Here is a 144,179-nt window from a genome sequence, read left to right as displayed (position 1 = left end):
GACGTGGAGCGCGCCCAACTGAGGCTCAGTCGGGCCTCAGGCACCGACTCAGCCAGTCACCGACAGAGTCGGTGCCTGGCTGGACGATCATGGATTGTCTCTAGGTCTCAGCAAAATGGAGATCGTAGTTCTCACGAAGAAACGTATCGACACCCTTCTTTCCCTGCGGGTCGGGGTAGAGGTTGTCGAGACCAAGCCGGCTGCAAAGTCCCTCGGTATGATGACTGACCGGAAACTCAGCTTTGCTGAGCAGCTTCGTACAGCCGCCGACAAAGCTGCGAGAGCCGTAACTGCTCTCAGCCGGCTTATGACGAATGTCGGCGGACCGAAGGCCAGCAGACGGCGATTGCTGATGTCCACGGTACATTCCATCCTGTTATACGGGTCGGAAGTGTGGACCCAGGCATTAAGAGTAGCGAGAAACCGGAAGCGGCTCGCGCAGGTGCAACGCACTGCTGCCTTGCGAGTCGCTTCCGCGTATCGGACGGTCTCCGAGCCTGCAGTACTGTGGTCGCCGGCGTCATACCCATTGCTACTTTAGCAAGTGAGCGCCAGGCGATCTACAGGAGGCGACGGGTAGGCGAAGACCGGGTGACTATTGCCAACGAGGAACGCACTCGCACATTCCTCGCATGGCAAGAGACCTGGGAGCACGAGACCAGAGGACGATGGACTGCAAGGCTTATTCCTCTGGTCAGACCGTGGACGGAGCGACGGCATGGAGAAGTGGAGTACTACATGACCCAATTTTTAACGGGTCACGGGTACTTCCGCGCTTACCTCCATGTCATAGGGAAAGCGCCGTCCCCCGACTGCCTGTATTGTCCCGGTGTACGGGACGACGCTGAGCACACCTTTTTCAAATGTGCTCGGTGGGCGGCAGATCGAGGGACACTAGAGGCGGATCACGGAGCACTGAGTCCCCACAACGTGGTTGCGATGAAGCTCCGTGACCTGGGCAGCTGGGAAAGCGTAGCCCGATTCGTCGGCAACATACTCAGGGCCAAAAAGGTTGACCTGGATAGTCCTGAAAATTAGGTAGCACCAAACAGGCTAGTATAGGAGGACTCGACCGGAAGTAATGCGTTTAACGGTTCCGGGTCGAGCCCTGGTAGAAAGGGGGGTGGTTTTAGTCGGTAGTCCGCTGATGGTGATTGGATAATTCCATCAGCGGGAGCCCGACACTCCGTGCGTAAATGCATTTCCACCTCACTCTTCAAAAAAAAAAAAAAAATTATTATTAGCATATACGGCAATGCTTCGCTATTACTAGATTTGAGTATATAAATAAATTAAATGAACAAAATTGTAAGTCTGATAATAAAACATTAACAAAATGAACATTACGGAACTTCAAAAAATTTAACCTTTCCCTTTCTCCTTTTTACCCTTTCTACCATTTTCCCCTTTCTCCTTTTTACCCTTTCTACCTTTCCCCCTTTCCTTTCCCCTTTCTCCATTTCCCAATTTTACCAGATTCCCTTTCCGCTTCACCTTTTCCTATTTAATCCAATTTCCCCTGTCCTACCCCAAATCGAACTTTCCTTTATTTATATTTTCCCCTTCCTCTTCCACCTTTCAATTTTATTTTTTCTTCTTTTCCCAATTTCCCCTTATTCCCTTTTCCTCTTCTTCCCTTTTACCTTTTCCGATATTTTCTATTCTCCCTTTTTCCCGCACGTAAATCGTTCCAGTAGTTTTTAGTCGATAACGGACACACATATCGGAAACATTGAAATGAAATCGTTAAATATTTAGTATAGCTGTGTGCTGCTTTTACGTCCGACAGATAGCGCTGTTTTACATAAAAAAAAATCATAATTTTACCTGTCACAGGTGTGACATCTTTGGTATATGAGTAGAAGGTATATAAAAACACATGGATTCTAGAATGCAACGTTGTGTCAAAATTTCAAACCATCAAAGGTGAAGAACTTTCAGAGATTAAGATTTTAAACAAACGAACACTTACATTTTTATTTATCAGCATCATATATGTACAAAGTGAGTAAAATAAAATCCTTTTCTAATTCTGAATTTCTATACAATAGTCAATTATAATATTTTAAAAATGTATTTAAAAAAATTATCCCGAGATTGGTAATTATTTTTAATTTTTTTTATTTTTAAAACTATTTAATACATTATAATAAGTGTACGCTGCATTCAGCACCTGTAAAACAGGAAGAAAAAAAATATTATTTTCTACGGGTAATATTTAACTTTATTATAACAAAGTATGAAAAATAACTGAGATTATTTATTTAAATGCAGATCATAGAATAAAATTCGTAGGATGGGTTAGTATAAGCCGTCGTTTTGTAAGATCTATCTATATTGTCATAACTACGTAAAGAGACTCATTATTCTGAACGGAACATAAAATTTAATTACATAAATCACATCAATACAAGAAATAAAAAAAATATAAATTAAATACAGATCTACTTTAAGTACACAATTATTAAAATACACGTGAAGTAATTTTAGGGTAAAGAAATGAAATATAGATAATTATTACAAAATAATTAACAAGTCAAAAGCTGCAATTGATAATTATTTTGGACACAATTATGAACATCAATTGAACGGAACGCAGATAAATCATATTATTTTTGTATTTAATTTATATTATTTCAAAAGTAATCGACAGAATAATACACGTACTGCTTCCGAAAACTGACGGTTTGGCAGTTTATTAAAAAAAATGTCAACGTATAATAAAGAACTTACATTTCCCTTACGTCGAAATATTGCTTTGAGTAATATGAAAAAAGCTAGTTTTTCTGGTTTAAATAGGTGGATATTTTTAGTTTTTAACAATTAGCGAACATTTTTTTAACAAAGAGCTAATATATATATATATATTTACATAAAAAAAGAATAGATTAACATATTTTATTTTCTAAATATATTTCTATTCAATTCATACTCATGGACGAGAGATGATCTGAAAGCCGATTTTTTTATCTTAAAAATCCGTTCAGACGTTTTTTTGAGGGAACCAAGGAAGATGTTATAGGAGAATATATGTAGACGTAATAAATATTATGTAATGACGACATGCTAATTTTTTTTTTTTAGTAGCTTTGAAATGATAAACCTGTTTGTTATTAAGGCGCTTCAGAGCAAAACAGTACAGCTTGATTTTTATTATAAATGAAATCAATCAGATCGTCCCACGAGAATCGTCAAATAAAATAACCTAAAATTCAGTTAATGTGCAACAGAAATATTATTGTTGTAATTAATGGGAATACTATACACTCGATCAAAAATCAAAATTTTTCATTAACTTCTATGACCTGTTTATGTTATGAATAATGATTGTATTCTAGGAGTTAATCCGTTCCACTCTCTCTATCGTTTTACCTATCAAATTAATAATATCTCTCTGTAGCTCGGTTTTGATTGTGCGAGCACACCAGTTTTTTTTATTAATTTATCTGTGTTTTTCCATTTGTTAATGATTTTGTGTAATTTCACGGTGCGAACCTCTGTCGTAATTATTTTCTTCCGATTACGGAAACTAATTATATTCGATTCGTTACACACGATATGCTTTCTATTGAAAAATTAAAAAAACTATGAAATTGTTCGAGAAGATAAATCTGTAGCAATATAATATTATTTATTTGTTTAAAATGTTTTTTTCTTGGTTTTACTTTATTAAATCGATAATATCGGATATAGAAATTTATTATTTTTCATGATTACGAAGGTTGATTCATGTCGGGCTAATTTCTGTATCGATGAACTAAATGATATTAAACGAACGAAACTGATTTTCCATACACGTACAAGATAGGATGGTTGTTTTCGAACATCCGCTGGCTGAGCGAATGAATCGCACAGACAACTAATATTTATTTATTAATTTCATGACAATTTGAGACTTCTACGAAAAAAATTAAAAAGTATTTTAACGTTGAATTGTATTCTGACACGTTGAATTTTAGCACCGAAATAAGATGTATTTATAAAATATGGTTAAACCTTTTTTAAAAGCAAAAAAAGTAGTGTCAATTTATTATTGTTATAACTTTTATTATTCTCTTCCATCCTGTTATTTCAACATATCAACGTAATGAATTAATTTTATGTAGTGTATCCGTATAGAATGCAACATTCTGATGTTCCTAATTAGAAATCGTCGACCTCTCTGTGGCGGAGTGGTTGCATCTCGGCCTTTCATCCGGGTATCCTTTGTTCGAATTTCGGTCACGCATGTAATTTTTCATACGCTAAAAAATTTCACTACCTTGTTTCCACATAAAAGCTACAAATGCATCTTTGGTAGAGTAGATGAATGAATTAATTTTGTATTACAAAATAGAAACCGTTTGATGATAACACTTAATGTGAAGAAATAAATGCATTCCTGTTCCCTAATGTAAAAATTTTGAAGAACCGAAATGGTATATTCTACTTTGTTAATTTTTATTTTTATCCTTCTTTACTACATGAATATACATTTTAAACAATAAAATTTTGAGCTATTAAATAAATTATCAAATTTTATAAAAATATTTTACCTGATTTCAGATAGGGAAAATTTAGCGTCTAAAAAGACTATTTAAAAATATATTATTTTAAAAACTTTTGTAATAAATTGTTTTAGTAAATTTTGAATGATTTTTTTTCAGGAAAATAGATTAGCTAGGGAATGTACATCGGAGTACAAATTAAAATTAAAATTGTAATATTATAGAATAGGATTTTGAAAACGTACACATAGTTAAAGAGCTTCGATATTTCTACGAAGAAATACAGTGTTTTATTCTTGAGCATACCTATTATTATTGTATCTAACGTATGAAAAAGTAAATGTATCGTTTATAATTACCACTGCGAAGCTTTTTAAACTGAGTTCCGTCATGTTAAAAGGTCTTATTTCAATTTGCTTATTACATCTTGTCATTATAATTATTAAATATTTTTTAAACCAGATTGGTTTATCGACCCATGGTATGTTGTACAAAGACACCGCAAAACGTTTTGACTGAAATATTCAACGAAAATAATTAGAACTTAACTTTAAATAGATATGAATAATAATAATAATAATAATTTTTTTTATTTTATTTTTTTATTTGCTTTGTTTGTGCAACAAAACAGTTACACAAAACCTTTGTATGTTGCACAGTATCACATAAAGTCACATAAGAACAGCCACAAGTCAACAACCCACATATAAATTAAAAATGCAATATTCAAAACACAATAATAATAACAACAACAATAATAATATCGCATCAATGATACGAGAGAAGGCCAATGAAGAGAGGTGACGGCAGGATGAGTTGATGCCAATTTATGGAGGCTTGGAGTTCGATGATGGGTGATCAAGGGAGGCCAGCTTCTGGTGGTGGGCGGCGGGGGCTCCTCGGAGTCGTCGCTCGTCGATCGCCGCCTGGGGACGCCTTCCGGTCACACGGATTCTGATAGTGGAGTGCCTGGGTGATCATGCAGGGGCTGCACATACCATATGGCTTAGATCCGGCCCCTGAATGGTAGAAGGGGAGGTTTTTTAGCGGGTGAGAGCCCCGCACTGCCATCAGTACGGGCTGACGGCGGCTGGCAGAGCTTTTTCCTCCGCTACGGAAAGAAAAAAAAACAACAACAATAATAATACAGAAGACAAAAAATCCTTGCGGCGAATGTGTAGAAAAAGTGGGACTACAAATTTCGTTTGAAAAAACAGTATTCATCTGCTCCAGAATATAAATCCTAAATTTACATTGGAGAATTTATTACGCTGAACTTTTGAGAAACCAAGTCAATTGGACCGTCTGTAGAAGGTCAGTAAAGCTCTAGGTTTAGAGCAAAATCTATAACAAGAAATCCCTCTGGCATTACAACACAGCATTATATGCCAGAGAAACATTGACCTTAAATAGGAAAACCGAAATAGAATAAATAAAGAAACAGGAAAGGAAGAATATAAGGGAAATATTGAGTCCAAGACAAACTGAAGAAGGATACAGATTACAACCGAACGAAATTGTTGAAACATACTCTATCGAAACTGACATAAGGAAAAGACGAATGAAATTCTTTGAACACTTTGCAGGTTGCCGGAAAACCGACTGACCAAAAGAAGAATCGTGTACTTAACCTCATTAAAAGTTGCAATCCCCTGGCTCGCAGAAACACGAAAATATTTAGCTGGAGGGGATCATAGACAGAAACACATGCCGAAATAAAATAGATAAATGGGAAGTTAAACCAGAAGCGCCGAAGGCTAAACAACATCGTCCAAAACGGTCTGAAGAACGGAAGGCCTTTTCCAAAAGAATGAAAAAATTTTGGAGGGAAAAGAAGGATGCCAAGAGAAAGAAATATGAATCATGAATGCTTAACGTGTCTTCCATTGGGAAGTTCTCGACTTACAATAATAAAAAAAATAATAAGAATAATTTATTTATTTCATTAATTTTATGACAATATAACAGTAACCATGCTGGGGCTGTACATATCATATGGTTTAGATCCGGCCCCTGCATGATAAGAGGGGAGGTTTTTTAGCAGGTGAGAGGCCGCATTGCCGTCAGTGCGGGCCTGACGGCAGCTGGCAGAGCTTTTTCCTTCGACTACAGAAACAAAAAAAAGAAAAAAAGAATATAACAAAAAAAAACACAAAAAATAAAAAGAATACAACATACTGTCCTAACACTGAAAAGAAATATAAATTCCTTAACATATTGTTATCATTTTCACATTGATCTATATAAAAAAAATAAAAAAATATTACTAAAAAAATAATTGTTTAATTCTTCTCTTCTATCAAATAATCATCCGATCATAAGTCGGGAACATCGGAACGAAAGTGCGGAAATTTTACTTTTTTCTTACAGACACCAATACTGTTACAAAAAGGATCATCTTCCGTGCATAATTAATTGTTTCTAAATATCTCGCTAAACCATCTAGCCAATTGTGCTGCTTAAACCGAAATAAGATAAACGTTCTTTTTGTCACATTCGTCTCCCTTCAACTAATTCACGAAATATCGATTACAGAACATCTATGTTCAGCTTATAAACAAACATTTCATCCTGAAGCTCTCTTCTTGCATGAAGAGTGACGATATCACACTGTCTGCGTCCATCCACGTAGGTGTTCAGCACGACCAGGATAAGTCATGTTGGAAAACAATATTTTCTGGACTGCTTCAATTAAGGATTGGAAAAAAGAATCACTGAAGAAAATAATAGTATATCTAACTGGTGTATTTACATCAAGAAAATAAAAAAGAAGTATCATTTTTTATGCATTATTATCATACCTCAGTTTTTATCAATTCCGCTGTTTTATGGAATATATAAATAAAGAATATATCGCTCATGGCTTCTGGTATTTTAAAAAATAGATTTTCTTTCTGGAAATAAAGTAAAAAACAACTTTAAAAACATGGTAACAAATATGCAGGATGTTTAGCAAAGAATAAACAAACAAGAAAGTTCATATAAACATAGATTCGGAAACCCTTCGTTAACGAGTGTCGTTTGGCGAAAGATTTCATATTGATCTTTGCGCCTAAAATTAAGCGAGAAAGTAATCTTTGGGAATAGCTTTACATGAAATCAGAGTTGAAAGGTTGAAAAAGAAAATATGGCCACAAGTAGTATAATGATGATGAGTCTGGGACAACCTTGACCTTGACATCGGACTGGACCCGGAGTCAAAGGTCAAAGTTCAAGGCCGAGGTCAAGGTCAAAGTTTAAACAGTATAACGAAGCTGCTGCAGAAACATGAATAAACCTAATGAAAAGCCTACACGCCAGCCTGCACGCTTTTTGAGAAGCCTACGCACTAGCCTGCACGCTTTTTGAAAAGTCTGCGCGCTAGCCTGCACGCAGGCTTTCAAAAAGCGTGCAGGCTTTTGAAGCTTTTCATGTTTTCATGCTTTTGCAGCAGCTTCGCTATCCTGTTATAACTTTGACCTTGACCTCAGCCTTGACCTTGGCCTCGGTCTTTACCTTGAACTTTGATCTTGACCTAGGTGACCTCGGACTTGACCCGGGGTCACATCGCAAGGTTGTCCTAGACTCCCCATCTTTATAATACTGCCAAAAACTATAAGATTAGTAATTTCGGGATATCTATGGTAAAAGATGTAAGATTTGGTTCGTATAATTCAGTTGTTTGTGTTTGGCGTAACACCAACATTATTCTCAGCAAAGCAAGTGTTTGCTTTTACCTTAAGCTTAAAATTCCCCTAAGCTTAAAATTGTAATATTTGAAGACAGAGATCAAAAGAAATGCAACAAGGGGATGCTTATGGTGTTCACGAAACTTGATTTTAATAAATGCTTCCAACAATAAAAACATATTAAGGATTTACGTCAGTATGGACCTAATTTGAAGAGGTTTGAAAAATGACTTATATTTTTTAAGTCAATAGGTTAAGAATTTTGTTGTTATGACCTAAGTCCGATACTGTTTCATAACCCCTCGTAAACTAAATATCCAGTAATTAAAATTAATTTTTCTCTACAATTTTTCCACATTCAACGTTTCTCCTTCGACTATTAAATAAAAGTCCCTTAAATAAGAGTCTCTTAAGTAATCAGTTATTTAAGAGTCTCTTAAATAAGAGTCTTAAATAAGTGGTACCTTTCGATTACTCAGTAATAAATTTCCTCGAAACCGCGCAATTAAAATTATGTATGATTAGTAGATCAGTTTTTCGTTCGATCATTTAAGGATTATTGTATTTTTATATTTTTACACGTTGTACGTTTTAGTTTTTACAGTGATGCTTTAAAATCATTTAATAGTAAATTTGTATTTATTAGGCTTCTTTATCGTTTTCTGTTCACCTAGAATTTCGTATTTTGTTCATATCCAGTACTTATAAAAACCTTTTCTTAAGAAAAAACAAATTATTTCCGGTACCGAATAAGAAATTATCCACTTCATTTTTAATCTAAAACTATAAAGATGTGTTTAAACTTTTTTCTGTTTTTTACTCCTCATTATTACGCTAATGAAGTACTTTTTTATTTTATGTACATAAATTGTTAAGTAATAAGAAGTAGTTACATACCTGTACAATGGAATAAATTGAAATACATAAAAAAAATGCGATTGCGGTATTGTATGCAAAAGCAATCCCTTCAATTCCTTCGTTTACTTCCTTTAATTTTCTGAAAAAAATTGTAGAAAATTAATGATTTGTAAAAAATAGTGTAGTAAAATGCTGAGAATAAAATATCCTAACGTTTAAAAATGAATTAAATCAGGACAAATATACATGACTGATTTTTTAATAAGAAAAATTATCTTAATCAGCAAAACCGTTTGAAAGCATCCGTAAAAGTGCTGTAGTAAGGCTAACGCATGGGTACACCCAAGTCTCAGGTGTGATAACTTAATCTTGCAACCGTTTGGGATTTCAAAATACTTTCTCATCACAATCTAGTGGATCGGCGACTCAGAAACGATACTTGTTAGGGAAAGAAAGAGACGAAAAATACCGTTGAGTTTGCCTAGTGGTCAATCTTGGGATCCGACCTGTGAAACGTGTTGCATGACAGTTTGCTCAGGGTTGAGATATTGGAGGACGCGTTTTTAATTAGGTAACTGGACGATGGAGCTAAAGTCATCGATGCTCTGAGAGCTGACAGACTGGATGAGGTCAAACTAAACCGGCTGATAAGAGAGTAAATCGTTGATGATAGATTTCAGACTCGAATTGGCACTTCCGAAGACCGATATTTTATACAGAATAGAAGAAGAGTCCTGGTCATCGTTTGTGTGAAAGTAGGCTTAAAGAAATATGCACAAGTAATTGCAGATCTTCATATTTAGGGATGGTTGTCGACACGAAGTTTACCTTCTGGCCTCATATCCAGAGGGTATGCGACAAGGTAGAAGGCGTTATGACAGCTTATAGTAGACTGATAGTCAAAGTGAGAGTATCGAATCCAACGAAGAGAATGGTCTCTAAGGTACGTTAATTTCTTTTCCAAGGGCGGAAATATATTCGGATCATTGGTATTTGGAAGATACAACTATAGGATGGCCTCTGTGTAGCGTAGAGGGGGGTTGCTTGTTCGTACAAGACGGTGTTTAAATCCGGTGTATTGGTGGTGATTGACGAGATATCTATTGACCTGCTTTTTCAATAATATACAGAATTTTATCAGTTCAGCAGCAAATTAACTAAGCAGTACTAACCGAATAGGTACTGTATATGTTGGACAGATGACGATAGCTATAGTAGTGTGCTGTGGTTGCAGAAGAATGGAGAAAGCGTCTCATTAGAAACTGAGAGTTTAGATGAGTCGAACGCATGGTGATGTGAATCTTTCACCTCACCCAGTTCTTCACACGTCATGGCTACGTCTGCGAGTACCTACAACTGCGGCGAATAACACTTTGGTACCAGTACTGAAAAAGAGAAAAAAATGTCACATGTAAAATTTCAACGGATTTTCTAAGAATTTGAAAATCGCTACTGCGCCCGGTCATATCTACACGTAAATAATTATTGAATTTTAATGTTTTAATTAAAACTTTAGCCACGTAAGAGTATAAATCAAATATTAAGCTAATTATTTAAAAATTTAACGTATAATAAAAGACTATTTTTAAATTTATAATAATAATAGTAATAGAGACAAAAACGCATAATAATCATCTTAATATTTTAAACAAAGAAGTAGTAAAAAATATTTGTTAAAACATACATTCAATAATTCTCTAAGCGCTGTCATTTAGCGTATTTGATTTAAAAAAATGTAGCTGTAATTTTCATGAAAGCATTAAAATATGTACCTGATTTAATTGGGTGTAACCGAGATAAACTTTTATTCGAATTTAAATTGAGCTTAACTAAAGAACATCTCATCAAATCTTCGTTAAATTTTCATATGCCGTCCACATACACATATTTGATAACTTCGCGTACAATATATATATAAATTTAAATCAAATTTATTTATTAGTTTTGGAGCTACACTTAAAATAGTTACATTTTATCCGTTATCTGTCCAAAGACATATAAACTGGCTGATCCAATACCAGATGTCATACTCATGTTTACTTAACTGTTTTTTTTTTCATATAAAAATGAAACACTTATTTACCTGTAAAGATATTGGTGATTTTTGATTACAAATATTACATATCTTTTCAAAACAACATCCATATTATTTTTCTTTTTACTTCCATTAACAGTTTTAATATCCATTGGTATGTTGTTTATGATAATATCCATTTCCTTAAGTGTTAAACAAAGTAATTTTATTTCTGTCACCACAACACTCATCGAGTTTATTCCTACACTGTAACTAATGAACCAATATTTCCAAAAAACTATATTCGTTATCACTTGTAATAAAAGTATTAAAATATAAAACGGTACCGTTTTCATTTTATCCACATAATAGAAGATATAAGGTAAAGGTAAGTCTTCAATACTTAAATATTTATATTCGTCAAGTATAATTAAATATATTGTTGTTAAAATTGGTTGTATGTTTAAGAGTGTACAATATAAAAAAAAGAAATAATGATTTAATTTATATTGTATAGTAAGCTGTTCATCATTCAAACGCAATATATTTTTTCTTTCATCTGAAAAATAATCAAAAGTTATTTTATAAACATTTTCTTTTAATAAATATACTACAATTAGAAATTTACGAAGTGAAAACGTGATAAAAAATGTAAAAATAATCATTATATACAATAAATCTATTTGTATTAATCCATCGATTACTTTTGTTTTATCGTCCCAATTATGTATAATGAAAAATATACTATTAATAAGTAAAAATGGGCATAATATACAAAATAATACAGCTCTTTTTCCATATTTTCCTGTATCCCGATCGTAACCAAGATAACGTAACTCTTTAATTAAAATATTATAATATTCTTCCATCAGTTTAACGTAATTTTAATACTGTAACCTGAAAAAAAGATGATATTTAATTAATATAATCGTTTCCTTATTATTGTTAGAATTATGTATGTACAATGTGAGTAAAATATATTGTAATTCTTTTCAAATTCTGAATTATAATTATACTAATACACAAAATTATAAATTTGTTTAGTATCTAACCCCGTACGGGAAGAACCCTCCAAGTGTCAGTTTCAGTCACCACGCCACCCCCTCCGTACCTAGCTCTTATGGGCTTTGTCTGAGGTCATCTTAAAAACCTCGGCAAAAGGCATCTCTCAGCCTTGTTCTTGCCTCAGTCAGGATGCCACTGATGCGAATACCACGTGTAACATTCCCATCGGTGTACTACTATCTTCAGAAACTCTTAGGAAAAGAAAACAAAACACATCTAAATTAAGTCTCAAACAAGACTGAATAACAAAAATAAGGAACTGAAATTAGTACGAAACCTTTCAGTAAGGAACTGAAATCAGTTACCTGGTGGGTAGTAGCCCACCAGTTAAAGGTATTTATTTGTATCCTGACATTCTTACCCCGTAGGGGAAGACACCTTCCACCATCCCCTTCGATCCGGAAGTCACCTTCGAAACCTCGGCTTTTGACATATTCCAGCCCGCCTCGGTCAGAATCCCATCGACACGAATGCCACGAGTGACATTCTCATCTGTGAACTATTAATTAATGAACTCAAAACAATCTTACACAGCTCACCGAGTCTTAAGGAAGACTGAAAATACCTAAGTGACAAAGGAATTGAACCACCTACCCGTAGAAGGTAAAAATGAGTTTAACACATAACACAAAACATAAAAATATTACGTGGAACAATAACAACACAGTATCATTGAAACTAAATAAAACAAGGACAAGAACAGCAAAAACATAATTTATAAAACAAAACATCAACAAAAATAGAATAAAAGAGAAATCCAAGCAGAGCTATAGATCCCCTCAGCAATCCTTTCCTTTGCTAAGTACACACTACAAAACTCTCCACTATTGCCCATCCGGCCTGGCTCCTCAGTTTACACAGAGATACAACGCCGACTCGATAAGATCAAGCCGAAGGACGGTCTCCGTACGCATTAACTCGTATTTCGAGCACTCATAAAGAGCATAATAGGTGTTGTCCAACTGTCCACACTGAGGACACACTCCACACTGAGGACACACTCCACAATTTATTTTGTGTGTATAGTGTAGTAAATTTTTAATCTTAAAAAAAAATACAAGTTAAGTTTAAGATAAGTATTATAGGATGGATAAAACTAAACTAGCTGTATGAAAATTTTTTGCTTAATCATTTTTTTTTACACGATGATATTGTTACAAATAATAATTTGAAAGTTCACAATGCCTTATTAAATGTTAAAAAGCAATTAAAATACAGTTAAACTATCTTCTTATACAGTATAAAATCATACATGTCTATCTAAATAACCTTGAAATCAATAAATTAACAACATACCTTACATATTTCCCATTAAGTACATTTAAATTCAAAATATTATTTTGCTAAAATATGTTATTCCTGTCAGAATCCTACTTAAAACTCATTCAATATTAATTCCAGATATGCAATTCTCTTATCTTGTAATTCTCTACAGAGAATTTTAGATACTGTGTCCATATGCTAGATATCACTGTAGATGGTCACCTCAGCTTAGATTATTGAATAAATTAAAAATAATTATAAAAATAAATTATCCGCAAATAAATAAATCAAAAACATTAATATATCTATTTTTTTTCTTCCTAATATGTATGTTGTAATTTGTTCAATTAGTGAACAATAAGCAACCCCTTCTCGACCCATCAGATGAGGATGATGTGTAAGACATACAAATAATACTTGTTCATACTAATTGTGTTTGTAAAGATTCAGGCATTCCTTCCTCAGATGTGTGTGTATATGAATTCCAACCACCAACGTACACCGGTATTCCCTGCCTAGTAATAAAATGTGTAGAAAAGTAACTAAATTTTACTAGAATTTGAACCTCAGAATATTCGACTTCGAAAATCAGCTTTTTAAATAACTGATTTGCGACGACAAATTAACAACTACACCAGGCTTGTGTAAAAAAAGATCAATATTAAAAATTAAAATGAATAAATAAATAATCGGAATTGTTATCTCACTAGGAAATTATAAATAATATTTAATATTAGAACAGAGAAGTAAGTAATTAAATATTATAATAGACAACAGCTAATATAAATATTTCTACAGATAAATTGATATTCAACCGTGTATGTAAAATATATTTCATAATGCAACTTAAAGATAAATCAGTAAAATAAAAATTTAACATAAAAAAATTCCGTACAATTTATTGAATAGTTTGGTACTATCTCATTTATCAAATCCAAATTATTCATAAAAATAAGAAACAAGCAGGCAAATGGTCAAAAATTAGTAAAATTACAAAAAAAAAATCTAAAAAATGTAAAAAGATCCATACAAGTTTGGAAAAGTGGAATCCTATAATAAAATAGGCTAAAAGCCATTATAAGATCTTTTACAATTTTTCCACGTAAAAAAAGCTAATAATAAAGCTAAAATTCACAAAAAATAATTTTCTAAACTTTAAAATCTAAAAAATAAAAAATTCTTTCTGAATTAAAAAAAAAAAAATAACAGTCCAGTTGATTATGATTATTGTCAAAGAAGATTAAAGCATTAAAATTCCAAAATTTAAATAAAAAAGAAAATTGATTTCAGTAATAACTTCCTTAATCTGTAGAAAAATTTAGGAAATATTTATTTATAAAGCGGCACAAACAAATAAGCATTAAGTTAGAAGATAATTATTTAGAAATATTGAAAAAATAACTAATAAATTTTACGATAGTAATGAAAAAATTTGCTCACTTTTGGAGTCCGGATAATAATATATGTGCCAAAGTTATTTTTATTTTTTAGCACATTTAGCGATGAAGATAAATAGAAAAACAAATTTTTTAATAAGAAAAAATTACAAAATGTAGACTTCAAAAAAATTAAGTTTATTTAATAAAGGCGAATTCAGAAAATTATAACACCTTTCTACAAATTTTTGTACCAAATTGTTTGCATGACCTTCCTGTTTTTAAAAAAAATCTGCTTTATATATGTGTAGTTTGCATCTAGTCACGATTAGTTTCTTTTTATTCCTTTGTCGGAATACAAACGTACTAATTATTTATTTTTAAAATTAAAATAATAATAATTATTATTATTTATTTTTTTACAATAAAATGACTGAAATATAAATTTTTTATCTACATTAATGTGATCCAGTAAATTTTCAGAAAAATATATTCAGTTAAAATTTTTTTTTGTTTAATTTTATGAGGGGTCTTATTAATGATATGAATTGTTTGACATAAAACTAAATGAATATTATAAATAGTGTGTGTGTGTGTGTGTGTGTGTGTGTGTGTGTGTGTGTGTGTGTGTGTGTGTGTGTGTGTGTGTGTGTGTGTGTGTGTGTGTGTGTGTGTGTGTGTGTGTGTGTGTGTGTGTGTGTGTGTGTGTGTGTGTGTGTGAATGTGTGTGCGCGCGCATTCGTACTTGTGTGTGAAGGGAGAAGTAGTATATTTAAATTTGATGTTGAAAATTTATCGGAAATATTTTCCTAAGTGGTATAAATAATTTTAAAAACATGTATTATCAAAAATATCAACAGTCAATAAATACTTGTAAAAATTAGATCTGAAATTATATATTTTAATTGTATAATAAATTAAGTTTCCATTAATAATGTGTATATGAATGATCGAAAACAATTAATAAATGTTGTTTGGAAAAATAATAATAAATAACTTACAGGTAATATCTATGAAATCCAAAAAAATATTACCGGTCTAAAATCTAACCACCTGATACATAAATGTGACACAGATTTTCTCTAAATTTATTTTGTTTTATGTTATAGATAAATGCAAAGAAAATATAACTAGTACTTCACTCCATGAAGGATTATACACTACAGAGATGAACTGAACTGAAAAATAACAGTTTATTATGAATCAGATATTTTATTTTGGTAAAGAATAAATATTTTTTACAAATATGGATATGTATATTTGTGAATGCGTATTCACAAATACGCCATAAATAATAAATTTTCTTTATCGCGCAATTCTCTTTTCTTTATACGCAGTCCATTTTTATACTTTTACGCCGAAAATATTTTTTTTTTTGTGAACATTTGAATTTTAAATTGATCTATCAGTATGAAATAATGTAACATGATATTTTATATATATATATAATTTTTTTTTTTTTTTTTAATAAAAGAGAGGGGATCAATAGTTATGGAAATTATCCCGGTAGAAATTGGTAGCACATTATAAATCCTGGTTTGGAATAGCATATTTCGTAAAAGCTTAACGCCAATTTATTTAAAAAAAAATTAGTCTAGACAAAAGATCTATATTCTGTATTCTTTTTTCTTTACTCTTAATATTCTTTCCATACATATACAGAATGTTTCTAAAATGGTTGGCTGGCTATTCTTTTAGGATTCTACTTTCAAAACTATACAAAAAATATTTTTAGGAATAATGTCCATTTCTCATTCGTTCCCCCTGTCCCTTATTTTGTTATTTTGATATAAAAATTTATATCTGAAGTTCGAATAGAGGAATCACAATAATATTTGGTAAGCGTCTTTGTAATAAAGTTTTAAAACTAGTAAAAAATCAGGACTTAAATATCTTTGCAAATTACAAAATGGCGGCTATCTATATTTTTCAATCCGTTATATCTCCATAATTATAAGTTTTATCAAAATGTATTTTTGCTTAAAATATTAAACATATTATTTTGAACAAAATGACATTTTATTTTTTTAAATCGGTTAACAAATAGCTATTTGTTAACCGATTTAACAAATCGGTTAACAGTTATAGCAAAAAATCGATGTAATTTTGTGTCTGGTTTAAATGTCCTCAACTTTACGTTCAATTCGATTAAATATTAATTGTTTTTATTTATTGTTCATTCTAGTATTGTAAATTAGTATAAAATTAAGTAATAATTTTCTCAAAATATGATTTAATATTAAATAATAATAAAGCAATTGATATTAATTTTTCACTTTTGAATAATTATACACGGCGACTATTACTGGTCATCATTTTAACAACGTAAAAATGAAGCTTCTTTCATTTTTACGATTTTTCTTTCATTTTTAGGATTTTAAGAAATTTGTAAACGGTTAAGACAATCTCTCAGACAAAGACGGCAGAGACTAATGTAACTTCTAAATGTGGACATTTAGAACATCTCTTATAACTTTTAACAATTGATAACTATTTATTTAAAAATAAAAAGTATACCTAAGCAATTAACGTAAGATTATTTTTTTTTTGTCTTCAGTCATTTGATTGGTTTGATGTAGCTCCCAAACATTCCCTATCTAGTGCTAGTCGTTTCATTTCGGTATACACCCTACATCCTACATTCGTAAAAATTTGTTTTACATATACGAAACGTTGCCTGCCTGTACAATTTTTTCCTTCTATCTGTGCCTCCAATTTTAAAGCGACTATTCCAGGATGACTTAATATGTGGCCTATAAGTCTCTTTTTTAACTATATATTTCAAAATGCTCCTTTTTCATTGATTTGCCACAACACTTCTTCATTTGTCACTTACCCACCCATATGACTTTTAACATATACCTATAGGACCACATTTCAAAAGCTTCTAATCTTTTCTTCTCAGGTACTCCGATCGTCCAAGTTTCAATTCCATATAAAGCTACGCTCCAAACATATACTCTCAAAAATCTTTTCCTGACGTTTAAATTAATTTTTGAAGTAAACAAATTATATTTCTTACTGATTGCTCTTTTGCCTGTGGTATTCGGCATTTTATATCGCTCCTGCTTCTTCCATCTTTAGTAATTCTACTTCCGAAATAACAAAATTCTTCTACCTCCATAATCTTTTCTCCTCCTATTTTCACATTCAGTAGTCCATCTTCGTGATTTCTACTACATTTCATTACTTTTGTTTTGTTCTTGTTTATTTTCATGCGATAGTTCTTGCGTAGGATTTTATCCATGCCATTCATTGTTTATTCTAAATCCTTTTTACTCTCAGCTAGAATTACTATATCACCAGCAAATCATAGCATCTTTACTTTTCACCTTGTACTGTTACTCCGAATCTAAATTGTTCTTTAACATCATTAACTGCTAGTTCCATGTAAAGATTAAAAAGTAACGGAGATAAGGAACATCCTTGTCGGACTCCCTTTCTTATTACGGCTTCTTTCTTATGTTCTTCAATTATTACTGTTGCTGTTTGGTTCCTGTACATGTTAGCAATCGTTCTTCTATCTTTGTATTTTTTAAAACCCTTCTTTTTTTTTAAATGCTGAACATTTTATTCCAGTCTACGTTATCGAATGCCTTTTCTAGATCTATAAATGCCAAGTATGTTGGTTTTTTTTTCTTTAATCTTCCTTCCACTATTAATATGAGGCCTAAAATTGCTTCCCTTGTCCCTATACTTTTCCTGAAACCGAATTGGTCTTCTCCTAACACTTCTTCCACTCTCCTCTCAATTCTTCTGTATAGAATTCTAAATAAAATTTTTGATGCATGACTGGTTAAACTAATTGTTCTGTATTCTTCACATTTATCTGCTCCTGCTTTCTTTCATATCATGACTATAACAGTTTTTTTGAAGTCTGATGGAACTTCCCCTTTTTCATAAATATTACACACCAGTTTGTATAATCTATCACTCGCTTCCTTACATGCACTTCGCAGTAATTTTACAGGTATTCCGTCTATTCCAGGATCCTTTCTGCCATTCAAATCTTTTAATGTCCTCTTAAATTCAGATCTCAGTATTGTTTCTTCCCTTTCACAGCCTCTTCGACTTCCTATTCTTCCTCTATAACACCATTTTCTAATTCATTTCCTCCGTATAACTCTTCAATAAATTCCACCCACCTATCGACTTTGCCTTTCGTATTATAAATCCGTGAGCCATCTTTGTTTAACACATTATTAAATTTTTCAAATTATGTGCCCCAAAATGTTTCTTAACTTTCCTGTGTGCTCCCGTGTATTTTACCAATGATCATTTCTCTTTCCACTTCTGAACACCTTTCTTTAATACACTCTTCTTTCGCTAGTTTGCACTTCCTGTTTATAGTATTTCTTAACTGTTCCTTTTACTTTCTTCATCACTAGCATTCTTATATTTTCTTCGTTCATCCATCAGCTGCAATATATCGTCTGAAATCCAAGGTTTTCTACCAGTTCTCTTTGTTCCGCCTAAGTTCGCTTCTACTGATTTAAGAATTTCTTTTTTAACATTTCCCCATTCTTCTTCTACATTTTCTACCTTATCTTTTTTACTCAGACCTCTTGCAATGTCCTCCTCAAAAATCTTCTTTACCACCTCTTCCTCAAGCTTCTCTAACTTCCACTGATTCATCTGAAACTTTTTCTAGTTAATAATTCTAAAAACACCTGAACAAAAGTCGTTTTTCTCTTCCCACCGAACCTCGCTAATTCCTAATACATTTACATTTAATCTATCATTTTCCTCTTTAAATTTTCTAACCTACCAACTGTTTTTATACTTCTAAAATTACACGCACCGACTCGTAGAACGTTTTTTTTCTGGTGACCTCATCCTTAGTAGTCCCCATCCGGAGATCCGAACGGGTGACTAGTTTACCTCCGGAATATTTTACCAAGGAAGGCGCCTCCATGTTTGTTACATGAAAATGCAGAGCTACATTTTCTTGGAAAAAATCAGCTGTAGTTTTCCATTGGTTTCAGCTGTGCAGTACTCAGAGGATTGAGGGCAGCAGCTATTTCTGCGGCCCTCTTTCTGGAGTCACTCCTTAGTCTGGCTCTCAACAGATCCCACTCCGTTATGGTTCCGCACTTTCGATCCAGTTACTCTGTATCTCTGTGCACTCAATCTCCCTCACCATCGGCAAGGTATCATGATTCATAGAGGGAAAAGATTATTATAGGCAGTTTTTAATTATTAGGTTTATTATTGTGAGAGAATTATTACTTAACTTGATACTAATTTATTATACTAGAATTAACAATAGATCATTGATTTTAATATTTATTCGAATTGAACGTAAAGTGGTGGACATAAAAACAGACACAAAATTACGTCAATTTTCTGTCATAACTTGGTTATTTGTTAACCGATTTAAAAAATTAAAATGTCATTTTGTTTCATCAAAAATACATTTTGATGAAACTTATAATTATCGAGATATAACGGATTGAAAAATATACATAGACGCCATTTTGTAATTTGCAAAGATATTTAAGTCCCGATTTTTTGCTAATTTTAAAACATCATTACAAAGGCGCTTATAAAATATTAATGTCATTCCCCTACGCAAACTTGGGATATAAATTTTTATATAAAAATAACAAAATGAAAGAAAGGGGGGAAAACGCAGAAGAAATTGCTTTTTTTCCTAAGAATATTTTTTGTTTAATTTTACAAGTAGAAAATGAAAAAGTGTTGCCAGCCCACCGTTATATAAACACCTGTATATTGTTACATTTAATAGATATATTTATATGCATACTCATTAATTACTTCTTAAGGCAATTAAGCAAATATTTGACCTCTTTTAACCGCTTGGCCTCACGGGATTGATGACCTTGGTCAAGGTCATTCTCGCAGGCTATTTGGACTATCGTCTACCCACTAATCCTTTTTTCCCCTTCACCCTTGGACCGGAGCTGCAGTCAAGCATGATTCAGTCCAGGGACGTGTTCTTACAACTTTAACGGAGTTCCCCGCCTGCCGACAGTAGATCCGGTACGGCAAATCAGGCCGCCCCGTTCTAGAATTTCTTATTTTAATTTGCCTCCCTCTAATTTCAGAGGCGGCGGGAATTAGCGGCGGCGGGAGGCGGCCGGACCCGGCTATGCCGTTCCCCCCCCCCCCCGCAACAACCGTTTTTTTTCTCTATTTTTTATTTTTTATTTAAGACCGACTCGGTCTTTTCTCTATTTTTTTTTTTTGGCCCACTAATCCAACTTAACTTAACCGCCATTAGAAAGCTGGTAGGGTATGCTTGCGTACCCGTACCTTATTTAAAAAAATAAGTATTTATAAAGTATAAATACGAAAATATATAAATTAAAGTATATAAGTATAAGTATTTGTGCGTAGCTCACCCGGGTAGTCTACTGGTTAACTCATCGTCGCCAGTCAGCTTTTAAACAGCTGAATTTCCAAGCAGAAGGTTCTGAGTTTCGTCCTTCGCTATATCTCGGCAGCAGCTCAAATTGTAGGATGAATGCATGAGATTTTTGGGTCAGCATACGCTTGGATGGGCTAGAGTATAAGTCTTTAATCATAAGTTTCTGTATGTAAACAAACTTGATCGATCTCGTTCAATCTACCCTCTTGTAGCGATTTTCTCTTGACATGATCCTAAAAAAAAAATAATCATAGTTTAAACGGTGATTATTTGCAGACCGATATGTTTAGCAACTACGCCACCTAGGCGCCTACGAGCAATTTTTAATTAAGAAATAACTGTTGATCTACGAGTAGGAAATCTCACTCCAACCCTACTTACTCCATTTCTGTGTATACTTTTAATAAACGAATAACTTAACTTTAATTTTAATGGAACCGGTACCGATGCGGTACCCGTATCGGTTATGAAGGCGAGGATAAAGTGGTAACGGCGGAATTTTGCTCGTTTGATATTTGACACAAGAAACAGGTTCTTACTGCAGACCCGCAACACATTAGCAACACATTACTTAAAATCAAAGACAATTTATTTTCAAAAGTTAATTTAATGTAAATGTATTTTTAAAACCTAGCATTGTTAACTTAAATGAAGGAAGAAAACGATTCCATGGATGAACTAAGGTATCTGTCAGCTTATTGATATAAATGTTAGGGTACTTTGATGTGTGGTCTTTCCGGCGGCGTGGTACGGCGGGCGATGAGAGAACTGCAATAGAATGAATATGTTTTCATGATAAGGCCGATTTTTTTAACTCTAAGATATTCAATTTATTACACTACTGGTAACTTATTTGAGAAATATATTGAAGGAGTACGTTATTATTTCAAGTACGGATGTATTGACTTGATTTATTTATTCAAATCTGTATCTTAACTTTCAATCAGTCGATCAATTTTAATCGTATCAACTACCTTTCTCGCTTCTTCTGTTCAGCCTCCGAAACTACCGTAAGTTATTCATTCAGAGAATGAATAAGGATGTTGTGTATGAATGCAAATGTAGTGTAGTCTTTTACAATCTCAGATCGACCGTTCCTGAGTCATGTGGTTAATTGAAACCCAGATGCTATATCGGTAACTTACTTTTTTAATATGATGATCGTGGATGTTATAATTTATATTCCGTAAATATCGTAATTATAATTTATATACCAACTAACGCTAATCGGTATCTGAAGTTTAATGAATGCAACATTATTTAAAATATATATATATGCTAACTTAATTTACTCAAATTATTAGAATGATGTTTAATTACTCAGTTCGATTTTAAATCTATATATGGTATTAAATTTATTACATTATCAGTAGTTTATTTTATAAATATATCAAACCTACACGTTATTAATTTTAAGCATGTAAATCACGAATTAATTTTTTCAACGACTAATCTCAAGTAACGTTATTTTATACGTGTTAAGCGAGTAGCATAGTATAAAATGAAAAACTCTGAAAATATTTTCAGTCACCCAAATGCTAATGAGAATAGCGTGTAAGCATACAGTACGTCGAAGAGGGAAACTATAAGGTAATAATCCTAGATACGAGTGGTAAGGATCACCGTGGCTGGACTGGCAACTCAGAAACGCGGTATCATCGGATTGTGGAAACCTTACACGTATTTATATAAAATCGTCGGCCTTGAAACAATCAAATAACAAACGAGTTAATAAGTTTAAACTAATGGATCTGCGTGGCCGTTTCCTGATGAACCGTTAACATGCCAGGAAACGGGGGCAATAAACATTCTACACGTTGTGCACGGTTGGAAGTATGTGAGTTCTAAACTTAGTAGTCAGGTTCTACCTTCGGGCGGATACAATGTTTAAATTTTTGAAAAAAATTTGAGAAGGGATTACTGTTTTGGCTGAAATATAATTTGAAACCTTTAGTGGGTCACTTTGGCATAAATCGTTTTTTACAAAATTTGAAGTTCTTGTTATCAAGATCACAAATTATTAAAAATGTTTATTTAATATTCACCCCTTCCCAAAAGATTGCTTTATATGTTTTTCTTTATTTACCTATATATTGCTTCAGAAAAGGAGTTAAATAGGAGTTAAAAGGAGTTATTAAAAGGAGTTTTTCGTATATATTTTCTATTTCAATATTCCTTCAAACCACTATAACATTTTTTTGCCCGTTTCACTGCAATGGGCTGTGGTACCAAACAAATAATTAATTTAAAAATAATATTTTTTAAATTTAATTTAAATTTAAATCAATTTCTCTAGTTACCCGCAGCATTTAAAATTTCAAAATCTAAATTTTTTTATGACCTTACTCTTTGTAATTTGTTGAAATCAAATTAGCCATAATTTTCACCCGTTTTCTAGAAAATTACAACCTTTTATTTAGACCAACGGCTGTATCATTGAAATTTTAAATAATTTTCAAAAGTTCATTTTTTATAACCACTTATCCCATTTATTTTATTTTTATAAAAATTAATTTTGCCCGAATGTTTCCTCTTGATTGTGGAAGACTCAAAATGAGAAAAAAAACGCTATTTCAAATTTTGATGCTTAAAATATATTTTGTGACAACGGAGTCACTGAAATACATTAATATCCCTTCCGTGATACCAAATTAAAAAAACAAATCAAAATTTTTTTATATAAAAGAAAGAAAGTTCTTTTAATCGAAAATAATTTCGATTTTTAGTTTATTTAAAATCAGTTTTATTGAGTATTATAATTATTAAAAAAACGCCTTATGTATTAGTCCCAAATTCTCAAAAAATTGTAAACATATTTTTCGAAATTGTAATTCTAATATGAGTATAATATTAAACATTTTGATTATTGCTTTATTTTGTTGAGCATTTTCGCTTTAAAATTAAAAGATTTAAATATAATTAAACAAGTAATTTTGTATTTAATAGTTTTTATTTTAAAACGGTAACACTGAATTTTATTACGACACAAATTTTTTTTAATCTATTGATGAAGAAATAAATGAAGCTGGTTAACTGAAGATTTTTAGTTATATTTTTTTGACGTTCGTACTTTTTAAAAAAATTCAAAATTTTGGGTATTGTTTTTCATTAAAAACGAGTTATTTTATTTTTAAAAAAACAAAAACAAATTGAGCTTAAAATGATTAAGCTAAATGATTATTTTTCCAAAAATTATATGCAAACTTTTATTTGCGACGTATATTTGTAAAATTGTTTTCGGCGAAGCCGGTAAGTTATATAATTCATTGCATTTCCAAAAGCACGTAAAACTGCTTCGCTGAATTTTAAATAATTAAATTCCAAGAAGGATTTCAAAAGAAACTTTACTTTTGTAGTTTGTTTAATTACGTGAGTTATGAAATTAGGAAAATTAAAGATCGGTAAGTAGCGTTAATGTTGTTGCATTGTTGCAACATTGCATTGTTGCATTGTTGTTGACAACGATTACTTATAAAAACAATGTTACGGAACAGAATTTTAGTCATATCTAGATAAAATCGTACGCCTTAAGTAAATATTTTTGATATAATATTGCAACCTTTAACTTTATAAAATATCTTCACACTGTGGTATATTAAGAAGTTTAAAAACATTAACAGTAGAACTCTATCCAGCCTACTCTTCGGATTTTTACAATTTGGTTATCGTTCTTTAACATTCAAATTCTATATCATTACAAAAAATCCAGAGCAGCAATGGATCGGAAAAGAGTTGCGGTTTAAAGATAATTGTAAAAATTTAGGAATAGAGGCCTTTTGGTGTCTGAATCAAGTAATAAAATATTTTTTCCGCACAAAATATTGTAAATTTAAAAAAAATGAACACAAATACTGCAAATGTCCACGAGTTGAAAAAAGATAGAAAGAGAGCCGTTCAGCCGATATAGCTGTCTAGCCCCTGCTGGGTTATAAATAAATTCGAAAATCTATACCGTTTAAGTACTTCATAATTTTAATATTAGAGAATAGCAAATATTACATTTACTCACATTAACTCTTACAAACTAATGATTTTTTTTTTGTTGTAAAGATGAAATTAATTCATCAATTCACTATATCACCTTTGAAACTTGTTCGTGGGAATACGGGAACGAAGTTTTATAGTGAATGAAAATGACATGCCTAACTTGGATTTAAACCGAGGACCCCCGAATGAAAGGATGCTATCAATCCGCCATGGTGATCGGGGATTTTTTATTAGGAAAATCAGAATGTGGTATCCTACACGGATACAATACGTAAAATTCATTGATTAGGATGCTATGTTAAATAATAAGAAAAAGTTAAATAACATTAAATCCTCACTCAAATTTTTTCCTTCACAGCAAGAAAAAAAACATATTTCACAAAGAAATCGTTTTTTTGTATTGAAATTCAACATGTCCTTATACAGTTTAAAGTTAAATTTTTTTTGTCATAATAGACTCAAACCATCACGGAATTACTTGATAACTGTTAGTTGACTGCGATTCAACCACCAAGGTAGATAATTTCATAATAATTAGATAAAAATTACCATATGGCATACTATTCGGCATGGGATACTTATCATTTTTTAAATAAGTACATAAAAATTTATTTCATTAATAACTTCTGATATTTTTTCATAATTTTTTTTTATTGTTATTATTGAATTATTATTTATTGTAAAACTTTTTTTACAATCAGAGGTTAACAATTATTAATAAAGCAATATACATAAATTAAAAAGAAGTTAAAAAAAGAAGAATGTGTAGTCGGATTCGAACTGATGTGCCTTCCCTGTGTACGATCCAAAAATTTGATAAATTAAAATCTTATTTGGCTATAACTCTGGAACCAATGAAAGTACCACTTATGATATATCGTTGAAAAGCTTTCAGTGAGGGCTGATTCCTTCAGTTAAGAAAAAGTCCAAAATCCAAATGGGTTTTGGTTTTTGAGCTTTTCTGGACACTTTTGGTCCAGTCGATAGCAATCAAAAAGTGGGGTGCGCAACTGGATGTTACAACAGAACAAAATCCAAAATTTGAACATCTACGCCTAATCGGTTTTGAGTTTGCGAGATACATACGTACATACATACATGCATACGTACAGATGTCTCGTCGAAACTAGTCAAAATGGATTCAGGGATAGTCAAAATAGATATTTCCGTTGAAATCTGAAAACCGAAATTTTTTGCGATCACAATACTTGCTTACTTCGTATAAGAAAGTAAAAATAAGTCTTCAATTTAAATTTATTTAATAAAGCTGAATTCAGAATATTATTACAGTTTTCTAGAAATTTCCTAACAGATTGTTTGGATGAACTGCCTCTTTATAAAAAAACAACTGTTTTATAGAGTTGGCATCTAGTTTCCATTAATTAGTTTATATTTATTCATCGCAAAACGAACATACTAATTATTTTTTTAAAGTTTCAGTTATAATAAAATGACTGAAATATACATTTTTTAACTACATTAATTTAATCAAGTAAGTGTTTAGAAAAAAAATTATTCAAAAAAACATTTTTGTTTAATTCTAAGAATAATCTTAAAAAATAAATATTATAGAAAATAATATTACAAAAATTTTTAAAAACTTGCTTTTTACTTTTTAGTCATATTTAAATCAAATTATTATACATTGCGGGAGTTTAATTAGTAGGTTAATTTGGATTTCAAAAGATAACATGATATATTGAAATTTATAAAATATCAAACAAATTTTCAATCAAACATTTACAATACAAAGTAACGAAATAGTGTTTGGTTGTTGAAATACGATCGTAAATTAATAAAACTTTTTTTTGTCGCTTATATACATTTTATAAATTTACTCCTGCACGGGAGGATTTTTGCAAAAGTAATGGTGGATTATTGTATTGTTACCCAACCTTAGTAATTGTGCAAAATTTCATCAATCGGCAATGTCAGGAAATATGTTAAATTAAGGATGCAAGATTTGAGGACAAAAATGAAAAAACCAATGTGGGTTAAAAAAAAAAACAAATAAAATAGATACCATAAGTTGTTTCTCTAGAGGTGATTTCGAAATTCTTCTTAGTATTTAATTATTTAAAGTAAAGTGAAAATTTTTTATGTAATGCCAAAAATTGAAATAAATATTTAATATAAATTACATCATCAATATTTTTATTTTTAAATAAAAAAATAATAAATATTTTATATTTTTCTTAAAAAATAATATATTTTATTCTTATGTAATAATTGATTTACAATTTTAATAAATTTACAACTGTTAAATTATTCTGAGATTAGTCGGTTTTATTTTTAAAACTACTTAATACATTGTAATAAGAGTATGATGCATTCAACACCTGTAAAAAAAAACGAAATTATTTTCTACGATTTTTATTCATCTTATTATAATAGAGCATGAAATAATCTGGCGTCATGTTTCTATAAAAAAACGTTTATGCTGATCGGAGCAAAATATAAATTACACAGCTCATATAAGTATTAAATAAATTATAAAAAAATATAAGATTAACAATAAATGTACATGAAATATTGAAAATTATTAAAAAATAATTCACGACTCAAAAGCCGCTATAGAAAATTATTTTGATCACATATTTATGTATACATTGAGAGGTATAAATCATGTTTTATAAGTAATATTTAAAAATTAATAGATAATATTTTTAAAAAAACTTTTAATTGTATATTAAATAATTTAGTTGAAGATTTTTTAAATGTTCGGAAATTTATTAAAAAAATGTGAACGTAAGTATAATAAAGCACTTTCTCGTAAGTCGAAATATTGCGTTGATTTATACAAAAACAGTTCCATTGACTCGTTTTGTGGGTATTGTTATTTTTTAAGAATTAATGACCATTCTTTTTAGGAAAGATTCCGTACGTATAGGATAAGTTAACATATTTGATTTTCTAGAGATCTATACGATTCAAACGTATGGACGCCTGATAATGATTTTAAGTCCATTTTTGAGGGAACCATACAAGATGATATTTATAGGAGAATATATGTAGGCATTTAAAATATTTTATATTGAAGAAAAGCTAAGCGTTTTATTAAGGCACTTAAGCACATATAATTACGGCTTGATTTTATAATTTAAAAAAAATCGATTTGATTATTTCACGGGAATCGAAATTTCGTTTTATGCTCAGCAGAAAGTGTATCTTTATAACTAATGGTGAGAGTGAGATATAGCGCCATCTCGACGATGGTAGTTAAATGAAAATAAATTTCACGCGGGACTCTGCGATGGAGCTTAGTGGGAGTAGGAGATCTGTCCGCCTCTCTCTGGTAGACCAGACCGGTTTTATAAATGTAACCAAGTAGGGGTATGAGCTAAAGTTGAACTCACTAAGGGAACTAGGAATAAATTTCGTTGTTGCGAACATCAAATGCCTCAAATATTATGAGACATTTACGCACAGATTAGTTTTATAAAGTGTAGAACTAGGTGCGGGGTTCGTACTTCCACGAACACGGTTATCTAGTTCAGAGAGCAACGAAGTGGAACAGTCAAGATTGTCTTAAAAAAGCCTACAGCGAAGGCTGAGTAATTAACTCACTGATGCAAATGTCTACCGATGCATTTATATCGGTGGTATCCCAACGAGGCCTTGTTTATTACTGTGAGATTTAAAAAGATAGACGGGCAAAAGACGATTTTCGTTAAAGCCCATCAGGGCTACGAAGGGGGGTGTGGTGACCGAAATCGTCGCAAGGCGGGTGTATTCTTCCTTGACGGGGAGTTGGGATGGAAGCAAATTAGGGAAACTTTATCCAAGGGATCAACAATTAAATTTTTTTTCATAAAACTACCAAACCAATGATGTTTTAGAAGTGAAAATTGATATTTTCACTTCTTAGTCAGTCTTGAAAAAATATTCATATGTTCACTATTTTTTAAAAATGCAATTTTCCGGTGACAAGGAGGGACCAAAATGTTGTATAAAAACTCTATATATCAAGAGTATGATATGAAAAATGGTTTTATTCATGGAGACGACTGCGTTAAAATTTATCTTTTTTTTTCGTTCAAATTAAATATGAAACTGAGTTTTGTTTACTTGTACGCAATTTTTGTTTTATTTCTTGTTGTGGATTGTCCGTTTGGAAATGTTTTTAATATTTCTATAACTCTACGGTGCGATTGAATGTCGTGTATATTTCCACACCGTTATGTGAACAAATTATACATGTTATACAAGACGTAGTTTTCTACTGAAAAATTCAAAAACTCTGATGTGGATACTACTTTACTTCCTTATATGCCTATTAAATTACATATACACATTTTTAAAAGTACATAAAATTTTATTTCATTAATAACTTCTCATATTTTTTCATATATATTTTTTTAATTGTTATTACTGAATGATTATTTATTGTAAAACATTTTTACTAGCACAGATTAATAATTAGTAATCAATAAATATAAATTAAAAAAAAGGAGATGAAGTCTGATTTGACCGATGTGCCTTGCGCTTGCAAGATCCACATATTACATTAATTAAAATTTTATTTGCCTAAAACTCTGGAACCGATGAAAATAAATACCATTTATGGTAGTTATATCGTTGAAAAGCTCTCAATGAGGGCTTGTTACTATAGTTAAGAAAAAGTCCAAAATACAATTTTTTTTGGATTTTCGGCTATTTTGGACACATTTGGTTCAGTCGATTGCAATCAAAATGGGAGGTGGACAACTAGATGTTGCAACAGTCCTAAATATAACACTTCAACATCCTACGGTTAATCGTTTTTGAGTTATGCGAGATACATACGTACGTACAGACGACACGCCGAAACTAGTCAAAATGGATATTTCCGTTGAAATCTGAAAACCGAAATTTTTCGCGATTAAAATACTTCCTTTACTTCGTACAACGAAGTAAAAACTATAAACTCGTTCAACTAACTAAATATACAATCTTGTATCGATGTTTATAACGGTTTTTCTTTTAGCTTAATAAATCGATAATAATACAGCATGATTCGATTAATTTCTTATAATTAATATAGAAATTATTATTAATCATGATTAAGAAATTTGATTCATGTTTGATTAATTTCTAGTTAAAATAACTGATATTAATAACGCATGGAATTGATGATTCATGCACAAACGTGATGCGATGGAAGTTTTCGAAAACTCAACAAGTATGCACCAGAGGCCAAAATTCTCAACAAAGTAAAAGATTAATTTACCAATTTTCCGTTTAATTTATCAACCTTTAAATTATAACAGAATTTTTTTTAAATTCTAATGTTTATTTTGAAAACTTCTAGTGAAAATATACTGTAAAAAACCGCGGATCACAAGTAGTATACCCATACTGTCATTTAGAAAATTACAGTTTCTTTTATAAAATATAACAATACCCCATAATTTATTTTTATGTAATCAACTGACCAAATTAAATTTGTTTAATATCTTAAGAGTGTAATCGCATTCAACACACAGTTACCAATTAGAAAAAAAAAAACCATTAACTATATTCGGAGGCATTAAATTTTAACCCAAGGAAAGAATTTTTTTCGTGATATATGGAATTTTTTGCTTTGAAGAAAAAAAATAAGCAAGGATTTTTTATAATTATTCAATTTTTCTATTTTATTACTTCAACATGGAATCCTGTCAGTGAATTTTAAGTAGTGCGTCCGTAGGATGCAACATTCATTGATGTTCGTAATAAAAATACCGAATTCTATCATTGGATGGTAATCATTAATGTGAATAAACACGTAATTTCGTACGCCCTTACGTAAAATAATTTAGTACTGAAATGGTATAGACACTCAAACATTTTTTTTTATTCTTTACTAACAGAAAATTTTAGACTATAAAATTTCGTTCAACAGGAAAAAAGGTAACTTAAATGAATTTTTATCAATTATGTTACAAAGCTTTTATCAGATTTCAAATAGGAAACATTTCCCATCTAACAAGTACATTTAAAGGGTATTAATTCGAAAGCGGAGTCATTTTCTACATTACTATTATAAAAATAAAAACTAATTTTCTTACTTAAAATCACTTTAGTTGTGGCCAAAAGCAAGGCGATAACCTTCAAAATTTGATCGAACGGATCACCGTCAATGTTTCGTTGGTGCCACATGAATTAAATAAGAGTGAAGCGAAGATTTCGATGTAGCAAACCCCTTACGATTCCGTCATTTCGCTGCTGTCCATAAATTCACCACTGTGTTAGTATGCCCGCTGGTAATTGGTTTGTATGCGCCCGATTGTTAACCGAGTTATTAACAATTTGATGAACAAAATTGTAATCCAGTAGATAAGGTAGGAAATGGGGGAAATGGGGAAAAGGGAAAAGGGTAAAAGGGAAAGGTTAAATTTTGTGAAGTTTCGTGTTCATTTTATTAATGTTTTATCAAACTTAATCTATACATACACTGAAATCTAACAATAGTGATAGCATTGCGGGTTCTGCTAGTTTAATAATATAACAGATATACACCTGACCACAACGAAACATGTACTAACGAATCGGAATTTTCCGCTAGTGATCGGTACATTTCTGTGCTAAGCTAAGGGGGACGGACATACACACAGACAGATACACATGCAAATGCTCTTTAGTAGGGTAGGATATTTTTAATAAAAAACCTTTGTATAAAAATTTTATTTAAAAAATGACTTTGTATTAGTAAATTTCAACTGATATTTCATTTGTGAAAAATAGTTAACTTAGGGACATATACACTGGGGTATACATTATAATTGAAAATATAATTTTATCCAGCAAAAATTATTAATTTGAGAAATTAAACATAGTTAAATAGCTTCTATATTGTTATGAAATATGGATGGTAATCATTAATGTGAATAAACACGTAATTTCGTACGCCCTTACGTAAAATAATGTAGTACTGAAATGGTATAGACACTCAAACATTTTTTTTTATTCTTTACTATAAGAAAATTTTAGACTATAAAATTTCGTTCAACAGGAAAAAAGGTAATCAAACATAGTTAAATAGCTTCTATATTGTTATGAAATAGTTCAGAGTTTTATTCTTGGCCATACATGTTTTTTCAATTAAATATTATTTATTCCTCCTGGTAGATGTTGTGAATTTTATGTTCATATTCAACTTAAAAAAAAATTAAATGAAATATATTGTTTATAATTACCACTGCGAAATTTTTTAAACTCAGCTCCGTCATTCCAAACGGTCGTATTTCAATTGGATTATTACATCTTGTCATTATAATTATTAAATATTTTTTAAACCAGATTGGTTGTTCTGTCCACGGTATGTTGTACACAGACATAGCTAAACGTTTTGACTGAAAATATTAAAGGAAAATAATCTTAACTAAGCTTTAAATATATTAATAAAAATCTTAATAATAATAATAATAATTTTTTTTTTTATATTTATTTTACTCAGTTTACATTTTTATGGCATCCCATAAATTAACACAGCAATTTGTTAGGGGTTTCCATATAAATAATAAATTTAGAGTTAAAACAAAAAACAAAAATAATTCCGTCGTAAAATGAAACATAAAACTAAACTCATAATTTATGATTAATTAACATAAAACAAAAAAAAATCTTATCGTTTTAAAAATTAATAATCTGCTATCCAATTCTCTCCTTCATGTTACTTAATTCTAATTAAATATTTAAACAAAAATTAAGAATGTCTTCTTTCATCTTCTTAATAGAAATAAAATAACTTAATATGCCTGGTGATAAATCTTAGAAAATGATTGGGACAACGTACAATAATAGCCATATTTGTTATGAGACCGTTGTGTAAAATAAGGTGTGTTACGAGTTTCATAGTTTTATATTTTTTATTTTTTTTATTTTTAAAAAGTTTGATCAAAAAAAGATATCCTTAATAATATTTTGATACCTCAGACTTCTGGGTAATAGAAGTCTGCTGACGCTATGAAAAACTTGGATATTTATTGGAATATGTCTATTGTTGTAGGCTTTTAGAATAGTTTTGAATGGAACGTATTACATTTAAATAAAAATCCTCAGCGTGGTCTCAAGCCATAATATATCTTAACATTGACTCAAATAATGTGTAATATACAATTTTTAAAACACAGTTAAGGAAACGAAAGTGTCGATGATATACTTTACATTGCATACTACGCAATCGAGCAGAAACAACAATAATTTGCTTAGACCAAGTAAAAAATTCATCAATAATAATGGCTAAATATTTATACTAGGATTTATAAGCTACACCAGGGAGGTGAAAAATTTTGTAAACTAGTACAGTTACGTTATTTAAAAATATTTTTCTTTTTATTACTGTTTTTAAGCAACGGATGCGCATTACAGACGTCTTGCATTAATATAATTCAGCCTTGATCATAAGCTCAGCGTAACAGTGGATCAAGATCTTTTAGCTTATGAAATACAGGTGTGCACAGGAGGCATTTGCTATGACTTTAGAAACATCATCAGCGAACTGATACAGCATACAAACTTTTAAAAATTTATCGATACAATAACACTAATTAAATACAACAAAGGTCGTAAAATGGACTGCTGAGGAATTCTGGGATCTACCTAGACTTTATGATTCAGTTTCAACTTTTACACAGAAATTTTATTAAATTCTGAAACTAAGTCAGTAAATGTCCATGAACTCCGATTTCTTTAAGCTTCCTCAATAATACTGAATGAGAAAGGACGTAAAGTGCTTTAGAAATAATAATTGTAATAATAAGAAAAAGAAGAAGAAGAAGAAAAGTAAAAAAGGTGAGAAATTTTTTATTCACCTTTAACTTATCCTTACAAAGAATTCTATTTAAACAAGCACCGGCTTATTTAAGTACAAGGTAGCTGTTGGATGATGGGGCAAACTATTTTAGCATAAGAACAGCCAAAAGCCCAGACATAGTCCTGCCACTTTGAAGAATTATATTAAATCTTTGGTAAAATAAAGCGGCATTTTATGTTAATTTATTTGTTTTTCTCCGTCAATTATTTGCGATATACGAATTTAAATCAGTTTATTGTTTTTAGTATTTCTCATCTTTAATTATTGATTTTTAAGAGCTAATTTTTTTATATTATTTGTGTAAGGGACGCTTAAGTACCTTTTTGATAAATCTTTTGAAAGAAATGGAGATTAACAAATAAAATTTACATACAACTTCAAACTTCATAAAAAATTGAAAAAAGAGTGGTACAGGTGTTACCAAAACTTAAAAAAAAGCTGTGACGGTGTGGGGAAATGATAATTTGCAACAAAAGTTTTATTTTAATAAACATTTATTCCACTAACTACAGCATTTCGAATATACAAACTTCCATAAAATAGGATTTTCACTAATTGTGTTATAATAAACTAATAATTATTACTAACAAATATGATTTATCCATCTTAAAGTTTTTCTTTCAAAAAATTTTGATAAATTAATACATTTCATTTATTTCCGATATCTCCGAACTTAAATTAACTAAAAAAATTTGCTAATATTATATATGAAAAATTGATGTAAAAAAAATTTATTTAAAAATACATTTTTTTTACATTGAGAAGAGAATTCCGCCATATAATCAGAAAATTTATTCGAATTTTATCCACTTTCACTTTTTAATAAACATATAAAAAATTGAAGCATTAACGAACTCCCCACTTCATAAATCCTTTTATACCTATTGCCGGGCGTACGTATAAAGTACAACATGAATAACACACTTAGCCTACTACTGAATATTAACCTGTTATTACCTCAAAAAAAAATAATAATAAATAAAATAATATATATATATATATATATATATATATATATATATATATATATATAAAACAATATTCAAAAAATGCAGCGTTTTCACAAATGATATGGGCCAGTTTCACAACTAATTTCGAAAGAAAACAAAACTGTTGCGAATCGTTTTTTCATGATGTAATGGAAGGTTTTACAAAGCTCACCTATGTTTAAATAATTTTGTAAATATTTTTTAGAATTGCAAAAAAAAAATATTTATACCAGTTAGAATTAATCATCCTGTTACCGGACATAGATTATTTCTTCAAAAAAAAAAAAAAATATTTAAATATTCTGAAATGGACGGATGAAATTTTCAGATTGTTTTAAGAAATATTAATTTTAAAAATATGACAAATTTTTTAAGTAAAATTTTTTCATTAGCATTTTTATAATTTAGTATTAAACAAACTTGCGTTCATTGTTAATTCGTGTTTTCCTTTTACAATATACATTTATTTATTTATTTCAAGTAAACTGCGCGTAGTTTATCTTATAAAATATTCGAATCTACGGTGCTGTGCGCTGTTCATGTAATAAATTCAAGTGTTCAATTTTTTTTTTTTGCCCCGAAAAATTTCACATATTACAAATTTAAAAGAAGAAGAAAATAAAAATGTTTTCACTTATGGCACCTAAAAATAAACCGTTCAGATTTATGTCCTAGTTCTTTATTCTTTTTTATCCAGAAATTAGAGAGGTCGAATAAGATTTTTTTTTTTTTTAAACTTGTTAACTAAGTATGAATATTAGTTTATTCTTTAATTTGTCAGTGTATTTTGTTAATTTTAACATGGAATGAAAGCTATATTTTGGAAATAACATATTTTTGTTTTAAGAAGTGAGAAGTCAAAATAAAAATTGTAAGGAAATTTTCCAAAACATAAATGAAATTCTAAGTATTCAAATTAAATCAAAGAATCATTGAAGGAGTATTCTACATCTGACTAGTTCATTTATATTAAGGAAAAAAAATAAATATTATTCATTTTTAAATACATTAAATTCTTACCTCAGTTTTTATCCTTTCGGCTTCGTAATGGAAAACATAAATAAGGAATAAAGCGATTAATCCTTCTGGTATTTTAAAAAGTAAATTTTGTTTCTGTAAATAAATAAAAAAAATCTGATATGAACAGCACATGACTTCCTTGTACGCTTATTAATTTAATAGGCGTATGAACTGTGTAGAAACATATTTAGAAAATAAAATGTGTTAGTTTATCCTAGTTTTTAAATATATATATGTATAAATATGTAATCTGTATTAATAATCTGAGGTGAACACCACACGACTTTCTTGTACGCCAATTAAATTGCATATACATATTTTTTGCTGCACTTCATTTAAACCTATTTCATTTGAAAGTGAGATACGATCTGCCAATTCTTTAGTAAAGTCGACAATTACACAACTGCATTGTGCAATTTGGACACCGAATTGAATCACATTTTTTTGGGGTGTCCGTTTCAGCATGTTATATTAGTTTATATATTACTTTTCTTTTACATCGCTCAAGTAGTTTGTGGTGTAAGTGGAACGGATCCATAACCATGCACAATTCAATTCGAATCCGACTTCATATACGTATATTTTTTTTTTAATTTAAATATATTGATTTATTGATAATTGTTACCCTCAGTAAAAATTTTTGAATTAAAATGAAAAGTACATAAAAATTTATTATACTAATAACTTCTGTTTTTATTTTTTATTGTTATATTATTTTATTGAATTATTATTTATTTTAATTTTTTTTTTACAATCAAAAGTTAATAATTATTAATAAATAAATATATTTAAATTAAAAACAAAAGTTAAAATAAATATATGTATATGAAGTCGAATTCGAACCGATGTGCCTTCCGATGTGTGAACCGATGTGTAAGATCCAAATATTAAAATAATTAAAATATTTATTTGGCTATAACTCTGAACCAATGAAAATAAGTACCACTTATGATATATCGTTGAAAAGATTTCAATGAGGGCTTATTACTGCAGTTAAAAATCCAAAATCCATTTTGTTTGGATTTTGGGCTGGCTGGATTTTGGTTTGGAGTTTGAAGTATAGCACCAAGACACAACACTAATTACAGTGAGAAACTACAAACAAACATCTAACAAATAAATATAATCTATTGATTTTGGAGTCGCCATCAGGAAATCTTCAGGAGTCCCTTCATAAGCCGTCCTAGATCAAACGTCTGTGATGTGTTTAACAGTTTGATTTTCACCACACTCACAAAGGGCGTCGGTGTTTTACCCCATTTATACAGGAAATAGGCACACCTACCATGCTGAGTTCGTATTCTGTTTAACGTTGGCAATGTCTTACGTGGCAAGTCAAAACCCGACGGCTTTTGAGTAATACATGGGATTTGGTTACTCTGCTTTGTGGTCCATTCTTGAAGCCAGGAGTCAGTTAGGTTAAATCCTTCCTCTGTGGCAGCAATTTCTGTTTTGATAAGTGGCTTTCTAGATCGAAGGCGACCATGACTGGCATTCTCAATATCCTATGTATTGGTAGGTTTCGACTGTCCATAATCTTCTTGTACTCTCTTATAAGAGTGTTCATACGGCGCAGATTTTGGGGTGGTATGTGGTTCAATACTGGGAACCATTCTATAGGAGTAGACCTAATAACCCCGGCAATCATTTCCATAGTGTTATTAAGTTGTGCCTCAATTTTTACCGCATTGTAAAAATTACATATGCTTAGTAGGTCCATTTTTCGTTCGGCCCTTATATAATATTTTTTTATATTGTTGTACATCTTCGTTATAATAGTGATATTTTAAAATTTACTATAAGTAAGAAATTTGTACATATTAGATTCTGTAACATTACCAGTTCACTTAAGAATTTTTATTTTCCTGTTTTCTAGCACGTTAAAAAAACATGTAATCGTTATAAAAAATCCAATTATTTTCCCTTCGGATTAGTAATATTTCTATATTTTTATTAGCCTAAATTTTATGAAGATGTTTTAGAATTTTATTTAGAAGTTTTTTCGCTTACTTTCCTCCTATTTATTAGGCTTATTAAGTATGATTTTATTAAGTATATAAGAAAAATAAAATACCTGTGCGATGCAATAAATTGAAAGACATAAGAAAATTGATACTGTGGTATTATAAGCAAAAACAATTCCTTCTATACCTTCTTTTACGTTGTTAATTTTTCTGAAAGAAAATTCAGAAAAAATAAGGTTATGCAGAAAATACAGCATAGTAAATTATTGAGAATTACTTATTAGAATATTTCAGAAAATATTTGAGGAAAACATTAGATCAGATAAAATATAGAGTTAACTGTTTTATTATTAAGGCAATGGAACTTTATTAATAAATCTTGTTTTTGAGTATTTTTCAAGTAGTTATACATTATAAACCCTTGGTTACATTAAGAAATATTTATAACAATATTAAAAAAAAAATACTGAAATTTAATTAGTAAATTTCCAATAAATACGATATGGTACCTATCTTGTATTCTTAATAAGCGATAATTACAAACAATAATTTTATATGCACGGTCAAATAATGTATACGTAACTCAAAATTAATCATCAAACATTTGAGGTAGACGGTGCTGTTGTATTTGCCAAACAAAAACGAACTGCTCGTTGAAAAAAAAAAACAAGTATTTGTCTAATTTTTTTGGGGGAAAAACAGGTTGAAAATACTAATTTATTAAAATTTGTGATTCAACAACATGAATTATTTTTCCCTTACATTGCTAATCTATTTGTTTTTTGTTTTTTTGCGTTTAAAAACAACATTTTTATTTACTATTTTTCTAACGCGTTCTCTGCAGGCGATATTTCAGTTGACGTTACCAGATATATGTGTCATTTTATCACAAGAATTGATAGGTAGCTTACAGCGTATTTAGTACTGATAAAACATACACAGTTTGCTGGGCAAATGACTTGTCCTCAGAAAATGACAAACGGTTTATTCACTTTATCTGTTTTCTTTAACTTAATGTTTGTTAAAGATAGCTGCAAGCTCTGTTTAGTAATTCAAAAGTTTATTATTCAGCGAAAACCAAATAGTTTGTACCGAAGTTAAACAATAGTTGATTATTTTCTGTGAAACAGAAGTTTACTTTTTGATATTTTCCGGCACAATCACTATCAAACCCAACCAAAAAACATATAAAATGCTATTTAGAGAGCTATCACGTCATCTGTGTACAAAGACATCAAAACAAGCTGATTATCTTCCAGATTTCAGAATCTCTTTCATTTATCTAAGTCTAAAGTTTTACATATACAAATGAAATATTTATTTACCTGTATAAATTTTGGTGATTTTGAACTATAAATATTATATATCTTTTCAATACAATATCCGTATAAGATACATTATTTTTCATTTTACTTGTGTTAACATGCTTCGAAGTTTTAATATCCTTTAATTTTTTGTTTATGATGACATTCATTTCTTTAACCGATAAACTAAGTAATTTTATTTCAGTCACAATAACTTTTAACGAATTAAATCCAGCACTGAAAGCGATATACGAATATTTCCAAAAACCTATATTTGCTACCGCTTGTAGTATGTATATTAAAATATAACAAGGTACGTTTTTCATTTTATCAACGTAATAGAAGTTATAAGGTAAAGGTAAATCTTCGATATTTAAATATTTATATTCGTCACGTATAATTAAATACATTGTTGTTAAAATCGGCTGTATGTTAACGAAATTAAAATATACAACACATAAATAATAATTTATTTTAAATTGTTTATTAAGCTGTTTATCATTCAAACGCAATATATTTTTTCTTTCATCTGATAAATCAAAATTCGTTTTACAAAACTTTCCTTTTAATAAATATACCACTATTAGAAATTTACGAAATGAAAATGTAATGAAAATTACAAAATGAAAAAATACATACAACATATCTATGAGTTTTAATTCATCTAAGACTTTTGTTTTATCGTCCCAGTTGTGTATTATAAAAAATATACCATTAATAAACAAAAATATAAATAATATACAAAATAACACAGCCCTTTTTCCATATTTTCCTGTATCCATATTGTAACCAAGGATATCTAAATATTTAATTAAAATATTATAATAATCCATCAATTTAACAAAGTTTTATTATTGTAACCTGAAAAAAAAATTATATTAACTTTAACTAACCGTTTCCTTATTATTTTTATGTTTATATATCTACAAAGTGAGAAAATTCTACTCTAATCCTTTTGTAATTATGAATTTTTCTGTGATCGTCACCAAAAAGATAATTTATTACACTCAAATTTTTGTTGAAAAAATGAAAACCAAAAAAAAATTGAAACTGATATGAAAAAGTTGAAAATGTTGAGAAAAATCAGTATATGATTCAAAATTTGTTGTATGTGCTGTCAAATCAAGTGATGTGGTTCTACAAAGAAGGAGTCACTTTACATACTGCAAGGCTCAGTATGAAGTTCTTAAGAAAGATTATGACAAATGAATTAATTAAAGGAAATCTGAAATCAATTATCCGTCTCGTTCATCAGGTCCAGATTTTTTGAGAGGATATCTAAAGGAGATATTAAATTTTAACAAGTCAAAGACAATCGAACAATTAAAAAACAAGATTCAAGTTAAAATGTAAGTTTGAATATTCTAACCAACATCATGGAAAACTCTCTACAAAGAGGACTACTTTGTAGAGATAGGGTTTATTTGGGCGAAGTAGTTTTCCACCAGTAGCTCAACAAAATTCCATACATTATACTTATTATCACAATAAACTTTGAATTTAAAAATTAGTTTTGAATGGATATTTAGAAACCGTTTGCGTCTTTTGCTTCACCCATATAAATAAAAAAATACATATACAAATTCAACGAAGAGCTTAATCATTAAAACATAAAATTTAACATAAACTTTTATCTAAAATTAACTGCGTATTTTGATACTGTTTCAGGTCTGCACTGAATGATAATATATCTTCCAACAAATCACGACGAATATTTTAGGGATAATTTAAAAATTTTTAATTTTTTTAATTCGATAACGTAGACTGGAATAAAATGTTCAGCATTTTAAAATAATTAGGGTTCAAATACAGAGATAGAAGAACAATTGCTAACATGAACAGAAACCAAACAGCAACAGTAACAATTGAAGAACATAAGAAAGAAGCCGTAATAAGAAAGGGAGTCCGACAAGGATGTTCCCTATCTCCGTTACTTTTTAATCTTTACATGGAACTAGCAGTTAATGATGTTAAAGAACAATTTAGATTCGGAGTAACAGTACAAGGTGAAAAGATAAAGATGCTACGATTTGCTGATGATATAGTAATTCTAGCCGAGAGTAAAAAGGTTTTAGAAGAAACAATGAACGGCATAGATGAAGTCCTACGCAAGAACTATCGCATGAAAATAAACAAGAACAAAACAAAAGTAATGAAATGTAGTAGAAATAACAAAGATGGACCGCTGAATGTGAAAATAGGAGGAGAAAAGATTATGGAGGTAGAAGAATTTTGTTATTTGGGAAGTAGAATTACTAAAGATGGACGAAGCAGAAGGGATATAAAATGCCGAATAGCACAAGCTAAACGAGCCTTCAGTAAGAAATATAATTTTTTTACATCAAAAATTAATTTAAATGTCAGGAAAAGATTTTTGAAAGTGTATGTTTGGAGTGTCGCTTTATATAGAAGTGAAACTTGGACGATCGGAGTATCTGAGAAGAAAAGATTAGAAGCTTTTGAAATGTGGTGCTATAGGAGAATGTTAAAAATCAGATGGGTGGATAAAGTGACAAACGAAGAGGTATTGCGGCAAATAGATGAAGAAAGAAGCATTTGGAAAAATATAGTTAAAAGAAGAGACAGACTTATAGGCCACATACTATGGCATCCTGGAATAGTCGCTTTAATATTGGAAGGACAGGTAGAAGGGAAAAATTGTGTAGGCAGGCAACGTTTGGAATATGTAAAACAAATTGTTAGGGATGTAGGATGTAGAGGGTATACTGAAATGAAACGACTAGCACTAGATAGGGAATCTTGGAGAGCTGCATCAAACCAGTCAAATGACTGAAGAGAAAAAAAAAAAAATTTAAAAATAACTAATAACCAATCCGCAATTTCTCTACGCAGTAATGTTTGTTAAAATTTTATGATCGCTTACTATATTACGCAGATGTGCAAATATAAACTAATTATAAAAATGGTATATTTTAAATGTAAGAAAACTATATTAAAAATGGATTAGAAATATTTGCCCTAAATAGTAAAAATAATTTTAAGAATATCTATTTACACACACACAACACACACACACACACACACACACACACACGCGCGCGCGCGCGCGCGCGCGCACACACATATATATATATATAAAATTATTATTATTATTGAAAATAAATAAATATTTGTTGAACTTAGATCAGAATTTACATATTTTAGATAAATACTAACTTAAAATTTTCATTAATAATGTGTCTTTCACTGTACAAAAACAAATAATATAAAAAGTGATTAAAAAAATTTGATGTGTATACCCCTGACTTCCTTGTACGCCTATTAAATTACATATACTCCCACTTTTAAAAGTATATAAAATTTTTTTTCACTAACAATTTCTGAATTTTTTTTCATATTTTTATTGTTGTTATTAATGAATTACAATTAATTGTATTTTTTTTATAATCACAGAATAATAATTATTAATAAATCAATATATCGAAATTATAGAGAAAATGTTCAAAAAAAAGAAAAGAAAATGAAGAAGAATTTGAACCGATGCGCTTGAAGATCCAAATATTTCATTAATTAAAATTTTATTTGGCTATATCTCTAGAACCAATGAAAATAAGTACAACTTATGGACATATCGTTGAAAAGTTCTCAATGAGGGCTAGTTACTGCAGTAAAAAAAAATCCAAAATTAAAATTTTCTGGATTTTGGGCTTTTTGGACACTTTTGGTCAAGTCGATTGCAATAAAAAGGGGAGGTGCACAACTAGATGTTACAGCAATCCTAAATCCAAAATTTCAACATCCTACGACTAATCGTTTTTGAGTTATCGGAGATACGAACAGACATCACACCGAAACTAGTCAAAATGGATTTAGGGATGGTTAATATGTATATTTCCGTTGAAATCTGATAACCGAAATTTTTCGCGATCACAAATCTTCCTTTACTTCGTACAAGTAAGTAAAAATATAAACATTTTACAGGTAATATATGTGAAATTCATTCAAAATCACCGGGCTAGGAAATCTAGCGATCAGAAACTTACGTAAATGTGTTGTAGATTTTCTCCACTTTTATTTGGTTGTACTGTTTAAATACCCACAAACGAAAATGTAAATAGTACACTACTGAACGAAGGGATATTTATTACTGAGTTGAACTGAACTGAGGAAGTGGAGTTTATTATTAGTTCAGATGTTATATTCATGTTGAAAAATAAATAATGTATGAGATGAACAATACATTTTTTTTATCACGCAACTCCATTTTCTGTGCACGCAATCCATGTTTATATTTTCTACTCCGAAAATAACTGTTTTTTCTTTGCCTCTTGCATTTTAAATCTATGTATTAATAGAAAATAATTTACACGTATAAAATTTGGATTTTTTTCCAGAGAAAACATTTGTATTAAAAATTTTCTTTTTTTGGCTTTACTATTATTTTCACGATATATATTACATTTTACATCCATTGCTATTTAATTCACACATTTAAGTTTCTAATACAATTATCATTGTTTTCTAAGTCCTATTTTTCCGTATTGCTTATATCTAATTTTTACCTGTCATAATTTGCTTGAAAAAAAAATGTACTGAACTGGATTTCTTTTTCAAATTTCTCGTTTTTTTAATTCCATGTTTGATAATATCTTCACAGCAAAAATGCTATATTTATTAGCATAATTTTTTTTTATAACGGCTCACTTACTTTTTTCATATGATGCTATGTATATAGGACTATATATAATAACATCTGTAGCTCAAAAATCTCGAGAACTATAGTTTCTACTCTCCAAAGCAATATTTTATATGTATTAAGTGTGCAATAGCAACACAAAATATGATAAATATTCCACTTCCGAATTACTGAATAAAACACGTCTCAAATTCCTTGAGAACTTGCTATTTGAAAATAAATGTTCTTCCTCCTACAATACTGGTTACTGCATGCAACAGACCACTTTCAATCAACTAGTGATAACCGAACCTAAATTTTCAGATATACATCCCCAACCATTCCTCCAATTTTTACGATTTAAACGGTTTTATATATGTTCATAGGTTGAAGGCTAAATTTTACATACCTCAGGTGCACTTTCAGTCAACCGGATTAAAAATATTCCTGAGAATCCGAATTTCTGGATAAAATCCCAAAAATTTCAAAAAAGATTGGTGCTAAGTCTTTGAAAAATGTTCGACCCCTTAACAAAACATCTGCTTTATCTCATTACTGACTATAAATTGGTAATATCGGTTTGCTTCTACGGGCATTGCATGGGAAGGGGGTTATATATCAGTTCTCTTGTAATATCTTTGCAACCATTCGTCCGGTTTTCACAGTTCAAACGGGATATGTTGTTAGTAGGTTGATCGTTAATTGTAACATGCATCAGAATCACTCTCGATCAACCGGGTTATTGTTATTCGGAAATTTAATATCTCTATAACCGAGCATACGTTTTAAAAATTCAAACAACATTATATAACCAATCGATAGATTTACAAAGTTATTGTGTAGACTATACATACTTAGCAAAGGTCTCGTCTAAATAAAACTCTGTTTATTACTAAATTTAAAATAATAATAATAAGTTAAATAAAATAAATTAGTTAAAAATTTATTTTGTATAGCCAACGGTCACTGGTTAATTCATCCTCGCATATAATTTTCAGCTAATTTTGTTGTCGAAGGTTATGAAGTTTGTCTTCCACTATATCTTAGCGACTGGGCAAAGTTTAGGATGAGGTTGTGAGGTTTTTGGGTTAGGATACACTTGCACGTGTGCATACACGCGCTAGAGTATAAGTGTTTAGTTACAAGTTAGTGTTAATCATTGCCTTCTGTTGTAATTTTCGTAGGTTCCATCTTTCAGGCCTTTGGACCATGTGGCATACGTTATCGCAAACGGAACGATACCCGTACGGGTTACAAACGAAAATGAGGTATGATAACGCACATCCTGACGAAATTTGTTAAGGTAAGTGGCACAGGTAGACACAACCGGTGGTAATAATCTATAAAAAAAAAACGCCCCCGATCGAACATGTATAAATATCAATCACTCTTATCCTGTCACCCGCGCACAACTGGTTGAAATTTGGTGAACCATGCATACTATTATGTGAATGGTTGAACAAGGAAACGCCCACAATCATACATTATTTCATACTTGTTTAATCGTTGGTTATTGGCTGTTTTTAGGAGATGGTTCTATATAAAAATGCTTATCTACAAAACGGCGAGATTCCCACAGAACTCAACTCAGAACGTGGTATTTCATACCACGTATGAATATTTATTATTACCATAATAATAGAAATAATAATACTTCAAATATTAAATGAGTTAGATAAATAAAAAATATTTGTAAAAATATAACAATCGTCAATTATTAAAATCAAGTCATATATAATGCGTCTTGTCAGTGTAATAGTTACAATTGTTATGATAGTTGTTAAAATAATCATAACAATTGTTATGACGTATGTAGAAGCATAAACTTCGTCTTCGGTACAGAAATCTTTAAATTTTGAATATCCATTCAGGCCTCCAAGTTTGACAAGGTCGCATGTACTCGATCTTCTAGCTGTGGTCGTTAATTATCACGAACTAAAAGGAGACAGTCATCAGCAAAAGCCTGGCCGTGACCTTTTCTGGAAATGTCAATTCCAGAAACCCGTTAAATACCAGGTTCCACAGCAGGGGACCGAGAACGTAGCCCTGCGGGCTTCCCATGGTGACGGATTTTTCCACAGGTAGGTGCGAATCTTTAAACAGAGCTGTACGATTAGACAAATAGTCACGTACTATGGCCTGCAGGGCTACGGGAACATTGTGGCGTTCCAACTCATACAGGACAGAATTCCATCACAAAGAAGGAAATGCTGCCTCTATGTCTATAAAAATTGCCAAAACATATTTACAATTGGTTTGTATTATATATGTATTCATTAAAGTAACAAACAATTTTTGTTCTAATACGTTTTTTCTAGAATTCCTTTAAAGAAAATCCAAAATTTTTTTTCGCAATATACGCTATCCCTCTTAAGAAATTTTGAAAATACAATAAATGCCCCGTATATAGAAATACTTGAACCAAATTCGAAGAAAATCCTAAGTTATAAAGGCAAAAGCATAATATAGCTATTCAAGCTATATTTGCCGAGAAAATAAAATGTTTTTTATACAGTACAATAAATCGCAACAGAATACAGTACAAGGGAGTTAAACAGGGCAAGAGGTAGGCGCCCTGTATACTGGTGGAACAGTGGGATTGCGGACTTAAGGAAGAAATTTCATTACCCCAGGAGGAAAAAACACAGACTCAGACCCAGAGGTGGGCAGACTTAAGAAGCCCCCGTAGAAATGTTTCTGGTTGCTAGGCGTGCACTAAATAGAAGCATAAAACAGGCTAAGACTGCGCATTGGATCAGACTGCACAACGAGCTGGACAATGACCCCTGCGGACAAGCCTATAAAATTATTACGAAACGCTTTTGCAGGCGGATACCTGTATTAAGCAGAAATCAGGCTATGCAACGAATCGCGACCTATTCTCCTGTAGGGAAGAGACAGAGGTCATCAGAACAGAGTTCCAGATAAGAAGATTCACGCCTGCTGAAATCGCGAGCGCGGCTATGCGAATGGGAAACAAAAAGAGCCCTGGGCCGGACGGGATACCGGCGGCTCTTGTTAAGGGTCTTACAAAAAAAGCTCCTTGGCAGATAGCAGATGTAATTAATCAAGGCTTGGAGTCCGGTAACTTTCCCAGCTGTTGGAAACAAGCGAGAGTGGTCTTGTTTCCTAAGGGTAGAGATGAGGATGGCCACCTACAGTATAGGCCACTTAGCCTTATAAACACCTCGGGAAAGGTGCTTTAGAAGTTATTACCAGCCAGAATAGTTAAGGAGATTAATGAAGGTTTGGGTATCAGCTCTAAGCAATATGGTTTCTGGAAAGGGCGTTCTACCATACAAGCGGCAGCAAAAGTAATGGACTGGGCCAATACTGTGAAACAAGTGACAAGGAGAACGAGACGCATCCCCCTCTTTATCTCACTCGATGTTAGGAATGCATTCGGCACTATCAGGTGGAAGCACATAAACAAAGCACTACTGGATAAAGGTATTAGTCGATATTTGAGGAGACAGATTGTGGAGTATCTCTAGGAGCGAGTCTGTAGGATTAATGCCCAGGAGGAGCCTATTGAGATCAAATTGTATGGTGGGGTCCCACAGGGATCTGTCCTTGGGCCATTATTATGGGTTCTTACGTTCGACGGCATCTTGCAGTTAAACTACCCAAGAGGCGCTGAAATAATAGCATCTAGCAGTGTTAGTGCAGGGTAAAACTACTCAGGAGGTGCAGGAAATAGCTAATACTACTTTGCAAAGAATAGAGGAATGGCTACACTCTAGAGATCTGGAGTTATCAGTCCAGAAGAGTAAGTTTATCACTTTAACCGCCAGGAGAGTATTGGAACCGCTTAATATAAATATAAACGGACACACGATTAGGAAGGTACAATCCCTTAAATATTTAGGCATCACATTTCAGAAAAATGGGTGTTTTACGGAGCACATAAATAATGTATGCGAAAAGGCTGAGGCTATGATCAAAAGCTTAAATGTAGACATGTTCTCACAGCGAGCACCAAGGGCCTGTAAGAGAAAAGTGATAGCCACAGCTGTGACGTCGGCACTCCTGTACACTGTGCCGGTTTGGTGGCCTTCGATAGAATACAAGAGGAATTACAAAAAAATGGCTAGTACACATAGAAGGATGCTAATAGGCGTGGTCTAGGCGTACAGAACGGTGCCGTACGAGGCGTTATGCGTGCTCTCCGGTACACCTCCAATTGACCTGATGGCTAAATATAGAGTAGACAGAAATAACGGACTATCAGAGCAAGATGCCAGAAGCAGACGTTTGAATAGTTGGAAAGACAGATGGAGTCAGGATGGACTCCATCTGTCTACCTTCGGCCAGTCAACTGCCCAGGCGGTCCTAGCCACCCAGGTTCCTATCACCTATTAAATCCCTTCGGCAGGCAGTCCTGCTCAGGGCGAGGAAGCGAAGGAAGCCAGCAACTATAGTCCACTCTCTATGAGTCCTCCAGTTGACTCGTAGATCCAAAACAGAATTTACTCTCTCGAGTTCCCTAGTAACTCTGGTATGCTCAGCTTCGTACCGGGGACATATGTGTAGGACATGGTCCACGGTGTCATCTACCCTACAGTCCGGACAGAAGCCGGAATCAACCAACCTAAACCTAGCCAATTTATCCCTAAAGGCACCATGTCCAGAGAGGAACTGTGTAGTGTGCCGAAACGAACAACACCTCAGGCTGTTCTTCTGTTACAAACTAGCTTCCCACTTTTCTTTTAATACCTCAGCGTGCAGTTTACGCTGGGGTACTACCGGCTGCAGACTGAAGGGGGAGCAGGATGATCCCCGCACTATTACTTTTTTATCCTCAAGTGGCTTAGAAGACAACCTCTCGTAAACTGTAGCTAGGCATCAAAGAAATGGTTTGGACTCCTTTATCTTAAGAGCAACGTTACTGCAAATATTCGAACCAGTGCTCTTCGGGGTAACAAGAAATTGTATCGGAAAATCAATCTTTTTCTCACGCTCTCATTAAAGGAATCGAACCGCCAACCTTTCCAACCAGCTAAACTCATCAATCCCTTTTAACACAGTGTGTTGCAACACCCTAGAAGTCTCCGGTGTGACCTCCTCCTCCTCTGAGGCAGAGGAGTCATAAAATCCAACCGTAGTAATAGACTTTGAAGTTTTACCCCGCCTGGACCTGCCCAGCCTCTTCCCTATAATGTCTGACTTATTTTTACTTGAAGGAAACCAAAAAAACTTATCTAACGTAAATAAAAATAAATTAATAGTTTGTTTACAAATAGTATCAACCACTAGCAACACCCGCTGACGGACCAAAAGAAGGGATAGACCAACAGCAAGCCACCTAATATAAACCAGACGGTTGCCGGTGGCAAAACCAACTAAAATAAACACAAAATATAATAAAAATAAAAATAATAAATGTCTGAGACTAAATAACAGAATAATTTAACTAACAACAAAAGTGCATCCCCTTGAAAGTGGTATAAATAAATAAAACTGCCACCAAGTCTAGATACCCATTTAGGCTACCTACGCGACTAAACATATTAATATTCATACAAAAAATTGTAGAACACAACCGTAATGATCACTGATCAAAACAAACTGTAAATAACTAATAAATAACACAACTTATGAATGAGTTAACGCAGTCTAAGACATAACCTCCATCACTCGCGTTGCATGTTCAACTTCCTAAAGATTTAATAAAAAACTGCTTCTATACACATGTTTGTACATAATTTCATCAAAATCGGTTTATACAATCAAAAGTTATTAAATTTCAATCACGCCAACACTCGTTCGTACAAATATTACCTCCCACATTTTTTATTTTTTTGGGGTAACAGTCATGTAATGCCAAGAAATAAGAAAATCCTCATCTCATTTTTTGACTGAATACGATAGTTTCCTTTTGCAGCATAATATCAGGAGAGTATTTTATGACTCATGGTTGTAAGTAAATATAAAAAAAAAAAAATAACAGATATTTATATTTGTAGATGACGTAATGAAAGGTGAACAGTGAACGGTGGGATTACTGTTTTGTGTTCTTGTTCTCTTTCAAACATAATTACAATCAATTCTTATGAATTGATTGTATCCCTTTCCTATCACTTAGTCTGGTTCGGGTTTGCACCCCACGCATACCCCCCCCCCCCGGAATCGCGCGTCCACCTCACAAACCTCGAGGGTCCTCAATGCGTCATCAGAACGTCCCGATCTAGCCATATGCTGGACCCGAACGCCCTCAGTAAAGGGGATACCTCCCTGGCCCTGCACGTGTCCATGATTCGACCCTCTGACGACAGAATCTTTTTCGCCAGTTCTCCCCGAAGTGTTTTTATATTTTTTTTATTTATTTGTTTGTTTGTTTTTTATTTTTTTTAATTCACAATAGTGGAGTTTGATATCCACACAGTATACTTTGATTGGCTCCAGTCAGTCGAACATATATGTCATTGCCCTTGAGTGATATGGGGTATAGCACCTCACTTATAAGTGTAGCAAGATTTATTTACCATCACAATTCAGTATACGTACAACCAAGTCACTTAACATTACAAAATGGATGAAATAAAATTATTAAATACTTAAATTTATTATGCATATTTACAATAACACAGCTTTATTAGTAGGTCATATTAACAAAATGGATAGGATCCTTAAAACTACAACAAATCTAAAAACGCATATATTATCCAATCTTAAACTAAACATAACAATAACACATGATAGGAAGTGTCCAACAAGATACGGCACAATATATAAATTTCATAACAAAGTACAAGGGGTCCTTTTTCCCAGTTTACAGAGGTTCATTTCACCAAAATGCGACAGTACATTTTTATACACAATACAAACAGTAGTAGATCCAATAAACATACAAGTTACAAGATACAAGAAATTATGTTACGAGAATTAATATACAAAACTATAAAATACACATGGCCAAAGTTATTATTTACAAGTTAATGTACGTATTTACAAGTTTCCTTCTCCGAGTACCTGGCAGACTTGATGGTTGTCTTGCAGTCAGATGTTCTGCCCGTCAGTCTCCTCCCTATAGTTCTGTCTCTCTCGCTTTTGTAGTTAAGATGCAGGAGGCCAGTGATGCAACCTCTGCCCATTACCGTCTTCCCCGGAGGATGTAATTTACTAAGTTATCAGGGGGTAATCCATGATAGCCCTAGGAGTCTCGTTACTCCTTCCCATCTTCTACAGTAAAAAGTTACATGTTCCGGTGTATCCTTCTCTTGACAGTAGATACATGTTGGTGTGGCTCGTCTTCCGAAGCTAAACAGATAGGAACCAAAGTCCTTGTGCCCCGAGAGGAGTTGGGTGATGAAGTAATTCACTTCCTTGAATCCTCTTCCGAGCCACGGCTCCAGACGTGGGATTAGCCTCCTCGTCCAGGCTCCCTTTTCCATTCCCATCCATTCCGCCTGCCACTCATCTGTTCTCTTCTTCCTAGCCTTCGCTTTTGACATACCGTCATAAATTCGTTTGAGTTCCAGCACTCGGAGGTGAATAGGTGGAACTCCAGCGATCACCTCCGCCGCTACATCCGATATGGTCCGATAGGCGGAGATAATTCGTACGTTTTCGCCGCGCTGTAGGGAAGCCATCCTCGTAATATTACGCTTCACTCCCAGCCGCATCATACTATACCGGGACCGCGTACAACATGATGGAGGTGGCCACGGACATTATCACCCTTCTCCTACTCTCCCATGGTCCCGTCTTTGCTGCCATTATCTTCCCCAAGTCTGACAGTACCTTCTCCGTTTTCAGTGTCACTTCTTTAACATGGCGAATGAAGCTTCTTGATTTGTTCAGCCATACGCCTAGGTATTTAGCACCTCTGGTGTCTTGAAGTGTATGGCTGTCCACCTGAACTTCCATCCTCCACAGCTTCCGTCGTCCTGCTAGGGTCACCATCACGGACTTATATGGGGTTAGTTGTAAGCTCCATTCCAAAGAAGAGGAAGAAAGGGGGTGATGTTAACAAATGAGATAAAGGGTAGTTAAGATTAAGATGAGATGAAAAGGAAAGCATGGGACAGAAACAGATGGAGATAACAGTGGTGCTAGTGATCTGCCATCTGGCAGAACACTGCATCATGATGATTACATACTTAATATTCTTCCAAAGTAAAATCTATTGAAGGCTATCTAAAATTTTTTAACTTTCTTGCTTCACCATGAATAATTAAATATGATTGTGCAATTTTATAATTGAAAGTCATTTGTAGACCCAAAGTTCATATGTAGATTTCTGTATAAAAATTGTATCCATCATAAAATACTTACTTTTGAGCGGCTAAAGCTAATAGTTCAATTACAGTCATTAATGAGAGAACTCACTAGAGAAGCTGGTGAGATTATTAGGAATGTAAATACCAAGCCTGAGACAGATTCAAACCATCGACAATCTACTACTCCTTTGTGGTACTTTTTAATTGGAAAATAATATTTATTTATTTATTTTTTTTTTTTTTTTTTTTTAGAAAGGTGAAAGATGTATATAAGTCATTGAAATTTTCCTAGTTGGTGTATAATCAACTGGCATGCTTCCATTTAAGTATTGTTCTATATTGCATGTTTCAGGTAAAAATATTAATTTTTATATTGTTGTAATAAATTATCAATTAGTTCTTGATTGTTTATATTCAAGTGTATTAAATACATGACATAAACATTAAAGCTGTGAAAATACATTACCTGGTTCTAGTACAAATAGTTACAATTAACCCAAGAATTTGCCTGGATGAATTATGGGAAACCATGATAAAACCGTGATGTAACAGCATCATGATGTAAAAATTAATCATTTAAAATATGAACAATAAATGAAGATACAAAATATAAAAATTATTCCATAATAATATTAATATTATTTCTTTTATTATAATAGTAACATTATGTTGTAAAAGAAAATCTTTTAATTTTATTTAAATAAATTGTTAGTAAGAATTAATTAATGGTTCAGTAACTTAATTGTGGTATTGTTAAGTTGCAAGAAAACAGTTCTGTTATTTGGTTTATTAGAGATGGATAGTTATTTTATTTTATTTTTACCTTTTTTTTATAATAAATGACTATTTATGTATCTATTGTGTAGGCATGAGAATAAGTTAAAATTTTTTAATTTAATAAATATTGATGGATATTGTTCACATTTAATGGACAATAAAAAATAAATTGTTTTGAAAAGTACATTTATAATAGCTATTAAAAGATACTTTATTGATTTCATTTAAAAAACAATATTATAGAATAGAAGCAGAAAATATAAAATAAATATAATTTAATTATATTTTCTGCTTCTATTAATATATACTTGTATTATTATATATATATATATATTCTGCCCAACACCTCAAGTGTTTTTATTCTAAACTGAATCTTCTCGATTGTGGATTTGTGCATTATTGTGAATGAGTACAAATCCTGGTGTCAGATTCTGAATCGCATAGTTTAGCATTGTAAACATTTAATAGTACTCCTTTGTTGTGATTGGTATTGCCAGCTACATGAAGTCCATCGACGAACACGTTTTTTATTCCAGAAAAACAGTCATCATCATCTTCCAAGCTTATAGATATTTTTTTTTAATTTCTTGTTATTTTCACTGAATACCACTGCAATCAGTGAATTCACCAAATTCTTCACTGAATTTACCGAAGTGAAATTCATCACTACCCCAAACGGTAAATTCAGTGAATTCTTCACTGAATTCATCAAATTCTTGTATGGATTGTTGTTTGGGTTTGAGGTTAATGTATGAAATCCATGTTTCATTACCAGTTGTAACATTGGGAAATAATTCACCCTCCTCTCAATCTTATTGGTTCAAGGGAGAGCAATCACAGAACTTTTAATAGAAACAGTAGAGTACACATTATTTTAGATACAGATTACAGATTACAGATTATTTTAGATACACATTATTTTAAAGTGTATTGAATAACAATAAAATTTTGATACAAAAATAACATGTTAAGACAATCCTAACAAAAATTACAGCCATTTAATATTTTTCTATATTAGCTTACATGGTTTCAAAAATAAATCCCATATAATTTCACACTAAAATATATTTGAATTTGATTTAGGAGTATTTTTAATTTTTTCTTTCTTTTTTTGTTTCCTTCTTAGTACTTACTTTAGAGGTTGATGTATCATAATCCTATCCCTTCCATTTAAAATGCTATTTTGCCTACAAGGGTGACTGGCAGGAGCTGAGATAGTTGGGGTAGTGATTGACTAGAGTTGATGTAATCTATTCCGAAAATATAGGTTATTTTTTGACATAAACGTTTGATAAATTTTCTTTTAATGGTCAAAAAGTAATCTAAGGGTTCTACACTTATAATATTTATTAATGCTAAAAAGTAACTTATGTAAAATTTATTCTTATGAATTATATATACATTTAAGTGTCAAAATGAATTCCTTTTCAGAACAATGAAATTTCTGGCAAAGGAAAATATGTGGTTGCATGTTTAACAACAGTTGGCTGTTATGGAATGATTTGCATTATGGGACAATGTCTAGTGAACATGGTAAGATAATTCTAGATATATTAGGTTAGTATTGTACGTGTATGTGTAAGATTTAGCTAGTGTAAATGCAGTAATTGTATTTTTTATTCTAGAGTGAAAATCTATGGAATGCAATAGCTTCAATCCCATGGGAAAATAAATCATCATGGTTTAAACACGGCATCAAATTGTTATTAATTGGTACACAAAGATCACTGAAAATTGAGCCGGCTGGTTTATATTTATTAGATTTAAATTTCTTACTAAAGGTAACTAATACTTAAATATTAGGTTCGCAGTACTGATTTAATATAAATGAAGTTGTATGTTTTTTTGTAAGTTGTATGAACCATAAATACTTTTTCCTTTTGCTTTGAAACCGATTTGATACCTTTTATTAAAACTGATTTAATAGATGAACTTATAAAAAAAATCAGTGGATGTGATGCCTTGAACAGTTAATAGATTGCAAGCACTTGTTCAGTTACTTAAAATTGTTTAATAAGAAACTGCTCAACAAGCAAATAACAGATAAGGATAAAATTTTTATCTTGAATTCATTAATAATTGGAATATTCACTCTCTCTTTCTCTCTTCATCAAATTATACATTGACGATGAAATTTTAGAATTATTTTTTACAGTTTTCTTTTTTGATTTATTTTTTTGAAAATTACTGTAAGTGATGAATTTGCTGTGTTTATTATTGTTAGTATTTTTTTATGTATAAATATTAGATTCAGTTGCATCCTTTCTAATGTTTTATTGAGATACATGTCTAAGCCTACCAGGGAATACTTTGCACCAAATAAATCTGCAAGGGAGAGGTAAAGGTCTTTGAGTTCCCCGGAAGCATTTCAGTAATCTAGTAATTGAACACATATACAAGAAAACTTGGTCCTGCATCTAATACCTAAGACGGTATGGGTGCAGCAATGTCAAAACTCTTACACAAAAATTCTGGCAGCTTTAGGTACAAAAGATGGTATTTAACTATTAGTAAATCTATTTAAACTGCTAATGAAGGCAATTAATTACTTATAAGGGAGATTAGTGAGTTTATATCAGGAAATTTAAAAATTCCACCTGAACTGACTGATATTCAATTCCATCACGTCATATAATATCATTTTTAAGGTACTTAATTAATTATATGACTAATGACGATCAAAGTTGTGGATAAGATTTTTTTTTTCCAATACACTATGGTTTACACAAAGAATATATGTTAATAGAACCGATGTATTATGTAGTAGATGGAGTACCAAAGCGGGACTCTATAAACTACACTTAAATATTTTGCAATGGAAGTTAGAATCAAAAGTGACAAATTGTTAGATCTTTGCTAGGAAATAAACGGGTCTAACCTAAGTATAAATACAACATTAGCAGTGGATCGGTTGGTTGTCAATAGAACTTCATGTATTAGTTTGGGTTGGAATCCAATGAAAAAGAATATATTGAGAGCTTAACACAGCTGTTGGGGAGAAATGTATGTATCTCGCATAACTCAAAAACGATTAGCCGTAGGATGTTGAAATTTTGGATTTAAGACTTTAAATCTACCTCCCCTTTTGATTTTAATAGACTGGACCAAAAGTTTCAAGAAATGCCCAAAATCAAAAAAATTTGGATTTTGGACGTTTTCTTTACTGAAGTAATAAGCCCTCATTGAGAAGTTTTCAACAATATTTCATAAGTAGTACTTATTTTCATTATTTCCAGAGTTATAGCCAAATAAAATTCTAATTAATGAAATATTTGGACCTTACAAGAGGAAGGCACATTGGTCAAATCCGACTTCATCCCCTTTTAAATATATTAATTTATTAATAATTATTAGCCTCTGATTGTAAAAGAATGTGTACAAAAAATAATAATTCAATAATAACAATAAATAAAGAAATATGAAAAAATATCAAAAGTTATTAATGAAATAAAATCTTATGTACGTTTCATTTAAAAAAAATGAGTATATGTAATTTAACAGGTGTACAAGAGGGTACACCGCCGAGGGAGCCGCTGGTCGTGGACGCTACTTTCCGCTCTAGCTCCAGCTCGCCGGGCTTCAATCGCTCTGACCGCGGCGGACTCTGCAGCACAAGCTGGCAAAGCGTGGAATCGCTCGGGGAAAACCGCCTTAGCCGCGCCGGCGAAGGATGACCGATGCCGACCCGACACTGCGGGGCTCTGGGGGTCATCAGTGCCACGCTGTAGTGGGGAAAGTTTCCCTCACTGCCACTGTGGTAAAGCCTGCTCGGACTTCAATGGCGGAGCCGCAACTCCCCGACTTCTCCGGAGACCAGCTTCCGGACCTAACAGTTCTTCTCAGAGCTAACGCAAAAACGGCCCATTTCAGGGCCACCACAACGTTATGAATTACGTGTCGTTGAAGCCACTCGGCGGCAAAAAAAAAAAAAATATATATATATATATCTAATATGTCTAATATTTTATATCGCTTACGGGATCAAGCATGTACTCCCTAACCGGTACGCCTTGAAATGGATCTTTCGTCGTGAAAACACTTCACTCGGGCATTCCACCGTCCGTAAATCAGCAGGTACTCCGGTGTAACGGCCCCTTCAGTTTTCATCCGCTTGTTAGACGTGGTCTGCTCACGTTTTCTACGACCTCTTCGGTGAGTTCATTTCGTTTCTTTTTCTTCACTTCATTCTAGCTCGATAATCATCCATGCATTCGTCATCATAGTGTTCATAATTGCTTTTCATTATTTTTCATGTCGTGATGCGGATGGTCTAACGGAATTGCAGATTCGACTTCATCTTTAAGTTTAACCCGTTCGATTATTTCAGCTGTCGATATATTTCCAACCGGTTAGGATCGGTTGTCGGTTTCGTTATATGTTTAAACGTCTTTGCCTAAACCTGTTCTCTTGCAGTCAACCCGTTCTTAGTGGTGGTTTCTTATGTACTGTTTACTGGTAATAGGACAAAAAAGGACCTGGTACTGTAACTGAAGTAGCTTTAAGATATCCGACGTAAACCCTGACAGTAGTGAAATGTAATGGTACATGCAAGAATATCTTTCACACGTATATGGTATAAAGTCAGAGGGCGGAAGCGGATCCGCTAACGAAAACGTACAGTAAAGCGAGCTCGATAGCGCTCAGGCTTTTGTAGGCTTCTGCCAGCTAGTGCCCGGGCTTTTACGAAAGCGTGCAGTCCAGCGCGCGCGTTCTTTTACTCTGTAACAAATTCTGTAACGTAAACATAATTTAAAGTATGAAATATATATTGTAAACGTTTCCCCAACCCTATATATGTCATACATATTTTTACAGAAAGGGGAACACGGGTCCCTTTTCGATTATATCTATATTTATTATTAACTAATTATTGGTATTAATATTTCTTTTTACAGCTAAATTTGTTCTTTTTACTTTTTTAGAGTTCGTTCTTATCGCACATTATAATAATAATAGTAAAAATTTATTTACAAATCAGCCATTCATACTCTCAGCAACTGTACTTTTATTTACAAAGTAATTTTACCGGAAAAGATTATTTTTTAAATTTCATTCGTAAAAGGTGGAGAGGAATTATTTAACTGTAACAGAATTTAACTGAACTATAATTGTAACCTTTAAACTAAATCTTGATCGATAGCAATTTAAGCGGCGTAAGGATAGACTGATGTAGGAATAATTAAAAGTAAAAATTTACGAAGGACAATTTACAGAAGCGTGAGCTTTAAAAATTAAATATTTCTTTAAATTAAATTTTATTTAAAAGAAGTTTAGAATGATTTAATGTTTACACACACTTCCTTTGTGTTTTTGGGCCGGGAAATTAATTAACAGAAAGTCAAAAATGTATAATTTCAGTAAGGCTGATTTTTTCCTGTATACCGACAAAAAAATTACACTGAAGAAAAGGTTTCGAACAACAACAAAAATATTAATTCGGTCTAGTAAAACTCTACAAAGGAGAATTTTATTTACAAAAATGTTGGCAATTTAATGGATCAAATACAGCGTGTCCCTCACGAAGGAACGGAAAGAATTTCAAATATGTTCTAAAAGGGAGAATTAACAAAAAATTCATATAACAGATCTGAAAATCGTTCCTTTTAAAATCTGGATAAAATAATGTCAATGGATCTTATATTAATAGATAAATTCATGGTTTTTCATATGGTTTTTGACCTGCATGATTGAATAAATTACGTCCTAGAACTGTGAATCTATAATTATTTTTTAGAAAATTACAAATTACTATAAAAAATAACAACAAAAGATTAGTGTCAAAAAAATTTTAGTTAGACGTATCTTTACTTTCCTGTAAAAAGTACAGGAAGTATTGTCTTCGCAAAAAATTTGGGTTTTCAGATTCCAACGGAAATATTCACTTCAATATCCCTAGATCCATTTTGACTAGTTTTGATGTGACTTGTAGATGACAGTAGATGTATGTTGGTGTGACTCGTCTTCTGAAGGGGAACAGACAGGAACAAAAGTCCCCGTGCCCCGAGAGTAGTTGGGTGATGAAGTAATTCACTTCCCCGAATCCCCTACCGCGCCACGGCTCAACGATATAACCGAGGATATGTGTCGTAGAGTTATTAACAACACAGGAGTTCGCTTTGAAGAAGTTGCCAGACGTGACGGTGGTTATACTGTACATATAATAAACAGAACATAATTTCCAGGTATATAGTAAACACGTTGTTTTTTACTTTACTGTATTGAGATTCACTGAGATGTATTGCAGCTCTAGTTTCTATAGCCAAAATATAAAAATCAAAAGCATTTTCCAAAATCGGTTTAGTAATTTTTATAATTAACCTAACTGTCGGCGTAATTTATATGAACAAATTGAAACATTTTACGGAATCAAAATACGAGGATTAAGTAATATTTATTTGTTTGATCATATGACTACAAGTAGATTGTTAATGAAACAAGACGTTATAATGACAAGATGTTGAGAGTGAATGATATAAGGTAAATTTAATACAAAACATCTATGCTGACAAAAAAAAAGAGAGAGACAAATGTTACAGTTGAAAATAGAATTTTATATAACCAAAATTATTATATTTAATTTAGTTCTAATTATATAAAGTTCATTACTTTGGAAAATGATAAAGTTGTAATTTTCTAAGAAGGGCTAAAATCTTTCGGCTAATTTTTTTTTCAAGAAATATTAAGAAGTAAAGTTATTAAAATATTAACATTTTTACATTATAAAACCAATAGGTAACTTGAGACAATATGATTTTGATTTAAAATAAATTTAAAGGGGGTTATATTACAATTCAAAAGATGTTTTTATTACCACAGTGCAATGGAGTGGGATGAGCAAAGAATTTTTATAATGGTTTGAAAGCCTATTAATGTACAAAATACAGATGCAAAAACTTACATTAACTCCTTTTCTGAAATAAGATATAGCTAAATAAAATTTTATATATATATATATATAATGTCGTATTTTTGGGAGGGAGATAAATATTATATAAACATTCTTGGTAATTTGTGATCTCGATAAAAAATACTTAAAAAAATGTTTTTGCTGAAACTCCCAATAAAGATTTAAAATTTTATTTCAGCCAAAACACACCACCCCTTTTGTAATTTTTGTAAAAATGTAATATATTTTATCCCCTTCTACTAGTCTGCCAAGTTTGAAAAAAATCGGTCCGGGGTCGAGAATTATGAGAAAAAATATAGGCGAGCATAAACAAAATATTATGCATACATAGTACAAACGTCCGTCTAATAAAAATAAACATAATTTGTTTTTACTTGGAGCATTGGAATAAAATATTTTTCCCAGAATATTTACAATTTATTTAAATCTATTTTCTTTCTTAAAAACCTATTTTAATATTTCCTTAAAGCTTAAATTAAAAAGACAATTTTTTGGGATATACTTTTAAGGATAAATATATTTTTTCGTTGCCCCTTTAGCTGTTATAGTCAGAAAATCAAAATCAAAAGCGTTTAACCAAATCAGTTTAGTAATTTTTAAAACTATCTTATCTGTCGGTGTAATTAATAGCAAATATCGAAGCTTTTTACGGTATCAAAATACGAGGATTAAGTAATATTTATTTCTTTGACCATGTAACTACGAGTAGATTCTTAATGAAACAAGACGTCATCATGACAAGATGTTGAGAGTGAATGATACAAGGTAAATTTAATACAAAACATCTAAGCTGACAATAAAAAAAGAGAGAGACAAATGTTAGACTTGAAAATAGAATTTTATATAAGCGACGTTTGTTGTATCCGCTTAAAAAAGAATTCGTTATAAATTTATTTCACTCCGTTTTTAGATATCGATTTTCGACTGAAAATAATATCCTGATGCAATCTGTCAGATATGTTTTCAAGTGAATATACAAAGGCTCTCTTAAATTTTTTAAGTCGAGGATTAAATCCGTATAGCTTTAAAGATAGTAATTTTTTAAACTTTTATTTATAAAAATTCTTTTTGTAATTTCCAGTAGTGTTACAGAAGAAAAAAGGATTATAATATTTATAAAAACTCGATGTCACCATAAGAACACTGTTCATTGTGTTAACATCACTTGTATAAGTCAGTACATAAACATTTAAACGTGATTAATCATCGAGTTTTTGATCAACTATCTTTAAAGTAGTTTCTGAAAGAATATATATATATATATTACAAGTAAATAACTTGGTTTCCGTAAGCATTTTAATATTAGTAAAAAAAAAGTGATATAACTACTTAGTTCTTAGTTGTATTTATTTATTAGTTTTATTTTATAATTAAATTAGAATTTGGAACGATGTATGCAATTCAATATCTCGGTTTCCTGCCAGGAATTACCTAGTATAGAACTCTGTCGCAATACTGCATAACAGTATTAAGTATTTTACTTTCTCAGCAAATATATCTAGAATACCTGTGTTATGCTTTTGGCCTCATAGCTTATGATTTCCTTCGAATTTGGCTCAAAAATTTATTTTTATGAGGGATTGTACTTATCTATATTTTTCAAAATTCGTTAAGGGGATGGAGAATATTGCTTAAAAACCAGATTGGATTTTTTTTAAAAGCATTTTAGAGAAAAAGCTATTAAAGCATATCTGTTTTTTACTTTAATGAATACATAAAAAATAAATAAAAAAATTTTTCAAAAATCAACCGTCACTCTTAAAATTGAAATATGCATTTTTTTATTTATGTTCTTTATCTTTTAAATATTTTTTAAAATTTTTTATAAAGGTTTTATTTCATAAATAGTCCTAATAAGAAATGTTTACAAATTTTTAAGATTATAGAGCTCGGAAATAAAATGTAGAAAGATTTTTTGAAAAAAATCTTTTTCTTATTTTTGCATCTATTGACCAGGTTTCAGAATTAGAGAAAACTTTACCTAAGAAAATTTGTTATGCTTAAACTATGTATGAATATTTTTAGAAAATCAATTTCTAAAATTTATTTCCTTCATCTAAAAAATATATACTTATTTTTTTTGGCTCGTTTTTAAAGATTTTTAATTTAAATGTAAATAAATTTGATGATTTAAAATAGTTATTTGTTTCATGAATTAAATTAACACTACGTTTAAAGAAAAACTTTTACGTGAGAATATGAAAATGAAATTTTTGTAGCGTATAAAAAATGCGATGCCTGACACAGAGATCTGACACTGTACATGCTCCTCTACTCACAGTCTCAGTGACATTTGCTTTTAGCTGTGGCAGCAGAAAGAAGTAGTAATGTCATCTTGATCGAAAACTGAATCCCAGGCCATTCTGCCCAAGGATTAACTACTGAAAAGAGATCAAAAGAAATGTTAACCGTGTTTGGATAGGTTGTCCTCATCGTACAACAATAATTACGTGGAACTCAATGTTTTAAAGAGGAAAATTTAACTTATCAATTTATAAAAAAACTCCCAGTAGATAGGACGATCTACCCTTCCATCACAAATCTACATACTTTCTTTGATAGAACTGCTTTTATATATCGTTGTGTCATCAAAAAAAGTAAAATTAATGGATTTGCTATTTTTTCATCTTGGATTTAAAATTATTAAAAATAAATTAAAACATATAACACCAAACTTACTCTTTCATTATTTATAAAATATATTCTGCTCAACTTAATATTTCAATTTAGTTTCTGCCATATGGTATTATAGTCAAACGCTATGTATGTGGTGTCATGTGTTATGGAATTGAAGAATGGACGATGACGAATAGGGAGAGTAACTGGATCGAGGCTTTTGAGAAGCTGATAAGAAGATGGATATAGAAAGTAAGATGGACCGATAAAGTGTGAAATGAGGAAGTAAAGAACATGATTTATGAAGAAAGATAAATTATGCGAGAAGTACATAAAAGAAAAAGAAACAAGTTAATAAGAGGCAATGGAATCGTGACAACTGCCTTAGAAAGGATAGTAGAAGAAGTAAGAAAGTGATGAAGAAGAAATATAAACTTAATAGATGAGGTGAAGACTTGGCGAAGGAAAAGGCTTGGAACAAAAATTAATGGTCACAGTGGTGGTGTGACGGACCCTTTTTTCCCCTACCTACACTCCAGCGGCGGGACCAACAGCAAAGTATTCCACTATGCAGGGGCGGGTCCTTTAACTCAAACGGCTCTTCACTCCACCGGCATAACATCCGGTATGGCAGGCCAGGCCGCCGGTTGGATCTTCTGATGTTATTTGTTTTAACTACTACAATAAGAACAGCATTTACAGACTGGCGCACTGTTGTAGATCTACGTAACCCTTAAAATCACTACTCAACAGGAAGTCGCGAGGGATCCAATGTCTCCATACTTCTTCCCCTACGCCTACACTAGCAAGTCCGGATGACGGCGACTCTGTGAGAGTCTTACCTTCACCCTCCACATCCATACACGTTATGCAGACACAGATTCTCACGCTACAACTCCCAAGCATCAAGGGTTTTTTCATCAGTATTCTTGAAGCAAGTTTTTCAACATCATCTCAGGCCCCCCTTCTGGACAATATGTAGCCCATGGTCCTCACCGGAAAACTAATCCAAGCTCCTTTCTCACACCGCCCCATCTATAATATTTGTAGCTGGTATGGCGTAAGGGACCTACTGCTAGGAAAACATCAAATAATGAATATTTAAGTTTACATTACTAAACTTTAAGTAATCCTATTAATTAATTTTCAAGTAGTACTTTAACCACTACACCACCCAGAGGTCCAGGGTTTGAATCCCGGTCAGGCATGGCATTTTCACACACGCTACAAATCATTCATCTCATCCTCTGAAGTAATGCTTAATTGTGGACTCGGAGGTTAAAAAAAAAAGTAGTCCTATTAAACTATTGCTTTATTAAATTTTTATTTGTTAATTTTTTATAAAACTGATTTTATAGGTAATAACTGTAGATTTATTAACAGATTACATTAGGTATTGTGTATGTTCTTCAATATGTATATTACCTATATTCAGTTTGTTGATTATATAGTAAATTTTATTACAACTAAATTGTCCATAATTTTTTTTTGCAAAATTTAGATACTAACAATTTAAGATGTTATTGCACCTTTAACTGAAAAAAAATTGGAAACTGTAATTTTAAGTGTATTATAAGATTTTTAAAAATTCGTTGTAAATACTTTTGCGATCCTGTTTTATTCAATTTTTTTTTGTTAGATCAAAAAAACTATTTAAATTTAACCCTAAACTTAAGTTTTTGTAGTTTCTTTTTATCCTTTGATAAATATATGATTAGATTTTTTTCGTTAAATATAATAACTGGAAAATTAAGCGATTCTTTACCCGTAACTATATAAGTTGTTTCTTTATTTTCTATCGTAGAATATAAGCTTTCTGACACAACAAATATAATAAAAAAATATTTTGTAGTAAAGTAATCTAAACTTTTTTTTCAGGAGAAAATTGTTTAAAAATAAAAGTTACAAAAAATAATAAATAAATATATAAACGATGGATGATATTTATGATAAAATAAAAACTTCGATGGCATTTTTAGGTTATAATATAAAAGAACATAATGAACCGAAAATTAATAATAGAATTTTAATTTATAATTTATTACAATTCATTTTATTTTTTGGATCTCTTTTTTATTTATTCTATAATTGGGAATATGTAGACAGAAGAATTGCCGCATTCAAAGCCATTTCATATTATGTTACATATTTTTATTTCTTTCTCGTATATATAATTTATTGGGATGATATTTTAATGACTATTTCGGTAACTATCAATAAAAATAATGATAGATTTTCATTTATGATAACAAATGATCGTATTCAACTGATGGAAAGTACAACAAAAGAAATAACCTTTAACAACAAAATGATGTATTACCTTATTATCATAGATATTGCAGTATGTTATACTATCCCTTTGTCAAATGCAATTTATATAATAATAAATGCAAAATATTTAAATACCATATATGCAGACAATTTACCTTTAATCTACCCGGCGTATTTTCCTTCAAATTATAAAAAAATATACATGTATTTCATATGGTATACGGTACAATGTATTTACTTTACATTTGCCGGAATTTATTCGTATATTACATATTCCGTATCGATGATATCAATGGAAGTTGTCGTCAATGAAATTAAATTACTTCGATTATCGATAAAAGAAATGGATGTTGCAATAAAATCGATTCAAAAAAATAATCAATGTTACACTGATGTTCACAATTCAAAAATGAATGATTTTAATAAAAATAATAGAAATTACTGTTTTCCCGAAGATAAACTGAGGTTAATGAAAACAAACATAAGATATATTGTAACAACTCATCAATTAATATACAGGCAAGATACATATATTGTAACAGACCTATTTACTTAATCTTACGTTACCGGGTACATATCTATTTCTATGTAAGTATGTAAGTATAGTTGTATTTTTTTTTCAATTTATCAAAAATGATTGCAAACAAATTTTAACGGCGTGGTTTTCCGTCATCTTCGATTGTAGTGAGTGAATTTTCTATTTTCTGAACTTTCAGGCGCTTGTGTAGAACCAACACGACTGCCGATAGCGGCAGTCGTGTTTGTTCTACACAATGCGGTATGTAACAAGTCCTCTTGCGATTTGTTACTTACCGCATGGTTGGTGGGAAATCGTAACCAATCAATTTCAAAGTGACGTGATATTTAATTTTAATCGTAGTTTTTAAACGAAGTTTGTAGATGTATCCACTTTGGTGTAGTCGGTTTGAATTTTTCCCGGTAATCGTGTAAGTACATTGCGACACGTGAGGAAACTTGTGACTGAAGCCTTTCCATATTGTAAAAGTATAAATGTGGACGTTGATCGTTTCAGTACGGATAGAGAAATTTTCATTTATAACGCCACTTAGGATAAAATTCACAGTCTATTGCAAGAATATCTAGATAGTTTAAAAATTGATACTGCATACGATTTGTGTAGACATAGTAATGATGTTAAAGTCTTTGGGGGGTTCATTTAAGATGGAGGGGGTCTATCCAGGTGATATGATTGGGAAATATCCATATGGATGGTGACTTTTTACTCGTCGGTCCTGTCAGAAATCTTACTCACCTGAAGGATATTCTTAACATGTTGATTCTAACTTCAATAATCTCAGTAACCGATATTTTTCCTAATACACAACTGTTGGGTAAACCGCATGAAATAAAAATAAAAGATGTAGAAGACGAGTTATCGGCCATAATCGATTGGATTGTGGTAAGCGAGTGTAATATTTGTATTTTTTTAAATTACACATTGAAAAAACTAAACGATAAAATCGTCGTAAAGACTAAAGGAATGTTGAAAGATTACAAGAACGTGGTGTTTTGTATGTAAAAAAATTATCGAATCTGTAATGGTGAACAAAAGACTTTTTCCGAATTGATTAACGATTTGAGAAGAATCGGTCCGCGCGTGTGAAAATACTGTTTTATGATTCTTGTCACCCATTCTGTTCACCCTGATGTATGTCATACAATTCATTGTGAAATATTCGACTATTGCTGACGCGTGTTTCCCGAATACTTGTATACCACTTGAATTCTATACCACTAGACCAACTCGGTGGGTTTATAATAGGCATCCTGGGAAGAGTTTTCACTATTTAAAAAAGAAAATCTCAAGGCGCGTCGTTACATACCTCACGGGTGGTGTGGAAATTGTAACATATTTTTTATAATATTTTTAAATGAATAATTTATAAGATGATTGTTAAACTGTTTTATTTTGTGCAATTCGCTACCGGATCTGTCGTTTCCTGTTGATAAGCGTTTGAGGCAATGAGTTTTGTGAGTAATCACCAAACTTCCTTGCACAAAGTAAGGGAAGTATTGTGAAAATTTTCTGTTTTCAGATTTCAAAGGAAATATCCATTTTGACCATCCCTGAATCCATTTTGACTAGTACCGGCGTCACGTCTGTACGTACGTATTTCTCATAACTTGAAAACGATTACCCGTAGGATGTTGAAATTTGGATTTAGGAGCGTTCTAACATCTAGTTGTGACCTTTCCTATTGACTGCAATCGTCTGAACCAAAAGTGTCCAAAAATCCCAAAATTCAAACAAATTTGGATTTTGAACTTTTTCATAATTTATAAAAATCCTCTTAAAAAGATTTTCAACATGTATATACCTGGTACTTGTTTTCATTGGTTCCAGAGTAATAGGCTAATGAAATATTTGGATCTATAAGGGGAAGGCACATCGGTTCGAATCAGACTTCATCTCCTTCTTTTCTTAACCCTCTTCTTTTATTTAAATTTATTGATTTATTAATAATTATTTACCCGGAATTATTAAAAAAAAAAAAAAAAATTACTACAAATAATTATTTTCAATTGCAATTAAAAAAAAAAATGAAAGAAATCAGAAGTAAGTGAAATAAAATTTTACGTACTTTTAAAAATGTGTACATGTAATTTAATAGGCATATTATTACATAATTTTATATAATATAATAGATTTGGTGAAACATCTGATTATTTAATATTAATTGAAAATTGTAATTTTTATATGTATTATTTTTGTATTTCCTAGTTTAATTTCTGTTTAATTTTATTTAACTATTTAGAATTTGTGTTTGCTTTTATCTACATTACAGTTAACTACAGAGTGACTGAACAGTAGACCCTCACGAGAACACTATATACAATGTGGAATACATGTCCGATCGTTAATAAATTGCAAAAAGTCCTTATCTTTTAGTTCATTACTCTTCTGATATTGTCGAACAATTTTCTCCCTAAGTTGGAGTTGATTATCATTTCGTTTGTTTGTTTTTTGTTGCCAATCATTTAGTCGATAGTTGGTTTGATATAATTCTTCTGATCTTAATTTATGTACATGTTCTGTAGTTTTCAAATTTTCTATCTGTTTAGATTCATCATCCTATCTTAATCTTTTAATTCCTTCCTTGGTCGTAACGTTTTCTTTCACTTTACATTTATCGTCTCCTCTTAACGGTTTTTTCTGCTCTTGTTCTTAACATTTTCTTTCTCTTCATAGTCATCTTCTTGTCGTTTTTTGTGATATATTTCTTCATGTTGTCTTTATTTTTCCTTTATGATTATTTCTTGTTAATTTTTGTTTATTCATTAAATAATCCAGTAATAAAAACGGCATATATTACACTGTAAGGTCGAAATTAACATTGGTAACCAGTATACAGGAGTTAACTGAACGGAATAATTTAGTTGTTATTAACCTTTATATATACGACACAACAAAAACCTGAAACTTTTGTTAATCAGCGACTCACGAAGTTACAAATAATACTGATGTAGTAATACGACTAATAAAGGCACTTTTATTCTAGCCCAATTTCATGTAAGATTGTTGAATTTATAAATGTATAAATATTCCATGTTAATAACAGCTGATATTTCAGCAATTGTGTAACTAACTGTCCACTTTATTAAAGAATTAGAGGATTGTATCTTATTTTCAAATGACATAAGTTTAAATGAAGCGCAGCAAGACATGTGTATACGTAATTTAATAGGCGTAAAAGGAATCATATAATGTACACATCAGATTATTTCCGTGTTAAAATCGAAATACAGACGGACGACTACATGGTTGGAGAAAAATCTTCAAAAAATCGATTGGGATTATGATAAGACTGTGTACAGTAAAGTTATGTAGACATTGTGATCGCGATTCACTAAAAGTAAACACCAAAAACTGGAGTAAGATGAATTCTTGCGTAAATTTCATAATGATGATAACGGAGAACGTTCCAAAAACGAAGTTCGAATTAAGCAGGCGAGCGGGTGTAACTGAAATGAAATTAATATCAAACACAGCCCCACACGAGCCCGAACACACAAACAAACAAACAAAATATCATTAATTTACACAAACACGCAGGAATCTAGTAGAACAGCGTCATATATATATATATATATATATATATATTTTTTTTTTAAATTTATTTATTTTTATTAAATTCTCTCTCCTACTCTAACTCTTTCTTAGTTTGATGTAATTTTAAATAACATCCTTCTTTTAATATTCAGGCAATTATTATGAATTATGAATTTTTCTTCTACTAGTACTAGTGTGTATACACGTGTACATGTTACACAACACTTGGGAATGTAACCTGTTCAAGAAGTTCGTTACAACTTCGCCGGTAAGATTTCGCAGAACTGGACGGCGTGGCGAAGTCAACAAATTATATTTATAGTTCTAAACATGACCTATAATTGAAATGAAAATAGGGAAAAATTTTTTTTAAATATGCATGAAAACATTATATTTCAGTTCAATCTTTGCAATGAAAAAATACTTTTAAAAAATACCTGGAATTTTATTAGACAACGTTTTTTCTTCCATTTGATGAACCGCGGGACTTGAATATATCTTTTATTCGTCAAAAACTTGGGTTTACAAATCGCGCCGATAGGTAGCAGTACTTAATGACGCCTTTTATTTCACATATTTCCAAAGTAAAAAGCAACAATGGAATAAAGAATATAATAAAAAAGATTGAATATTATTGTATAAAACTAAGAAAAATCGAAAGATGTATATGAAATATTGAAAATATCTTTATAATATGTTGAATGTAAGGAATACTTACAATATTGTAATTAAAGCAAATCAAATACGTAAAAAATTTATAGCTTTGGTAATTTTTTTAAAATACTTACTTATCTTTTAAATGAATTTCTTCAATGTATGCTACTATTTTACAATATTTTATTCCTTAAAATGAATTATCCATCTCCATCTAGCTCAAGAAAATTACTTTACCGACTGTTTCCTTGTTGAGAATGTTAATGTAATCATACTCTTCAAACAAACCACCAAGACAAACATGTCGTTTGTTTTGTGTTTTTTTATTTAAAAATTGATTATTATCTGTGAGATAATAATCATTCATAAACATTATTATGTTGTGCATTCAACTGTAACTGTGATGACTCTACAATTATTAGGTATCAATTAGAAAAATAATTATTTCTGTAAATTTATGAATATTTAGTAATATTATAATACAAAAATATTTAAAAATAAATAAATAACAATAATTATATTAATGATACTAATAAAAATAATAATAAGACCTAGCCATCCCATCAAGTAAAACCATCAACACTAAACACAACGAGAAGCTGCAGAAATATACAGATCTTGCTTTTGAAATTAAAGCAATGTGAATCAAAAAGAAGTTTATATAATCCCAATAATTATATCTGCAAACGGAATAATACCATCTACTTCGCACAACAGTCTTGAAAATCTTAGCATCCTGTGGAAGACCCACGCGCTAATGCAAAAGAGCGTGATAATTGACACCTATCAGGTTGTCCGGAATTAGTCAACAATAGCAAGCTGAATCTCGTTGATATAAGTTGCTCCGAGTTTAAGGAATATCACCGGCAAAAGTAAAAGCTGTGTGAGTGTGGTATAATAATAATAAAAGGAAATTATTTTGTTTAATTTTATTACAAAGGAAAATTTAGGCTAATATTTTCATTTCGTAATGGTAAAATTAAATAAAATAATTATTAATTAACTTATTAATTTAAATATATAATATTTTTTTAATTATTAAAAAAAAATTATTTTTACAGGAAAATAAATGTAATCAGCAGAGGAATCCAAGGCATTTCGTTAGCGTTAAAGTGTGGAATTTGCTTGTATGCATGTTCTTCTATATATTACATCATTAAGGTTTGTAAAAATTATATAATTAAAATATATTTAATTCACTGGTTATCCTAGTGGTAAAACTTATCGTAGATCAGCTGATTTAGGAGTTAAGAGTTCTAAAATTCAAATCCTAACATAGGCAGTTAGTTGCTTTTATTGGGATTTGAATACTAGATCGTGAAAGCCGGTGTTCTTTGGTAGTTGGGATTCAATTAACCACGTGCCTCAGGAACAGTCGGCTTGAGTCTGTTCAAGATTACATGTTTACCGGTACATTCACAAAGATATTGATTAGTCGCTAATATCTATAAATAATGGTGCAACTATAAATAAAAACAATTAAAAAAGATATAAATATATATACTTTTTTAATTATATGAAAATATAAGATAAAAATGTTTATATAGTGCGCGCGCGTGTGTGTGGTGTGAGCACGCACGCTCTAAACTGAAAAATTTATCTTTTCAGAAATTAGAATTGATACGCATGGTAAAGATGATCGATTCCAAATGTATTTTTTAAAGTTTAAAAAGCTTAGTTGAAGAAAAGAGTGGGAGTAGTTTTAAAGGACTGTCTTTGACATCCAGTCGCGTTATATATATCTCCTTCATTGTACTATTACACATTTAAAACCTATTACGAATCTAAAACGTATTTACGAGTTTTAAAATGAAAGTGTAATAATTTTTATATGAAGCCTTAAATATTTACCACGAATTAATATGATATAATTTCTATATATACCAACCGATATATGTCATGAAGCTTACACACACATATATATATATATATATATATAATTACATACAAACATTTCTTTTAAAATGTAAACTAAATAAAGTATTATTTCATTAATAACTTCAGATATTTTTTCACATTTTATTATTATTCAATTATTATTTTGGTAAAAATTGTTTTACAATGAGAGGTTAAAAATTAATTAATAAATATATTACACTAAAATAATGTTACAAAAAAAGAAGGTGATGAAGTCTGATTCGAACCATTGTCCCTTCCCTTTGTAAGATCCAAATATTTGATTAATTAAAATTTTATTTGGCTATAACTGGAACCAATGACAATAAGTAACACTTATTACACATCGTTGAAAAGGTCTCAATAAGGGCTTATTACTGTAGTTTGTAGACAAAAATCTAAATTGTTTGGATTTTCGGCTTTTTTGGATACTTTTGGTTCAGTCGATTGCAATCAAACAGGGAGGTGCATAACTAGATGTTACCAAAATTCTAAATCCAAAATTTCAACATCCAACAGCTAATTGGCTAACGGTTTTGAGTTATGCAAGAAGATACATTCGTAGATACGTACAGACATCACGCCGAAACTAGTGAAAATGGATTCAGGAATGGTCAAAAGGGATATATTCATTAAAATCTGAAAACCGAAATTATCCGCGCGATCACAATACTTCCTTAACTTTGTACAAGAAAGTATACAACGCATACCCAATTTTTTACATTTACCAAACTTTTCTTCTTCCAGCGTAGTTCAAGATCTTAAAAGCCAGGAAAGACCAAATTCTGTTTAACATGTACTCTTATGTATGTGTTACTTAATTTTGCGTATTTGAGGGATGACTAGAAGTTTTATCAGTGGATTTTGTTTCTCTTTTGTTGCGATTTGGTGTGACATTCGGAGGAAGCTGTAATGTATTTATTTTACAGAAAAAAAAAACATTAAGTATTATCATTGAAACAAAAAATTTGATTATGATAATAAGTTAAAATAGATTGTATCTTATAATTTTTGTCTTCTGATAATTTTTGAGAAAAAATTGCACTTTTGAATAATAATAATAATAATAATAATAATAAGAATTATTATTATTATTTTTCAAAAGCCAAATAGAAAACAGAAATTTTTAATATAAATTTTGTGAAATGATTTATAACTCTAGAGCTATGATGCCAGGAAATTAAAAATTTAATGGATTAATTAACGTACATTAATTATAATATTAATATAATATTTCATGTTTTAATCATTTTAATGTTCAGACACTCCGAAAGTACTTTCCAAAACACAGGCCAACATACAAACACACACCCTTCAGGAATTTTCCTTGTGTTTTTTCAAGTATCACTATTTTTCCACAATAATAAGATTAAATAAACAATACCAGGAAAAATGAAAAACTTTTTGTCAGCTTATATTAACTAAAAGTGAAAAGAGTAATTTTTTTAATTTTAAAAAGTTTATGAGTTAACAAAGCTGAAAATGAAGAAATTGGAACAAAAATTAAAGTAAAAAATTCCAAGGAAAATCCTTAAGGTAAATAGCCAGAGTTGTTTATTTATTTATTTAATTATTACAACTAAATTTTATTAATTTTTCCTATTCTGCTATAATTTTATATTATTATCAATACCTCGCCATTCCTGGTGAAGTGATAGCGTTGTTTTCTAACACGCGTGGATCTGAATTCATATTCTAACCAAGAACGCTAGCTTCTTGACAAGGCAAAGAACGAATTATTAACCTTTTCATGAAAAGTAATTATTTGTTTTTTTTTTAGATAGACAGCATGGCATCAAAATTTGCAGAAGCCGGTTTTTGTGGTTTTGCTTTTTATATATTATACGTATTGGATGTTAGAGGTGAACGGGTAATTACTGAGGTATAGAAAATTAAAAATAATCGTTTTATATGTATAAGTTTAGTTTAAATCAGATTTCTCTGGCAAAAACATATTACAACCCCTCATAAAAATATGTTAATACAGCCAAAACGATTATCAAAGAAAACGATGACAGACAAAAACTGAGATTTAATTTTTTTGTACAAAATCTCGCCCATATATAGAAACAAAGTGATAGACTGATGTAATGGAATTGCGTAAATATAAAAAGTGAAAGTTGAGTCCAGAAAGGTCCTAAAAGTAAATATTTAAAAAGTAAAAATTTGTTACCCCACTCTTTGGAAGAATTGAGTAAGATAAAACACAATCAGAAAATATTTCAGCTACTCAGCAGGCATTAAATTTTATGAAAAACATTAATTACATACTCTTTAATCAAAATTAAAGTAATAATGTTAAAAAAAGACAATGGAGTCGTTTATCCCATGGAGGAATTTCATTTTCGTAGGATAATTCTTTATTGAACGTATGTATGATACTATTTAAACCTTACGAGTGTAACTCACTCAAATTCAGAGAACCTTAATTAAATTAATTTCATAAATTACCGTACATAAAATTTTTATATAGTGTTTCCTTACTTTTAACACGTTTCCGAACTGTTCTTCATCTTCCGACAATCATTCACAGGAGATCGCAACACGTCAAGATGAAATGAAAAATGAACACACACCTATACACACAAAGTCATAACACCTAAAACCACGTACAAACGCATCGAGTACGTGGTTTTACGCGTTGTTGATTGTATTTTAACTTGTTATTTGATATGATAACGACCTCCAGTGAGTGATTTTCTAAATAAGGAGCCAAATTCCGAAACTCGGTACAAATGTAGGTATGTACCATTTTGAAAGTGAATATAGAGGTTCATAAATTTATTAAATTAATTGATCGAAGAAGAATCTCGTTCTTTGACCGATCTTAAATCATTGCATGACCTAATGGCAATATAACATAGCAGCATGAGCTGGTACTGCAACTTGCTAACGTATTAACAACTTGGAGAGTTTTTCTTCATTTTTCATTTTTCTGTCTTGCCTTTGTAAATTTTGTGCAACATTAATTTTAAGTTGGCTCTTAATTCGTTTGGAACGCTTTAATCAAATTACAAGCATCAATAATTAAATTAATTTAATCCTACTACTCTATAACTACCCGATTAAATTTTTTGGTTAACTTTAAGAGACATAACTTCAACCACTTTTCATTTCTTAATTAAGTAAATGGCACAATCTCCTCGGCCATAAAAAATTCAATTTCTTCTCGTAACTAAATAAAAAACCTCTTAAACAATTTCCACAATTCGACCATCTAACATAGGTAAAATAGACGATGTAAATAAGGTATGTCTTACTGAAGAGCGTGTGAATTAATATAGTTCATGTTTTTACAACTTGCACAATTGGGCTCAAAGATAATACGTGAGCGCATACATTTGTTTAATGCTTCTAGTAAATATCTGATTTTTTAATTTTATGAAGCACGTCCTGTTGGTATAAATATATAAATTACTTATATAATAGTTTCTACTTACATACAATCCTTAATAGTAATATTCGAGAGCTTTTGGATTATTAATCCATCCTCAAGAACAACGATGTGTTGTACATTATAAAATTATTTACTTTACATATCGCTATTGTTATATTTAATTTTTTATAAAAATTCAATTTAGTATAATTAATGATATGTGAAGTAAATAATTATAATGTATAACACATCATTGTCCCTGAGGATGAATTAATAATCTGAGAGCGCCCGAAAAATACTATTAAAGATTATTAGTAAGTGGAAAGTATAATATAAACAATCCCTGGTTTTGTTAAGTTTTGCTCGTTGTCATCCTGAACCGCATAGGAAAAAACCCCTTCCTATGACGATCCAGATCTTCATACCACCCCATTCGTTCCTAGTCCTGATGTTCTTTACAGAGGTCGTATTTTAGACACTCTAAACCTGATAATATATCACCGGCATCAGTTTGACTTCTGCCACCATTGCCAATGCTTCGGCCAACATTCCATCACTGTTTTTAACGAACTTTCTATCACCTTCGTACGGCTTCTTCCGTACGAAAATAGAAAAATACTATTTTCGCACAAAGAAACAAAAGTATTAATCGCAATAATGGTAATCCAATTCACTACAATTTCTTTTGATTTAGTTGAAAATCAAGAAAAAAATTCACATATTGAACTGCTCTTTGACAATCAAATTTACAGCCCTTGGTTATAGCCGGCGCTCCTTCTGTATATTTTGTCTTTGTATATTTTTACAATATACAAATACATATACTTTGTATATTTTTTCTCTCTTTTCAAAAGAAAAATAATAATTAAAAAAATTATTTATTATAATAACAACAATTATATTTAAACGAAAACAATTTTATTTTAATTTTAATTTAATTCTTTTTACAGTGGGAGAACTTAAGAAATACATTGTACGAATGCAGTTGGATAAGTAAAACTGATTGGTTTAAAAAAGCGCTACTAATTATAATGACACGCAATAACAAACCGATTGAAATAAAACCTTTCGGTTTAATGGTTCTAAATTTAAGAAATTTCGCTGCGGTAAGATTTTTATTTATAAAATAACTTATTATTCCGATACATACATAAGAAACATTTTATACATCAGCTTAGGAATGGGGAAACATACTATTCTAAGGATAAAAAACCCTTTTTGGCATGGATAGATCAAGAAAAATCATCGTAGAAATCCTCGATTACAGCATTGCAAGACAAACAATTATTTATTTAAAATATAAAATATGACTAAAATAAAATCCCAAAATTTAAAAAGCGTCAATGAACATTTTTTTTCTCTGTGAGGTGTAAAAATGGAATCTGTGAAGCGTATGAAAAACGTCATGCCTGACCAGGATTGGAACCTTCGACTTGATATTGAAAAGCCGAGACGCTATCACTCCGCCATGAAAAACGGCAATTTTTAAACATAAATATGCTCATGTTTAATAGGATGCGAAAAATTAAGGATTTCTTTCAATTGGTATTATTTAAATGTCCTATGGCAGAGTAATATATTTTTCATAAAGAAAAATCGTTTAATTGAATTTAAATAAATCGGTGGAAACACTTTTTTAAATCCATCGTTCATAAAATATCAAGTATTTTGTTTACACATGTTTTGGTAAAGTCGGAAATTATTATATTTAAAAAAAGTAACTATTTTTTTTTTTGGCAAAATTGTGAATTCAGAAATATAGATCTATGTACGGTTTTGTTCTCGTACAAATGATGATTAAGTCACTGGTATTGAATTCACTGGAAAACTGGTATTGAATGTGTTACAAAACGAAGGGAATCCATTTTCTTATAGTCATGATTCCTTCTACATTTACATTTATGGACTCCCTTTTTTCTAAACTGAAGACGCTGATAATCAGCAATTCAAAAATAAATTCACGGACTAACAGCCACAGTTAATCTAATCCAACGACATTGCGAAAATATGTGTTTTTCGTATTTTCCCGTTCTTTTATTAAATTATTCCATTAAACCACTTAAATTTTCTAAAAACATTGAAACTAATTTTAATTAAAATAAATAAATAATTTTTTTACAATTTAATTTACTTTTTAACGGTTTATTGAACATCACGTACATAAGGTTTTATTCTATTCTTTTAAAATTACAGGTAAATGTATTAATATTGATCTCCCATCTCCACGGTAGCATCTCGGCTTTTCTTCCGGAGGCCCCGATATCGAATCCAGGTCAGCCATTGATTTTTCATACGCTACAATTTCTCCGTTTCCATATTCACACGCAATTAATTTCGAATTTATGTTGTGAATTAATCATCACAAAAAAAAATAGCTTTTTAAACTTCAATCAAGAGAGTTTCTATTTTGAAAGGAAATATCGATCCAAGTACAATATGAAACAAAATATTAATCAACTGTAAATCAGCTTATAATTAAAATAAAAAATAACTATTATGAAAACAAAGACCTTTGTAGTAAGGAAGAAAAAGGAAGTTAAAATATTTCAGTTAATTTATTTTAGCAATACACTTAAATTTTGTAGCGTTTTCATCACACTTTAAGGAAGAACTTTCAAAAATAAATATTTTAATTGTTTTCAAATAAAATATTTCTGGGCCGTTCTACACGCTCAATATAACAGTACAGTAGATTTCTCTATAACAATAAGATACAACAGTAAATTCTATTACTCTTGCAAATAAAAAAAAACCTACGGAAATGGTTGCGCGGGGATATATGAATGAATGCAAGTATTAATCGTACAGTAGAGTGGAAAGTAAGGGTACTAATCAAAGCCTGTTCTTTAAATCAATTCCCATCCTCCGCATCAACAAAGCTTTTTAAACGTTAACGAGTAATACATTATAAAAAAATAATAAATCGATAGATATAAACAGTAAAGATTATGAAAACCAACATCGTGATAGATAATTCTCAATTCATTGGAAATTATTAACATTTTAATTAAAATGTAAATTACATAGAATTTTAATTAAATATGGTGACCTTTAAAACACTTTTTAATTAGTTACAAAATTGGAAAAATGTAATGTAATAAATGCTCCTACGTAGAAACGATCTAATTTTTCCCACTATAAGGCCATCAGACTCTTAAGTAACCGTAAAGAGAGGGGATAACCAAAAAATATTCAAAATAAATTTTAAACGGTATGGTTATGAAATATCAGTATTTAAAACCGATTAAAATAAAGAAATTTTATCAGAAAAAACTTTCAGTTACGACAGTCCTTAGTTAATTTTCAAAAATGGCCTAAAGTACCTATTAACTAACATACTCGACAGGGAATGCTTCAATTTTTGGATAATATGGGCACTTGAGAAATTAGTTATGAAAAAAATTAAATGACCGCCATTTTGGTTTGTGTTGTCATATCTCAACAGTTGAGAGTTAAAATGTTTCCCTTTAAAGTGATATATAACAATCTCCTTTCAATTTAATATTATTCATTTTTCCCTCACAGTGTACTTGGGGTGTAGTGATTTCATACCGAAACAGAACGATCGTTCCTAGTTAGTAGTATTTATTAAATTCCATTTATTTTATGTTTTGAATTGATATTTAAGAGTTCAAGAATTTTATTTGATATATAAATATATTTGTTTATTATAAACAGATATTTAAATTAAAATTTTGTCTTTTTTTTGTTTCAGTCAGTGAATTGTATTTATACATATTACAATATAATAAATAAATTTGAAAATAAATAATAAAAAAAATGTATTTTTATTTAATGATCCACGTTTTTAGTGATACACGTTTTTCAAATTGTCAATAGTAATGTCACACAGTAGAATTGCATGATTTTGGTCACGTGATTTGAACCATCTTGGATTTCCCGCACTCTTTTCTTGCTGTGCCAACCCATCTTAGATTTTCCCCCAATCATTCACCCTTGACCAATCAGAGTCAAATGCCCCTCTTCACTGGGTTCTACCACCACTTCTTCTTTGGTCCCCCCATCAACTGCAGTCATTTTTGATCTACCATTGATGTTAGCCAACTTGGATTTCCCTGTGGGAAAGTCCCTCTTCTCTCGCAGAGTTGCCAACTGGATTTCGTTTTCTGTTTTCGCACTTCAAGTAATATTATTCGAATATTTTAAATGTTGGTAGTATTGGGGAATCGTTAACTTTCGCTGTCACAGATTGCAGTGGCGATCACAGATATGCAGTAGAATTCATTAAATATTGTTTTTTAATTGTTGAGAAAAGTAATTTGTTCAAGTGCGTGTGTTAATAAAATATAGACGTACCTAGAGGATAATCCTGGTATTCATGGCCATTGCACTAGGAGGTCCTTCTGCATCAGGACGTGATTTTTGCGTGTATGTGCGTGTGCATACGTTAATGGAGCAGCATAGTTGTATACGGTACGAGTTTTAGCACGCGACAGAACAGTTGATCAACAAGTTAAATTAAGTAATTCAATATTAAAAAATAATTTTTAATTAAGTAAAACTAAGTAATTTGTGGCCTGCTGATTTTACTTCGATTTTTCTACAACACGTTATTTAAATAATTTAATTTAAAAAAAAAATCATCCAGAAATGACTACTATCGAACGGCCGTCGAGAATAGTTATCCATAATACTAAAGTATATTACTGGTATACATTTGTTAGAATTATTAAATTAAATTAAATAATAAATATTGTATTATAAAATCAATTTTAAATAAATACACTAATTAATTTAAGTGTGCCTTAAGTGCGTGTATAAACAAAATATTACAATAGTAATATTGGTACCAACCACCACACTCTCACGATTTATATACAGAATATATTCTTTAGTTAGAATTATTAAATAAAATAATAATAACTATTATAATAATTTCTGTGATGATTTCCAAAACTTACTTCATGCTGCAGCCAGATTGTAAATTATCATCCATCTATAGTCTTTTCGAGTTCAAAAGTACGGATGATTCACAACTACACCAAGAGCCACATGCTGCCTTCCCTTGTAGACTATGTCTGCAACATATCATTCACAATCTATCAACTCTAATTTGATATAATTTTTAAATATTCTAAGTATTCATAGCTAAGATGGTGAGAGGGATGAGAAATACTGATCAACTATTATCGCGGCAATGAAGTTAAAAGTTCGTACTGTAACACATCGTACAAATTCGATTTGCCTAGAGGTGTTTAATAAATTAATATTATTCTATTTACGCAGTGAAAATAATGTTGGAATGATTTTACCATAGTGTAGTACTTTTGCTATTTAGACACTGAAATCTTTCTATATATATATATATATATATATATATATATATATTCATCAACAGAAAAAATTGTTGTAATCTATTCTTAACCGCAGTGTAATTTGAAATTAATATTTAAATATATAATTATTTAACTTGTGCGTGAAGAATTAGATATTTTATTTGTGTTGTCTAAAAGCTTATATTCAAAAACAAACTACAAACCGTAATCAACTGCTGTATTACATATTTAATTACATATAAAAATAGATAATCTTTTTCATTTGTATGCACCTGAATGTTTATCTAAATGTCTTTCGTACTTAAATTAGAAGTACCATCAGAAGTAAATCACACTTTCTGAAACAGAACTAAACGCTAATGAAAATTTTCCTACATTTGATGTCGAGTACGACTTCAAGGAGAATATTGTCCCGAATATATAGGATAAATCGGTGTATATACTGAAAGTTTAAGAACAAATAACAATCGACATTATCGTCAAATTTTTAGACTAATAAAGAAAAAAAAATTTTCAGGTTTAAGTCCTCTCTGATAAAGGTACGTTAGTGGTCTTGAGAGTTTTTTGTCTTGAGAGTTTTTTGTCTTGAGACATTTGACTGGATTGATGCAGCTCCCCAAGATTCCATATCTAGTGCCAGTCGTTTCATTTCGGTATATCCCCTACATCCTACATCCCTAACAATTTGTTTTACATATTCCAAACGTTGCCTGCCTGCACAATTTCTCCCTTCTACCTGTCCTTCCAATATTAAAGCGACTGCAGCTGGTGTAGTTTCTCTTTTAGCGGGCGGCATTAAGCGGCAATCGGTAGAAGATTGACGACTTGGTGGGTTTCCCCAAGGACTTAGTGGCCGTTGATCCCTTTACACTGCTAAGTTCGATCAGCATGTCGCCGTCGAGTCCGCGGGTTCCGGCTCCCGAGGGAGTAGGTATTCCTACTCCCTCGTGATCAGGTGGGATTGCATATAAACCTGCGATTGCTTCGAGTTGTGCAGGGAAGGCGGTAGCTGGAACTGCACGAGGAGAGCACTTGTCTATTTTTGGCTAGTCATTTCTTACTTCTTCGGAGGTAAAAGGGTTATATTTATATGACGCGTACCCGCCTCATCGCGGCTGAAAGGTCGGAATGACTCCTAGTCGTCAGTCCCTGTAACAAACAAGGGAATACTCCTTAGTCCTGGTTCCGTTCTTCTCAGATCAAGGGCCGTATTCTGTGGTTTTCGAACTGATCCAGTAGCAGCCAAGAGGTACGAAATGTGACAGGGGAATTCAGAAGGTCTCCAGCTGCCCGTACTCGTTGCGGGCAGTGGTCACATCGTGGGTTCGCCCATCCAGATGGTAGGAGGAAGACAGCGAGAGTTAGTTGTCCACTTAGGTGAAACTAGGGTATCTCCGGCCATGGAAGGTGCAGGATTTCCCGAGGTTGATAGTAAGTCCAGGTGGAAGAGGATGCCTGACCCTTTACCGTTGACCTCCTCGACCTATAGCGGTTCAGAAATGGATATAGGGACACCCGCCCCGGTTAACCCTGAAGTGGAAGACTTTCTAAAAGCGAAGGGCAGACCAGGCAGTTCTGCCCCACTGGTTCAGGCAGCCCAGGGAGACCTGGACTACCTATTTAAATTCTTGAACCTTTCTAAGAGTGTTGGTTCGAGCTCGAACCAGACGATCCTTCCCAGGCTTCAGAAGATCCAAGAGGCCCTCTTTGCGGTAGCGGAAGGATTCGAGACGTTAGCTTCCCGGCCCAAAAGCTTCCCGCTGCCGGAACGGCGAACGAACGGCGGACTGAGTCCGCCGACGAACGCCGCCACTACACTTCATTTACACTCATACATATCATCCTCATTCATCCTCTGAAGAATTATCTAAACGGTAGTTACCGGAGGCTAAACAGGAAAAGAAAGCTTCCCGGCCCAAGGAAGTCAAAGTCGCTCCGAAAGTCGTGTTTCAGGCGTCAGCACAGCCCAGGCCGCTATGCTGCAAGCGGGAAGCCAGCAAGGTTGTGAAGAAACCGAACGTTCTCTTCATTAACAAGGCCGAAGGCTAGAAATTTACGAGCAAAGAACTCTGGCGTGATTTTCAGGTTGCCCTTCGCGACAACTGGAATGATCTCAAAATACGGAACATTAAGAGACCAGCAAAGGTCTTGTGGTGGTAGCTGATAATAAAGAGACAGTCTGTGTCATCACGGAGTCTCCGGCGGTTAAGAAAATTGAAGTTCCGGTTGACCCTAAAAGGATACATAGGCCCCGTGTCGCCATGTATGACATTGAGCGGAGTCTCTCCTACGAAGATGTCCTGGCTGTCATCAGAGAACAAAACCATCGACTTGGACTAGGCTACGTTCAAAAAAGTGTGTAGGTTGGTCTTCAAAACTGGTAAGCGTGACGCCCCACGGTATCACGAAGTCTTTGAACTGAGCGCTGGTCTCCACCAGAAATTTGTGTCAGAGAATAGGATTTATATTGATTTAGCATCCTGCTGCGTCAAGGAATACCTTGACGTGCAGCGTTGTTTCAAATGTTGCCGGTTCGGCCATAGGGCAAAATTCTGCAAGTACGTGTCAGTCTGCGCGCAATTTTGTGTGGAATGCCCCAAATGGGAGGACTGTCCGCAAAAGAAAGAGGTTCCATCTAGTATAAACTGCAGGCGGTTACGCAAACCTCATAGGTACTCAGTTAGTAGTAAGGAGTGCGGTAGTTCATGAGCGCAGTTGAGATTTACTTTCTAGATGGCTAGGTTCGGTCAACTAAATGCCAGGGTGGCTATGTACTCCAAGTTGAGCTAGGTGAAGTAGTCGAAAAACGGAGCCTCGATGTCGTTCTTCTACAGCACCCGTATGTGGTTACGGGTGAAGTTTCCCAGGTTGGAAAAGGTTTTTCGTTGGTGACAGCAAGTCCACTGTTCTGTGCAAGAAGTCGATAGATAGCGTCTTCATACAAACCAGGCTCTGCCATGCACCACATCGTTGTCAAACTTGCCATGAATGGTCTGGACTTGGTTGTTGTTAGTTCGTACTTTCAGTACAAGGATCCTATTGAACAGCATTTAGAAAGATGGGATAGAATTGTCAGGCTTGTAGTGAGTTGTGCGATTCTTATGTGTTGATGCGAATTCCAAATCGCCTCTTTGGCACAGTGGAATCACGGACGATGGCGGCGAACTCATAGAAGGTTTCATCGCGCAGCATAATATTGATGTCTTCAACGTGCTCGGCAAGCTGACTACTTTCACCGGTGCGGTCGAATTGTGGAGGGCCTTCCATGGTACTAACATTGATGTTACCGTTGGTAAGGATATTTCTGGTAGGATTTAGAACTGGTCGGTAATTGATGATTGCACGAGCGATCATCGGCTAATAGTTTTCGAGCTAGATAGCGGGTTGCGCGATGCCTATTGGAAAAACGTCCCTGTTCTACACGGGCGCTTCCTGCACAGGCAAGCGGATTGGGCTTGGTTTTCTAATATTCTTGCGGCCAGACTTCGAGTTTTCGTTCATAGGCTGGACGAGGTCCCATTGAATAACCTGGCAGAAACTTTCTCTTCTGCGGTAGTCAAAGCCGTTGACAAGTTAATCCCTAGGAGTACGGGTCGGGAGAGAGTTGCTGGATGGTGGACTCGAGACTTGATTGCGATGAAGCGGACTGTGGGAGAGCCGCAGGCTCAGGAGAGGCGCAAATCGTGCGGTTGACCCTGATCGACATTCAGCTCTGCTTGCGGACTATCGTTGGAAAAGGACCGAATATTTTCACAAAGTTATGGCTGTAAGCGTGGTTCCTGGCGCTCTTTTGTACAAGAACAAGGGAATAAAGAACCATAGGGTGTTGTTTATAGGGTCCTTTTACATAAGCGGAAAATATACATTCTTCTGTCGGCTCTCTCGACCCAGGATCGAGTAGTTATAGAAAACTCATACAGTCCTCATACTTCTAATGTACGATCTGCTTCCAGATGATACGGTGGTTGGTGAAACCTCGTATCATCAACGTGTTCTCAGGGATGTTCCAGGTTTTCACTCTGAGATTGTGTCTCCGGATATTACTGAGGCGGAAATCCGCCAGGTAATCTGTAGCCTGGCCAGAAAAAAAGCCCCCGGATTTGATTGTATCACGGTGGAGCTCCTTGTTCGCACGTTGCCAGTGATTCATGTCCTCTGAGTAGGGTGATCAATAAGTTGTTCTCTGTTGAGCATTTCCCAGCGTGTTGGAATCGTGGTGAATTGAAATTGCTCTTCAAAGGTGGCGACAATGACCCCACTGTGAGTTCTTCTTACCCGAAACTTACTGGAAGTATCCCGACACCAGTACAACATCGAACGTACCCCTCGTGACTTGCACAACGGTGAACAGCTTGTCAGAAAACTGGGGCATCCAGAAGACACCCAACGAGATCGAGCCAACCACGATCGCAGAGGGCGGCCGTCCCCTACGAGATTGAATAACATCAACCCCGTGGAAGCCGACCACCCTATCCCAGACTATGTACGGCTCCTGGATCAAGAGAACCTCGAGGTCGTATTTCTCAAGAATTCTCATGGCTTCATTGGTGGCTGCCCGGGAATGATCCAGGTTTAATTCCTCCAGGCGCAAGCGTTTAACAATGTAACGACTGTCCTTGAAAGCTTCCCCCAATTCAGGGTCGCCATACGCCGTATTGTTCACGATCTACGTCTGGGCTATGTCATGTGATCGGCCTTGTTTGCCCTCTACCCGGTGTCCATTATCAAAGCCTTTCACCAAGTCACAGGGAGTCACAGGCACTTTGCAGGCGCGGTCGTGGATACCGGTGTACTTTGGTGGTTGGCTTTCAATTAACCACACATTTCAGAAATGGTCGAACTGAGAATGTACAAGACTACAGTTCATTTACACTCATACTATTATCCTCATTCATCCTCTGAAGAATTATCTAAACGGTAGTTACCGGAGGCTAAACAGGAAAAAGAAAGAAAGAAAAAGAAAGCCCTTCCTTTGTGCAGCATGAAGCTGATCTCCCGACGGGGTCGTTCTTGGATCATTAAGACATCACGACATCCCTTCAGGTTGTCATGGTGACTTTCCCCAAGAGGGCTATCCTTCCCTTTCCTATCACTTAGTCTGGTTCGGGTTTGCACCCCACGCATACCCCCCCCCCCCCATTAATCGCGCGTCCACCAAACAAACCTCGAGGGTCCTCAATGCGTCATCAGAACGTCCCGATCTAGCCATATGCTGGACCCGAACGCCCTCAGTAAAGGGGATACCTCCCTGGCCCTGCACGTGTCCACGATTCCACCCTCTGACGACAGAATCTTTTTCGCCAGTTCCCCCCGAAGTTTTTTTATATTTTTTTTATTTATTTGTTTGTTTTTTATTTTTTTAAATTCACAATAGTGGAGTTTGATATCCACACAGTATACTTTCATTGGCTCCAGTCAGTCGAACATATATGTCATTGCCCTTGAGTGATATGGGGTATAGCACCTCACTTATAAGTGTAGCAAGATTTATTTACCATCACAATTCAGTATACGTACAACCAAGTCACTTAACATTACAAAATGGATGAAATAAAATTATTAAATACATTAAATTTATTACGCATATTTACAATAACACAGCTTTATTAGTAGGTCATATTAACAAAATGGATAGGATCCTTAAAACTACAACAAATCTAAAAACGCATATATTATCCAATCTTAAACTAAACATAACAATAACACATGATAGGAAGTGTCCAACAAGATACGGCACAATATATACATTTCATAACAAAGTATAGGGGTCCTTTTTCCCAGTTTACAGAGGTTCATTTCACCAAAATGCGACAGTACATTTTTATACACAATGTAAACAGTAGTAGATCCAATAAACATACAAGTTACAAGATACAAGAAATTATGTTACGAGAATTAATATACAAAACTATAAAATACACATGGCCAAAGTCATTATTTACAAGTTAATCTACGTATTTACAAGTTTCCTTCTCCGAGTACCTGGCAGACTTGATGGTTGTCTTGCAGTCAGATGTTCTGCCCGTCAGTCTCCTCCCTATAGTTCTGTCTCTCTCGCTTTTGTAGTTAAGATGCAGGAGGCCAGTGATGCAACCTCTGCCCATTACCGTCTTCCGCGGAGCATGTAATTTACTAAGTTATCAGGGGGTAATCCATGATAGCCCTAGGAGTCTCCTTACTCCTTCCCATCTTCTACAGTAAAAAGTTATATGTTCCGGTGTATCCTTCTCTTGACAGTAGATACATGTTGGTGTGGCTCGTCTTCCGAAGCTAAACAGATAGGAACCAAAGTCCTCGTGCCCCGAGAGGAGTTGGATGATGAAGTAATTTTCTTCCTTGAACCCTCTTCCGAGCCACGGCTCCAGACGTGGGATTAGCCTCCTCGTCCAGGCTCCCTTTTCCGTTCCCATCCATTCCGCCTGCCACTCATCTGTTCTCTTCTTCCTAGCCTTCGCTTTTGACATACCGTCATAAATTCGTTTGAGTTCCAGCACTTGGAGGTGAATAGGTGGAACTCCAGCGATCACCTCCGCCGCTACATCCGATATGGTCCGATAGGCGGAGATAATTCGTACGTTTTCGCCGCGCTGTAGGGAAGCCATCCTCGTAAAATTACGCTTCACTCCCAGCCGCATCATACTATACCGGGACCGCGTACAACATGATGGAGGTGGCCAGGTACATTATCACCCTTCTCTTACTCTCCCATGGTCCCGTCTTTGCTGCCATTATCTTCCCCAAGTCTGACAGTACCTTCTCCGTTTTCAGTGTCACTTCTTTAACATGGCGAATGAAGCTTCTTGATTTGTTCAGCCATACGCCTAGGTATTTAGCACCTCTGGTGTCTTGAAGTGTATGGCTGTCCACCTGAACTTCCATCCTCCACAGCTTCCGTCGTCCTGCTAGGGTCACCATCACGGACTTATATGGGGTTAGTTGTAAGCTCCATTCCAAAGAAGAGGAAGAAAGGGGGTGATGTTAACAAATGAGATAAAGGGTAGTTAAGATTAAGATGAGATGAAAAGGAAAGCATGGGACAGAAACAGATGGAGATAACAGCGGTGCTAGTGATCTGCCATCTGGCAGAACACTGCATCATGATGATTACATACTTAATATTCTTCCAAAGTAACAATCTATTGAAGGCTAGCTAAAATTTTTTAACTTTCTTGCTTCACCATGAATAATTAAATATGATTGTGCAATTTTATAATTGAAAGTCATTTGTAGACCCAAAGTTCATATGTAGATTTCTGTATAAAAATTGTATCCATCATAAAATACTTACTTTTGAGCGGCTAAAGCTAATAGTTCAATTACAGTCATTAATGAGAGAACTCACTAGAGAAGCCGGTGAGATTATTAGGAATGTAAATACCAAGCCTGAGACAGATTCAAACCATCGACAATCTACAACTCTGTTGTGGTACTTTTTAATTGGAAAAAAATATTTATTTATTTATTAATTTTTTTTTTTTTTTGAGGAAAGTGAAAGATGTATATAAGTCATTGAAATTTTCCTTGTTGGTGTATAATCAACTGGCATGCTTCCATTTAAGTATTGTTCTATATTGCATGTTTCAGGTAAAAATATTAATTTTTATATTGTTGTAATAAATTATCAATTAGTTCTTGATTGTTTATATTCAAGTGTATTAAATACATGACATAAACATTAAAGCTGTGAAAATACATTACCTGGTTCTAGTACAAATAGTTACAATTTACCCAAGAATTTGCCTGGATGAATTATGGGAAACCATGATAAAACCGTGATATAACAGCATCATGATGTAAAAATTAATCATTTAAAATATGAACAATAAATGAAGATACTAAATATAAAAATTATTCCATAATATTATTAATATTATTTCTTTTATTATAATATTAACATTATGTTGTAAAAGAAAATCTTTTAATTTTATTTAAATAAATTTTTAGTAAGAATTAATTAATGGTTCAGTAACTTAATTGTGGTATTGTTAAGTTACAAGAAAACAGTTCTGATATTTGGTTTGTTATAATATTTGGATAGTTATTTTATTTTGTTTTTACCTTTTTTTTATAATAATTTTTTTATAATAAATGACTATTTATGTATCTATTGTGTAGGCATGAGAATAAGTTAAAATTCTTTAATTTAATAAATATTGATGCATATTGTTCACATTTAATGGACAATAAAAAATAGATTGTTTTGAAAAGTACATTTATAATAGCTATTAAAAGATATTTTATTGATTTCATTTAAAAAACAATATTATAGAATAGAAGCAGAAAATATAAAATAAATATAATTTATTTATATTTTCTGCTTCTATTAATATATACTTGTATTATGATATATATATATATTCTGCCCAACACCTCAAGTGTTTTTATTCTAAACTGAATCTTCTCGATTGTGGATTTGTGCATTATTGTGAATGAGTACAAATCCTGGTGTCAGATTCTGAATCGCATAGTTTAGCATTGTAAACATTTAATAGTACTCCTTTGTTGTGATTGGTATTGCCAGCTACATGAAGTCCATCGACGAACACGTTTTTTATTCCAGAAAAACAGTCATCATCATCTTCCAAGCTTATAGATATTTTTTTTTTAATTTCTTGTTATTTTCACTGAATACCACTGCAATCAGTGAATTCACCAAATTCTTCACTGAATTTACCGAAGTGAAATTCATCACTACCCCAATCGGTAAATTCAGTGAATTCTTCACTGAATTCATCAAATTCTTGTATGGATTGTTGTTTGGGTTTGAGGTTAATGTATGAAATCCATGTTTCATTACCAGTTGTAACATAGGGAAATAATTCACCCTCTTCTCAATCTTATTGGTTCAAGGGAGAGCAATCACAGAACTTTTAATAGAAACAGTAGAGTACACATTATTTTAGATACAGATTACAGATTACAGATTATTTTAGATACACATTATTTTAAAGTGTATTGAATAACAATAAAATTTTGATACAAAAATAACATGTTAAGACAATCCTAACAAAAATTACAGCCATTTAATATTTTTCTATATTAGTTTACATGGTTTCAAAAATAAATCCCATATAATTTCACACTAAAATATATTTGAATTTGATTTAGGAGTATTTTTAATTTTTTCTTTCTTTTTTTGTTTCCTTCTTAGTACTTACTTTAGAGGTTGATGTATCATAATCCTATCCCTTCCATTTAAAATGCTATTTTGCCTACAAGGGTGACTGGCAGGAGTTGAGATAGTTGGGGTAGTGATTGACTAGAGTTGATGTAATCTATTCCGAAAATATAGGTTATTTTTCGACATAAACATTTGATAAATTTTCTTTTAATGGTCAAAAAGTAATCTAAGGGTTCTACACTTATAATATTTATTAATTCTAAAAAGTAACTTATGTAAAATTTATTTTTATGAATTATATATACATTTAAATGTCAAAATGAATTCCTTTTCAGAACAATGAAATTTCTGGCAAAGGAAAATATGTGGTTGCATGTTTAACAACAGTTGGCTGTTATGGAATGATTTGCATTATGGGACAATGTCTAGTGAACATGGTAAGATAATTCTAGATATATTAGGTTAGTATTGTACGTGTATGTGTAAGATTTAGCTAGTGTAAATGCAGTAATTGTATTTTTTATTCTAGAGTGAAAATCTATGGAATGCAATAGCTTCAATCCCATGGGAAAATAAATCATCATGGTTTAAACACGGCATCAAATTGTTATTAATTGGTACACAAAGATCACTGAAAATTGAGCCGGCTGGTTTATATTTATTAGATTTAAATTTCTTACTAAAGGTAACTAATACTTAAATATTAGGTTCGCAGTACTGATTTAATATAAATGAAGTTGTATGTTTTTTTGTAAGTTGTATGAACCATAAATACTTTTTCCTTTTGCTTTGAAACCGATTTGATACCTTTTATTAAAACTGATTTAATAGATGAACTTATAAAAAAAATCAGTGGATGTGATGCCTTGAACAGTTAATAGATTGCAAGCACTTGTTCAGTTACTTAAAATTGTTTAATAAGAAACTGCTCAACAAGCAAATAACAGATAAGGATAAAATTTTTATCTTGAATTCATTAATAATTGGAATATTCACTCTCTCTTTCTCTCTTCATCAAATTATACATTGACGATGAAATTTTAGAATTATTTTTTACAGTTTTCTTTTTGGATTTATTTTTTTGAAAATTACTGTAAGTGATGAATTTGCTGTGTTTATTATTGTTAGTATTTTTTTATGTATAAATATTAGATTCAGTTGCATCCTTTCTAATGTTTTATTGAGATACATGTCTAAGCCTACCAGGGAATACTTTGCACCAAATAAATCTGCAAGGGAGAGGTAAAGGTCTTTGAGTTCCCCTGAAGCATTTCAGTAATCTAGTAATTGAACACATATACAAGAAAACTTGGTCCTGCATCTAATACCTAAGACGGTATGGGTGCAGCAATGTCAAAACTCTTACACAAAAATTCTGGCAGCTTTAGGTACAAAAGATGGTATTTAACTATTAGTAAATCTATTTAAACTGCTAATGAAGGCAATTAATTACTTATAAGGGAGATTAGTGAGTTTATATCAGGAAATTTAAAAATTCCACCTGAACTGACTGATATTCAATTCCATCACGTCATATAATATCATTTTTAAGGTACTTAATTAATTATATGACTAATGACGATCAAAGTTGTGGATAAGATTTTTTTTTCCAATACACTATGGTTTACACAAAGAATATATGTTAATAGAACCGATGTATTATGTAGTAGATGGAGTACCAAAGCGGGACTCTATAAACTACACTTAAATATTTTGCAATGGAAGTTAGAATCAAAAGTGACAAATTGTTAGATCTTTGCTAGGAAATAAACGGGTCTAACCTAAGTATAAATACAACATTAGCAGTGGATCGGTTGGTTGTCAATAGAACTTCATGTATTAGTTTGGGTTGGAATCCAATGAAAAAGAATATATTGAGAGCTTAACACAGCTGTTGGGGAGAAATGTATGTATCTCGCATAACTCAAAAACGATTAGCCGTAGGATGTTGAAATTTTGGATTTAAGACTTTAAATCTACCTCCCCTTTTGATTTTAATAGACTGTACCAAAAGTTTCCAGAAAAGCCCAAAATCAAAAAAATTTGGATTTTGGACGTTTTCTTTACTGAAGTAATAAGCCCTCATTGAGAATTTTTCAACAATATTTCATAAGTAGTACTTATTTTCATTATTTCCAGAGTTATAGCCAAATAAAATTCTAATTAATGAAATATTTGGACCTTACAAGAGGAAGGCACATTGGTCAAATCCGACTTCATCCCCTTTTAAATATATTAATTTATTAATAATTATTAGCCTCTGATTGTAAAAGAATGTGTACAAAAAATAATAATTCAATAATAACAATAAACAAAGAAATATAAAAAATATCAAAAGTTATTAATGAAATAAAATCTTATGTACGTTTCATTTAAAAAAAAATGAGTATATGTAATTTAACAGGTGTACAAGAGGGTACACCGCCGAGGGAGCCGCTAGACGTGGACGCTACCTTTCCGCTCTAGCTCCAGCTCGCCGGGCTTCAATCGCTCTGACCGCGGCGGACTCTGCAGCACAAGCTGGCAAAGCGTGGAATCGCTCGGGGAAAACCGCCTTAGCCGCGCCGGCGAAGGACGACCGATGCCGACCCGACACTGCGGGGCTCTGGGGGTCATCAGTGCCACGCTGTAGTGGGGAAAGTTTCCCTCACTGCCGCTGTGGGAAAGCCTGCTCGGACTTCAACGGCGGAGCCGCAACTCCCCGACTTCTCCGGAGACCAGCTTCCGGACCTAACAGTTTTTCTCAGAGCTAACGCAAAAACGGCCCTTTTCAGGGCCACCCCAACGTTATGAATTACGTGTCGTCGAAGCCACTCGGCGCCAAAAAAAAAAAAATTTATATATATATCTAATATGTCTAATATTTTATATCGCTTACGGGATCAAGCATGTACTCCCTAACCGGTACGCCTTGAAATGGATCTTTCGTCGTGAAAACACTTCTTTGCTCGGGCATTCCACCGTCCGTAAATCAGCAGGTACTCCGGTGTAACGGCCCCTTCAGTTTTCATCCGCTTGTTAGACGTGGTCTGCTCACGTTTTCTACGACCTCTTCGGTGAGTTCATTTCGTTTCTTTTTCTTCACTTCATTCTAGCTCGATAAACATCCATGCATTCGTCATCATAGTGTTCATAATTGCTTTTCATTATTTTTCATGTCGTGATGCGGATGGTCTAACGGAATTGCAGATTCGACTTCATCTTTAAGTTTAACCCGTTCGATTATTTCAGCTGTCGATATATTTCCAACCGGTTAGGATCGGTTGTCGGTTTCGTTATATGTTTAAACTTCTTTGCCTAAACCTGTTCTCTTGCAGTCAACCCGTTCTTACTGGTGGTTTCTTATGTACTGTTTACTGGAAATAGGACAAAAAAGGACCTGGTACTGTAACTGAAGTAGCTTTAAGATATCCGACGTAAACCCTGACAGTAGTGAAATGTAATGGTACATGCAAGAATATCTTTCACACGTATATGGTATAAAGTCAGAGGGCGGAAGCGGATCCGCTAACGAAAACGTACAGTAAAGCGAGCTCGATAGCGCTCAGGCTTTTGTAGGCTTCTGCCAGCTAGTGCCCGGGCTTTTACGAAAGCGTGCAGTCCAGCGCGCGCGTTCTTTTACTCTGTAACAAATTCTGTAACGTAAACATAATTAAAAGTATGAAATATATATTGTAAACGTTTCCCCAACCCTATATATGTCATACATATTTTTACAGAAAGGGGAACACGGGTCCCTTTTCGATTATATCTATATTTATTATTAAATAATTATTGGTATTAATATTTCTTTTTACAGCTAAATTTGTGCTTTTTACTTTTTTAGAGTTCGTTCTTATCGCACATTATAATAATAATAATAAAAATTTATTTACAAATCAGCCATTCACACTCTCAGCAACTGTACTTCTATTTAAAAGTAATTTTACAGGAAAAGATTATTTTTTAAATTTCATTCGTAAAAGGTGGAGAGGAATTATTTAACTGTAACAGAATTTAACTGAACTATAATTGTAACCTTTAAACTAAATCTTGATCGATAGCCATTTAAGCGGCGTAAGGATAGACTGATGTAGGAATAATTAAAAGTAAAAATTTACGAAGGACAATTTACAGAAGCGTGAGCTTTAAAAATTAAATATTTCTTTAAATTAAATTTTATTTAAAAGAAGTTTAGAATGATTTAATGTTTACACACACTTCCTTTGTGTTTTTGGGCCGGGAAATTAATTAACAGAAAGTCAAAAATGTATAATTTCAGTAAGGCTGATTTTTTCCTGTATACCGACAAAAAAATTACACTGAAGAAAAGGTTTCGAACAACAACAAAAATATTAATTCGGTCTAGTAAAACTCTACAAAGGAGAATTTTATTTACAAAAATGTTGGCAATTTAATGGATCAAATACAGAGTGTCCCTCACGAAGGAACGGAAAGAATTTCAAATATGTTCTAAAAGGGAGAATTAACAAAAAATTCATATAACAGATCTGAAAATCGTTCCTTTTAAAATCTGGATAAAATAATGTCAATGGATCTTATATTAATAGATAAATTCATGGTTTTTCATATGGTTTTTGACCTGCATGATTGAATAAATTACGTCCTAGAACTGTGAATCTATAATTATTTTTTAGAAAATTACAAATTACTATAAAAAATAACAACAAAAGATTAGTGTCAAAAAAATTTTAGTTAGACGTATCTTTACTTTCCTGTACAAAGTACAGGAAGTATTGTCTTCGCAAAAAATTTGGGTTTTCAGATTCCAACGGAAATATTCACTTCAATATCCCTAGATCCATTTTGACTAGTTTCGATGTAGATGACAGTAGATGTATGTTGGTGTGACTCGTCTTCTGAAGGGGAACAGATAGGAACAAAAGTCCCCGTGCCCGGAGGGGAGTTGGGTGATGAAGTAATTCACTTCCCCGAATCCCCTACCGCGCCACGGCTCAACGATATAACCGAGGATATGTGTCGTCGAGTTATTAACAACACAGGAGTTCGCTTTGAAGAAGTTGCCAGACGTGACGGTGGTTATACTGTACATATAATAAACAGAACATAATTTCCAGGTATATAGTAAACACGTTGTTTTTTACTTTACTGTATTGAGATTCATTGAGATGTATTGCAGCTCTAGTTTCTATAGCCAAAATATCAAAATCAAAAGCATTTTCCAAAATCGGTTTAGTAATTTTTATAATTAACATAACTGTCGGCGTAATTTATATGAAAAAATTGAAACATTTTACGGAATCAAAATACGAGGATTAAGTAATATTTATTTGTTTGATCATATGACTACAAGTAGATTGTTAATGAAACAAGACGTTATAATGACAAGATGTTGAGAGTGAATGATATAAGGTAAATTTAATACAAAACATCTAAGCTGACAAAAAAAAAAGAGAGAGAAATGTTAGAGTTGAAAATAAAATTTTCTATAACCAAAATTATTATATTTAATTTAGTTCTAATTATATAAAGTTCATTACTTTGGAAAATTATAAAGTTGTAATTTTCTAAGAAGGGCTAAAATCTTTCGGCTAATTTTTTTTCAAGAAATACTAAGGTGTAAATGTTATTAAAATATGAACATTTTTACATTTTAAAACCAATAGGTAACTTGAGACAATATGATTTTGTTTTAAAATAAATTTAAAGGGGGTTATATTACAATTCAAAAGATGTTTTTATTACCACAGTGCAATGGAGTGGGATGAGCAAAGAATTTTTATAATGGTTTGAAAGCCTATTAATGAACAAAATACAGATGCAAAAACTTACATTAACTCCTTTTCTGAAATAAGATATAGCTAAATAAAATTATATATATATATTTATATATATATATATAATGTCGTATTTTTGGGAGGGAGATAAATATTATATAAACATTCTTGGTAATTTGTGATCTCGATAAAAAATACTTAAAAAAATGTTTTTGCTGAAACTCCCAATAAAGATTTAAAATTTTATTTCAGCCAAAACATACCACCCCTTTTCTAATTTTTGTAAAAATGTAATATATTTTATCCCCTTCTACTAGTCTGCCAAGTTTGAAAAAAATCGGTCCGGGGTTGAGAATTATGAGAAAAAATATAGGCGTGCATAAACAAAATATTATGCATACATAGTACAAACGTCCGTCTAATAAAAATAAACATAATTTGTTTTTACTTGGAGCATTGGAATAAAATATTTTTCCCAGAATATTTACAATTTATTTAAATCTATTTTCTTTTTTAAAAACCTATTTTAATATTTCCTTAAAGCTTAAATTAAAAAGACAATTTTTTGGGATATACTTTTAAGGATAAATATATTTTCGTTGCCCCTTTAGCTGTTATAGTCAGAAAATCAAAATCAAAAGCGTTTAACAAAACCAGTTTAGTAATTTTTAAAACTATCTTATCTCTCGGTGTAATTAATAGCAAATATCGAAGCTTTTTACGGTATCAAAATACGAGGATTAAGTAATATCTATTTCTTTGACCATGTAACTACGAGTAGATTCTTAATGAAACAAGACGTCATCATGACAAGATGTTGAGAGTGAATGATACAAGGTAAAGTTAATACAAAACATCTAAGCTGACAATAAAAAAAGAGAGAGACAATTGTTAGAGTTGAAAATAGAATTTTATATAAGCGACGTTTGTTGTATCCGCTTAAAAAAGAATTCGTTAAAAATTTATTTCACTCCGTTTTTAGATATTGATTTTCGACTGAAAATAATATCCTGATGCAATCTGTCAGATATGTTTTCAAGTGAATATACAAAGGCTCTCTTAAATTTTTTAAGTCGAGGATTAAATCCGTATAGCTTGAAAGATAGTAATTTTTTTAGACTTTTATTTATAAAAATTCTTTTTGTAATTTCCAGTAGTGTTACAGAAGAAAAAAGGATTATAATATTTATAAAAACTCGATGTCTCCATAAGAACACTGTTCATTGTGTTAACATCACTTGTATAAGTCAGTACATAAACATTTAAACGTGATTAACCATCGAGTTTTTGATCAACTATCTTTAAAGTAGTTTCTTAAAGAATATATATATATATTACAAGTAAATAACTTGGTTTCCGTAAGCATTTTAATATTAGTAAAAAAAAAGTGATATAACTACTTAGTTCTTAGTTGTATTTATTTATTACTTTTATTTTATAATTAAATTAGAATTTGGAACGATGTATGCAATTCAACATCTCGGTTTCCTGCCAGGAATTATCTAGTATAGAACTCTGTCGCAATACTGCATAACAGTATTAAGTATTTTACTTTCTCAGCAAATATATCTAGAATACCTGTGTTATGCTTTTGGCCTCATAGCTTATGATTTCCTTCGAATTTGGCTCAAAAATTTATTTTTATGAGGGATTGTACTTATCTATATTTTTCAAAATTCGTTAAGGGGATGGAGAATATTGCTTAAAAACCAGATTGGATTTTTTTTAAAAGCATTTTAGAGAAAAAGCTATTAAAGCATATCTGTTTTTTACTTTAATGAATACATAAAAAATGAATAAAAAAATTTTTCAAAAATCAACCGTCACTCATAAAATTGAAATATGCATTTTTTTATTTATGTTCTTTATCTTTTCAATATTTTTCAAAATTTTTTATAAAGGTTTTATTTCATAAATAGTCCTAATAAGAAATGTTTACAAATTTTTAAGATTATAGAGCTCGGAAATGAAATGTAGAAAGATTTTTTGAAAAAAATCTTTTTCTTATTTTTGCATCTATTGACCAGGTTTCAGAATTAGAGAAAACTTTACCTAAGAAAATTTGTTATGCTTAAACTGTGTATGAATATTTTTAGAAAATCAATTTCTAAAATTTATTCCCTTCATCTAAAAAATATATACTTATTTTTTTTGGCTCGTTTTTAAAGATTTTTAATTTAAATGTAAATAAATTTGATGATTTAAAATAGTTATTTGTTTCATGAATTAAATTAACACAACGTTTAAAGAAAAACTTTTACGTGAGAATATGAAAATGAAATTTTTGTAGCGTATAAAAAATGCGATGCCTGACACAGAGATCTGACACTGTACATGCTCCTCTACTCACAGTCTCAGTGACATTTGCTTTTAGCTGTGGCAGTAGAAAGAAGTAGTGATGTAATCTTGGTCAAAAAAGAGTTCAAAAGAAATTATAACTGTGTTTGGATAGGTTGTCCTCATCATACAACAATAATTACGTGGAACTCAATGTTTTAAAGAGGAAAATTTAACTTATCAATTTATAAAAAAACTCCCAGTAGATAGGACGATCTACCCTTCCATCACAAATCTACATACTTTCTTTGATAGAACTGCTTTTATATATCGTTGTGTCATCAAAAAAAGTAAAATTAATTGATTTGCTATTTTTTCATCTTGGATTTAAAATTATTAAAAATAAATTAAAACATATAACACCAAACTTACTCTTTCATTATTTATAAAATATATTCTGCTCAACTTAATATTTCAATTTAGTTTCTGCCATATGGTATTGTAGTCAAACGCTATGTATGTGGTGTCATGTGTTATGGAATTGAAGAATGGACGATGACGAATAGGGAGAGTTACTGGATCGAGGCTTTTGAGAAGCTGATAAGAAGATGGATATAGAAAGTAAGATGGACCGATAAAGTGAGAAATGAGGAAGTAAAGAACATGATTTATTAAGAAAGATAAATTATGCGAGAAGTACACAAAAGAAATGAAACAAGTTAATTAGAGGCTATGAAATCTTGACAACTGCCTTAGAAAGGATAGTAGAAGAAGTAAGAAAGTGATGAAGAAGAAATATAAACTTAATAGATGAGGTGAAGACTTGGCGAAGGAAAAGGCTTGGAACAAAAATTAATGGTCACAGTGGTGGTGTGACGGACCCTTTTTTCCCCTACCTACACTCCAGCGGCGGAACCAACAGCAAAGTATTCCACTATGCAGGGGCGGGTCCTTTAACTCAAACGACTCTTCACTCCTACCGGCATAACATCCGGTATGGCAGGCCAGGCCGCCGGTTTGATCTTCTGATGTTATTTGTTTTACCTACTACAATAAGAACAGCATTTACAGACTGGCGCACTGTTGTAGATCTACGTAACCCTTAAAATCACTACTCAACAGGAAGTCGCGAGGGATCCATTGTCTCCATACTTCTTCCCCTACGCCTACACTAGCAAGTCCGGATGACGGCGACTCTGTGAGAGTCTTACCTTCACCCTCCACATCCACACACGTTATGCAGACACAGATTCTCACGCTACAACTCCCAAGCATCACAGTGTTTTTCATCAGTATTCTTGAAGCAAGTTTTTCAACATCATCGCAGGCCCCCCTTCTGGACAATATGTAGCCCATGGTCCTCACCGGAAACACTAATCCAAGCTCCTTTCTCACACCGCCCCATCTATAATATTTGTAGCTGGTATGGCGTAAGGGACCTACTGCTAGGAAAACATCAAATAATGAATATTTAAGTTTACATTACTAAACTTTAAGTAATCCTATTAATTAATTTGCATGTAGTACGTTAACCACTACACCACCCAGAGGTCCAGGGTTTGAATCCCGGTCAGGCATGGCATTTTCACACACGCTACAAATCATTCATCTCATCCTCTGAAGTAATGCTTAACTGTGGACTCGGAGGTTAAAAAAAAAAGTAATCCTATTAAACTATTGCTTTATTTAATTTTTATATGTTAATTTTTTATAAAACTGATTTTATAGGTAATAACTGTAGATTTATTAACAGATTAGATTAGGTTTTGTGAATGTTCTTCAATATGTATATAACCTATATTCAGTTTGTTGATTATATAGTAAATTTTATTACAACTAAATTGTCCATAATTTTTTTTTGCAAAATTTAGATACTAACAATTTAAGATGTTATTGCACCATGTTAACTGAAAAAAATTTGAAACTGTAATTAGATAGATTTTTTTCGTTAAATATAATAACTGGAAAATTAAGCGATTCTTTACCCGTAACTATATAAGTTGTTTCTTTATTTTCTATCGTAGAATATAAGCTTTCTGACAACAAATATAATAAAAAAATAATTTGTAGTAAAGTAATCTATACTTTTTTTTCAGGAGAAAATCGTTTAAAAATAAAAGTTATAAAAAATAATAAATAAATATATAAACGATGGATGATATTTATAATAAAATAAAAACTTCGATGGCATTTTTAGGTTATAATATAAAAGAACATAATGAACCGAAAATTAATAATAGAATTTTAATTTATAATTTATTACAATTCATTTTATTTTTTGGATCTCTTTTTTATTTATTCTATAATTGGGAATATGTAGACAGAAGAATTGCCGCATTCAAAGCCATTTCATTTTATGTTTCATATTTTTATTTCGTTCTCGTATATATAATTTATTGGGATGATATTTTAATGACTATTTCGGTAACTATCGATAAAAATAATGATAGATTTTCATTTACGATAACAAATGATCGTATTCAACTGATGGAAAGTGCAACAAAAGAAATAACCTTTAACAACAAAATTCTGTATTACCTCGTTATTTTCATACAAGTTGCAATATGTTATACTATCCCTTTATCGAATGCAATTTATATGATATTAAATGAAAAATATTTAAATACCATAAATGCAGACAATTTACCTTTATTCTACCCGGCGTATTTTCCTTCAAATTATAAAACAATATACATGTATTTCATATGGTATACGCTACAATGTATTTACTTTACATTTAACAGATTTTATTCGTATATTACATATTCCATATCGATGATATCAATGGAAGTTGTCGTCAATGAAATTAAATTACTTCGATTATCGATAAAAGAAATGGATGTTGCAATAAAATCAATTCAAAAAAATAATCAATGTTATACTGATGTTCACAATTTAAAAATGAATGATTTTAATAAAAATAATAAAAATTACTGTTTTCCCGAAGATAAACTGAGGTTAATGAAAACATACATAAGATATATTGTAACAACTCATCAATTAATATACAGGCAAGATACATATATTGTAACAGACCTATTTACTTAATCTTACGTTACCGGATACATATCTATTTCTATGTAAGTATAGTTGTATTTTTTTTTTCAATTTATCAAAAATGATTGCAAACAAATTTTAACGGCGTGGTTTTCCGTCATCTTCGATTGTAGTGAGTGAATTGTCTATTTTCTGAACTTTCAGGCGCTTGTGTAGAACCAACATGACTGCCGATAGCGGCAGTCGTGTTTGTTCTACACAATGCGGTATGTAACAAGTCCTCTTGCGATTTGTTACATACCGCATGGTTGGTGGGATATCGTAATCAATCAATTTCAAAGTGACGTGATATTTAATTTTAATCGTAGTTTTTTAACGAAGTTTGTAGATGTATCCACTTTGGTGTAGTCGGTTTGAATTTTTCCCGGTAATCGTGTAAGTACATTGCGACACGTGAGGAAACTTGTGACTGAAGACTTTCCATATTGTAAAAGTATAAATGTGGACGTAGATCGTTTCAGTACGGATAGAGAAATTTCCATTTATAACGCCACGTAGGATAAAATTCACAGTCTATTGCAAGAATATCTAGATAGTTTAAAAATTGATACTGCATACGATTTGTGTAGACATAGTAATGATGTTAAAGTCTTTGGGGGGTTAATTTAAGATGGAGGGGGTCTATCCAGGTGATATGATTGGGAAATATCCATAAGGATGGTGACTTTTTACTCGTCGGTCCTGTCAGAAATCTTACTCACCTGAAGGATATTCTTAACATGTTGATTCTAACTTCAATAATCTCAGTAACCGATATTTTTCCTAATGCACAACTGTTGGGTAAACCGCATGAAATAAAAATAAAATATGTAGAAGACGAGTTATCGGCCATAATCGATTGGATTGTGGTAAGCGAGTGTAATATTTGTATTTTTTTAATTACACATTGAAAAAACTAAACGATTAAATCGTCGTAAAGACTAAAGGAATGTTGAAAGATTACAAGAACGTGGTGTTTTGTATGTAAAAAAATTATCGAATCTGTAATGGTGAACAAAAGACTTTTTCCGAATTGATTAACGATTTGAGAAGAATAGGTCCGCGCGTGTGAAAAACTGTTTTATGATTCTTGTCACCCATTCTGTTCACCCTGATGTATGTCATACAATTGATTGTGAAATATTCAAAAGTGTCCAAAAAAGCCAAAAATTCAAACAAATTTTGATTTTGAATTTTTTCATAATTTATAAAAATCCTCTTTAGAAGATTTTCAACGATGTATATACCTGGTTCTTGTTTTCATTGGTTCCAGAGTAATAGGCTAATGAAATATTTGGCTCTATGAGGGGAAGGCACATCGGTTCGAATCAGACTTCATCTCCTATTTTTTCTTAACCTTCTTTTTTTATTTAAATTTATTGATTTATTAATAATTATTTACCCGGGATTGTAAAAAAAAAATTTTACTACAAATAATTATTTTCAATTACAATAAAAAAAAAATGAAAGAAATCAGAAGTAAGTGAAATAAAATTTTACGTACTTTTAAAAATGTGTACATGTAATTTAATAGGCGTAAAAGGAATCATATAATGTACACATCAGATTATTTCCGTGTTAAAATCGAAATACAGACGGACGACTGCATGGTTGGAGAAAAATCTTCAAAAAATCGATTGGGATTATGATAAGACTGTGTACAGTAAAGTTATGTAGACATTGTGATCGAGATTCACTAAAAATAAACACCAAAAACTGGAGTAAGATGAATTCTTGCGTAAATTTCATAATGATGATAACGGAGAACGTTCCAAAAACGAAGTTCGAATTAAGCAGGCGAGCGGGTGTAACTGAAATGAAATTAATATCAAACACAGCCCCACACGAGCCCGAACAAACAAACAAACAAACAAACAAACAAACAAAATAATATCATTAATTTACACAAACACGCAGGAATCTAGTAGAACAGCGTCATATGTATATATATTTTTTTTAAATTTATTTATTTTTTTAAATTCTCTCTCCTACTCTAACTCTTTCTTAGTTTGATGTAATTTTAAATAACATCCTTCTTTTAATATTCAGGCAATTATTATGAATTATGAATTTTTCTTCTACTAGTACTAGTGTGTATACACGTGTACATGTTACACAACACTTGGGAATGTAACCTGTTCAAGAAGTTCGTTACAACTTCGCCGGTAAGATTTCGCAGAACTGGACGGCGTGGCGAAGTCAACAAATTATATTTATAGTTCTAAACATGACCTATAATTGAAATGAAAATAGGGAAAAATTTTTTTAAATATGCATGAAAACATTATATTTCAGTTCAATCTTTGCAATGAAAAAATACTTTTAAAAAATACCTGGAATTTTATTAGACAACGTTTTTTCTTCCATTTCATGAACCGCGGGACTTGAATATATCTTTTATTCGTCAAAAACTTGTGTTTACAAATCGCGCCGATAAGTAGCAGTACTTAACGACGCCTTTTATTACACATATTTCCAAAGTAAAAAGCAACAATGGAATAAAGAATATAATAAAAAAGATTAAATATTATTGTATAAAACTAAGAAAAATCGAAAGATGTATATGAAATATTGAAAATATCGTTAAAATATGTTGAATGTAAGGAATACTTACAATATTGTAATTAAAGCAAATCAAATACGTAAAAAATTTATAGCTTTGGTAATTTTTTAAAAATATTTACTTATCTTTTAAATCAATTTCTTCAATGTATGCTACTATTTTACAATATTTTATTCCTTAAAATGAATTATGCATCTCCATCTAGCTCAAGAAAATTGCTTTACCGACTGTTTCCTTGTTGAGAATGTTAATGTAATCATACTCTTCAACCAAACAAAGACAAACATGTCGTTTGTTTTGTGTTTTTTTATTTAAAAAGTGATTATTGTCTGTGAGATAATCATAATAAACATTATTATCTTGTGCTTTCAACTGTAACTGTGATGACTCTACAATTATTAGGTATCAATTAGAAAAATAATTATTTCTTTAAATTTATGAATATTTAGTAATATTATAATACAAAAATATTTAAAAATAAATAAATAACAATAATAATATTAATGATACTAATAATAATAATAATAAGAGCTAGCCATCCCATCAAGTAAAACCATCAACACTAAAGACAATGAGAAGCTGCAGAAATATACAGACCTTGCTTTTGAAATTAAAGAAATGTGAATCAAAAAGAAGTTTATATAATCCCAATAATTATATCTGCAAAGGGAATAATACCTACCATCTACTTTGCACAACAGTCTTGAAAATCTGAGGATCCTGTGGAAAACCCACGCGCTAATGCAAAAGAGCGTGATAATTGACACCTACCATGTTGTCCGGAAGGCAATTAGTCAACAATAGCAAGCTGAATCTCGTTGATATAAATTGCTCCGATTTTAAGGAATATCACCGGCAAAAGTAAAAGCTGTGTAAGTGTGGTATAATAATAATAAAAGGAAATTATTTTGTTTAATATTTTTACAAAGGAAAATTTAGGCTAATATTTTCATTTCGTAATGGTAAAATTAAATAAAATTATTAATTATCTTATTAATTTAAATATATAATATTTTTTATTAATTATTAAAAAAAAAATTATTTTTACAGGAAAATAAATGTAATCAGCAGAGGAATCCAAGGCATTTCGTTAGGGATAAAGTGTGGAATTTGCTTGTATGCATGTTCTTCTATATATTACATCATTAAGGTTTGTAAAAATTATAAAATTAAAATATATTTAATTCACTGGTTAGCCTAGTGGTAAAACTTATCGTAGATCAGCTGATTTCGGAGTTAAGAGTTCTAAAATTCAAATCCTAATAAAGGCAGTTAGTTGCTTTTATTGGGATTTGAATACTAGATCGTGAAAGCCGGTGTTCTTTGGTAGTTGGGATTCAATTAACCACGTGCCTCAGGAACAGTCGGCTTGAGTCTGTTCAAGATTACATGTTTACCGGTACATTCACAAAGATATTGATTAGTCGCTAATATCTATAAATAATGGTGCAACTATAAATAAAACCAATTAAAAAAGATATAAATATATATACTTTTCTAATTATATGAAAATATAATATAAAAATGTTTATATAGTGCGCGCGCGTGTGTGTGGTGTGAGCACGCACGCTCTAAACTGAAAAATTTATCTTTTCAGAAATTAGAATTGATACGCATGGTAAAGATGATCGATTCCAAATGTATTTTTTAAAGTTTAAAAGGCTTAGTTGAAGAAAAGAGTGGGAGTAGTTTTAAAGGACTGACTTTGACATCCAGTCGCGTTATATATATCTCCTTCATTGTACTATTACACATTTAAAACCTATTACGAATCTAAAACGTATTTACGAGTTTTAAAATGAAAGTGTAATAATTTTTATATGAAGCCTTAAATATTTACCACGAATTAATATGATATAATTTCTATATATACCAACCGATATATGTCATGAAGCTTACACACACATATATATATATATATATATATAATTACATACAAACATTTCTTTTAAAATGTAAACTAAATAAAGTATTATTTCATTAATAACTTCAGATATTTTTTCACATTTTATTATTATTCAATTATTATTTTGGTAAAAATTGTTTTACAATGAGAGGTTAAAAATTAATTAATAAATATATTACACTAAAATAATGTTACAAAAAAAGAAGGTGATGAAGTCTGATTCGAACCATTGTCCCTTCCCTTTGTAAGATCCAAATATTTGATTAATTAAAATTTTATTTGGCTATAACTGGAACCAATGACAATAAGTAACACTTATTACACATCGTTGAAAAGGTCTCAATAAGGGCTTATTACTGTAGTTTGTAGACAAAAATCTAAATTGTTTGGATTTTCGGCTTTTTTGGATACTTTTGGTTCAGTCGATTGCAATCAAACAGGGAGGTGCATAACTAGATGTTACCAAAATTCTAAATCCAAAATTTCAACATCCAACAGCTAATTGGCTAACGGTTTTGAGTTATGCAAGAAGATACATTCGTAGATACGTACAGACATCACGCCGAAACTAGTGAAAATGGATTCAGGAATGGTCAAAAGGGATATATTCATTAAAATCTGAAAACCGAAATTATCCGCGCGATCACAATACTTCCTTAACTTTGTACAAGAAAGTATACAACGCATACCCAATTTTTTACATTTACCAAACTTTTCTTCTTCCAGCGTAGTTCAAGATCTTAAAAGCCAGGAAAGACCAAATTCTGTTTAACATGTACTCTTATGTATGTGTTACTTAATTTTGCGTATTTGAGGGATGACTAGAAGTTTTATCAGTGGATTTTGTTTCTCTTTTGTTGCGATTTGGTGTGACATTCGGAGGAAGCTGTAATGTATTTATTTTACAGAAAAAAAAAACATTAAGTATTATCATTGAAACAAAAAATTTGATTATGATAATAAGTTAAAATAGATTGTATCTTATAATTTTTGTCTTCTGATAATTTTTGAGAAAAAATTGCACTTTTGAATAATAATAATAATAATAATAATAATAATAATAAGAATTATTATTATTATTTTTCAAAAGCCAAATAGAAAACAGAAATTTTTAATATAAATTTTGTGAAATGATTTATAACTCTAGAGCTATGATGCCAGGAAATTAAAAATTTAATGGATTAATTAACGTACATTAATTATAATATTAATATAATATTTCATGTTTTAATCATTTTAATGTTCAGACACTCCGAAAGTACTTTCCAAAACACAGGCCAACATACAAACACACACCCTTCAGGAATTTTCCTTGTGTTTTTTCAAGTATCACTATTTTTCCACAATAATAAGATTAAATAAACAATACCAGGAAAAATGAAAAACTTTTTGTCAGCTTATATTAACTAAAAGTGAAAAGAGTAATTTTTTTAATTTTAAAAAGTTTATGAGTTAACAAAGCTGAAAATGAAGAAATTGGAACAAAAATTAAAGTAAAAAATTCCAAGGAAAATCCTTAAGGTAAATAGCCAGAGTTGTTTATTTATTTATTTAATTATTACAACTAAATTTTATTAATTTTTCCTATTCTGCTATAATTTTATATTATTATCAATACCTCGCCATTCCTGGTGAAGTGATAGCGTTGTTTTCTAACACGCGTGGATCTGAATTCATATTCTAACCAAGAACGCTAGCTTCTTGACAAGGCAAAGAACGAATTATTAACCTTTTCATGAAAAGTAATTATTTGTTTTTTTTTTAGATAGACAGCATGGCATCAAAATTTGCAGAAGCCGGTTTTTGTGGTTTTGCTTTTTATATATTATACGTATTGGATGTTAGAGGTGAACGGGTAATTACTGAGGTATAGAAAATTAAAAATAATCGTTTTATATGTATAAGTTTAGTTTAAATCAGATTTCTCTGGCAAAAACATATTACAACCCCTCATAAAAATATGTTAATACAGCCAAAACGATTATCAAAGAAAACGATGACAGACAAAAACTGAGATTTAATTTTTTTGTACAAAATCTCGCCCATATATAGAAACAAAGTGATAGACTGATGTAATGGAATTGCGTAAATATAAAAAGTGAAAGTTGAGTCCAGAAAGGTCCTAAAAGTAAATATTTAAAAAGTAAAAATTTGTTACCCCACTCTTTGGAAGAATTGAGTAAGATAAAACACAATCAGAAAATATTTCAGCTACTCAGCAGGCATTAAATTTTATGAAAAACATTAATTACATACTCTTTAATCAAAATTAAAGTAATAATGTTAAAAAAAGACAATGGAGTCGTTTATCCCATGGAGGAATTTCATTTTCGTAGGATAATTCTTTATTGAACGTATGTATGATACTATTTAAACCTTACGAGTGTAACTCACTCAAATTCAGAGAACCTTAATTAAATTAATTTCATAAATTACCGTACATAAAATTTTTATATAGTGTTTCCTTACTTTTAACACGTTTCCGAACTGTTCTTCATCTTCCGACAATCATTCACAGGAGATCGCAACACGTCAAGATGAAATGAAAAATGAACACACACCTATACACACAAAGTCATAACACCTAAAACCACGTACAAACGCATCGAGTACGTGGTTTTACGCGTTGTTGATTGTATTTTAACTTGTTATTTGATATGATAACGACCTCCAGTGAGTGATTTTCTAAATAAGGAGCCAAATTCCGAAACTCGGTACAAATGTAGGTATGTACCATTTTGAAAGTGAATATAGAGGTTCATAAATTTATTAAATTAATTGATCGAAGAAGAATCTCGTTCTTTGACCGATCTTAAATCATTGCATGACCTAATGGCAATATAACATAGCAGCATGAGCTGGTACTGCAACTTGCTAACGTATTAACAACTTGGAGAGTTTTTCTTCATTTTTCATTTTTCTGTCTTGCCTTTGTAAATTTTGTGCAACATTAATTTTAAGTTGGCTCTTAATTCGTTTGGAACGCTTTAATCAAATTACAAGCATCAATAATTAAATTAATTTAATCCTACTACTCTATAACTACCCGATTAAATTTTTTGGTTAACTTTAAGAGACATAACTTCAACCACTTTTCATTTCTTAATTAAGTAAATGGCACAATCTCCTCGGCCATAAAAAATTCAATTTCTTCTCGTAACTAAATAAAAAACCTCTTAAACAATTTCCACAATTCGACCATCTAACATAGGTAAAATAGACGATGTAAATAAGGTATGTCTTACTGAAGAGCGTGTGAATTAATATAGTTCATGTTTTTACAACTTGCACAATTGGGCTCAAAGATAATACGTGAGCGCATACATTTGTTTAATGCTTCTAGTAAATATCTGATTTTTTAATTTTATGAAGCACGTCCTGTTGGTATAAATATATAAATTACTTATATAATAGTTTCTACTTACATACAATCCTTAATAGTAATATTCGAGAGCTTTTGGATTATTAATCCATCCTCAAGAACAACGATGTGTTGTACATTATAAAATTATTTACTTTACATATCGCTATTGTTATATTTAATTTTTTATAAAAATTCAATTTAGTATAATTAATGATATGTGAAGTAAATAATTATAATGTATAACACATCATTGTCCCTGAGGATGAATTAATAATCTGAGAGCGCCCGAAAAATACTATTAAAGATTATTAGTAAGTGGAAAGTATAATATAAACAATCCCTGGTTTTGTTAAGTTTTGCTCGTTGTCATCCTGAACCGCATAGGAAAAAACCCCTTCCTATGACGATCCAGATCTTCATACCACCCCATTCGTTCCTAGTCCTGATGTTCTTTACAGAGGTCGTATTTTAGACACTCTAAACCTGATAATATATCACCGGCATCAGTTTGACTTCTGCCACCATTGCCAATGCTTCGGCCAACATTCCATCACTGTTTTTAACGAACTTTCTATCACCTTCGTACGGCTTCTTCCGTACGAAAATAGAAAAATACTATTTTCGCACAAAGAAACAAAAGTATTAATCGCAATAATGGTAATCCAATTCACTACAATTTCTTTTGATTTAGTTGAAAATCAAGAAAAAAATTCACATATTGAACTGCTCTTTGACAATCAAATTTACAGCCCTTGGTTATAGCCGGCGCTCCTTCTGTATATTTTGTCTTTGTATATTTTTACAATATACAAATACATATACTTTGTATATTTTTTCTCTCTTTTCAAAAGAAAAATAATAATTAAAAAAATTATTTATTATAATAACAACAATTATATTTAAACGAAAACAATTTTATTTTAATTTTAATTTAATTCTTTTTACAGTGGGAGAACTTAAGAAATACATTGTACGAATGCAGTTGGATAAGTAAAACTGATTGGTTTAAAAAAGCGCTACTAATTATAATGACACGCAATAACAAACCGATTGAAATAAAACCTTTCGGTTTAATGGTTCTAAATTTAAGAAATTTCGCTGCGGTAAGATTTTTATTTATAAAATAACTTATTATTCCGATACATACATAAGAAACATTTTATACATCAGCTTAGGAATGGGGAAACATACTATTCTAAGGATAAAAAACCCTTTTTGGCATGGATAGATCAAGAAAAATCATCGTAGAAATCCTCGATTACAGCATTGCAAGACAAACAATTATTTATTTAAAATATAAAATATGACTAAAATAAAATCCCAAAATTTAAAAAGCGTCAATGAACATTTTTTTTCTCTGTGAGGTGTAAAAATGGAATCTGTGAAGCGTATGAAAAACGTCATGCCTGACCAGGATTGGAACCTTCGACTTGATATTGAAAAGCCGAGACGCTATCACTCCGCCATGAAAAACGGCAATTTTTAAACATAAATATGCTCATGTTTAATAGGATGCGAAAAATTAAGGATTTCTTTCAATTGGTATTATTTAAATGTCCTATGGCAGAGTAATATATTTTTCATAAAGAAAAATCGTTTAATTGAATTTAAATAAATCGGTGGAAACACTTTTTTAAATCCATCGTTCATAAAATATCAAGTATTTTGTTTACACATGTTTTGGTAAAGTCGGAAATTATTATATTTAAAAAAAGTAACTATTTTTTTTTTTGGCAAAATTGTGAATTCAGAAATATAGATCTATGTACGGTTTTGTTCTCGTACAAATGATGATTAAGTCACTGGTATTGAATTCACTGGAAAACTGGTATTGAATGTGTTACAAAACGAAGGGAATCCATTTTCTTATAGTCATGATTCCTTCTACATTTACATTTATGGACTCCCTTTTTTCTAAACTGAAGACGCTGATAATCAGCAATTCAAAAATAAATTCACGGACTAACAGCCACAGTTAATCTAATCCAACGACATTGCGAAAATATGTGTTTTTCGTATTTTCCCGTTCTTTTATTAAATTATTCCATTAAACCACTTAAATTTTCTAAAAACATTGAAACTAATTTTAATTAAAATAAATAAATAATTTTTTTACAATTTAATTTACTTTTTAACGGTTTATTGAACATCACGTACATAAGGTTTTATTCTATTCTTTTAAAATTACAGGTAAATGTATTAATATTGATCTCCCATCTCCACGGTAGCATCTCGGCTTTTCTTCCGGAGGCCCCGATATCGAATCCAGGTCAGCCATTGATTTTTCATACGCTACAATTTCTCCGTTTCCATATTCACACGCAATTAATTTCGAATTTATGTTGTGAATTAATCATCACAAAAAAAAATAGCTTTTTAAACTTCAATCAAGAGAGTTTCTATTTTGAAAGGAAATATCGATCCAAGTACAATATGAAACAAAATATTAATCAACTGTAAATCAGCTTATAATTAAAATAAAAAATAACTATTATGAAAACAAAGACCTTTGTAGTAAGGAAGAAAAAGGAAGTTAAAATATTTCAGTTAATTTATTTTAGCAATACACTTAAATTTTGTAGCGTTTTCATCACACTTTAAGGAAGAACTTTCAAAAATAAATATTTTAATTGTTTTCAAATAAAATATTTCTGGGCCGTTCTACACGCTCAATATAACAGTACAGTAGATTTCTCTATAACAATAAGATACAACAGTAAATTCTATTACTCTTGCAAATAAAAAAAAACCTACGGAAATGGTTGCGCGGGGATATATGAATGAATGCAAGTATTAATCGTACAGTAGAGTGGAAAGTAAGGGTACTAATCAAAGCCTGTTCTTTAAATCAATTCCCATCCTCCGCATCAACAAAGCTTTTTAAACGTTAACGAGTAATACATTATAAAAAAATAATAAATCGATAGATATAAACAGTAAAGATTATGAAAACCAACATCGTGATAGATAATTCTCAATTCATTGGAAATTATTAACATTTTAATTAAAATGTAAATTACATAGAATTTTAATTAAATATGGTGACCTTTAAAACACTTTTTAATTAGTTACAAAATTGGAAAAATGTAATGTAATAAATGCTCCTACGTAGAAACGATCTAATTTTTCCCACTATAAGGCCATCAGACTCTTAAGTAACCGTAAAGAGAGGGGATAACCAAAAAATATTCAAAATAAATTTTAAACGGTATGGTTATGAAATATCAGTATTTAAAACCGATTAAAATAAAGAAATTTTATCAGAAAAAACTTTCAGTTACGACAGTCCTTAGTTAATTTTCAAAAATGGCCTAAAGTACCTATTAACTAACATACTCGACAGGGAATGCTTCAATTTTTGGATAATATGGGCACTTGAGAAATTAGTTATGAAAAAAATTAAATGACCGCCATTTTGGTTTGTGTTGTCATATCTCAACAGTTGAGAGTTAAAATGTTTCCCTTTAAAGTGATATATAACAATCTCCTTTCAATTTAATATTATTCATTTTTCCCTCACAGTGTACTTGGGGTGTAGTGATTTCATACCGAAACAGAACGATCGTTCCTAGTTAGTAGTATTTATTAAATTCCATTTATTTTATGTTTTGAATTGATATTTAAGAGTTCAAGAATTTTATTTGATATATAAATATATTTGTTTATTATAAACAGATATTTAAATTAAAATTTTGTCTTTTTTTTGTTTCAGTCAGTGAATTGTATTTATACATATTACAATATAATAAATAAATTTGAAAATAAATAATAAAAAAAATGTATTTTTATTTAATGATCCACGTTTTTAGTGATACACGTTTTTCAAATTGTCAATAGTAATGTCACACAGTAGAATTGCATGATTTTGGTCACGTGATTTGAACCATCTTGGATTTCCCGCACTCTTTTCTTGCTGTGCCAACCCATCTTAGATTTTCCCCCAATCATTCACCCTTGACCAATCAGAGTCAAATGCCCCTCTTCACTGGGTTCTACCACCACTTCTTCTTTGGTCCCCCCATCAACTGCAGTCATTTTTGATCTACCATTGATGTTAGCCAACTTGGATTTCCCTGTGGGAAAGTCCCTCTTCTCTCGCAGAGTTGCCAACTGGATTTCGTTTTCTGTTTTCGCACTTCAAGTAATATTATTCGAATATTTTAAATGTTGGTAGTATTGGGGAATCGTTAACTTTCGCTGTCACAGATTGCAGTGGCGATCACAGATATGCAGAAGAATTCATTAAATGTTGTTTTTTAATTGTTGAGAAAAGTAATTTGTTCAAGTGCGTGTGTTAATAAAATATAGACGTACCTAGAGGATAATCCTGGTTTTCATGGCCATTGCACTAGGAGGTCCTTCTGCATCAGGACGTGATTTTTGCGTGTATGTGCGTGTGCGTACGTTAATGGAGCAGCATAGTTGTATACGGTTCGAGTTTTAGCACGCGACAGAACAGTTGATCAACAAGTTAAATTAAGTAATTCAATATTAAAAAATAATATTAATTAAATAGAAGGAAAGAAATAACTAAAAATACATAGATATGTAATTTTTGTGTGTTTGTATGAAAAATAAAACAATATTCTTAGTTAGAATTAAATAAAAGAATTCAGTACAGAACAAACAAATTTTAAATAAATATTTTAATTAATTTAAGTGTATAGAGGTATTATGACTAGTTTAACTAGTCATGCATCAACAATCTTAACTAGAATTCTATACAGAAGAATCGAGAGGAGAGTGGAGGAAGTGTTAGGAGAAGACCAATTTGGTTTCGGGAAAAGTATAGGGACAAGGGAAGCAATTTTAGGCCTCAGATTAATAGCAGAAGGAAGATTAAAGAAAAACAAACCAACATACTTGGCGTTTATAGACCTAGAAAAGGCATTCGATAACGTAGACTGGAATAAAATGTTCAGCATTTTAAAAAAAATTAGGGTTCAAATACAGAGATAGAAGACCAATTGCTAACATGTACAGGAACCAAACAGCAACAGTAACAATTGAAGAACATAAGAAAGAAGCCGTAATAAGAAAGGGAGTCCGACAAGGATGTTCCTTATCTCCGTTACTTTTTAATCTTTACATGGAACTAGCAGTTAATGATGTTAAAGAACAATTTAGATTCGAAGTAACAGTACAAGGTGAAAAGATAAAGATGCTACGATTTGCTGATGATATAGTAATTCTAGCCGAGAGTAAAAAGGATTTAGAAGAAACAATGAACGGCATAGATGAAGTCCTACGCAAGAACCATCGCATGAAAATAAACAAGAACAAAACAAAAGTAATGAAATGTAGTAGAAATAACAAAGATGGACCACTGAATGTGAAAATAGGAGGAGAAAAGATTATGGAGGTAGAAGAATTTTGTTGTTTGAGAAGTAGAATTACTAAAGATGGACGAAGCAGGAGCGGTATAAAATGCTGAATAGCACAAGCTAAACGAGCCTTCAGTAAGAAATATAATTTGTTGACATCAAAAATTAATTTAAATGTCAGGAAGATTTTGAAAGTATATGTTTGGAGTGTCGCTTTATGTGGAAGTGAAACTTGGACAATCGGAATATCTGAGAAGAAAAGATTAGAAGCTTTTGAAATGTAGTGCTATATGAGAATGTTAAAAATCAGATGGGTGGATAAAGTGACAAACGAAGAGGCAAATAGATGAAGAAAGAAGCATTTGAAAAAATATAGTTAAAAGAAGAAGACTTATAGGCCATATACTAAGGCATCCTGGAATAGTCTCTTTAATATTGTAAGGACAGGTAGAAGGGAAAAATTGTGTAGGCAGGCCACGTTTGGAATATGTAAAACAAATTGTTAGGTATGTAGGATGGGTATGTAGAGGGTATACTAAGATGAAACGACTAGCACTAGATAGGGAATCTTGGAGAGCTGCATCAAACCAGTCAAATGACTGAAGACAAAAAAAAAAAGAAGGGAAGACTGAAGAACAGCTGATTAACACGACCTAACTTGCATTAAGTGGTTACGAAATTTATTCTAAATAAATCGCGCGTAATTTTTTTCGACTTCAATAACACGTTAAATTAAGAAATTTAATTTTTTTAAAGTAATAGAACAAGAACATTTTTCTCGCACAAATTATACATGCTTTAGTTAGAATTAAAAAATAAATAAATAAGAATTTCTCTTACAATGACGTTAATAACCATCTTTGTAATGCTTTTGTCTTTTGTCTTATCACTAGTGCGCGGTAAGTTTACTTACCTAGTTACATTACGGATAGGGGATGGAAATTTTGAGATATTAAAGTACAGTAGCTTTTTCTTATGAAAATGTTTGGTGGGTCAAAACTTCGTTTTAATTAAGTAAAACTAAGTAATTTGTGCCCTGCTGATTTTACTTCGCTTTTTCAACAACACGTTATTTAAATAATTTAATTTAAAAAAAAAAATCATCCAGCAATGACTACTATCGAACGGCCGTCGAGAATAGTTATGCATAATACTAAAGTATATTACTGGTATACATTTGTGAGAATTATTAAATTAAATTAAATAATAAATATTATATTATAAAATCAATTTTAAATAAATACACTAATTAATTTAAGTGTGCCTTAAGTGCGTGTATAAACAAAATATTACAATAGTAATATTAGTACCAACCACCACACTCTCACGATTTATATACGGAATATATTCTTTAGTTAGAATTATTAAATAAAATAATAATAACTATTATAATAATTTCTATGATGATTTCCTAAACTTACTTCATGCTGCAGCCAGATTGTAAATTATCATCCATCTATAGTCTTTTCGAGTTCAAAAGTAAAACATTAAAAAATAATATTAATAATGAAATGTTTTTAGGCCTATGACTCAAAACTTAATTAAAGCTCTATTAGAAGATCTTATTACTCATTAAATTACCGACTTGAATTGCTGGGTGCGGTACACTATCTCCTCTCCATTACTAGCAGTTCCAGCACTTGGTATAATTCAACGCATCTACGCGTTTACGCTTTTTAAACTTTAAAGTGAAATATAATTTGTAATTTTTTAACAAAGAATAACAATAACAATTTCTTTCTTTATTAAATAGTAACAACGGCTTACTCTCTCTTACAGATACTGGATGAATTATAAGTGAATTTTTTTATGAAGTGTTAAATGTCATGACTGACCGTGATTTGAACTCGGAATCTCCGATGGAAAGCCGAGACGCTACCAATAATAATAATAATATATATATATTTGTTATACGATAAAATTTCTTTTTTTTTTTACAGTAGGAGGATTTAACAAATGCTTTGTACGGATGCAGCTGGATAATTAAACCTGATTAGTTTAAAAGTGCTACTAATTATAACGACATGCAATAATAAACCATTTGAAATAAAACCATTTTGTTTAATTGTTGTAAATTTAAAAATTTCTCGTCGGTAACACATTAATTCTATTATTTTTATAATTTACATCGAGTGTTCATAAAGTATGCAACCGAATAAAAAAAAAAAAACTGTTTGTATATTTGTAACAGTAGTTCAATTGATCTTAATAGAAAACTAAACAGACCATATTTTACGTTTATTTCTTTTATATGTCACAATAAATGTTCAGGATATCCAGTTTGATCAACACGTTTTTTTTCATTTTTGCTACAAATTTCGTTAGAAATGTTTAACAGGTTTTGTTTTCGATATTTTATCTTTCAAAATATCATTCGAAGTGTGCGGGTTATTCTTTTCAAAAAATATCTTTTTAATGTGACCCCATAAATAATAATCTGGTGGTGAAAGATTCATGAATAGTCTACGTGTGGTTAGACGAAAAACGAAAACTATTTCGTTGATCGTTTATTAAACTATCCCCTTAATTTTTTTTATTTTTATTTAATTGATTCATAATATAAAAATACAGTATTTTTCTGCCAAGTTTTATTTGTTCACCGGACTAGTCTAGCGGTTAACTCGTCATCGTAAAACAACAGATTTTCGAAGTCGAATGTTTGAGGTTTGAATTCTAGTAAAAGCACTTTTATACTGATTTGAATACTAGACAGTGGATACCGGTGTACTTTGGTGATCGGGGTTCAATTAACCACACGCCTCAGGAACGGTTGGTCTCTGTCTGTACAACACCAAACCTCATTTACGTATCATCCATTGAGCCGCAAGAAAGTTACTTATGGTTCAATAGTTTTTTTTTTACATGTGTATATATATATATGTGTGTGTATATACACTATGGATTTAGTCGTTTATATATCATAGCTGTAGTAAACACTTTTGTTCACTTAGTTAATTACATTATTTTCGTTATTTATTTTATGCATTTTTTTACAACACAGAAAAAAAAACTTTTTTAATTATAAATTAAGCATTTTTATTTCATAACAATTTATACAGAGCTAATCAAATTCTTGGAAACTCATCGCTAATTTTAAAACCGTTACAGATAGAATACTGTAACATTCATAATACGGTGTACGTCAACTACTTTACTTTTTGATGTGAAGCAAAATTTCAACCTCTTGACTCAGGGGTTGTAACTCGCATCGTCGCTGCTAGTACCGCCACACCCGCGCGAATTAAATACGGTATCCGCGTGCGACTTAATTAGAAACATTGAATTAAATAAACAAAAAAATATTACATTTTAATAAAATGATAAATATTTTAGATTAAATTTTGTGTGTGTGTGTGTGTGTGTGTGTGTGTGTGTGTGTGTGTGTGTGTGTGTGTGTGTATGTGTGGTGTCGTGCGTAAGAAACAACACACAGTTGTAGGACTTTCCCGGATCGCGGTTTTAGCCGCGTGTCAGGAAAGATAGTTTTTTTTTTACTATATTGTTTTTTTTTAAATTTAATTTACAGAACATAAACTCCCGGAAACAGAACATATAAAACGGGCTTACTTCGAATACAAGTCAAGATATTATGTATCAGTTTGCAAACAGAAAGGAATAGTCGATGTACCAACTACAATTGATACAAATAGTCCAGTATTTTCAACAGCAGACAGGATATGAAAATTACCCAAAATTACATTACAAATTTATAAAACGAAATTCTTTGAAGATCTGGAAACGCTTTGTTTTCCAGTTACGGCTGGATCATTTACAATAAAGTTAAACGATTTTTATTTATCAGAAGTAATCAAATTATTTTTTTAAATCATGCTACCTAAAAATAAATATATATATATTTTTTTTTAATTGCCAATCCGTTCAACGTATATGAAATTAAATAATTTTTATTACGTCTGAATTTTTTTATTTATTTTGTGGTTACTCAATATATTTACTATTGTCATGTGCTTATTTTAATATTATTTTAGGTATTTGTGCTTTTGTGCAGTATTTTGTGATTTTTTTTGTGTTTTACTCACGGTTCTCCTTGATCCACCCAGGATACCTCTTCTTTTTCAGGATATCAATCCAGTATTCCTGATGTGATATATTAAATGTATACTAAATGATTTATTTAATTTACTCAGATACAGAAATCGGCAGGTAAAATTAGTTTCAAAATTTTATACTTACAATGTTTTTTATTATTTTTTCCTTAATTCTGACTTGAATGATCGATTTACAATGTTGATATATTTTATCATCATTCCGTTTAAAAATTACACGAATGTAATATAATAAACACCACAGTATAATTTCTATAATTTTGTTTACAATCAAATAGGTAGGGAAATATAATCATAGTTTCGTAACTCTAAACATTTTTTCTTAGCCTCCGGAATCACCTAAGGTATTACTTCAGAGGATGAAATGTAGTCTTGTACAGTCTTAGATCGACCATTCCTCAGATGTTTGGTTAATTGAAACCCAACCACCAAAAAACACCGTATCCACATTTAGTATCCAAATCGCCTTTACTAGGATTTGAAACTTAGAAATTTCGACTTCAAAATCAGCTGATTTGCGGTGACCCGTTTACCACTAGACCAACCCGGTGGTTTACATATATAAGTGCCTAGTTTAAAAAACAAATTAACCACACGTCTCAGGAATGATCGACCTGAGTTTATACAAGATTACATTTGATTTACATTCGTGTATATAATCCTCATTTATCCTTTGAAGTAATACCTTACGGTGGTTCAGGATACTAAACAGAAAAAAAAGAAAGTTACAAAAATAACGTTTCATTCAATATTGCGGATCCAAAATGGCGGAGAAAGATTTCAAAAACATCATAAAAGTAGTAGTTTTGTAACTGTGTAGATTCGCACTTTATATATGTATATATAGAATTTCCCCTAGAGGTATTCTTGAAACTTAATCAATTGATTCTGGACATGAAAATAAAAAAAAAATTCATTTCTACAAATTACCTATGTTATCGTTCATTTTCTCCCTATCCGTCATTTTCTTTTTTTTTCAATAAAAAATCTGCATATTTTATCGCATTGAAATATTTTAATTGTAATTTGATTTACATGTATCTGATATCTATGAAATAATAAGTTTAAAAGTTTTACCTTTCTTGGAAGCCATTTAAATTTTTTAATCATTAAAGGGTTTATGAATATTAATTTTGTATAATTACGTCTTGTTAGGTGAAATGGTAAGTAAATAAAATGATATCTCTTCAGATTGTTTGATATCAACTAAGATTGTAAAATAGATTAAAAATTTTGTACATGTTCTGTTATTACTAATAATAGAAATTATTATTAATTATGTTTTTTAATTCAGCTTTTAAAGGACCATACATAAGATTAAAAAACAGAAATTGTTTATGTAGTTTTGAACTAAAACCAGATTTTAATTTCACGAACGAAATATCGTATTTACTCTTTGGGTCACCTAGTGGGTTTTCCGTAAATCTAATATTATTATACTGAGTCAACATCTTAAAATTTAACTCCTGCAGAGTAAACACTGTTGCGACGTTAACATTTTATGAATAAGTGAAAAAATGTAAAACAAAAATTACAAGTAAAAATATGAACGTAAATAAAATTTTCTTTATCCCCTTTATAAAAGGTTTACGTATTTATCATATTTTTACTAAAGATTTTTGAAGTGACGCAGCCATGCTCGATTATCGTACTGTGAGTCACGTGACGCAAAATGATATCAATGCATTTATTTTCTGTTTAGCTTCCGGAACCACCGTAAGGTATTACTTCAGAGAATAGTATGAATGTAAATGAAGTGCAGTCTTCTACACTTTCAGGTCGATCATTCCTGAAATGTGCGGGTAATTGAAACCCGACCGCCAAAGAACACCGGTATCCACGACGTAGTATTAAATTCCTTTTCTGCCTTTACCAGGATTTGAACCTTAGAACTCTTGACTTCGAAATCAGCTGATTTGCGATGACGAGTTCACCACTAGACTAATCCGGTGGGTTTGTTGTCAATGCCTTCGATTTGTTGTTGAATGTTCGCTTTTAGTTCATCGATATTGATTTTACTCTATCTTTCAAATAGACAAATCTGGGAAAGCAGAGGCCACACCCTCTTCTGACGGTTCTTTCTTCTGTAAAAGAATGCTTGATAAAGAGAATCATTTATTGCATAACACGTTGTTTGTCTTAGAAGAATACTTATTCTTTTACAAAATCTATTAAATAAGCATAAATTTTTCGAAAATTCTACGGTAAATTTCTGTAATGACAGGCCGGTTAAAAAATATCGATCTTCGATCTCCGTTATACAATTATCAGAAATAGCGAACTTTACACTGATTTCTCATCCTAATGTAGACGCCCAAACATCCGATAAGATTTTCAGTCAACAGATACCTAGTATAATGAGAATTACCATGCCCTGGTAAATAAAACCGTACCTTGCCCGATATGAAAATGATACAGCATCGTGTTTTTATCTGTCTATCGACAAAGTTTTTGATATGCTGGTCACAATAATTAAGACTTTTACACAATACGGATTCATTTTCAAATCGTGAAGATTCTTACAAGAATTGTATTTCACCACTATTTACTTCCTTGTACGAAGTAAAGGAAGTATTGTGATCACAAAAAATCTCGGTTTTTAGATTTCAACAGAAATATCCATTTTTGCTATCCCTGAATCCTTTTTTACTAGTTTCGGCGTGACATCTGTACGTACGTACGTATGTATCTCGCATAACTCAAAAACGATTATTCGTAGGATGTTGAAATTTTGGGTTTAGAACTGTTTAAACATTTAGTTGTCCACCTCCACTTTTGATTACAATTGACTGAATCAAAAGTGTCCAAAAAAACCCCAAATCCCCCAAAAATTAGATTTTGGACTTTTGCTTAACTGCAGTAATAAGCCCTCATTGAGAGCGTTTCGACGATTTACCATAAGTGGTACTTATTTTCATTGGTTCCAAAGTTATAGCCAAATAAAATTTTAATTAATGAAATATTTCGAAGGCACATCGGTTCGAATCAGACTCTTTCTTTTAACGTTGTTTTTTTAATTTAATATATTCATTTGTTAATAATTATTAACTCTGTAAAAAAATACGATAAATAATAATTCAATAATAACAATTTTAAAAAAATATCAGAAGTTATTAATGAAATAAAATTTTATGTGCTTGTAAAAATATGTAATAATTTAATAGGCATACAAGAAATTCATATGGTGCCCACATGAAATTTTTTATGAAAACTTACATATAGATTTTTTCGGTCCGGCAGAAATTCTTTGAATATCAGCAATGATAGTCCAAACGGATGATTTCTGCCTATTTCGTTTTGCTTTGAAACCGACTCCGTTGTACGCCATTTTTGCTTTTCTGATCTCTTAGCTTTCTAGAGCTATGCTGCAAGAAGGAACGTATGGTAATTATTCAAAAAATTAGTTTTTTTAGTTTCTCGACGCTTCATAACCCAGGAACCTCAAAAAACAAAAATGGGGGTAATATTCGTACCTACGTATGTGTATATCTGTTGACGTGTTTGAAGCTTAATTGCTTTTGACTGGATCAACTGATTTTGATGAAGTTTTGTATATTTTTTTTCCTGTATACTGGGCAATTTGTTGGTAAAACTTTCGAGTTAATATCTCCAGGGAGTGGGCTAGATAGCTTTACGGGGTTAATTTACTCAAAAATTTTCAAACGTAATCCAATTTTATTACGATCAGTATATGCAAACAAGCTTTTTTTATTATTTAAAAAAAAAAATTGCCTCAAAATTCCCCCTTAAAAAAACTGAAAGATTTCAATAACGAATAGTTTACGTGATTTCAAAATTGAAGAAAGTTTTCAGTTTTCAAGTGAAGATTAAGCAGACATAATTTTTCTTTACGGGTAGTTTAATTAAATTGCTCTACTTATATATTGGTTATTACCGACAAAGATTCAGTAATACGAGAATTCGAAATACGACAACGTTTGCTTCAGTATTTTAGTGTTGACGCATCCTGTAAAATTGTGTTTTGCATCATTAATTTGTTTGTGTTTTACACAGTTATAAATGAAGCTATGGGATCTGTTTTATTAAATATTTCATGTAAAAATCATAAGATTTACTCCTTTAATTTGAGTTGCAATTTCTTTATTTTCCGCTTGGAGCAGAAATCAGGATTGAATTATCGGAAAGCTGCAGCCTGAATAGAAGAAAGTTTTGGTTATATGGTTAGTCTCATCATTATATGAACTTTTTCCTTTATTTCATTTGTGGAAATGAAATATTTCTTCTTCTTCTTCTTGTTAGAAGCTCTATAGAAATTTTGATAATATTTTAATAAAACGGGTTCGCTTTTTGCCTTAAAATAATGGAATGCATATCCAAATAAAATTGTTGTTGTTAACATATAATTATTATTATCTTTTCTGCTAAGATCACTATAGTTTCTATGTATGGTATCGCTTTCTTTTCTTAGCTTCATCTTTTTATCACTTGCTGACGCGTTTTGGAACCAATCCGTTATCAAAATATATTATACTAAAATAATACAATACTAGAATATAACACAATAAGTCTTGACAACAGAGTGGTTCCGAAACGGGTCAACAAGTGATAAAAAAAGTGAAGCTAAGAAAGGATTCCAAATTAACCTAATTTAAAAATAATAAAGTTTATTCTAGGTTATGTTTAGTAGATCTATTTTATTTTTTTTGTTGAGTAAATCGTGAACCTAGTAGTATAAAGAGGATTTTTTTCAAAAAGGTTTCAAAAAAGTATTTCAATTTTTTTTCTTAAGATATACGAATGTTTATGAGATTTTTTTATTAGGTTAACTTAAAATCAATTTTATGCTGAGAGAAATAAAATGTCTACCAATAATAAAAAGTAAATATAGAAATCAATAGCATTATAACACGTAAACAACTCTATCTAAACAACTCATATCCACTAGAATAATACACTGAATAAAAAAAAATTCAATAGCAAACATTATTGTAATAAAATTAAATAAAAGCATAGTAATTGATTTTTAACTAATCCAAGATCGACTACAATTTAAGTGGTGTAAGGTTTGATTGCTTTTAAAAAACGTAAAGGTATAAAATTTGCGAAGGAAATTTACTTTTTTAAATAACAGCAGTAAAGCGTGAGTTTTAACAATTAAACGTTACTTTAAATTAAATGTCAAATACCAATTCAAGACAATTTTTAAAAATTCCTTGGAATGATTTTACGTATGGACACAAAACTTTTATAGTATTTTTGGATAGGGAAATCGATTAAAAACGGTCACAAACTGATAACTTCAATGATTAAAGAATTAGGAAGATTTTTCCGGTTTGCCCAGAAAATTCTTACTCATGAAATGATTTCGAACAATATTAAAATCGGCCGGGTTAAACTCTACAGAAGAAGTATGTTATTTACTAAAATCTTTGTATTTTAATGGATCAGAATACAAAGTTCTTACGAAGAGACGATAAAAATTTCAAGAATATTCTGCTAGCGAAAATAAACAAAAAATTCATATAAGTCTGTATCCGGTAATTCTTCGTTTTCGAGTACCTTGCGAAAGTTTGGATAAAATGAAGCCGACAGATCTTAAATTAATTGAATAAAATGGTCCTAGTACTGTACCTAATAATTTTTTTTGAAAATTACTATAAAAAAAGTTATTTTTTAATTTTGACGTGTTTTTTAAATTGTCGTTAAAAAAATGTTGTGAACAGCAGATGACTTCTTTGCACGCCTATTAAATTACATATACATATCTTTTTTTTTTAAATGAAAAGAATATAAAATTTTAGTTCATTAATAATTTTTGATATATTTTTTTTAATTGTTTTTATTGAATTATTATTTATTGTAAAAGATTTTTACAATCAGAGGTTAATATTGATTAATAAGTCAATATATTTAAATTTAAAAAAAAGAAAGAAAATAAAGTCAGATTCGACCCGATGTGCCTTCCTCTTGTAAGATCTAATTATTTCATTAATTAAACTTTTATTTGGCTATAACCTTGAAACCAATCAAAATAAGTTCCCCTTATGATATATCGTTGAAATGTTTTCATTGAGGGCTTGTTACTGCAGTTAAGAAAAAGCCCAAAATCCCCCAAAAATGGGATTTTGAGCTTTTTTGAACGCTTTTGGTACAGTCGATTGCGATCAAAAGCGGTGATGCACAACTAGATGTTACAACAGTCCTAAATTCAAAATTTCAACATCCCACAGTTAATCGTTTTTGAGTTATGCGAGGTACATACGTACGTAGGTAAGAAAAAGCCCAAAATCCCCCAAAAATGGGATTTTGAGCTTTTTTGAACGCTTTTGGTACAGTCGATTGCGATCAAAAGCGGTGATGCACAACTAGATGTTACAACAGTCCTAAATTCAAAATTTCAACATCCCACAGTTAATCGTTTTTGAGTTATGCGAGGTACATACGTACGTAGGTACAGACTTCACGCCGAAACTAGTGAAAAAGGATTCAGGGATGGTAAAAATGGATATTTCTGTTGAAATCTAAAAACCGAGATTTTTTGTGATCACAATACTTCCTTTACTTCGTACAAGAAAGTGAAACGTATAGAAAATTTAATACACATAAAATTTTTGTTACCGAAAATAAAGAAGAGTTTCAGAAATTAGAATTTTACTTATTTAAACAAAAAACACCAAACGGTGGCAGGAAAACTCTGTTCTATATTATATTGAAACACAAATTATTATTATAATTGTAAAATATTAAGAAACATAATCAATTTTATTGAAAATAAATAAATAGAAAAAACTAAGCTTTCAAATGGATTTTTTTTTACGGATATTGTAACATTTTGAATACTAAGAAAGATTTCAGTAAAAAAAAATTCTAATGCCGAATTTTTCTACCAGGTTTTGGTCTATTCTGTTTAATAAATAAAATAAAAGGTTTTGAAACTCTTTTGTATGTTTTATTCGAAGTTATTTACATAAATTTATTCAGAATTACATTTTACACAAATTTTATTTGTTTAATGGAAGTTTAACGTCAAACCTAAACACGTTTTTTGCCAAACCAATAATTTTATATGTTTTATACTAATTGTTTTTAAAAATTACTAGCTACAGCTTAGATGAACGAAAAAATTACCTAAAACTTTCTGTTTAATAGTTTTTAGTAAATTATTGTAAAAACAAAACATCTGACAACAAAGTTGTCATTATTTCCTGGCATCGGTTATTTAATCTTATTTAGTGAAAAAAATAATGATACATAAAAATAAACAAAAGAAAAAGTTTATAAAATTAAAAAAAATTGTTAAACTTTGTTTCACTGCATAAACCCAATATTGTCCCCCAGAGTATTGCTTGGTCATTTGCACTACAACTATACTCTGAAGACATAAAAAATAATTCGGTTAAAAATATGTAATAAATACAACATTTTTCGGGATTTTTGGGGAGGGGAAATTTTGTAGTAATCTTTCTTTAAATGTTAAGTTAATCTTGTACTTGTATACTATCATTAACATAAAGCGGGGTTATTTATCAAAATTTAAGAGAATTGACCCCGGATAAACTATCCAGTCTTCTCCCTGGAGATATTTATGCTAGAATGTTACGTACAAATTGCCCAATATACTCGACTGTCTGTATAAAATTTCATGAAATTCAGTTAATCCAGTCAAAATTTATTAAGCTTCAAACACGCCACACATGTACATAAGTATGAATATTATCGCTCAATTATTTTTATTTTAGTGGTCCTGGGTCATGAAAATTCGAGAAATGCAAAAAGAAACATATCCCATTTTTTGGCCGATTACCATGATTCCTTCTTAGAGCAAAGCTGTTCAGCTATGATGATAGTAAAGTATTTTAGAGTCGCAAAATATTATTTTTTAGGTTACAATATCTTTTAAAATTAACATTAAATATTGTAATCATTTATTTAATTAAATATTATTTTATTTTGTTTTTTAGATCAAAAAAATTGAATTTATCCTTCAATGTACGTTATAATGGCTTCATTTTATGTTTGGAACAGAAATTAGGATGAAACATTGTACCATCAATAACTGCAAAACGAAGCGTTATGTTGTTTAATGATCATTTTTTTATTTACATTTGCATAGCATTCCTGAAATTCTTTAATTTCTCCGTAGAACATATAGGAGTGTGTGTGTGTATATATATATGTATAGGAGATATTAAAAAAAATTTTTTTAAAAAATTAACATTTAAAAAGTGACATCTAATTTTTAGTAAATACTCATTAAAAAAATATTAAAAAAACTTGATGCGATCCGTCAGTATTATTGCAGTAGCTTTTACAAGACAAAGATATTTTTTAACATAAAAATTTAAATACATATTTAAAGTAACTTCGACAGTACTATTTCAAACAATAATAAAAGTTTCACATTTTTTACCAAAAATGTATCACATCGGTTATAAAGTATTCAATATTCCATTGTAAATAAAGAGGTGTTTCTATGAAATGTGTATTTTTTGGCGTTTGAATAAATAAAACAGTAAAAAGAAAAGAAATCGATATGTTTCACAGTATATAAAACGCATTCATAAATATTTCTCTGTATTACATACGTATATACGTTATACTCTGTGTAAGGTAAAATGTATTTTTTTTATATACTTACAAAATGTATCTCAGTTGTATTATCATTTTACATAACGGTGTCAAAGGTTATGCTTATAGAATAGTGCGTAATCAATTTTACTAACAATTTTTTTTTTATTAGTTAAAAAGGAACCAGTTTTTTAGTTTAAATCTATCGTAATTACAATTTATTTTAAGTAAATTAATTAAACTTTTAAACGAATTATACAAATCTACTTAAATTTTAAAAGTCAGTATTAATCAAAAAATAATACTTATTTCTTACTGTCATATATTTTTTTAATGTTTAAATCTTTTTAAAACATCTCATTTTTAAATGGTTTTAAAAATCTCTCGTAATTAAATTAGTTTAAATTTTAAATATATATATATATATATATATTTAAATCTTGAATATTTTTCATTTTACAAGTCAGTATCAATTTAAAAAATAAATCTCTTTCTTTTCTTCTGTAAAGATATTTTGTAATTTACCGTAACGTTTTTTTTTTTTTAATTATTTTTTTAAGCATTAAATTTTCACTTGATTGAAATAATATTTTAAGTAAAATTAAAGTATTACTTTTTTACTTTCCGGCTGACTTATTTATAGTATATTATATATTATATAAATAAGCTAATCCGATTAAATTTTTCACATAGGAATTAAAAGTGTTTCTAATTTTTTTTTGTTAATAAAAAACAACCAATTATTTTTGTTAAAATCTATCGTAAGTAATAATTTATTTTAGTTAAATTAATTTAAATTTGAAATAGATATACTCTATATTTATTTAAATTGTTTGATACTTTTCCTTTTAAAAGTCAGTATTAATTTAAAAATATCTTCTTTTTTTTGTAAGCTCTTAATATTTTTATATATTACTTTTAATAATTTTAATGTTCAAATGCCTTATTGGTTATTAAACATTAATTTTTATATTTTTAAAATAGTATTTTACGTAATATTAAACATTACTTTTTTACTTTGGAAGTGATTTATTTATATTATATAAGTAAGCTTATAAGGTCAAATTTTTCACGTAGGGATAGAAACTAACCAAAAAAATAAACAAAATAGAATTTTTAGATAGAAAATTTCCGACAGAATGTATGTACCTTCTGGAACATAATAGTTTGTTTATATTTTCGTTTTTTATTGATATCTTCAAACCCTACTGACCAATTCGAGTGAAAATCTGCAAAATTATTGTAAATGGAACATAGATATTTAATTTGTCTGTAATCAGTGGAAAGGCCAGGAAGAACATGTTTTTTTTTTACTTAACTTTTAATACCCCATTTTTTGATGATGTTTGGCCTTATTCAAATTAATATAAAGGGCTGAGGATAAAAATAACTTTTTTCTTTTTCGTCATTTTTTGATTCAAAGTTACATTCTTTTAGTAATTAGAAGATACCATTATACTAGTGCTTTATTTATTTTGGCTATCTCAATTTATACGTGGGTTTATTATAAGCCTATTTTTGTTACTTTTTCGTCAGTTATTGTTTTGTTTGATATCGTCTAGTTGTATTAAATGTTTTTATGAAATTTCGTAAGATGATTTCTGAATACGGGCCATCGATGGCAATTATATTTTTTTTACAATTGGTCAAGGAAAATGGGGTGATATAGTCGACATAGGTCCTGGATACCTCCATGCTCATATATTTTAATGTTCCACTTCCTACCTAGTAATCTGTTAAGGACGAAGCCCTCAGTAGCCAGACTTTCTCCGATTAAAAAAAAACACTAAATTGAAGAAAGTATTTTTATAAATTTTTGCATAAAATCAATAGTTTTGGAAATATTTTTACACAACAAATTTGATAAGTTTATGTTTTCGGAAAAAACAAAAAAAGAAATGTATTTTAACATATATAAACATAAACAGGTATTTGGTGTTTGTATTTGTACTCGTAAAAGCAAAATGATAACGATAATAATATTTACAATTTTTATTTAAAATTAAATAAATTTTATAAAGAACAATTTTATTCTATTATTTTATTTTATTTTTCTAACAAATTTTATTCTATTATTTCCATTTTAAAATTATATAGTATATAAGTTCGAAGGTTTTTCAGTTCTTTTCCGACTTTCTACTTTGTTGTTCGAATTAAAGGAAGTATAATCATAAAGAGGAAGTATAATCATAAAGAGGAAATATAATCAAATAATCAAATCATTTATTATAAAACCTCATTAATATTATCCGATTTTCTTCTAGCTTTAGAATATCATTGAAACTTTTACTAACGAATTTAATGTATAAATTGTTTTGTTTTTTTTATAGTTTTCAGGCAAAGTAATCTTTTTAATATTCAAATATGAGTAAAAGATACAAAAATAAAGTTGCTGAAAAGTTTACTGTTATATTAGCATTTTTCGGAAATAGATTATTAATAAAGCAAAAAAACATAAATATTAAAAAAACACCATTACAGGGAAAAATTCTGTTAATATCGGCAATTATTTCATTATTTTGTAGTATTATTAGTATTTACGTATATTGGAACGATACAAACTACAGGCTACTAATGTTAGAAGACGTTACAATGTTTTCCGCTTATTTATTATTTGTGTATGATTTTATTTTTACGCCAAATAATTGTAAAACATTAATCGATTTAATGAAACGTTCTGCATTTAAAAAAATAAAATATATGAGTGAAACTGACGTCGATAAATTAAACGATAAAGCCGATTCACTTTCATGGAACGTAATGCGGTAAGTCGATTAAGATAATGTACGCTAGTCGTTAGGACTCAATTAATAGAACTATACAATAAATTTAAATATTTGCAGTCACTGTTAGAGTAACATAATAGAATTTCAAGATATTCAGTATTTTTATATGCAGTGCGTTTATTTTAATTGGGATCCTATAAACTAGAATATCAACTAAGGACTTTAAAAGGGGAATTTTTTCTCGATTTTTAAAAAATATTCTATCGGCATGATTGAAATATTTACAATTTTTCTGATTCCGCAATCAACTTAAATTTTTAAATTGAAACCCCTAATTTTTTACACAGTTTCCACGTACAATGAAATCTCAATATTGTGATTTATATTGGGTACAGAATTTTATTACAGTAACAATATTTTTATTAGTTAATTTACAGTTAGGGAAAATAATATTACGGAAACTAAAAAGTAATGTTTCTCGAATTGATTTTTTTTTCAAGCAAATATTACAGGTACATATCTGAGAAACTAAAAAAAAATTTATTAAAATAAATAAATAAATGACAGATACAGTGAAAAATAAGAGAAATGAACAAATATGAGAGATAAGAGCTTTTATTCTGAACAGTTCAAAAGAGGAAAATTAATTTCCTCTGGAAATTACCGGCTGTACAAAAAATAAGAATGGGATTTTAGATTCTTACATCATCCGGATGAGGTGTAGAATGTTGGATTTAAGGCGAGAATAATTTTTTTTTTTTCTTTACCTCCGGTACTACCGTTACGTATTGCTTCAGAGGATGAGATTAATGACAATTTTTGTAGCGTGTGAAAATCCCATGTCTGACCGGGTTCGAATTCCGGTCAGGCATGGCATTTTCATACGCTACTTGTCGTTAACCTCATCCTTTGAAGCAATACCTAACGGTGGTTTCGGAGGTAAAAAATTGAACAAATAAGCCGGTATTAATTTCACGCATGGCCGTAGATTGATTCCCTATATTTCAGCTCGAGGGCGCCACAAGTTAAGTCGGTGACCCTTGAACGCAAACCCTGCGTGTTTTGCATTTTGTTGATAGTTTAACATCCGTTCCGTAGAAACTTTAATTGTGATTGCCCCGGTGACGATAACATCCGTCGAAAGCATAATCGGTTTGAAACGACTGTGTATAGGGATGAGCACGAAAATCTCTTGGGAAGGAGAACGATTACACTGTTAGTCAAAATGAATTTTACTAATGTTATTCAAATGTAAGATATATTAAATAATTTTAAAACCACCCTTTTTATATAAGAGACAAAGGACGGATTACAACAATGCTACAAGTTGAAAAATACAGAGCTAAAAAAAGGCTTTATTAGCAAAATTATCTCTTCCAATAAAATTGTAAGTGCCCTACAATCAAACGTATTTGTATTTTATTTAAATGGAGCTGGTATTTTCATGAAAACATTAGTCATTACTTAAAATGAAAATACATAATTTGTATAAATGTAAAAAAAGTAAAAACACAAAGTGTCTCGACCTTTCATCCGCAGATCATAGGTTCGATACCCGGTCGGGCATTGCATTTTTCGTGCGGACAAGCTTCCTGGTAAGCTTCAAGATGAATTATTTCATCAATCAATCAAAAGAAAAATTTTAGAGACGTGACAAATGAGCGAGTCCATTTAAATTTGGGTTTTTTTAATAGTTTTTTATGAATCTTTTTTTGGGAGTCGGTATCGTTTCAGCATTCATCCAGAAGGATCTATGTTCGAATCCCGATGGGTTCTAATGTTTTCCAAACGTTATAAAATCCATTTTTTATCATATCAACAAAAAAAAATAAATAAATAAATAAAAATAGGGTAACTGAAAATAATAAATAGAAAGTCAATTCATAAATCTTAACGGTAATTTTTTTTTCTAAATTTGTTCATTAACAGGTTCATATCAGTAGGTATGATGGTGTACTGGGGATTTATGTGCGTTTTACCACTACTTGCATTTATTTCATACGTGTTAAATACTGATAAAATCCATTTAAGTGATGTAATTACACCTTTTCCGTCGCTCTTATTGATTACAATTTATAATAATGACAATACAATAATACTGACTTTAAATTTAATTATGCAAATAATAATATATACTGTATGTTTAACAATGATTGCGATATGGTTATTATTAGAAACGTGTTCTTTAATTTATATTTATTCTGAACTGGAATATTTAAGCGATGTCATTGAAAATATGGATAATGCAATCGATAAAATGAATATTAAGCATGAAAATAACTTTAATAGGGATTTATCCGAGAAGGAAACAGAATTAAGTGATCTAAAATTGAAATATTTTTTAATAGGTATACATCGTCATCACCTCATAATAATACAGTAAGTGTTAATTTTTTGTTTTATTTTTAAAGATTATATTCTATATTCTATATTCTATACGGGAAAGGTTTGATAAGGTCGATTAAAGAAGAAATTTTAGAATTAGTAAATGTAATTTCTACGTTCTGTTGGAGAATAATAACTTAGTACGTTATTCATGTCGTGAATCTTTTATCAATAATTTTTTTATTCTGACAGGTACTTATGTACCTATAATATCACTATTATTATCATTATTATTATTATTTTTATTATTCAAGATGAGCAAGGCACACTGCTGGCGACAAATGACGGAGACCGTGGACGCATACCCTTGGGAGCTGGGTTACAAGACAGTAACTGGTCGACTGGGGAGGTCTCGCAGTTACCAGCTCCAATATACGAGGCTAAATCGCAGCAAGTCGTTAAGACGTTGTTCCCGGCTCACTCGGTTCGTGCCGAGCGGAACATCGGCGACATTTCACGCTCTTCTCGATGGAGGACTTGAAAGTTTCTCGCATGGTAAGAAACAGGCGACCACGAGACCAGAGGACGATGGACCGCAATGCTATTTCCTCTGGTCAGACCGTTGAAGGAGCGGCGGCATGGAGAGGTAGAGAGTACTACCTGACTCAGCTTTTAACGGGTCACAGGTATTTCCGCTTATGTCCATGTCATAGGGAAAGCGGTGTCCCTCGACTGCCTCTATTGCTCTGGTGTAAGGGATGACGCCGAGTACATCTTTTTGAAATGTGCTCGGTGAGCGGAAGTTCTAGGGATACTAGAGGCGGATCTCGGAGTACTGAGTCCCCACAACGTGGTTGCGATGATCTGAACAGCTGGGAGAGTGTGGCCCGACTCGTAGGCAGCATTCTCAGGGGCGAATCCTGGAAGGAAGGAAATGGATAGGAAGGGGAGTGGTTTTAGTCGGTAGCCAGCTGATGGCGATTTGATAATGCCACCTGTGGGAGCCCGACTCTCCGTGCGTAAATGGCATTTCCACGTCCCACCCAATATAAAAAAGATTTATTATTATTATTATTATAAACAAATACAAAATAAAAATATAAGGTAAGGAATAGAATTTATTTATGTGCGTATAAATTATTTAAAATAAAGAAATGTTAACTTACAAATACATTAAACATAAAGAAATGACTACAAAATAATCCTCAACTCAGAAGACGTTATTGAAAATAATTTTGAGCACATATTTATGAACATTTTGAACGAGATGTAGAAAATCTAGGTTTTTTAATTAATTTAATTTAACAATTTACCTATAGTACAACACTTTTTATAGTAAAAAAGGAAAGTTTAATTGTTTTTTATAGAGTTATATAGAAAACAATTTGTTGCCTGGTTTGATATAAGTAAAGATTTTAATTTTTTATTCCTTTTTCCTACGCGACTCTTATCTTTTTCTTTTTAAGAAAAATTGTGTATCAGTAAATACGAACTCAAGGATAAGGTAACATATTTTATTTTGTAAATATAAATCCACACGATTCATACTTTCGATCGCCAGATAATTATTTGACAGTTAATTTTTATAAATTAAAAACTCTTTTGGCTTAAATTAAACAAATTTTATGAAGTTTTTTACAATGATTTTTGAGTGCATGATATTGATCTATTATACTGTGTCCCCACGGATCCCTTATCTCAAAAGTTTACCCAAAGAGTAAAACTATATTTTTACATAATTCTTTACTCGTAATGTATTTTCATGTTCCACTTAAATTTGTTTCGAATTAATAGTGCATTAAACCAGAAAAAGTCGTGTAACTTTTCTAGCTTCATCATGAATAAACTGATTAACTAGATTTGTGCAAGTCTATTGAACAACATCATTTGTAGAGCCAAGGTTCATAGTAATTTCTATATAAAATTTGTTGCATCTACGATAAAATGAATAAATGTTTACTATAAGCTAATCTTTCAATTACAGTCGTTAATGAAAGAATTTAGTCTTGAATATAGAAAATGGTGAGACGACTAGGCTTGGCATGAAAATAACAAGCCTGACTGGGATTCGAACCAAAGATCTAATAAATGAAAGAAGAGATTTTACAACTTCGTCGTGGGTGTACTATTAATTGAAATTTTGTTTTTTTCAGGAAAGTTAAAGAGGTACATAATTCACTGGAAATTTCCTTGTTGGTATATAATCAACTGATATGTTTTCATTTCAGTGTCGTGCTATTTTGCATTTTTCAGGTAATAATAGTAGTTAAAAAAAAGATTTATTAGTAAAATAAAAATTAAGTATTTTGATAATGTTGCAATAAATGTTTAGTTAATTTTTTTTTTTGTACGAATACATGACAAAATCATTATGATTGTGAAAAGAGATCACCTCATTTTTTTTACAAATTAAAGCAGTTTTGTAAAAAAAAAAAAAAATCACTGAATTTACTCACTTTAATATTATATATTTTACAGTAATATATCTTTATGTCTCTTCTACACATAGAATTAATATACTGTTAATTAATTAATAATAAATAACATAGATCATATCAGGAGTGAGTAAATCTTCATGGAAAAAACAAGGTGCTATCCCAGCATTTGTTTGGATGGATTAAGGAAAACTATCATAAAACCGTAATAAACCAGCATCATAAATAAGTAATTAATTATTTAAAGCATAAACACTCAAGGAATATACTAAATATAAAAACTACTCCACAATTTACAAGACATTGTTGAAAATTATTTGAACACGTCGAATTATTTAATCTCATATGTCGAAGTATTGTGTTAATGAGAAAAATAATCATGTTGCGTCGTTTAGCAGATAGGGATTCTTTTATTTTATTTTGTGTGTTTTTTTTTTAGGAATAGTGAATATTCATTTTAGCCAAGACTTCTTATTATTAAACATAAGGAAAAAAAGATCTTGTAGTATAGAATAATATTATTAAATTTCCGCCTACGAACGATGGAAGGGTTGCGCGGTCAGCTGGGTTGATGGGAGGAACTCGTGTGCAGGCGCGTAAGCAAATTGCAAGTTCACCCGACATCTATCGACTAACATGGCGTTACCGATAGTAAAAACAGTTTGTGCAAACAATATGTATATATTATATACTGCCCAGCACCTCAATCTTACTTTATTCTGAAGTGGGAATTTATTAGACAGTTCCTGAACAAATAAAAAACTCCCTGTCGGCACGTCGGAAGGCGGAAGAAGATTTTACCGGTGCTAAGAAAGTTATAGCGATATTTTGTTTTTTTCGAAAAAACCGCCCATTTCCTCCCTCTTGGGCCGATTTTGGGTTGTTATATTTTATGTATCAATTTGAAAGTGATTGGCGCAAAATTACGGCAGCTATCGTGTCCACAAAAAGTGAAATATATATATATATATTTAAACTTGTGAACTGACGGTGGTTTTGGGATCTGAGGGATGTGAAACACGAAGATTGTCGAAATTTTCCGGAAGACGAATCTTGGTACCTATTACAATAGGAAGCTTTTTTATGAAATCTACCTAAAAGATTATCAGTTACAGGTAGGGAACGTATGGAATGTCGGATATTTAAATGTCACTTATGTAATTAACACATGAATCAAAGTACGACTCGATTAAAAACATATTAAAATCCACTTTTATCATTTTATAATCCATATTTCTAACACAGAAATTATTACAGAGTAACACAATTTTATTACGTTTTAATTCATTTACATATTATTAGTATTATTATTATTATTACACATTTATGAATATTAAATGCCATAACCAGATACAAATCAAATGCCACTTGTATAACGGAACGTAACAGTTTTTAAGAATAATAAGGTCCCACGTCAAGTTTAAGCCTTCTTTATTCAATTTAATATATTTTTTTTAATCAGGATACTAAGCGCTCAGAAACGTATGTGATTTTCTGAAAGTAAGATTATTAAGATTGGCAATACAATAAACGTCGTAACTTATAGAAAAATCAACTTTGATCGGTATTGCTTACATGTATCCACAGCTTCAAGAAAAATTAATGTAGGTCATTAAAAACAAACAAAAATAAATAAAGAAAAACTAATTTGTTAATTTTTTTTTATATTTGGGCACACCTTATTCATAATCCACCATTATTTTCTAAGTATATTTCATATCTATAAAAAAAGCTCATTAACAGTGTGTTAATAATAATTTTTAGCACGAAATTCGTCTACCGGCACTGTTAAATTATAATTTGTGATTATGCTTGAATTATTGGGCCACTTTTTTAAGGCTGTAATGGGTAGTTTGTGATCAAAAGGTTTTCAGATCCGAATTTCCATGCAGTTTGTTTCAGCAACCTAGTTTTACAGTAATAATTATGTACATTGATATATTTTCGATATGATCACCACAACAGAAGCATTCAAGAGAGAGCAATCAATAGAAAAACTAAAGTAAGGCAATAAAGTAAACAATAAATAGAAAGACACATTTTTTAAAGGGTAATGAATATAAATACAATTTCAATATAAAAAGTCAGGTTATGACAACCCTGGATAAAATGAAAGTCGCGTAACATTTTTTTTACGTAAGCTATTAGTAGTTTAAATGTTGTCTGCGTTTAACCCCAAGTAATTTCACACTAAATAATAAATTTTTTTGTGATGAAGAATTTGATAAATTTCCCTTTTAATGCTCAAAAACGAATTTAAGGGCTTCACACTTTGTTAACATATATTAATTTTAAAAAGTAATTTAAGTAAAAATTACTTTTACATATTTATGTTTTAAAATTTATTCTATTTCAGAAAAATGACATTTCTGGTAAAGGAAAATATGTAGTGGCATATTTAGTGACAGCTGTTATGGAATGATCTGCGTTATGGGACAATATCTGATAAACACGGTAAAATAATTCTAGATATCTTAACTTTTTCTTGAATGTGTGTGGGTGATACTTAGTACTTTTATATGTGTAAGAATTATATTTTTATTATTTTTTTTGTTCTAGAGTGAAAATCTATGGAATGCAATAGCTTCAAACCCGTGGCAAAATAAACCGACATGGTTTAAACACGGCATCAAAATGTTATTAATTGGTGCACAAAAACCATTAAAAATAGAACCGGCCGGTTTATATGTACTGGATTTTAATTTCTTACTAAAGGTAACTAATACTGAAATATTAAAAAAAATTAATACCTACTTGTAGTAGAATTAGATTTATTCATTTGAAAAATATGAAATGAGAGCAAGTGATAATCCAAAACAAAGAATTAATATAAAGAGAACTAAAGTAAATAAAATAACTTATCAACACGATCGCCTTACTTTTCAACACACTTGTTCTATAATTTTAAATGTTATTTTATGCCTTGAGAAAAAACAAGAGTTGGCTGAACAATGAACCACAGAAATATTGTGTTCTTCAGCTCTTGATTTTCTTTTTCCTGTTTAGCCTCCGGTAATTACCTTTCAGATAATACTTCAGAGGATGAATGAGAATGATATGTATGAGTGTAAATGAAGTGTAGTCTTGTACAGTCTTAGTTCGACCATTCCTGAGATGTGTGGTTAATTGAAACCCAACCACCAAAGAACATCGGTATCCACGATCTAGTATTCAAATCCGTGTAAAAATAACTGACTTTACTAGGAACGCTGGAACTCCCGACTTCCGCTGAAGACTTGGGAAGACGCGTTTACCACTAGACCAACCCAGTAGGTTTCAGCTCTTGATCTGAGGTGGATTAAATGAATGATAATCTGATAGAAAAAAGCTGACAACACAGTTTTTCTGATGTACAGCTTACACACACACAACTTAATTTAAAATATTTATAATTTTATTTAAATACAATATTTTTTTTTAAATTTAATTCAATGATTTTAACTAAAGCGCGAACATACCGTATTTCTTCCCGCGGGTATGGCTGTATAGTGGGTGGCGTATAGCTGTGCACATTGCGTATATATATGTATATATATTGCGTATATATAGTATAAGGAGCTACACGAGATGTTTTCGTAAAGGAATGACTATCTAACTGTTCCATCCGTCCTATCAACATCTCTCTCGCAAGCAATATGCACAGCTAAATCCCGCCCGCTAAACTAGCGGCCACTTTAAATAGATTTTACACTTTAAATATTATTCATTTAATTCTACCGCTCACCTGTGACGTCACAACATATCAGTCGACTACAGCAGTAGTCCGGCTGCTAAGTGGTATCTGTGATGTAAAAGGGGGGGCTGGGTTAAGACCCCACTTTAATGGGTAACATATTTTTATATCCAACCAGAAGGTAATAGAAAAAACTGCAACAAAAAAGACCACTGTACTTATTATATTTTTTGATTGGGGGTGCAATTTAGCAAAAAATCTTTACACAAAAGATGTTTTTTATAATTGTTAACGATTTTGGATAATTGATTTTTGATAAGTGGAGACGATTTTTTTCCCCTGTACCAACACCTGTTTACCTTTTAAATTGAAAATTTAAGAGCATCAATGTCCCTGCTATAGAAATATTATAGCCAAGTTTGGTGAAAATCGGTCAAGTAGTTCTTGAGGTATACACTGAAGATTTACACGCCAACATACATGCATACATGTATATATACATAGGCCCACATTTTGTCACGGAAATTTTGATGCCATTTTTTGGTTTTTCTGGGATCCTTAGAGGTCAGTTCGTCTAGATTCGGTGAAAACCAGATATGTTGACCGGTCACTATACTTATCCTTCTATGTAGCTATAGCTGCTACATAGACGAGAAAGTAAAAACCAGGAGTACGGACCAATAACTAAAATATCATTTTCTGGATGATTTCAGCGACATGGATATTATATGGGCACACAGTAACCAAAATCAAAAAAATATTTTTAACCGTAGTCCTTGGACTCAAATAAAATTGTAAGCTTTTAACTTTAAAAAGTATTGTTTATTATAAAGCCCTTACCACATAATCTTCCAGTATTGCTCATCGTAAATTACAAAAAGTTGTAAAATTAATTTTCTTTAGAATTACATGGATTTTGAACTTTTTTATTAGTTTCTGTAGGTGTTTCTAATCCATACATTCAGAGTTCTTTCTCTGCGCCATTACAATAAACTAATTTTTTATAACCAGTGATCATTCTGCACTATAGTTTGGAAAGAATCACAACAACCTTTGTCGCTATAGAATTTCTAATTTTTTTTTGGAACATATAAATTCAAATATAAAAAAATCAATTTCTTATTTCGATCGGTATATAATAATATGATATACATATCGAGTCAGGATAAAATTAAAAGAACTTTTCCATCATTTTCCTGGATGGCTCAAGGGAAACTTATGGTAAATCTTTATTAGAGCAGCATAGCAAAATTAATAATTAATTACGAATTAAAATAAAAATGTAATTAAAAAATAATTCACAGTTGAGAAGGCATTAATTAAAATTATTTTAACACACATAGTTTATCGACTGTAATATTGGGTAAATGAAATTATTTTTAATATTTTTAATAAATTTTAGGATTTCTTTACAATGGTTTGTTAATTTATTAAAGGAGAATAAAACTTCCTTTTTTGCCAAAATATTTTGTTAATTTACAAGAAAACAGTTCTGCTATCTGGTTGCATAGAGGTGGATATTGTTATATTGTTTTGAGAAGTGACATACTTTTTAATAAGTTGTCAGAATGTTAGGTCCTACCCTGTGGAACATAGCTTTTGACGGGGGGTGTGCAGGGAGAGATATCCGGAGGGTGTCCCACCGGTGGCATATGCTGACGATTTGGCCCTGGTGTTAGTAGGAAAAACTGAAGATAAGCTGAAGACTGCCGGAGAAGAATTGACTAAGATAGTACGGCCTTTCCACCAATGGTCTTCATCACGCGGAAGAGAAGATGAAGGGGGTGTTGATGTCGTGCAGGTGGAGGCTGAGTCCTATCAGTTTCTATGTAGGCGATACTATAATCTACCGCAGTAGAGCCACAAAATACCTGGGAGTGTGGCTGGACAGGAATCGAAAATTCTCCGTACATATGGAAGAGGCAGCCAGGAATGGCAGAGAGGGTGGTTCAGGGATTGATTAGAATCATGACTAACTAAGGGGGCCCAAGGACCGTGAAGAAGAGACTGATGGCAAGTGACTCTCGATAGTGGTTTTATACGGAGTGCAGACTTGGCAGAGAGCTCTTTCCAGAGGTCAAATAATAACGAGAAAAACGCGTTCCTCTACCAAAAAAAAAACACCATTACGTCTCTCACAACTATTGATTTCGATAAATGAAACAACACACAACAAAGTACTTCAATCACAGTTAAAAAACTGAGGTCTTGGTTTATTACTGAGTAACGCCCAATGAATCCGCAGTGCAATTCTAACGCCGAAAGAACAGAATGTACCACGTAATTCTAAAGCATACCGTACAGCGACTTCCGAACGGTCTGATTATCCTCAATACCGACTGCAGCAGCAATGCCACTCATAATCAAATAACGGCAGGCTTGGTAAGAGCAATAACTTTATAAGAAAATGACAGAGACAAATCAGTTGTCATCGAACAAATACTGGTTAAATTAGTATTTATAATCAAATATCACCTCTCAAGTAGCCCAAAAGCAATTAGAACATGTTTTAAAACAAAAACTCGCTTTAAAGACCAGTTAAAACTGGTTTTTAAAGCATTTAAAGCTGGTTGTAAGACAACCACTTGCAGTAAAAAAAAAATAATTAAGAAAAAAATTGATTTAATCTAATTACTTTACGCGCGCACTCTATAGTGTAATTTATACACACATTCTCTCTCTCTCTCTCTCTATAAATATATATATATATATATATATGTATATTACGTATACATATATCATATATATATTACAGTAATATTTCTTTGAAAATTCTTGTGCATTTTGCACATTTCTAAAAGTCCTTTTTTTTGTTTTCTCTCGTAACGTTAAATTTCTTAAACTATCATTATAAAACTTTGATCCATTAGCTGAATCAAACAATTAATAATTACAAAAAGCATATCCAAGAATCAGGGGTGATAAGTTATTGAATTTTTTTCGCGGGGCTTTCATTCACTTTAATTTGATTGTAAAGAGGTCAATATTCATTAAAAGTAGCGAGACTAGAAATTTAACAGTCGAAGAAGAGATAAAAAGCATAAAAATAGTAACAAAGTTATAAGCTAATTAATTAGTTTTAGAAATAAAAATAAAATTGTTTTTAATTCTATTTTAGGTACTGCAAGTCTCATACTCGTATTGCAATTTGATGTTACTATTCAACAACAAAAAGGAAAATTATATATAAATTTATAACTGATTTTATTGTACATGATTTTAAGATTTTTAAAGTTTAAATGTTATTTTACGTGGTTTATTTTCATTGTAATACCTTTAGCCTTTTAAATCTTAAATATCAGCCATTTTATTTTAATTAAGAAACACAATTAGATGTATCATGAGGCTAAATTACCAGTCTTGTTACTAAATTACAACACAAAGAAAACAAAAAAAAACATGCAGAGGTACCTCACACAAAACAAGAAGTTAAGAAACGATTTCTTAATGATGAAGATTTCTCAAGATGAAGAAAATTTTATAAAAATAAAAATTAAAAAAAAATAAAATTCATGAAGAAATATACCAAAATTGTTTTGTTTCCAGTAACAGCTACGAAAATGTTTTACGCTGATCTTTAGTCCAAGTGTAAAATGAAACTACTGCAAACCAAACCAAAAAGGCACAATTGCTTCGCAGACGTCCTTATACAGGATACTCATATCTTAAAATTAAGACCCTAAACAGAATTGACCACTCGTCGAATACCAAAGAAGGCACTACAGGCCTTCCCCGCGATGTATTGAATGAAGGTGCTTCTTGAATTGCATTTTCTCATCGAGAAATACCCTAAGGTACTTTTGAGCCTGAAAATATTTATGTGCCGGCCTACCTTCAAAACACGAACCTGCCGCCTTACTGCCAAACGGCCTTTTAGGAACATCATAATGATATTCTCCGGTTGAAGGTCATCTTATGTTGATGGTCCCACAGCTTAAGTACCGTGCAAGACTGAGTGGCTCGGAGCTCAACCTCTGTCTGCGAGCATCCTTCGACCCACAGGGGCCAATCGTCAGGATTAGCCACAATGTGACACCCGCTAGTCAATCTCAGCCGCAGAAGAGAATCAAACTGCATCACCCAAAACAAAGTATCCAACACACTACGCTAAGGACACTACTTGGAAAACGTCTTGCCTACTTCATGGCTGCCCTCGCAGACCGGCAGGTCCAGATCACTGTAGCAATTTTGCATTACATGCAATTCACTCACATTGCATTTTCTTTTTTGCAGTTTATAAATGGCCGAAGACTACCACAAATTGTCAAACAATCCTAAAATGTCTAGGAAAATTCCGAGAACATATTCCATCTCACTGGTCATAATCGCACTCATCACACGGAGTATGGCGTCCTCAGTACCTTTACCGGGATGAAACCCATACTGGTTCTCCATCAATAAGCCACGCGAGGTTAACCTCTCGTTTATGCAAAGGTATAAAGCCTTTTCAAAAACCTTACCAATAACCGGTAGCAACATCAAGGGCTTATACGACGAACTAACAACAGGATCCTTGTAGCTACTTTTAAACAATTTAATAAGCCCTTTCTTTTAAAAAACCGGGAAACATCCGCCAAAAAATAATTTCCTGAAAATACGCGTGATTATTCTTACGTTTACCCCTACCAAGTGAACAAGATGTCCGCCGTTATTCTATCAAAGCCCGGGGCCTTACCCCTACCTAAAGTACAGATAGCTTGACGCAACTCGGCCTCGGTAATCTCCAAGGAAAATGCACCCTCACAAAAATGAGCAATCTCACGCCGCACCCGCAGATAGCATGCGGTTTCTCAAGCTTCGTCGTCATCAGGCAGTAAATAAACAAGTAATCTGTGCAAGATTCTAGACCTATCTGAAATCACACCAAAGTTTTATGTACTTTTCATTTTAATTAAAATATTTTTACAGAGGATAATAACCATTAATAAATCAATGTATTTAAGTTAAAAAAAAGTTAAAAAAATATATGCATAAGAAATCGGATTCGAACCGATGTGTGCATTGCTATGGATCCGATACGTTCTTACTTACACCACATAACTACTTCAGCGACGTGAAACAAAATTAATATATAAACTAATATAAAATGCAGATAATGACACTACAAAAATTGTGATGCAATATGTTGTCCACCACAATGAAGAAGTGTAACTGTCCACTTTATTAAAGAATTGGAGGATTGTATCTCACTTTCAAATGAAATAAGTTTAAACGTCAGCAAAAAATGTATATATGAAGTTTAATAGGCGTACAAGGAAGCCATGTGGTGTCCACATCAGATTTTTCTTTTTTTATTACTATTATTCTTTAGTTTTAATAAAGATTGTACCTTCATAGATATAAACATTATATCAATAATTAATTTATCTCGTCAAAGAAACAATTCGCTGCCACTCCTAGGTCGCTGAATTCCAGCAAGTACCTGTCCGCCATTAAAGTCCTTGGCATTAAAATCCTTAAAGATATGGCTGGTAGCCAGCCATATCTCTCAGTTAGCTTCCTACAGCAGCGCGGTAGGAGTCTTTTCCCTTAGAAAAACTACTAATGTCGGTTGAACCGCATCAAGAAACTCCCACACGGTCCAACAATGCGGCTCTCGCCACATTAACTCATCGTATGTGAGTGGCCAATTTTCCCGTTGACCTCTAATTTCCATGGTGGCTTATATTCTGGCCCCCCCAAGAGCTGGGCAGTCAAACATGTGTACATTTGACTGCACCCCCCTAAGGCACAGATCATTAGCTGTCAGGTGGAACCGAAACAAATATTGGTTTAAATTTACATGGTTGAAGACCATTTGGGCTCCTGCTGCCTTTAAAAACGAAGGAGAGGCATACATCCCCCCAGATCCTTGTATAGATTTATATCTATACAAGGATCCCCTTAGTCGTGGCGTGCCATTCTTGCTGCCATGCTTCCATCGCGAGGCTGTAAAGCCTCTTCTGAAGGCGGGAGGTGGGCAACTGTTCGAAATTTAGAACCAGTGCATTGAGATCACCGTTCCGTTCCGGTACAGTTCCGGCTCGAAACTGCATTCCAAATATCTCGGCCACCCTGCCGCTTCGCAATTTTTTCGCAATTTTTTAAAATATTAGAAATGAAAAAACATTTAAAAACTTAACTTAAAAGTTAGAAATAGTAATTTATCATTACCATTTCTAAGTTTAGATCTACTAGATTCAACATATGGTTCCTCGTATAGGTTCATAATGAGAAACTTTTAAATAAAATCACAGTATAATTATAGATAAAATACGCTGCATTTACGCATAATAGCTTCTAAAGTATCATTATTTTGTCTGCGGTCGACTCGTGTTGCCTTCAAACACATATACATGTTAACAAGCGTTCAGTTTACGATATTCACTATGGAAAACAATCGTGCATGACATTCGTTCGGTGTTGTTAACGTAGTACATTTACAGTATTTTACATATCCACAAACACAAACCAACGCCTGCACCGTGTGTTGCAGGCGCGTTTTCTTTAATTATTTCATATACGGGCCTCTCATCTATTCTAGAAATATTTTAAAATCGTTAAACTTATAAACTTACATGTATTACAAATCTTTTATTTTTTACCTAATAGCGTTAAAGAATTGAATAATAATGTCTCTCACCGATGTGTGCCGTATTCTTTTAATTTTTTCCTTTTATACATATTTTTTATTTTAAATTGTTCAATATCTTACGTAACTTTGTAGAAAATGTTGTTTCCTTAAAAAAATTGAAGAGAAAAATTTAGTTTTTTTAGTTTTGACATACATTTAGGTCTGTTAACTCTAGCGTGTTTCTTTACTTTTTTCTTTAAAGCACAACTTAAAATTTAACTTAAATATAATTTTTAGTCGTTAATGAGATATTTCTGGATATTTCTGTAGAAGTACGGTAACATAATAGGCTTGCATGAAAATACCATTCCTCAGTGGGATTCAAACCGAGAACCTACTGGATAAAAGACAGAGACTTAACATATCCGTTTTAGTGATATTCTTTAAACGGAAAATTTTATTGTATTTATTTATTTGTGTTTTTTTTCCAGGGCAGTGAAAAATGTATATAATTTGTTAATATTTACTTTACTGGTATTTAATTAAATGATATGCTTCTATTTCAATGCTGTTTTTTATTGCATGTTTCAGGAAATAATAACAATAATAATAAGAAAAACAAACGTAATTAATAAAATAAAAATTGAAGAATAATA

At 31.3% G+C, this 144,179-nt stretch overlaps 2 long non-coding RNA genes across 2 annotated transcripts; both read right to left on the bottom strand.

Moving 5' to 3' along the window:
• Nucleotides 1-7,342: 7,342 nt before the first annotated feature.
• Nucleotides 7,343-21,348, bottom strand: LOC142333439 (uncharacterized). The gene is made up of 4 exons (XR_012758606.1): nt 21,097-21,348; nt 10,186-10,398; nt 9,053-9,152; nt 7,343-7,381 (listed from the first exon to the last, which is right to left on the bottom strand). It is a non-coding gene; the product is annotated as an uncharacterized LOC142333439 (long non-coding RNA).
• Nucleotides 21,349-27,374: 6,026 nt separating this feature from the next.
• LOC142332915 (uncharacterized) lies at nt 27,375-114,697 on the bottom strand. The gene is made up of 5 exons (XR_012758436.1): nt 114,637-114,697; nt 79,512-79,628; nt 35,895-35,987; nt 32,267-32,422; nt 27,375-27,448 (listed from the first exon to the last, which is right to left on the bottom strand). It is a non-coding gene; the product is annotated as an uncharacterized LOC142332915 (long non-coding RNA).
• Nucleotides 114,698-144,179: the final 29,482 nt, after the last annotated feature.

This window comes from Lycorma delicatula, chromosome 12 (genome assembly GCF_047948215.1).
Source record: "Lycorma delicatula isolate Av1 chromosome 12, ASM4794821v1, whole genome shotgun sequence".
Taxonomy (NCBI): domain Eukaryota; kingdom Metazoa; phylum Arthropoda; class Insecta; order Hemiptera; family Fulgoridae; genus Lycorma; species Lycorma delicatula.
The sequence above is the reverse complement of the archived record's forward strand: the minus strand, read 5'-3'. Positions and strand labels throughout refer to the sequence as shown.